This window comes from Cervus canadensis, chromosome 6 (genome assembly GCF_019320065.1).
Source record: "Cervus canadensis isolate Bull #8, Minnesota chromosome 6, ASM1932006v1, whole genome shotgun sequence".
Lineage (NCBI taxonomy): Eukaryota > Metazoa > Chordata > Mammalia > Artiodactyla > Cervidae > Cervus > Cervus canadensis.
Window position 1 is genome coordinate 4,782,715 of NC_057391.1, and position 143,210 is coordinate 4,925,924.

The 143,210-nt window shown below is 49.1% G+C and overlaps 1 protein-coding gene and 1 long non-coding RNA gene across 7 annotated transcripts; one reads left to right on the forward strand and one right to left on the reverse strand.

Moving 5' to 3' along the window:
• Positions 1-20,283: 20,283 nt before the first annotated feature.
• Positions 20,284-68,193, reverse strand: HRH2 (histamine receptor H2). Of its 6 annotated transcripts, none has more exons than XM_043470673.1 (4): positions 67,847-68,095; positions 45,694-45,980; positions 43,009-44,610; positions 20,284-22,982 (listed from the first exon to the last, which is right to left on the reverse strand). In XM_043470673.1, the coding sequence occupies exons 3-4, from the start codon at positions 44,082-44,084 to the stop codon at positions 22,790-22,792; spliced, it is 1,269 nt and encodes a 422-aa protein (XP_043326608.1). In that variant the 5' UTR covers positions 44,085-44,610; positions 45,694-45,980; positions 67,847-68,095; the 3' UTR covers positions 20,284-22,789. The 6 variants fall into 6 exon arrangements, 3 of the variants coding, with proteins under 3 accessions (XP_043326608.1, XP_043326609.1, XP_043326607.1); XR_006269857.1 differs by lacking the exon at positions 45,694-45,980 and adding an exon at positions 36,481-36,615 and having other exon boundaries at positions 22,846-22,982; XR_006269858.1 differs by lacking the exons at positions 20,284-22,982; positions 45,694-45,980 and adding exons at positions 28,904-29,166; positions 36,481-36,615.
• A 29,956-nt stretch (positions 68,194-98,149) lies between these two features.
• Positions 98,150-103,660, forward strand: LOC122442972. Its single transcript, XR_006269859.1, has 3 exons — positions 98,150-98,251; positions 102,282-102,431; positions 103,503-103,660. It is a non-coding gene; the product is annotated as an uncharacterized LOC122442972 (long non-coding RNA).
• The last annotated feature ends 39,550 nt before the right edge of the window (positions 103,661-143,210 follow it).

Consider the following 143,210-nt stretch of genomic DNA (forward strand, 5'->3'; position numbering starts at 1 on the left):
GCCTAAAATGGGCCGTGGATGTGGTGTCTCCGGAAAAGGGATAAAGAGTCTGAAAGCTAGCGGGCATTCATTTCTTTCTGCTGCCTGTAGTAAGATAATACAAGAAAGACACGCGTTTAGGAGAGAACGCTCCAATCTGTAAACCAAAATGAAAGGAAATAGAGTTCGGAAATGCAGGGCCTCTTTGGTTGGATTTTTTCAGACTTGCACATTGTGTGAGAGAAGAAATAAATGTCTGCTGTGTCTGAATATTCTGCTCTGGGTCTAAATTTTGTGGCTAGCACTACACATGTGGCATTGGCAAGTACCACCTTTGGGTATAAATGAAATCGTTCACACACACACACACAGTGTATAAATGAAATCCTTCACACACACACACACACTCACTGGCTGAGTCATCCAGCATGTAAGCATGGACCAAGCTGAGCCACCTTCTCACCGGGTGGCTCCCCAGGAATCTGCGGCATGGGTCTGCAGACTGAAGACAGGACTCAGGCAGCTGCAGGATTCCTGATAAGCGAGTTGTAAAGCCCAGAGAGAGGAAAAAAGGGCTTTGTTTATTCCCAAATAAAAGGCCCTAGGCTTTGTTTTCAGAACCAGCTCCCACGTCCCCAAAGGGAAAGGCATGAATAACAACTTGGAAATGCACAGTTTAGAAGCTATCTGCTTAGTTCCACAATTGACAGAGTTCTCACACGTCTGTAATCTCATCCGATGCTTCCACCAAACCTGTTCGAAGTTAAGGTGTTAGTCACATCACACATTTCAGCTGAAGAAACTGAAACTTCTTCAGACGCAGAAAACAGACTTATGGTTATCAGAGGCAGAAGGGGAGGGGAGAGTTAGGAGTTTGGGATTAGTAGAAACACACTACTACATATAAAATAAATAAACAACAAGGACCTACTGTGTAGCACAGGGAACAATATTCAACATTCTCATAATAACTTATAATGGAAAAGAATTTATATGTTTATAACTGAATCACTTTGCTGTACTCCTGAAGCTAACACATTATAAATGAACTATGCTTCAGTTAAAAATCATAGTTCAATTCAAGATTAGTGGCAGCTAATGAGCAAAGGGGCTAAAGCTCAAGGCCAGCTTCCTGTCTCTGGGAGTTTGCTGTTAAATGAATGAGATATGGAGGGGCTTCTATTTCACTGGGGCCTGGTGACTGTGTGTGAGTGTGTGTGTGTGTGTGTGTGTGTGTGTGAGAGGTAGTGGATGACAGAGGAACCCGGACACCTCTGTAGGCTGTAGTGGGATTCTGCGGGATGGAAGGGCCAGGGCAGCAGAAAGGTCTTTACTGACGATACAGCTATGGCCCAGACAAGGCAGAGGTCTGCCTGACGTTGCACAGCAAGTAGCAACCCAGTGAACACCCAGGACTGTCTGCACCAAGGGCCTCTCTCTCTCCCGCCGTCCTCTGTGAGCCGTACCCGCTCAGCCAGCTCTCACACTCTCAGAAGGAGGAATCTTGCCTGCTTCCCCCACACCACAGCTTTCCATGTTCCACACTGCAGAGCTGGGCAGAGGGACAGGAGAGGCGGCGCTGGGGGCCCAAACTTGCTGTATCAAATGATGTCGTGGACTTTCACTGGTTGGTAGCCTCCCTGCCCCTTTCTCTGGGGGCCTTGTCCCTCCTGAGCTCTCTGGGAGGGGGGTGGTCCTGGGGCTGCCCATCAAGATGCATGTGTTTCCCAGGCCAGGCGGGGGGCAGTGGGGGGCTCACTCCAGCAGTCTTGAACCACAGGGAGAGGCCGTGAGAGGTCATGCATCCCAGGGATGGCAGCCTGGCCTTCGGGAGAAGAGTTCTCTCCATCTGGGGCCCCCAGAGATGCTCCAACGTTTGCTCAGCTCGATCCCCTGAGCTCCTTTCACTTTTTGAGCCGACATCCTTCCAATAGATTCAGTTCCCTCAAGTCAGGGTTTAGGGCTTGCAGCCAAGCACTGCTGAGGATGCCGTCAGAAACCCTAGTGGATGGTGGGGGAGAAAGTGTTTCCCAGCGCCTTCCTCAGAGCAATGCAGTGTGGACTGATTGAGCACCGACTGTGTGTGCTGGGCTGGGCACTGGGCTCTCCTCTGTAACAAGCCCAGGGAGCGCCCGGCTGTGGGCAGGGGGAGAAGGCAGGAGCGGGGCAGGGGCCAGAAGAAGCGCTCTGCGGAGCGCTGTCTCTTGTGGAATAAACTCCCAACTGCTAATTCAATTGGCACCCCGAAGGGTTTGCTTCTGTTTCCTCTCATTTCCCTTAAAAAAAATCAATAAACTGTTCACGATGTCTTTAATAGAGGCTAAATCAGAGCTTTTTATAAGCTTGTTATGGTGCTTGGCATTTTCAACATTTTCCCCTAAAGCCAAAGTTGGGTTAATGTGGCGTGCTTTGGGAATCAGACAGTGGACTGAGACTATGGGTGAATGATAATTAGCCGATCATCAATCCGCACGTGGCACTTTCCCATTTCTGGAGGCTCTCGAGGGCATAGCAAGAACCCCAAAGGTTAGGAGATGGAGGCTCGGAGAGGGGAAGGAACTTGCCTAAATTCACACAGCCAGGAGGGAAATGAGAGAGCTTGGGTTTGATCCGGGATCTGCCCGATCTCACAGCCCTGATTTTCTTGTTAAACAGTGCAAAGAAGCGCGGGAACTCAGAGCTGCGGGGTGGCCGCGGCTGGGCGAAGGTGCTTTCTGCAGGGAGATAGGACCCTTAGGGAAGGGCGCTTGCAAGGGCTGTTGATGAGCATGTGTGTTCCCGCACTGCCCCCTGGTGGCCGCCCCGTGCCTGGCCTCTGGGGTCTGGGAGTACTGAGCTTGGGAATTTCAGGCTGGTTGTAGCTGTGACAAGGGTCTTCCCTGGTGGCTTAGAGGGTAAAGCGTTTGCCTGCAATGTAGAAGACCCGGGTTCGATCCCTGGGTTGAGAAGGTCCCCCTGGAGAAGAAAATAGCAACCCACTCCAGTACTCTTGTCTAAGATTCCAGGAGAACTTCCTCGTGTACAACCCCTGCTTTTGGACCACTGAACGTTTAAGTTTTCAAGGCTAGATGACAGATGTTCATGTATCACCTTATTTGTGGGAAAAGCATTCATTCATTAGATCATTTCCTCAGGTCTCCAGCGACATCTGTCTGTAAGCCCCAGGCCTGCCCTCAGGGAGCCCCCAGCCCTGTGGGAGGCTAGGATCCTCAGAGAGAGGAAAGATGCAGGGAGAAGGGAGCACCGTGAAGCCACGCTCAGAGCATCCTGGGAGCCCTAAGCTGGGCAGGAATGGGGTGTGGAGGGAGGGGCCAGGGAATGTAGCAGGTGGGGTGCAGGTTAAAAGGGAGCTGGGACCAGAGGGCTCCAGCTGACCCCAGCAAGGGAGAGGTAAGTCAGCTGTGATACAGTGGCCCAAAGCTTTGAGGGCCCTCACTTTCCAGGGCTCTGGAATTCATGTTGCATTCATCATTTTGTGTTCTTTTCTATCAGGAAACCCACCCGCTCCCTCTGCCAGATTGAATAAGCTTCGGGGGTTCCATCAGATCTGGAGGAGCCAAGGGGTTAGCAGGGTGGGGTGGGGAGCAGCAGAGGACGAAGTTACAAAAGCAGAGAATGCAGGTTGGCCCAGGCAGAAAGTGTGGGTTCTGTCCGACCCACCCTCCCTCCCAGCCCTTCCCTGGCCCCTCCTTCCACCGCCATTCCTGCCCAGCTTGGGGCTCCCGGGATGCTCTGGGCGAGGCTTCAGGGTGCCCACTTCTCCCTGCATCTTTCCTGTCTGAGGGTCCTACCCTCCCACAGGGCTGGGGGCTCCCTGAGGGCAGGCCTGGGCTGGGTCATTAGCTTTTTGGCCTGGGGCTTACAGGTAGGTGTTTCTGTACGGGCGTGTGTGCATGCATGCGTGTGTGTATGTGTGTGTGTGTGTGTGTGTGTGCTAAGTCACTTCAGTTGTGTCTGACTCTGTGCGACCCTGTGGACTGTAGCCCGCCAGGCTCCTCTGTCCATGGGATTCTCCAGGCAAGGATACTGGAGTGGGTTGCCATACCGTCCTCCAGGGGATCTTCCCCACCCAGAGATTGAACCTGCATCTCTTATGTCTCCTGCATTGGCAGGCTGCTGCTTTACCACTAGCGCCACTTGGGAAGCCCTGTGCTATGGACAATGAAAGTGAAAGTTGCTCAGTTGTGTCCGACTCTTTGTGACCCCACGGGCTATACACTCCATGGAATTCTCCAGACCAGAATACTGGAGTGGGTAGCCTTTCCTTCTCCAGAAGATCTTCCCAACCCAGGGATCAAACCCAGGTCTCTCACATTGCAGGCAGATTCTTTACCAGCTGAGCCACCAGGGAAACTCAAGAATACTGGAGTGGGTAGCATATCCCTTCTCCAGTGGCTCTTCCCAACCCAGGAATCGGATTGGGGTCTCCTGCATTGCAGGTGGATTCTTTACCAGCTGAGCTCCCAGGCAAGCCCTTTCAAGGGCAATGGGGGCCTATTAAAAGTTTGGAACAGGTCAGGCCACTCCTGAGTTGGAAAGTTTTCTACAGAACAAGGAGCTCTCCCAGTGCTATTCCCAAGTCCCAGGCAAGAGGGACCCGGGCCATGGCTCCCAAGCTTTGAAAGACCCTGTCTTGGTGTTCCAGCTAGGCCACTCTCCACAGGTGAGGAGTCCATGGGCCCAGAGGATGCACCCAGCTGGCCTTCCCCTCTTCCAGATCACATCCTGGGGAACTGGGACCTGATTCCAGAAACTGCTCAGGCCCTGCCCCAGCTCCGGTCTCCTGAAGGTGGGCCATATTGACAGTGTGTGTATGGCTTAGGCCAAGGATGGCTACGCAGGGGACGTAGCAGGGGAGTGGGAGGAGGCCGAATGCAGGCCAGCAGGCAGCTGGAGCTACTGCCGGGTGGGGGAGGAGGCCACTCTCTGGCCTCCCTGCGTGGACCCTCATGCTCTCTGTGGTGACTCTGAGCTCCTGCACTGTGCCCTGTGCTAGGCTCACGCAGGGTCAGGCCAGACTCGGCTCCCTGGGCTGGGCGTGCTCTGCAGGCCTGAGTGTTGCTGGCAGGAGACGCCCAGAATGGGTCCTGCGGGTGGGCTGTGGAAGTGGTGGGGGTGGGCAGGGTGCGGACAAGCTCCAGGCCAGATGGGGGAGACAGGGGCTGACCGTGCCTACTGTACCGACCTATGGGGGAGGGCAGTGCAGGGCGGGGCCATGACCGGATGCCAGCTCACAGTTGGTCATGGACTGCGGCCCAAGAGCAGGTCTAGCGGCTCAGGAGTCCTTGGGCAGAAACCCAAGGGGAGAAGCCACTCTTCACCGGGAAACCTGATCTGGGGTTGCCTTCTGGTCTCTGGGATACAAGCCAGACCTCTTGTTTCCTCAAGAATGGGATTCCCACCACATCTGTAGCCCCCCGGAGGCAGCAGGAGTCTCCCCAGAGGCGGGAGGAGGCACTACTCTGGCCCAGCCTGGTAATTAGATCCCTCAATTGCAATTACTTTTACAATTAGCTCAGCTGGTAATTGGAACTGGAGGTGGTAATTTCTGTCCTTCATGGAAGCTGCCTCTGAATGGGGCTTTACTGATCTGTCCAGGGGGCAGGGTGGAGCTCCCGGAGCCCTGGGCTCTGTGGAAAAGCCTCCCACACTCAGCTCAGGGTTTGGGGGTTCTGCTGGAGTCCCTGGGGAGGGGTGTTTGGGGCCTGGCCAAAGGGTGCTTTGTGTTCCCTTGAGTGTGGACTGGCTTAGTGACTTGCGTCTTACCAATAGTATATGACAAAGGTGATGGTGCCACTCCCGTCATAGTTTACAGAAGACTGTGCCTCCTGGCTTCATGGCAGACTCTTTCCTGCCTCTGGCTTGCATGCTTTGGTGATGTCAGCTGCCATGTCGGGGAGGCCCACGTGGCAAGGAACTGATCCAGGGCCTGAAAGAAATAAATTGCTGCCCACAAGCCCTGAGTGAGCCTAGTCGGGCCTTCAGATGAGACCACAGCCCCTGGGCCAACAGGTACCTTAATGGCGGCCTTCTGAGACTGAAGCAGGAAAGTCAACCTGGAAGGTCCCAGCTTCCTGACATGAGACAGTGTGAGATGGTAAATGTGTGCTGTTTTAAGCTGCTAATGGGGGGCAATTTGTTATACGGCAATAGGTAACCAGTACACAGACAAACCATTAAAATGAAATATGTTCTATCCTTTGACCTTGACCAAGAATACTGTAAAAACTACCTGGAAGGTCAGGCTCAGATCTGGAATCTCTGGGCTCCTTGGAGCTGGGCACCAGAGCATGGTGGGAGGGGAGGGCTGGACCTTGGTGTGAAGCCATCTCTCCTCTCTTCCCAGCCTGGCTCCGCCCCCATGCCCCCAGTCTTGCACGTGCTCAAGGGTTAAAACCCCGCATATCCCCCCCTGCAAACAGTCACTCAAGGACTTCCCTGGTAGGGTCTGGTGGTTAAGAATCCGCCTCCAATGCAGGGGACATGGTTCCGATCCCTGGTCCAGGAAGATTCCACATAGTGTAAAGCAACTAAGCTTGTGCGCCGCAGCTACTGAAGCCCATGCACCCTAGAGCTGGGCTCTGCAGTAAGAGAGGTCTCCACAGCGAGAAACCCGCGCACGCCACCGCTCGCTCATGGCCACTGGAGCAAAGCCCAAGCAGCAGTGAAGACCCAGCGCAGCTGAAAAATAAAATTAGCCACCCGGGCCCAGGCATGCACACGGTGCGTGAGTCTGTCCCGTGGAGGCTGGGTTCTGGCGTAAAGCCTGCACAGACCCTACAATGAGGCTTTAGCGTGTTCGGCTGAGGAAATCCAGGGGTCTAATTCCTCCAAGTGTGCTTGACAAGAAGGAGCGGGTGGGCTACCATGGGCACATCCTCTTGGCCCCACAGACCCCCGACTCTGGAATGTGCAGCTAGAGGGCCAGGGAAGGATTTTCCAAAGCACAGGAGCCACAGCGGAGGCCGCTTGCCTGGGGTCCAGGCCCAGGCGACCAGGCAACCACCTTCTCAGTGAAGCAGGGAAGACACGCCTGAAGCAGATCCCCTGCTTTCCCCCAAGCATGCACGCGGGTTCTTGAAGAGCTGTGCCCAGCAGAGGTTTTGGTTCAACAGATCCTCATTCAATGAGAATTCACTGAATACCTAATACGTGCCAGGAGCTGGGTATCAAGCAGGAAGGGATTTACCAGCACAGGAGTTATTAGAAAGCTCACAGGTTTGTGGTGGAACCGGCTGGCTGGAGCTGTGACTGCATCCCGCCCTCCAGCCTGATGCTCCGCTGCCTGAGTCCACTGCTTTCTGCACAGAGCTTCTTTTTAAATCAAAGGTGCTCCCTGCCTTTAATCAGGAGATTCTAAGTCACATGTCTGCATTCAAGGAGTGAAGGAGGCTGGCAAAGGCAGCTGTGTGCATTCTCCATTGGGCAGGAGAAATTCACAACAGAGGAAACTGCAGAAAAGGGAGAGGATGCTTACAGATTTGGGCAGCCATGATTGACAGCTGCCTGCCAGGGCAAGAAACAGAGGAATTAGACCGAAGAACAAGCTGAGCAGCGGCAAGCCCAGCAGCCTTAACTCAGCAATCCACAGAAGTGAAGCGTTTACATTTTCTCCTAATAGCATGTCACTTTTGTTTTTGGAAACCACTGGTTGGAAGAAGAAAGATGGATCTGATCTTGCCAAATAAAAGATTTCAATCCTTTCTAATTCTTTGCAAGTCACATTCTATTTAAACGTTGAGTAAATATTTAAACAACCTCATGAGTGCTCCTGTTTATAACCTCCAGGTCAGCACTTCCTGCCCTTCTCACTGGTTCATCACTCTCCCCCGTCTAGCTTCTGCCTCATTTTATTCCAGAATGTAAAAATAAGACTGCAAAATCAAAGCCAATCAATGTTTATATTTAAACATATTCTGCAAGCAGTAATATTAAGCCAGCTGGTGAACTATAATTGAATTTAACACTAATCGAGTCATTTAAGGTAGGGTCTGAAAACATCCTCATATGTTGATAAGATGTAGAGAAAGTCCCCCAGATAAGTATATCTTCAGCACTCATCAAACTACAGGATTATTTTAAACCCAGAAAACTTTACTAGCTTCAGTTGGTGACATGGGAAAGTTATCCACTTTAAAATTGTGGGACTTTTACAGCAAATATTTACAAGGTACCAAATAGGTGCTGGGTATTGGTGAACATTATCTCATTCAATCATGACCTGATCCTTAGACTAATGGCCACTCCCATTTTACAGATGGGGAAAACCAAGGTACAAATGAATAAATTATACACTCTAAAGTTCCTTTAGAACTTAAATTGGAGCAGGAATTCAGATCTTACGGTTTTGAGGCTTAGAGAGGAGTGTATCCTTCTTAGTAAAAACCTTGAGACCTGCAACTTGTGTGTTTGCTTTCTCCTCCTATCTTGGGTCAGAAGAGAATTTGGCTTTGTCAACAATGATATGGTGGGTTTGACCGTAGTTTCAGAGAAGTGAGAAAGGGAGCCTCAACCCTCACCCCACAGTTGTAAGAGTGACTTTAGGGTGATTCAGTTTCTAGTGCTTGAAAGAGATGGTAATGCAAATGGTGGATCCATGGTGAATCAAAATTGACATTGCTAGATGATCAAAGATTGAAATGAGGATCTTTAAAAAAGAAAAAATTAGCTAAGGACCTTGTGGATATGAGGACGTGAAATCCCTGTTGAGACCTCTTCTTTGCGCCTAGGTGTTACCATGGATACCAGTGGTGAATGGATTCCCCAGAAGACAGCTCAAGACCAGAATAATTCTTAGTATTTCTTATTGCCAGGTCCTCAGAGCCTGCAGTAAAGTTTCCATGACGCCAAATCAGTTGGATGGCTGTCATCACCACATAGAAGAAGGAACCTCCATCAGGATGCTTTCCCACGAGGTCTGACGGGTTGTGCAATGGGCAGTGGATATGGTTGCCAGGATGGGCAGCTGACATGCATCATGACCCTAGCCTGCGCCAGAGGTCCTGAAGCATGGTGACTGCCCAGAGAGAGAGAGGACACAGCGTCCTGCAGATGCAGGGAGTCGGGCAGGGCACGGTCTGTGCCCATCCTCTCCTGCCAGATCCTGGGAGCCCAGGTGGGTTTGGTGTGCGGATCTGGGATTCTGTAGCCTAGGATCAATCTCATCACAGAAACAGGGCAGGTGGGACCAGCTGTTCCTCTAAGAGACTGTCTCCAAGCACGGAGCTATTTTTATTCCATTTTACTGTTGGCAAAACCGACACAAAGAATATGTCTTCCCCTTTAGTCTTAAGGGATTCCTGCCATCAGAAGTTGTGACCACAGAGAAAAATCTCATATTAAAAGCTATACTTTATATAGACATTTAAAATAGTGTATTTTGTCACTATTTAACTAAGAATTGATTGATTCCTTGATTTACATGTTTCTTATATTTCGGAGGCTCTGAATTTTTTCAGGCCTCAAATATCTTTGTACATCTTGGACAAGCTTGTGCTCATTGGAGCTTCCCTAGTAGCTCAGCTGATAAATAATCTACCTGCAATGCAGAAGACCCCAGTTTGATTCTAGGTCAGGAAGATCCCTGGAGAAGGGATAGGCTACCCACTCCAGCATTCTTGGCCTTCCCTGGTGGCTCAGCTGGTAAAGAATCCACCTGCAATGCAGGAGACCTGGGTTTGAACCCTGGGTTGGGATGATCACCTGGAGAAGGGAACAGCTACCCTCTCCAGTACTCTGGCCTGGAGAATTCCATGGACTGTGTATAGTCCATGGGGTTGCAAAGAGCTGGACATGACTGAGTGACTTTCACTCTCACTCTCTTTTTCATACATAGCATTGTTGCTCACTGGCTGTGGTGAGAAAACCAATGTTTTGTTAAAGCATAATTTTTGAAAGATTAAAAGCATGACTCATGCAAATGTATAGTCAACATGTGACAGGTTAATTTATCCCATTAGTAAGGAAATAAGCAGGAAGGTAGAACCAGCTCAAACAAGTGTGTGAGAGACAGCTAGATATCTGGAAAGGAAGAATCTCGAAATAAGATTGTTAAGTTAGATCCCAAACGGGTTGGTGTTCCATAGAACAATAAACCATAACTTTTAGCCTTGTCTTTTCTATGGGACAGAAGGCCTCTGCATTTCTACTGGGCCAAAATAAAATTATTTGCAGCTTAAATTACTCTTATAAAGCTGGGTTCAATCCCTGGGTGGGGAAGATTCTCTGTAGGAGGGCATGGCAACCCACTTCAGTATTCTTGCCTGCAGAATCCCATGGACAGACGAGCCTGGAGGGCTACAGTCCATAGGGTCACAAAGAGTCAGACACCGCTGAAGCAACTTAGCATGCATGCACGCACTCTTATACAAGTTACCCTGTAACATCGCACAGTCTGGTCCTTGATCAACAGTAAATAGTAAAGAAAGGGATGTGTCCCAAGAGAATCAGCTAATTAATCCTGGTCAGGCCTGCTAGGTATACTCATGTGTGACTTTCAAAGACGTGTTGTCATTCGTTAGCCTTATTCCCGACTTTTGAATGAATTTTTCTAACAGTAGAAAAGGGGTTTTCTGAGCAAGTCTTGCTAGGGGCAGGTCTGGACCTAGGTGCAGGTCAGTTCAGTTCAGTCATACATTGTGTCTGACTCTTTGTGACCCCATGGACTACAGCACGCCAGGCCTCCCTGTCCATCACCAACTCCCAGAGCTTGCTCAAACTCATGTCCATCAAGTCAGTGATGCCAGCCAGCCATCTCATCCTCTGTCATCCCCTTCTTCTCCTGCCTTCAATCTTTCCCAACATCAAGGTTTTTTCCAAGGAGTCAGTTCTTCACATCAGGTGGCCAAAGTATTAGAGTTTCAGCTTTAGCATCCGTCCTTCCAATGAATATTCAAGACTGGTTTCCTTAGGCTTGACTGGTTTGATCTCCTTGCAGTCCAAGGGACTCAAGAGTCTTCTCCAACACCATAGTTCAAAAAGATCAATTCTTTGGTGCTCAGCCTTCTTTATAGTCCAGCTCTCACATCCACACATGACTAGCTTTGACTAGACAGACCTTTGTTGACAAAGTAATGTCTCTGCTTTTTAATATGCCATCTACATTGGTCATAGCTTTTCTTCCTAGGAGCAAGCATCTTTCAGTTTCATGGCTGCAGTCACCATCTGCAGTGATTTTGGAGCCCAAGAAAATAAAGTCTGTCCCCGTTTCCATTGTTTCCCCATCTTTTTGCCATGAAGTGATGGGACCAGATGCCATGATCTTAGTTTTCTGAATGTTGAGTTTTAAGCCAGCTTTTTCACTCTCCTCTTTCACTTTCATCAAGAGGCTCTTTAGTTCTTCTTCATTTTTTGCCAGAAGGATGATGTCATCTGCGTATCTGAGGTTATTGATATTTCTCCCAGCAACCTTGATTCCAGCTTGTGCTTTATCCAGCCTGGCATTTCACATGATATACTCTGCATATAAGTTAAATTATCAGGGTGACAATATACAGCCTTGACGTACTCCTTTTCCAATTTTGACGCAGTCTGCTGTCCGTCATCCGGTTCTAACTGCTGCTTCTTGACCTTCATACATATTTCTCAGGAGGCAGCTCAGGTGGTCTGGTATTGCCACTTCTTTAAGAATTTTCCACAGTTTGTTGTGATCCACACGAGGCAGAGAAGTAGTTTGGCACTCCTTTAAATCCATGTCTTTCAATCTCTGTTCCACATTTATACAGATGGATCAGGGGAAAACTGATTTTTCTGTTAGTAAAAACTATATACAGAAAGAAAATCACTTATTCTTTCATGTCCATGATCCCAGTGGAGTCAGTTCTGAAAATATTCAGCAAAACATTTTCTTTTGTGTGTGTGTGTGGTCAGGAACTTAACTTCTTTAAGTTCCCTTGGAGAGTATCTAAATCAGATAACTTAGTGGGACGTATAGCAAAGAGTTTTAATTTTGTGTCATATATATTTTATTGGTAAGCAGCATGATTTTTATTGGTAAACAACATAAATGACTTAGTTTCTGAATATCAGCAGATATCACTGTGGATTCCACTGCTCTCTGACTAATGTCTGTGTGGCAAAACGTACAGATGAGACAAATCCATGGAGAATAGAGAGATTTGTGGTTGTCAGAACTAGGCCGGTGACCACCAGTGGGCATGGGATTTCTTTAGACAGTGGTGATGGCTGCACAGTGCTGTGAATATATTACAAAGTACTGAATTGTATACATATTTTAAAATTTTTAATTAGAGGATAATTGTTTTACAATACTGTGTTAGCTTCTGTTGTACAACAATATTGAATCAGCCCTATGTATGTGCATGTATGCCCAGTCGCTTCAGTCATGTCCAACTCTTTGCAAGTTCAGGGACTGTAGCCCTCCAGGCTCCTCTGTCCATGGGGATTCTCCAGGCAAGAATACTAGAGTGGGTTGCCATGCCCTCCTCCAGGGGCTCTTCCCCACCCAGGGCTCTAACCCAGGTCTTCGCACTGCAGACGGATTCTTTAGCACTGAGCCGCTGGGGAAGCCCAGCCATAAGGATCCATCTCTCTATCGTCTCCCCTTCCTCTTAAGCCTTCCTCCCAAACCCCACCCCACCCCTCTAGGTCGTCCCAGAGGGCTGGGCTGGTCTTCCTGTGTGACATAGGAGCTTACCACCAAGTGTCTGTTTCACACATGGTAGTGTGCATATGTCAATGCTACTCTTTCAACGGAATCATATATTTTAAAAGGGCGAATTTTATGGTATATGAGCTATATCTCAATTAAAATATTAAAGAGAAGAATTAGCACAGCAAGAGGTTTTTTTTTTTTTTTTAATTCCAAAAAACATTTACTTTATTGCAAATATAGGAGCCAATGCACATTTTGCCCTTTAAGAGGAAAGAATGTCTGGATATATGAGGGAACGTATTTGTGGCTTGTTTCATGATATGTCAGAGCTCCCTACCCTGCCTGCCTGGTTCAAACCAGAGTTCAACTTGGTCTGAGCCTGCCTTTAGTGACCTGTTTCTGGGAGACAGACTCCAAGAACTGAGGTGACCCTCCCCTCTCCTCTACTCACATGTAATATGAGTCTAAACTTTTTCAGACCATTTGAAACACCTGCTTAGATCCATCTGGTGCTTTAGTATTTTATGCTGTATGAGGCCTGCTCTTCAAACTGGAAATTCTCATTACATTGTTTCTGGCACTGTGAGGCCAGCCACTTTCTACAGGATGTAACCATGAAGAAAAAGCACTTGTGTCTCCATGTATCCATTAGATACTTTTATTAATCATATCTCTTAAATCTACAAGGTAGGTTTTATGAATACTCTATAAACAAAATGACAACTGAGGTTCCCCAGTTGCTTGAGATCTGGACAAGGTTGGTTTGACCCCACTCACTCATTACCCTCTAGGAAGTCCACAGTCTTCCCCAGCCTCCAGTGATTTCCCAAAGGGCTCCGGTTCTCATGGTCTCCTCTGCTTCTGGGCAGCTACACCCTCTGGGGTCCCTTCTGTTATGTTCTACAGGGACCTGGCTACCCCTTTCCTAGATGCCCCCCAAGAGCTGTATAAACTGAACTATGCATGAGGACAGTGGACTCTTCTGGAGATCTTATTGTCAGAGGAATTGTGCAGAACGAGTTGCCTCACATCAGTGTTCACAAAAGTAACATGGGCACTAGGCATCCCCTTTCTGCTGAAGTGTCATTTTGGAAATGTGTGTGGTCTCCATCTTGGTGGCTTCCTCTCTTTCCTCTTTCCCCATCCCTCCCCCTCACCATCTGCTACCTCAGACCATGCCTCAGGGACTCCAGATCCTTCTCCTATTGTTTTTCAAATAAAAGTTTTCAGACTCATCCAGGCGCTCAACCAAAACCAGGGGAGTCAGTGAACAATAAAGAGCCTTCCCTTGGAAAGGCCGTGCAGCTTAGAGATAGCGTAGAGGAAAGGTCCGCAGAACTGCCGTCTCACGGGTGGGAAATGACGGCCAGAGAGGACCGCATGCGTCACTCTCGGTCCTGCCTGGCTCAGCCCACCAGGTCAGATGCACGCTGGGTCCCTGGGACAAGGGCTCGGAGTAAGCTCGGAATGTTCTCCATCCCTAAATCTCTGTGAGGTATTGGGTGCCTAGGGCAGCCCTGACTTGGTCTCACATCCTGGGCTAAGCTCCAAGGGTGGTGGTAGATTTCCCCAACTTCGGGGAAGGGATCGCTTGCCAGGTCTCAGTATTTGGAAGACCCAGACTGACAAGGCAAGAATGCACAGCCATTCAGAGTAGGGTGTGTGTGTATCTCAAGACTGGAACCTATGTCTGCGTGGGAGCGCCAAGGGACAACATGGCCTAGATCAGGAAAAGGCTGTGAGTGCCAAGCCAAGGAGCCTGGTCTGTATCCACAGGTGATGAAAGCCCCAAAGGTATTTAAGTACAAGAGTGCTTAGAATGATTTGCCTTTCAGCAATAACAATGGTTGATGTTTATCAAGCATGAACTCATAGCTAAGTTCTTCTATTGCATGGTTCAAAGCACCTTGCAAGCCTGATCTCCAACAGCCCTGGGAGATACTGTAATTACCCCATTTTATGGGGAAGAAACGTGTGCAAGGAGGTAAAGTGTTCACACAGAATCAGATTTCAAAGCCAGACCGAGACCATGAGCTACTCCTCCTTTGAGGGTGTAGAGAGGTGGCCAGACCTATTAGAGCAGGAGAGAATGGGAAATAGGAAGCTAGTTAGGAGCCCAAGAAAGCTGCAGCGAGGCCTGATCCACGGCGCTGACCGTGTAGATGGGAGGAGTAGGCACCTCAAAGACCGTCTCGGAGGACCAGGGGGCTCTTTGGAGCTTTTGAGCACTGAAAAGAAAGCTTTTTTCGAGACAGAAGCAATTCACGTTCTCTCCAAGATTCTCCAGCTCTGTTCTCCCTGCCTCTGCCCACCTCACCCTGAGGGAGAAGGGCAGCAGGGAAAGCTGGGAGTGTGGGTAGGGGGGGCGTCCTCAGTGGGATTTGCTCGGAATGGGCAGCCACATGCCACATCCCCACTCTGTCCTCCGAGGGCTCCAACAGAGAAACAGGGCACTTTTCCTGTATCTGAGACCAAGAACTGGTCCTCTGGTTAAATGTGGCCTGGAAAAAGGCTTGATTTGGTCTATACAGTGTTTTTTAAAAAAAAAAAAATTTACCATCTTTTCAAAGATCTATATATTATCTACTTAATTTATTTTCTATTATCATTATTAATTTATCTGTCTTTCTATTATGGTCTGGCTCTTCACCCATTTATTCTCCTACTTCTACAAAACTTATTATATGCCCACCACTTTTCTGAGATCTTTAATATTAATTCATTAAAATGAATTAATTAAAATGAATAAAAATTGCTAATAGACATCCAGACTGGCTTCTCCTAAAAAATAGGATCTGACTCCACATCCCCATCAAGTCACATCACTGTGCACAGAGTGGCTGCAACCCCTTGGTGATCTGAAAACACATACACACAAGATCAGTCTGGCAGGGGCATAAACCTACGGCAGGGATATTATTCAAAAACCGCCAGTGTGTCCTTTTCTGTTTTTTTTCCACCAGTGAGCTTTGATGGTCCCTGAGGGCGTCTGGGTCTGGGAACCCCTGGGAGAAGCGAGATGTGTCCTCGGACAGAACGAGCACCCAGGAGAAAGTGGTTAGCTCTTCTAGGAAGGGGCAGGGATAGTTTTGAAATGGAGGTGAGGCCCAAGCTGAAATTTCAAGAATGGCTAAGGCAAATTCTGAAGATTGGGAAGGACGTTCTGCAGAGGACATAGCCATAGAGTGAGACTGTATAAGAGGTTAGGCCATTGGGCTGGGTGGGCAGGGTGAGCAAGGGACAGAGGTATGAGGTGAGCCTGGAACTTTAGGCAGAGCCAGACCATAATGTGACCCTGAAGGCCCTGCCCAAGTGATGGTGATTGAGGGGGCGGTAAAATGCTGGTGGTGCAGAACAGAAGGGTCTTCAGCTAGGGCCCAGATTTGAGTCTTGGAGACCTCACTGTAGGCCAGGATAGAGAATGAGCATAAGGTGTGTGGGGTACTGGAAATGGAAGCAACTACAATATTGTGGCGTGGGAGGTGTAGAGAGCTCTAGGGAATTTCCAGTAGCTTGAGAGACCCAGGTCTCCTCCATCCTGAGGATGCCGAGCTCTAGAGTCAGGCAGCCTTCAGTTGCTATCCAGGCTTGGCCACTGTAGTGGATTAGCTGGTCATCCTGTAACAGTCATCCCTCTCTCCACCTCAATTCCGTGGAAGGGGTAGATATCCTCACTCCATCTTTGCCTGGGCCATGTGACTGACTTTGGCTAATGCTGTGTTTGCAGGCAAGATGCTCAGGAGCCTGAAATGCACTTGTGCTGCTGGGCTTGCTGTCCCAGGTCCCTGCCATTTCTGCAAGAGGAGAACACCAGGATGGGCATTCTGGTCCCAGGAGAGGATAAGAGATTTGTGGAGCTAAGATGAGCCTCCGCAGCAGAGCCCGTCCTCCATTAGCCAGCCTACAGATTTCTGAGCTGCATAAATGTTACTGTCGTATGCTGAGAGTGTTTGTGGACATTTCTTATGCAGCACTGCTGTGGCTCTTGTGAAATGATATGGTCTTTCTCCAGTGATGTGACTCGAGCAAGTCTGCTGTCCTCCACAGAGAGCCAAGGAGGAACATGGGGCTTGGGAAAGCTCGTGGGAAACCCAGGCTGAGCCAAGGGAGCCTCTGCTTGCCCTTACTGGAGGTAAGGCACCTCTAGGAGGACTACTGTGACTTCTTGGGGGTGAAGGACGCCCCACAGGGTATGGTAGAAAAGGCACAAGTGGATGATGGAGCCGTGAGGAGTCAAGCCCCACCTAGTGCTGTTGGTGGAGCTTCAGCGAGCCGTGCCTCTCTGGAGGACTACTTGGCAACACATAATGCTCCATATCCACAGTTATACTTGTAGGTATAAACACACGCGCACAGACACACACAGACACAGACAGACAGAAAGACACACACAGGTATACACACATCGATGAGAACAAACCCCACCTGCAGGTGCACACAAGGAAACATTGTTTCAGATGATCAGCATATTGTTACTTTTTAAACTGAAGTATAGTTGATTTATAATACTGTGTTAGTTTCAGGTATATACCGAAGTGATTCAGAAGAACTTATTTACAAGACAGAAAGAGACTCACAGACATAGCAAACAAATTTATGATTACCAAAGGGGAAAGGGTCAGGGGAGGGGTAAATTAGGAGTTTGAGATGAACAGATACAAGCTACCATATATACAATAGATAAACAAGAAGGGTCTACTGTATAGCACAGGGGGCTATACTCAACATCCTATAATAACCTTTAATGGAAAAGCGTGTTATTATTTAAACAGAAACTAGAAATGATTCAGATGTCCATGGCTAGGGGGAACAGCTAAATGAACTGTGGGTACCAATACCATGAGACAAAATAAGTAAGGAGCACTTTATTGTGCTAATGTAGTTGAACCTTGAAGACAGATTATTGAGTTCAGTCCCTGAGGCGCAGTATAACTTTTATGTTGAAAACCAAACAAAATTGAACCAAACACCATACGGCACACTTCGTAGCAGTGGTTGCCTTGGAAATTGCTCAAGTCTGGGGAGAGGTAGTCCAAAGAACTCTGGCTTTCCTCTGTAATGTCACAATTTTGAAAAGAGGCTATATCTGATTATTGCTTAATCCTTACACATAAATTTCATAACATGAATGGTTAAAAATTTAAAAAGGTCTGGACTTGGGAGACAAGGTGGTCTGGGTTGGAAACCCAGCTATTTCACTTGGGCTTTTAACGTGGGGTGCACCCTGTCTTTCTTCAGGTCCCAGGTGGTGGGGATGCTACCCTTTGCCTGTGTCCAGTGGGAAAACCAGCTCTGTGGAGGGGCTGACCTAATGTCTGGGTGCATGACAAGGCTTCTAAAAGTTCAGGTGAATGTGAAGGATGGGTTGATCTGGGAACTGTGCTGCTCAAAAGGCGTGTCCTCTGGGGCCCTATTTCCTTGGGAATCCTGCCAGGCCCACCAGGCACATGAAAGTCTTGGCAAAGCCCCAGGGAGTAAGGGCCGAGGGTCAGCCAGGCCAGTGCCCTGCCTCACACAGTGGCATCTCGGGGCCTGAGAAACGCGTTGCCCTCCATGATCCTGAGTGGAGAGTTTGGGGCCCTGGTGTCAACATCTGCAAAATGCTCTTCACAGTAACAAAATTATGAGCCCCGGAGGGCTGCTGGCGCACAAAGAGGGCCTTTCCCCAGTTGCCCTATGGGCTGTTGGTGACTGTTCAGTGTTCATAAGTTATCCCTGGAATGCTTAGAATTCCGGTGGGATTTGGGAACTGTGGTGGGAGAAGGGTGTCCTAGGCTGTCATTTCCTGCTTGAGGGACCTGGAAAGAGCTCCCTAAAATGGACAATGAAGATGATAAACTCTCCCCCAAATTCCAGCTGGAGCCTGAACAGCCAAGTGTCACCTGCTAGCAGCTTAGCTGATAGGTGTCAAACGGGCTCCCCACATCTGACCTTCCTTGATGCCTCAGCGGGGAAAGAAACTGCTTGCAACGCAGGAGACACAGGAGAGGCGGGTTTGATCCCTGGGTTGGAAAGATACCCTGCAGAAGGAAATGGCAACCCACTCTGGTATTCTTGCCTGGAAAACTCCACGGACTGAGGAGCCTGGCGGGCATAGTCCAAAAGATCGCAAAGAGTCGGCCACGGCTAAGCACACGGGCAAGGGCTCTGAGCCGTCGACCGCCTACCACGTGTCTAACCCAAGTCTAAACGCAGCCCCATGCGCACCAGGAGTGTTTCCCCCTAGAAGTTCACAGATGCCTCGGCCCACATCTTTCCACACCACACACACACTTTCCTCTCTGGGTGACCCCAGCACTGGGTGACATTGTTTAGGCATCAGCCCACCGCTCTGGAGGGTGGAAAGGGTCTGATTCCTTCAGGTACCTGGCCTGGAGCCTGAAGTCTGCTCTATGGTCTGGAGTAGATCTGATGTGACTGTCGACCCCTCCTCTCCCCACCCCCAAAGTGGGGCTGCCCTTGCTCACCCTGCCTTCACCCCTTTCCCAAGCTGGACTCTCAAAGATCTCTTTTGTAACACAGACCTCAGCAGTCCCCTCTCGATGCAGGCCTTTCGAAGCCTTCCCACTGCTCACAGGATGAGGCAATGTTCCTGGATGCAACTCCATCTGGAACCGCTCTGCTCCATGACCCACAGCCGTGTTCAAGCCTCCCAGCACCTCCTTCCCCTCCTCCTGTCCCTCCCTCCTTGGCCTACTTAGCAACAGTGGTTTTGCATCTCCCCCACTTCCCATTGGTGGAATCTGAACCTGTTGGAATGAGATTCTGGAAGTTGTGGTCCCCAGGCTTCTGACCCTGGCTGGGCATCTATAAAGTGCTCCAGTATTCAGCACACACAGTTTTCCTTCAGCAGACACTTCCTCACACTTTTTACACCGCCTACATAGAACTGTTTGACATTATCTAGTGACTGCCTCGGTCTGCTACTTTCATCTTCCCCAAGGACCCCTTAACACACTTTGTCTTCTCTGCTCTGAAATATATGAAAATCCATTTCAGGCAGATCAGCTCCTGTAAGCTTTGATTGTGATGACTCAAACGATTTCTTCTCTGCTTCCTGTGGGAATTCATCAAGGTGTGTCTTGGTGTGTCTTTCTGCAATGTCCCCGAGGTTCAGGATTCCACAGCCTCCTCCTTCCACTCCAGGGATCACTACTCACTGCTGACACCGCTTTTGCAACAGTGACCTGGACTCTGGTCAGCTCTCCCTCCTTCCCATTTCCAAGCCCTTTCATGAGTGCCTTTGGGAATCATTCCTTGCATAGAATCCTTGACCTGGTTTTTCACTTGCACTTCACTTACTCTCCACTGCAGAAGACTTCTTTGATTGACAAGTTTTCCATTTTAAAGATGTCTCTCTCTCCCACCTAACAAAGGCATCGCTGAATCTGACAATTTCAGAAATATTTCCCTCCACAAACACTGATTGAGTGCGTACCATGTACCTGGCTCACCAGATGAGTCAGATGAAGATCTGAACTTCTGACCAGCCTGTCCTTCATTTCCAACATAATGTTTCAAGATAAGACCTCCTTTCCTGAGGACTCTTTTACCCTTCAAGGCAATTTCTCAGCTGGCTTCCACCCCAACATTTTATCATAATTCTTTTTCTAAATCAAGACACACTGTATGATGGAATTTGGTGAGTATTTCCTCACCAGGAAGTTAAAAAATAAAACCGCAAGGCAGCATCTGTTTTGACAGCTTTATTGGAACATCATGATAACACGAAATGTGGATTTGGGGGCCCAGTGCAGAGGCTTCTCCTCTGGGCAGCACACGCCCCACTTCTGCAGCCAGCAGAGGATGCGGGAGGTCTCCAGGAGGGTGGGGCAGCTCAGAGAAAGATCTGCAGTGGCAGTTGGCACGTAGGCACCCTGACGTCAGCCCTGACCAGCTGGGTCTGTGATCAGCCAGACCGGTCTTATGCCCCATCTACCTGGGCTATGACACAGAGACCCACCTGTCTCAGATTCCTGGGAAAACTTCCAAGAGAGGGATTCTGAGATTTCCAGAGGAATCGAGCCACCAGATTGAGCATCTCTGGGGAACACTGGGGCAAATCGTGCCTTCAGGTGTATTGGCAGATAAATTGCTTAAAGCTCCCACTACGTGGGCCAAACAGTCTCCGAGGAGCTAGACACACAATGGTCAATAGAACCAGGCAGGACTCACTGGCAGACAAGGGTCAGGGGACCACGCAGGCATGACAGGCCTGCCTATGGCTTCCAAGGACAGTTCCAGGGGTGCGGGTGGGAGGCCAGACCCAATAGGGACAGTCAAGGAAGACTCCGGAAGACTCCCTGAAAAGTGATATTTCATCAAACATCACAGGGGTGTTTCACCCGTGGCTGAAAGGACAAGAGCAGCTTTTCAAGTGATGGAAACAGCTCTGTGTGTGGCGCAGCTGGAAGGAGCAGTGAGATAAACAAACCCAAAGGAGAAGGCTGGTGGGGCTGGGATGAAGAGGTAGAAGAGAGGGTGGCGGGGGGAAGGAGGAGGCTGGAGGGCACAGCAGGGCCCACCACGCAGGACCTGCCGGCTGGTTTTCTGGGCGCGGTTGCATTTTGTTTTGCACAGCCCACTCTGGCTGCAGGACAGAGAGTGGATGGGGAGGGGCGGGCCAGGGGGGAATCCGGGAAGCTTTCCCGTTTTCCTGATGGAGGGGAAGGCAGCGGGACCAAGGGAGGGCAGGGCAGGTGGAGAGAACCAGGTGGAGACACGTGGGAGCGAAGTCCATCCAGAGCATGGAGCCGCCAGAAGCCAGGAGAAGGGCGGGGCCAAGACTGACCTTTGAAGCCAATGGTAGGGTTTCTATCTGGGGAGGGGGACCCCTGGGGAGGAGCAGCTGCAGGGCAAAGGTCAGGGTGCAGAGGCGGACATGCTCCAGGTGAGGCTGAGAAACAGCGAGAGCTTCCAGCAGGAACCTGGAAGGTACACATGTGTGAGGAATCTTCCAGGTAAGCTTCCTGGTAGCTTCGGGGTGCCGATGAGGCCACAGAGAGTGAGGAGAGCAGTGAGAGGCAAAGGCAATGGCCACATGGAAGGCTGGGCAGGGGGACTGAAAAGGCGTGAGTGGGCGGGGAGGGGACGCCAGGAGGGGGTCTTGCAACCAGGGGAAGAGGGGGCTCAGAGAGGGGCAGTGGTCATGCGGGGAGCGCATGGGCATCCTCACCTCCCCCACCTCCTTGGGTCTCTTCAACAACCCTGAAAGTAGGAAAGGGGAGCGGTACCCCTGGGGGAAGAGTAAGGAGCTGCTCCAAGCGGGAGGCCGCCGCAGGAACCCCGCCTCCAGCAGAGGGCGCGCCGGGATCAACGCCCTGCCTCGGGCCTGTTGGGTCCCCCTCCCGGTCCCCCCAACCTGGCCCTCCCGGTCGGTCGCCCCTCACGTTTGCCCCCGCAAATCCGCCCCACGCCACTCCTAGATGGAAAGCACCAGAGAGGGTCAGAACTGCAGCATGAAGGGCGCCCCCCGGGCTCCGGACCTGAGCCTCGCTTGCAGGAGCGTCGGCTGAGTCAGGCAAGTGCCGAGGCCTCTCCGCAGAGACCGGCAGGGTCCCGTCGAAGAGCGTGGGCTGGAGGCCTGGATTTCCACCCATCATCCTGCTGTTTGTTCCCTCCTTCCACCGCGATTCTTAAGTGTCCTGTGCGAGACGCACCTTCTAGTTGAGCGGCCCCACACTTCTCTGAGCCTGTCTCCACCCCGTAAAGGGGCATCAGCGATCCCAGCCGCGCTACTAAGGACGCCATGAGCCGACGCAGGGGAAGTACCGGGCACACAGAAGGTGTTCATTCAAGACTGACGGCCTTGCTTTCCCTTCTCCTCCCTCCCTGCATCCCGCAGAGCGCTGGGATGGCAACACCCCCTTCGGTGCCCAGACGGCACCCGTGTTTCTGCACACACACAGGTCCTCAGAAGTGCCACCATCTCTGCTGGTGACCCAGGGCCAGCACCACCGTGAGCTTTGAACCCATGGGATTTGGCAGACCCGGACCCAGGGGAGTCCCGGGGCATGGCAGGGCAGCTCCATCCCAGCCCAGACGACCCCAGCACCCACCCGCCGTGTGCTCTGGGAGTCCCCGGGCTCAAGGTGGGGCGTGTCCTCTGTGGTTTGTACGGTTTTGGGGTCATTGGTGGCTCCGTGGGTCAAATCTTGGTGATGGGGAGCAGTTATCGTCAGCATCATGGGGCCGGGTCTACACAGTCTCGGAGGGCAGAGTCCTCACCGATTCCTGGGCGGGTGTTGCTGGCGGCTCCTCTGACGGTGGCGCCCCTGGCTGCTCCTCCCAGGGGCCTCCCCCGCGTCTCTGGAGGAACCTGAGCGCCCAAAGCCTCTTGCAGCAGCTGAGAAGGTTTCTGGAGCACGCGGTGCCGGACCCTGCTGGATTCCTGGGGGGATACAAGCACAGGCGGGGTGAGGAGAGCACCACGGCAAGGCCGGAGGGCCAGATCCGGCCTCTGGCCTTTGCTTCTTCTCAGCTGGGCCCTGGGGAGGGTGGGGTGAGATGGGACAGGATTGGGGGGAAGGGAGCGGGGGGACCACCCACGTCAACAGGGGTTCCAACACGGAGGAACATTCAGGAGACTGGCTTTCAACTCCCAAGTCGGCTTCTAACATGCTGTGTACCCTTGGTCAAGTTACCTTACCCCTCTAAGCAGAGGTAAAGATAACCACCTTTCCAATCCTTGAAAGGATTAAGTGTTATAAAATATGTCTACAAGTATCCCATATATTGCCTGGCTCATAGTTTGAACCCAGTGAATGTTTGCTATTTCTGTGTCTGGATAAAATGATTCCTGAACACCTACATCCTGTTTTGCATGAGTGGGGGGGAAGGCTGGGAGAAGACATAAAGACTTGTTCAGCCTTGCATTAAAACCGGCGGTGAATACGTCTGCCTCTCCACTAGAATCTGTGGTCCCTGAAGGCACGGGGCTTGCCTTTCAAACCCCTACTGAGTGGCCAGTACATAGTAAGTCCTCAGTTAGTATCTGCTGAGTCAAGCTGATTGAAGGTCCCGGAAGGAAAGCTAGACAAACACTCGGGAGGAAAGGTTTTAACAGAGTGTTTGATGTACATTTTCTGAAAGGCTGTCCTCCTACCCCGGTATACAAAATACCTTTGCCTATTGCGTGCTGCAGTGTGGATGGCTGACCTGCTTTTCCTTCTTCTATGTTCAGTGAGTGAGAATTCCTTTATCTTTTTTATCTCAAGCCTTCTGAGGTCAAGAGGGATGACTCCACATGGGGCGGGGGGTGTGTGTTTTTCAGCACCCAACATGCAGGTCTCCCTTTATAACCCGGAGCAAGCACAGGCTCAGAGCTTTAATCAGGCAGTGAAATCCGGACAGACTTGGGGGGCATTGTCTCGTGTCATTGCTTCTGTGTGCACAAGTGCTTCCATTTTCCGCAAGTGATACTGCGTTTCCATTTATGGCGATCGTGTAAAGTCCTGTCCATCTGTTTTGGTGGGAACAGCCAGGGGCGTGGAGACCTTACCTGCCACATAATACGGCTGGGGGATCTGAGTGTGCAGGGAAGGGGATCTGCCAACAGCTGTGGTTCTGGGGGTGCCCCTGCAAGTCCTGCCCACCCTGGCCCACCCGTGGCCCCTGGAGACTCTGCCTGGGTCTCTGCAGCTCCAGGGCAGGACAAAATCTGGCTTCAGCTCTAAGGCAGTGGGTGCTGCCTAGCTTCGTGCTTCCCTGCCTAGGCTGCTGGAGCAGTGGCTTTCCACATCCAGTGCCAAGCTGGGAGCTAGCCTTCACTTGGTCCTGAGATCAGGTCCTCTCCGCATGTCCTACTGAAGCTCGTGCCTGGCCTCAGCTCTAGCCATCATCTCTTAAGGGATTCTGGCCACCAGAGGAATCAAACTCACTGCCTTCCCCAGAGAGAGAAAGAAGGGCATCATTGCTCTTCTTGCAGCCTTCAGAGCAGCGCTGTACATGTGGCTGCCTGACTCTATAAGACTGTGGACAGGGACACAGCCAGCAGCCACAGCCGACACCCACGCCTCCCTCAGCGCCTGGCATGTCCTGGCTCAGCTGATGCTGGAGGCCTCTCATGGCCCAGCCTCTCGCCACGGGTCTGGCCAGCCCCACTCTCACCTGGACGTCAAGGTCACACCCCTGGCATTTCAGAGGCTCCAGTTCTCCATGCCAGCAGGGTACATATTTGACCAAGCAGGCAGGGATCTAACCTTGGATTAAACATTCCAGACGGAGCCTGAACTGTGATAAAATGACTTTTACTGAGATTAGTGAAATTATGGAAGACAGGATAGCTCTAGGCTACGAAATTACCTCCCTTCTCCTAAAAGGCTTAAAAATCTCTTAAAATAATGTGATTGTGAAGTATCATACGTTCATAGTAAAAGATTAAGAACCTAGAGACTAACAAAAGGAAGACACTAAACACCTCGAATAACTCCTCTACTCAGATAGATCTGCTATAGGCGATTCTGTCCTTGCTGCTGCTGCGAAGTCGCTCAGTCGTGTCTGACTCTGCGACCCCACAGACAGCAGCCCACCAGGCTCCCCCATCCCTGGGACTCTCCAGGGAAGAACACTGGAATGGGTTGCCATTTCCTTCTCCAATGCAGGAAAGTGAAAAGTGAAAGTGAAGTCACTCAGTCATGTCCGACTCTTAGCAACCCCATGGACTGCAGCCCACCAGGCTCCTCCGTCCATGGGATTTTCCAGGCAAGAGTGCTGGAGTGGGGTGCCATTGCCTTCTCCGGATTCTGTCCTTAAATATTTTTAAATAAAATACATCAAAGAGATTATATAAAAAGCATATATGTGTGGCTTAAAATATTAAAGAATATTAAAATGCATACCAGTGTAACCACCTCTCAGGTTAAGTAACAGAATTTACCAACCTCTGACTTGTTTCAGCAAATATGTATGTATTGGTAAACAATACATTGTGTTGCTCTGCCAGCATTTTACTTTTATATAAATGGGATCATGTTTTAGGGTTTTTTTTTTTTTATGTACTACCTTTTTTTAAGTTGTTGTTTAACATTATACTTTTGAGATTAAGCTGTGTTGACACATGGACCTGTAGTTCATTTTCACTGTCAGAAAGTATTCCATTATGGGAAGATACACCGATTTATTTATCTGTTCACTTTTTGATGGACATCTGAGTTGTTTCTCATTTTTATGATCTTACACTCTGCTGGTCTTATTAAATGAACAGGAGAATTTCCCCTTTTCTCTCCTCTGAAGAGTCCGAGGAGCACTGGAATGATCTGTTCCTTGAGTGTTTGGTAGAACTCCTTAGCAAAACCAAGTACTTCTCGTGTTTCATTCACTTTATTTTTAAAGGTTATAGGATCATTCACACTTTCTATTTCTTCCCAAGTCAGTTTTGGCAAATTCTGTTTTGCTAGGAATTTGTTCACTGCATTTGAATTTTCCCTTGTTTGGGCATAAAATTGATCACAGTGTTCTTATTCTCTTTCTTAATCTTTGCAAAATCTATAATAGTATCTCCCTTTCATTCTTAATACTGTTCATGTTAATGATTAATCTCTCTTTATAGTTCTGTCAATTTTACCTTTTGAAGCGAGTTTATTTGGTATATACAGGTCTAGAATTCTTTTCCTTCTAGTGAACTGAATCTTTTTTCAAAAGGTGGTGACCGTCTTTATGTTTAGTAATCCTTTTTGCCTACAGTTCACTTTGATATTAATACAGCTACCCAGATTTCTTTTGGTTACTATTTGCCTAGTATATCTTATGTCTCCTTCCTTATACGTTCTACATTTTTGTTTCCTTAAGTCTATCTCTTGTAAAAATATTTGTTTGGATTTAAAAAATCATATCTAACACCCTTCATTTTTTTTAATTGGCATAAACATATTCCACTTATATTACCTGTGATTACTGGTGGATTTTGATTAATTTATTCAATGAGATTTTGTGTTTTATATTTGTCCCATCTTTTCTAAAATTTCCTGTCCCCCCTCCTTTTTTTTGCCTGGTTTAAACAGCCTTTTTTTCTCCTTCTGTTTGCTCCTCAGCATATAGAATTTCTGTCCTCTTATAAAAGATGGTTACCATGCATATTTAACTTCACAGTGTCTGGTGGTATGGAGCCCTTCCGCCTTTACTTAGCTTGCCATCCATGCCAGAGAAGTTGGATTCCCATCCTCTGTAGACTCTCTTATGTTACACATGTCTAGAGATCCTAGTAGGGTTAATATTCCTTCATGGCCCATTTTTCCCCTGACACTTGAAGAAGACATTAATGGGGTTTTAGGAGAGCCCATAATAGAGTATCTGCCATTCAGTAATGGCTTATGGAAACATCTCATTTTTACCTTCCCCTCATCAATTCCCCTTCTCTTGGTAATGGTACCTGGATTCTTCTTTGGGATCCAAACTTCACTTACCCTATCCATGTGGGTGAGGTGAGATTTACCTATTATTCACTGCCTTGGCTCCAGGTCTGGGTATAGCGGTAGAGATATGACCCAAACCAGCCAATGCAACATAAGCTTAAAATTTTCTGTTGGAACAGGAGGAAAGGCGCATATTTTGCATGAAGAGTGGGTACTAAGGTGGGAAGATGTAAGTTGGAGCTTCTGGCGGCACCCCAGGGAAACTTTAACTGAAAATGAAGCAGCCTAGGATGAAACTAGTTGCAAGCTGGAGAAAGGCAAATTTATGATGACATTTGAGTGACCGAGTCCAGGCTGAAGCTGGACCTTGATCTCTTCAGTTCTAAGCCAATCCCCAACCACCACCAATCCCAGACTCTCAGAACTGGGTTTCTGCTACTGGCATTTAAGTGTCCTAATAGCATTCCTAAAGAAATGTCCTTTGAAGCCCCATCTTTTCTCACGAAGGCACTATAATATGTTCAGCCACCAGGGGTCAGGACTCAGTTTCAGTGAGAAGCCTTCCTCTGGCCTGCTCAGAACCTCCTTTCCTCATCTGTGAAATATGCTAATAGTAGCAAGCCCACAGGACTATTGTAAGGACTACAGACAATGAATGTCATTGCCCTTTCCCATTACCCTCTACCTCTTATAGTACAAATTATCACACAGAACCACCATACCCATATGAGAATCCGCTATTTCTTATAAATACTTGCCCCTTTATACATGTCATCCCCGTTGTTTGAAATTCCTTTATCTTCCTTGCTGTGCACTTTGGAGTCATTCAAGGTTCTGCTCAGGCATAGCCTCCCCTGGGGAGTTGTCTCTGAGGTCTCCCAAGGTTACTGATTCCCTCCTGCCTCCTAGAGCCCCTTTGCTGAGACACTAACCTTCTTGGGCTAACGATCGGTTTACCTGTCTCTCTCCCAGACTACAGACAGGTGTAGGATCTGTCATCGTCTACCCCACTGTCCAAGTTTATAGCAGGGGTTCAATCATGTGTGTGAACTGATGAATGAAAGGCCCAGTCAGTCTCAGTTTAGACATTCTTGCTCCTGTCTTCTGACTTTCCGACTTCACAGATGGGCAGCCAGGACTTCTCCCGGCTGCGGGGCAGCCTGTAGCCTGTGTGGTGTCTCGTGCTGGTCTTGTTTCTACCTTCCCACCGCTACTAGCCCAGAAGAGCACCCTGAGCCGGGACCTCAGGACCGAGAGGCAGCATTTCAGCCAATCCCTGCTGAACACCAGCCCTGTGTTGGGCTGACTGGGACAAAATGTGACATTTGGAAGCTGGAGTCCTGCATTCTGGTTGAGGCTGCCTCACTCCCCTGCTGTTGGGTCTCAGACAATTCCACCTTCTGCTGAAACTCATCTTCTCATCTGTGAAATAGGCATGATCCCAGGGCAAGGGCTGTGGAAGCCAGGAGAAGGGATGGGGAAGGGAAAGGCTGTGAAATTCTAGAAAATTCTTCTCCTCTCCCTCTTCTTCTCTGTCCTGTGATGGGTACAGCCGTGAGCTGCTTTGCTGTGAGGGTCAGCAAGGACTGGTGATTGAGGGGCTCTGTGCTGAAGGCTGGGCTGGCCCCTGAACCCAGACCCTTGCTCATCCCACACCCGAGCTCCTGGGAGAGCTGGTGAAACAGGCTGGCAGTTTCACCCACCTCCCGGGAGCCGGCTCCCTGGGAAGTCCTATTTCATTCTTGAGAAGAGGGAAGTGGAGGAGCTTATAAAGGGGAAGTGCCCCTCTAGTACCCTGGGAGCCCGCTGCAAACCATGTGTCTGACTCCTTGCCTTACGCTTTTATGAAAATCAGAGGTGACCCTCTTCTCCAAGGAGACCCAATTTCTGGTTATCCTAAAATAAGCTTTGAAGCAGAAATTCCCAGATGCCAAGTTACCAGAGCCCACTCGCATGAGTGTTATCTTCATTCAACTGTTTATTATCACAAACCAGTATTACCCAATATTTGGCTGAAATGACCAAACTTCCGGCCTTCGCTCATGAAAGAACTGATTTTTTTTTTTTTTTTTCAGTGCATCTCATAATTTTCTGGAAGTAAACACAGAGTCTGCTTTGAAGGGTGGAGGGCCAGGACTGGGTAGTGGGCGCTCAAGACTAAGTCCACAGGTGGAGCTTTCTCTCTGTCCTTCAAGCATCAGAAGCAAGCTGGGCAAAGGCTTCCTGCAGGAGCATTGCAAAAACAGTGTTCATTTTCCTTACAGAGAAGACACCCATAGAACTCCCTGGGACTAAGTTGAGATAATAAGTAACAGTCACAAACTATTATCCCTTTTTAGCTTTTTTTCCTGTGATAAGAGAAAGGATGGTGACGGTCAGGGTACTTTAGGCTCCTGAAAGTGGTCTTGATTGGAGACCTCCCAGAGCATACACCCCTAAATGCTGGTGGGCCACAGCCTGGGACCAGACTGGGAGCTCAAGGGAAGGGCGGGTAGTGACTCTAGCGACCCCGGCAGCCTGGTGCACAGCCAGCATCCGTGAGTTGTACTGGGGAGTGACTAGTAAGTGGTTGACAAGCGAGCCTTTACTGGGTGCTCAAGTGCCAGGTCCTAAGCGGGGTGCTTGGCACCCTTTTTCTGGTTATGGCACTCCAAGGTCAGTGCAGGGGCTGCCGGCGAGTAAGTGATGCCTCCAGATTACTCAGGAGCAAAGCTCAAATGCGAACCAACAGCTGTCGCCTCCCAGCCCTGCTCCCTTCCCACCCCCTTTCTGAGGGCCAGGCCAAGTCAATAACGATGGAGAGCTAATGTGAGAGAGGAGGAGATGGTCAGGGCGAGGCCACTGGTCTCGAGGTGCTGAAGGATGTGAGTGGGTGTGTGTGTGTGAACACACGTATGTGTGCACGCAAGAACGTGTATGCCAGTGCCTGAGTGTGCATGGGAGTGTACGCATCGGAGTGTGAGTAAGTGTGCATGGGCAGGACGGTCTGGGACAGCAGCCATTTCTGGCCCTGGGGATCCGGGGAGGTGTCGTGGAGCAGGTGTCTTTGGAATCGGGTCTGGGGCAATGAGTGGAAATTGGACAGGTGTGTTGGAAAGGTGGGTCATTTCTCGAGGCCCAGGGAGGCAGCACGAGCCGTGGGGCGTACTCTGAGAACTTGCGATGGTCTAGGTCAGCTGGAGAAAGGGGAGGGGAGTGGAAAGGGATTCAGTGGCCAGAACAGCTTGGCCTTGCTGGCACCTGGGCACCGCTGAAGGCTTTCTGCCCGGGGAGCGTTTTGAACTGACCGAGGGACGGTCTGAGCTGTCGCGTGGCCTGGCCGGTCTGCAGGAGTTGCTGAGTGCATGGGTTGGTGTGACTGTACCTGCCCGTGGGTGTAGGAGCCCCGGGGGTGGGGCAGGGGGTGCGCTCCTCTGGTAGGGAGCGTGTGCCCCCACTGGGGCAGCCGTGGCTCCGGGGCTGGCTCTGCTGGTTTCCGTGGGCTCCTCTCTGAGGCCCTCAGCCAACAGTCACACTGAGCCTGGGGTGCCTCGGGGGCCCCACGACCCGCATCTTTACAGAGGAGGGGACCAGCTCTTTGTAGGGTTGGGCAATCGACCTAACCAAGGTCACACAGCCAGTGGGTGGAGGAACGGGCTCTGTGCCACAGCGGCGGGGTCCGAAACCTGGGCTCTGGGCCCTGACAGCAGCCAGTGACAGCGAGGCCCGGCTCTGGGCATTCTGTCAGTAGCGGCTCAGCTTAATTCACACATCAGCCTCTGTTGGATGGAGGAGGAAACAAAGGCACAGAGAGCTTAGGAAACTCATCTGAGGTCACACAGCTGGTAAGGAGCACTGGGCATGTTACAGCACATTGGGTTTGCTGCTGCAAGGACATGTAAAGGCGTGGCAAGCCCTACTTCCACTCAATCCTTCCTCTGCCTCCGTGTGGCCCACTCGTAGCTGGGGAATGAGGTGGCAGGATAATAAAGTGATGGGGGTGATCACAGGTCAGCCTTAGCACTGAACTCTCATAGTATGCATGTGGTACGTCTGATACTGGGGTCCTCTTATCTCCAGCAGTGGAGGGAATTCTCAAAACCCTCAGTCACTAACAAGCAAGTAAGTGGAGGCGGCTTGAGAGAGCGCAGCTTGGCCGCCCGCAAAGCTGGGGCTCCCTGCCCAGTCCCCTCCCCGTCCAATGTGCCATGCTCAGACCCCCCTAGTCCTGGGGAGCTTGTGTTCACCCTGCCCGGGTGCTCCAACCCTCCAGTGACCTCCATGTGAGACCGCCCAGCTTGCTCAATCCTCATCCTGAAACTGGTGTTTTTTTTTAAACTGAAGTAACACCCCCCACCGCCCTCCCCCCTACTCATGCCAGTGGATGCCGTGGACAAAGAACCCACAGTACCCGAGGCAACTCTCAAAGTCATTTCCTATCTTTCATTCCATTCCCAGCGCCGCCGGGAGGCAGGCGAAGGGTCACGCCCATTTCACAGATGTGAAACTGAGGCTCAGGGAGGCTGCCATTTGCTCCAGGCCAGGCGGGCACTCCATCCCAGGCTGGGCTCCTGGCACCATCTTGTCAGTCCTTTAGATCCGAGACTTATCTGCTCCTGTCAGCTACAAATCGGCATTTGCCACGAACCTCCTACAAGGATTAAACCATGCGCAGCCGCAGCTGCTGACTTGCAACAGCTGACTTGCAACAGCCCCTGAAGGAGTTCAGGGTGGAGGGCGGCGCTGAGGTACTGTGCCCTGGAAAAACTGGTGGAACAGGGCTTCGACAGATAGTTTCAGGAACCAATTCTATGAGCCTGATTCTTGCACCTCCTCATGTCTAGAAAGCCCTGAAATCCTTCATGGTGACGAGTGCTCTTCGTGACTAGCAGAAACCTTCTGCAAAAAAAATATGTGCTCGACTGATGTATACCCCCTTCACCAAAATCACATACACACTGACCGTCCCCTCTGCCTCCTTGGAGTAGCTTCTCAGAGCTGTCTGAAACGCTGTCCCGCCCGCTACAGTCCTGATTTTGCCCGAATGAAACATAACTCTCAGCTCACGCGCTGTGCATTCTCTGGTCTCTGACGGGCTCAAGCCCTGGATGTGGCCTCCCGATGGCTCCCCCTCAGCCCCTTCTGCTCCCCTCTTCCCTCACCCCGTCCAGCCTAAGTGGCAGAGCCCTCCCCTCCTTGCTGAGGATGCCCTCTGCCCTCCTCAGCCCCCTCACAGCAGCTCCAGGGCCCTCCCCACTGCATGGTCAGAAGTGGCAGACAGTGACCCCCGCCCCCACACTGCACAGCCAGGCTAGAAAACAATTAAGCGAAGTGTAACAAGACTGAAAATATCCCTCCTCTTTGACCAGTAATTCCTGTTCCAGAAATTCAGTTTCTAGGGAAATAATCTGAAAGAAACAAAATGTTCTTTGCATGGAGATGTTCATCACAGGGTTGCTTATAATAGCAAAAATAATGCCTAGACAAGGGCAAAATGCAAACACAGGGGAATGTTTCAGCCTGTCTCAGTCTCCCGGGGAACCCCTCCCCCACCAGGACGGCCGTGGGTGACTCTGTTCTCAGGGCCTGTGGGTCTGTTCTCTCTGCGAACCCCTGCAACTCCCATTTGACACTGGAAGAAAGGGAGGCATGCAGAGGCAGCCTGCCTGAGGTCAACCAGCTCCTAGGCAGTCAGACGCTACCAGGCTCAGCCACGCAGTGGGGGTTACCGGTCACCACGACTAGGGAGCCCGTTGTTGACTGCAGGCCCATATGCCGGCTGGGCGCCGTGTCTCTGGCAGGGCAGGAGGGGACACTATTTGGAGATGCACTGGGCTTGCCTTGGGTTCTCGCCTGGGCCGGCCCTCCCGCCATTCGGGCCACGATCCAGAAGGGAAACAGAGCCACGTGAGAGGCTCCAAGGGCATCCGGCCTTCGGGAGCCTTGTTAAGAGCAGCTCCCCCGCCCAGAGAGGAGGCTGGGCGTCAGTTCCCTGCTAGAGTGGGCCCTGCCCCCAGCCCCTCCTTTGGGGTCAGAATGCTCATTGGAGGTGAGGTATGTGGGGTCCCCTGCAGACATGGCAGAGAGGAGGCTTCATGGAGCTCTGTACCCCAGTTCCTCTGCCCCCAAGGGGGTGCAGAAGGCCCCTAAAATCCACCTACCTACAGTGAGTCTCAGCGTGTGGTTGGGCCTTGGGGCCTTCCTGCCGGGTGGTGTGGGGGCCTGTGGTGGAGGCCAAGGCCGGTGGGAGGAGGTGTCTGGTCCTCAGCAATGCCAGGGGGCCTGCAGCAGGCATGGCATGGGTGCCACAGATGAAGACGGACACTGTGGGGGCCAGACAGCCCCCGGGAGCTTAGCTTACCCTGCAGGGAAGGAGCGGGCAGGGAAGGGACTCTTGCGTTGGTGGGGTTCTACTTCCAAAGTCGCCATGGTTACAACTGGAAGTGACTGAGACCCCCTGACCTGGTTTCCCCACCGTCTGTTAAGTGGTGGCCTGTGGGCACACACAGCGGAATGAAACCAAGAGCTTACACCCCAGCACTGCGCTCCAAGCTTCTGTCCTAGGCCAGACATTAATGCCCTTGGTCTTTCTTCCAGCCCTGGAAAGGAGAGAGGGGCTAGGGTGATCAGTCCTGCTTTTCAGACGGGGGCAAATTTTAGAAAAGGGAATAACTTTTCTATTCAAGCACGTTGGTTGGCTTCCCAGACCCTGTGAATCCCAGTCCCTCTCTCCTCTCCTCCCTGACTTCAAGCCTCTGTTGCCTAGCATGGCACCTCCAACCTCCGCCCTTCAGCTTAGAAAATTCCTGCCTGTCCTTCAGGAGTCCGCTGAGCCACCACCCCTTCCAGGAGGCTTTGCCCAATTGCTGGGCCCCCCAGGGCCCTCTTGGCCCCCATCCGCCAGGTCCCAGCACTTACCCCACATCTTGTCCCTAACAGCTCATCTGAGAGCTCCATTAGTTGCACCCCCTCTAACCACCTCCCCACCGTACAGGGCAGGGGCTCTAGAGGGCAAGTGAATGAGTGAATCAGTAAGACTCAGCAGCCCCTGAGACAGAGACTTGTCTTGGAGAATTCCATGCATGGATCCTCTTGTCGCCGTGACGGTAGGACCACATCCGCTCACAGAGACAGAAAAGGAGTACAGAGCGTGACTTCAGGGCTTGTGGAAGATGGCCCCATGACTGGGGTTTCTCTCTGACTTCTGATTTTCATGTTCCATTTCAATAATGATGAACTTTATAAATATTCTGTGTTTCCCAAGTCAATGTGGAAAGGGGAAGTTCCTTGAAACCTCTGGGTGCTGGGAAATGTCCCGCTGCCCACGCAGAGCGCCCATCTCCAGAGGATGATGGTATGTGCTCAGTCCCGGAATGAGGAAGGCCTGGGTCTCACCCGCCTGCCCACGAGTCCCAGCGCCTGCGGTCCTCACTGCAAGCTGCAGCCTTCCACACAAGCAGATGTAGACAAGCAGAGCCACCTGCCAGTTTGGGGAGCTAGGACAACCCCTGCCCCCATCTCTCTGCACAAAAACGGGCAGGAAAGGAATGGCCCTCACATCCCAGGGGAGCCTCGGGGACTCTGGACACCCTAAAATGCCCAGCGGGTCTCAGGCACACCCTGCCCCAGTCCCCCGACACTGCCACAACACAGCTGCTGTGGGTTTAAGGGATACACCGTTGCCTGGGACCCACTGCCGTCTCGTCAGGAGCAGGGACAGCTGCTAGGAGCTGCGGCCTCTTTCACGGATGAGCACGCCGAGGCCCGGAGAGGGGTGCGGTGGGAAAGCCGGGCCCTGCATCTGCCAGGCTGAGGCCCTCCCAGCAGTCCCGTCTGCACCCCGTCTGCACCCCTACCTGCGCATGCGCCCTGCCCGCAGAGCGCAGGCTGCGACAAAGGCATGTTTTACTGAATTTGCCTCTTCATCCTCAGAGCAATTCATTAGTATGAAAAACAGGTTCCTCCCCGCCCTTGCCAGAAGATTCTTGACATAAACACTATTGGGAGTTTGGCATAATTTCTCTCTCTCTTGTTAAGCATTTATATATAATTAGTGTTGGAATGGTCCCCTGAGATGGATCCAAGCCCCCCATTTTCAGAGAAGGGACATGAGGCTCAGGATCAGGGTCCAAATTGAGTGATTCAGTGGCACAGCTGAGATACAAGTCCACGGAGCCTGACCTGGACTTTCCAGCTGGTCGTTTACAGGGTGGCCGTGGGAGGGAAAGGAGGAAAGGCAGGAGGGAGGGAAGGGGGAGAGGAGGAAGGGAGAAAGAAAGGAAAAGAAAGAAAGAAAGAAAAACTACCATTTACAATCATCTACCCTGTGCCGGGCACTTTGCATCAACTGGTGCTAAACCTCATCAGACTCTTCACAGGGGGGTATTTTTATCCCGATTTTTCAGATGAGCAAGTTGAGGCTCAGAGATGGCAAGCCACCTGCCCAAAGTCACAAATCCAGTAAATCCAGCACCCTTTCCTCTCACCCACCTCAGGGCTTGGTGGGTTTCCCTGGTGGCTCAGCTGGTGCAGAATCTGCCTGCAATGCAGGAGATCCCACTTTGATTCCTGGGTCAGGAAGATCCCCCGGAGAAGGGATAGGCTACCTACTCCAGTATTCTTGGGCTTCCATTGTGGCTCAGATGGGAAAGAATCCACCTGCAATGTGGGAGACCTGGCTCAATCCCTGGGTTGGGAAGATCCCCTAGAGGAGGACATGGCAACCCACTCCAGTGTTCTTGCCTGGAGAATCCCCATGGACAGAGGAGCCTGGCGGGCTGCAGTCCATGGGGTTGCAGAGAGTCGGACATGACTGAGGTACTAAATAGCACAGTACACAGGGGTTGGCAGACACTAGCCTGAAATGATTGAAAAAAGTGAATAGAAGAGTTACATTTTGTGACTAGTGAAAATGATATGAAATTTCTATTTTGGTGCCCATAAATAAAGTTTTATTGGAAGGCAGCCAGCACCATTCATTTATGTATTGTCAGGGACTGCTTTCCTGCTATGCCAGCAGGGCTGAGTACTGGTTACCACACAACACAGGCACCATAAGCTAACTTACTTATCCTGTCTGGCCCTTTGCAGAAGAGGCTTGCTGAGCCCTGCCCTCCACCCTGCCTTCTCCCAGGGGTCTGGAAGGCGTGCAGGACCTCTCTGTGACTCTGTTCTCTGCATGAGGGTATCAGGGCTGAAATCCAGGCCTCCTTCTGCTCGCCAAGGTGTGTACTTTGGGGCTGGGTGCCCTGAAGAAAAGGCCTTCTCCTAATTTGCTCACCTAGGGTGTTCACCCTTTTCTTGTTGGCGCAAAGCTGTTAGGGCAGGCCCAAAGGCACGGATCCCCCTCCCTCTGCACTGCAGCCCCTGGGAAGGAAGCCCATAGCAGTCCTGTCAGACCTGCGACAGAAGGACCCAGAAGGGAGGGTCAGAAAAGGGCAGGGGCCCGGCTCCGTGCCAAGCCAGCGGGAGAGAGGGAGGGTGGCCGGGCACCGCTGGGGCCTGCAGCCTGCTTCAAAGGCACCATCCCCAGAGGGCGGGAAAGGAGCGGTTCTCTACCTTTCAAGTGACTCCTGGGGGGCCACGGTTTATTCTCCTTGACTTGTGAGGCTGTAAAAGGCTGCCCACATCCTTTCCCTCTGCTCTCCTTCCCCTGACTCCAGGGCTGGGAGGGGGTCTCACTCCCCAAACTCCCTGAAGAGACAGAAGATGAAAAGGATTAATGCCTTGGTGCGGCCCATGTGCTCCGCTGTGTAGCAGGACAGACCCCCCCCCCACCCCCGCCGGCCTGAGCAGGGCCTTCCCAGCTCACCCAGGCGGGAGAGGCGAGGCCACCGCGCGGTCCAGGAGCCAGCCTCACACCCAGACCCCCACCCCAGGGCCGCAAACGACCAGGAGCCGCCAGGACGCCCGAGAGCTTGGTGAGAGAGCGATGGGGCCCTGGACACGGACGGAGTCGGGGACGGGAGGGAAAGACAACACAGAGCAGCATGGGAAAAGACAGAAAATGCAGAAAGCAGCTCCACAGCACACGCCAAGTGAAGCAGCCGGGCACGGAAGACCATGGCTCTTCTGAAACGCCCAGAACAGGCACGCCCATAGAGACAGAAAGTACATTCGTGGTCGGGTGGGAAACGCAGGGATTGGGAGGTTGATGGCTAAAGGCTCCAGAGTTTCTTTGGGGTCATGAAAAGGTGCTGAAATTGACTGTGGCGATGGTGGCATAGCTCTGTGAATAGACTCAAAGCCAGTGAAGTGTGCTTGAAATGAGTGAATCCTACAGTATGTGAAGTATATCTCAACAAAAGTGCAACATAAAAGAAAGCTATAAAATGACAGAAAAGAGACAAAATGAGGAGAAAGGAAAAGAGAGATGGATGGCAAAGAAGGAAAACTCGTGTCTGTTAAAGCACCTGCCGCGTGCCAGGAACTGTGCTAAATGCCGGTATCCTTGATTCCACTTTACTCTCCCAATTCTGCAGACAGGTCTGATAACAGTCATAGTTTTACAGGTAAGGAAACTGCAGCCTAGACTGTCCACGACTTGTCTCACATCACCCAACCCCTAACTAGGATGGGACCAGGGCTCCAATCAGATTCCCTAAGTTCCACCCCGAGGCAGGAAGACACCCCAATAGCCTTGCGGTGTGACCGTCAGGCGCAGAGGGCGGGGGTGATAAGGCAGCTCACAGCAGGGTTCCAGGGCGGGGAGCAGGGAGGCCCCTTGGGACGGTGGGGTGGGTGTTGGGAGGGGACGGGGAGCAGGATACCAGCTGCTCTGGCACCTGTGCCAAGAGTGTTCGGAAAGGCCCCTGAAGAAATACTGGAATCAGCGTGCCAGAAGGTTAGTCTATTTCAGAACCCAAATGATATGAGTGGACAAGTTCGGGTAAATTATGCAATGCTTCCTTTCTGAGCAAAGCTCCTTCTTAAGAAGAAGCGTGTATACATCAGTCATGCAAACTTTTTACTGCTAAGGGGATCCCAGCCTCCTCTGCCAGGCCAGACTGGACTTGGAGCAGAAGATAAGGTCAGCTCCACCCTCCCCTGGCTCCCAACCTCAGGTCAAACTGGGACACGGAGGTGTGGAGACGCAATGGACCACATCCAGGTTGTCCGAAGTCTGGATTCCTGCCCCAATTCCGCGATCCTTTCACCATCCCTGGGGGGCGTGTGATGTGTGGGGTGACTCCGTGATGCAGAGCAGGCTGTGGATGCCCCAGTCAGACCTGTTGCTGACACTGCTAGTTGGTGGGAAGCCCTTTAGTGACGTCAGAGTTAGAAAAGGGAACCAGGAATTTCTGAGCTCCCACTAGGTTCCAGGAACTTCCCTCTGAGACTGGGTTCCCTGATCCCTTAAGCAAGGGTGGTGTTAGTCACCTCTCTGAGCTTCTGCAGACCTAGGACAAGACATTTACGCATTCCCTCATTCCCTTATTCACTCAACAAACACTCCTGGGCGAACTATGCCAGGCCCGGTGCCAGGAGTTAGGCAGGAACCAACAGAGACGTGGGCCTGCCCTTAGGGCCTCACAGTCTAGGGGAGCAGACATGGAGCAGACAGCGTGTGCCAGGAGGGGTGAGAAGCTATCCTGGGCTGGGCCTGAGCTGAGGGGCGCAGAGGAGGAGGCAGGGGGCAGGGGACGCCGCAGGGCGGGGCCTCGAGGGCCAGTGGGAGGAGGGAGGGCGGCTGGGAGGCAGAGGCCTGCGAGGGGAGGGGGCCGGCCGCAGGGGCACCTGTGGCTCCCTGCCTCCCGGCACACCTCTCCTCCTTCCTGAGTTCTGACTCCCGCTTCTGGGCCTCCGGGAGGAGGGCAGTGGGCACAGGGACCCTGCAAGGAGGTGAAGGACCCTGTCCCTAGAGAGATGCAGATACTCATGCTCAGAAAGCTCACCCCCATGCCTTGAGAGACAGCACAGGGCGGCTGAGTGTATGGGGAAGGACTCAAGAGCCCTGGGCAGGGATTCAGAGCAGCAGGGTCTCCTTCCAGCCCCTTCCCTAACGTGCTCTGAGCCTCAGGGTGCTTGCATCCCTGGGCCTCAGTTTCCTGTCTGCTGTCTATGGGACTAGGACCGAGTGTGGGCTGAACTTGAGTCCCTTCAGCGTTTCATCATGGAAAGAGCCTGGCTTTGGGGTCAGATGGATTTGGACTAGAATCCTAGCTCTGCCCGGATGAGGCAGTGTGGCCAATGTCAGCTACATCGCTCCTGGAAGCCTGCCCCTGGCCAAGGGCCCACATTCAGAGAACCACTGCCCTAGAATAACATCCCTCTGCGACAAGGGCCTCTGCCTGGTTCAATGCAATACCCCCAAACAGTGCGGGCGTGTAGCGAATTCTCGGGGAGCGTGTGTGAATGAACTCACAGAGGGGTTTGTTCTGGTGAAGGCAGAAGGGACTGGAGGGTGGCTGTGGGCCTGGGGATGGGGTCAGGAGGTGGTCAGGGGTAAACCATGAAGGGCCTCTAATCCTCATGCTAAGTCAGGGAGCCGTACATGGGCCCCCAGAGATCTACATCCTCATGGTGGAACCTGAGAATGTTATGTGGCAAAAAAGACTCTGCATCTGTGATTAAGTTAAGGACATTAGGATGGGGAAGTTATCCTGGGTTATCCCAGTGGGCCCCAAATGTAATCACAAGTTCTCTTATTAAAGGAAGGAGGCAGACGGAGAAGAGGGGAAGGAGATGTGGCTGCGGAGGCAAGAGGTCAGAGTGATGTGAAGGAGCTCACGCCAAGGAGCTCGGCGGCCCCCAGGAGCCAGAAAAGGCAAGGAGGTGGATTCTCCCATGAAGCCTCCGGGAGAACCCCACCCTACCCACACCTCAATCCCAGTCTCCTGGTCTCCCGAAAAAGCAGAGAGGAAATCTGTGTTGCTTCCAGTCACCAAGTTCACAGTCATTTGCTGCAGCGGCCCTCCCTTGGGAGCTACCCCAGCCTATTTCCAGCAGAAGCAGTGGCGTTTACTCAGCAGGGTCAGTGGAGCAGAGGGGGTGAGGCTGGGGGCCTGGGGTCAAAGATGGGGAGAGGTGATGAGGGGCGAGGTGAAGGCGGCCACCTGGGTCAGGCAAGGGCAGAGCACCCTGCTGGGGAGGAGGCTGCAGGTCGGCCACTGTCTCCTGGAGTCTCCCCTTGGCTGACTGTGCCACGCCCCTGCCCCCCTCCCGACCGCCACCACCACCAACCAAGGGCACCCGGACCTTTGGCGGTGATAAGGGTTCTCTGCCAGGTCAATGCTGGGTTTTGCGCCCAGGTGGGGAGCAGAAAGGACACACAATCGGTCATCAGGGAAGCTGGGAGCCAACCTTACGAAGGGTCACACAAGTCCCCGATCACCCGGGCAGCCTCCACTGGAAACGCAACCCCTGGCTTCCTGAACACCCACTCCCACAACCACATACGAGGCCCTCCAGCCGGTTCACCACCTCCTCCGCCGGTCCCCTCTGCCCCGCGGCTGCTGCGTGTGACCCAGGCAGGCCCGCCCTCTCAGTTGGCCTTGGCTGCCAGGGTGGCGGTGACGGTCGGAAGAGGAGGTGGACACTCACTGCCCGCCGCGTGCCGGGCACCCAGAGGACACTCAGTAACAGGGCTGCTATTTCTCCTCCTGCTCAGATCTTGGCTCTGGCTGCATCACTAGCTTGAGTTCCTTGAACAAGTCACTTCTCCAAGCCTCGTTCCCCCCATCTGTAACGTGGAAGCTAAACACCTACTTCGCAGGGCGGTACAGAGAATGAGCTGCGGCCCCGAGTCTAACGGGGCCCCGGCACCACCACCTGGAAGGTCGTTCCCATCTGCATGCAGGGCTCAGCTCGGAGGGCTGCTCCCAGGCTATCTGGGCCGTCACTGCCTCCTCTGGGCGTCCTGCACAATGTACTTCAAGGCTTAGCACACGCAGCGCTGGACCATGGCATCCGTTCCTCAACCAGACCGTGACCAGTCACAGGTGGCAAGCGTGGAAGCAGCGTGGGGGACCGGCTTTATCTCCCTTTGCAACCCAGCAGCTGGGAGGGGTGGGGATACGATGCTGTCACGGAAAGATCAATATATAGAAATAACGGCCAAGGTAAAACTGGCACCTAACGGGTGTTGGATGAGGGCTGGTCACTGCCGGTGGGTGCTTACTGGATGTCTCCCTGAGGATCTGGGGGTAAAGGCAGCCTATTAATCCAGGTCTCACTGGTTAGCACAAGAGCAAGTGGAATGACCTCCAGGCTGAACTGTGTCAGCGGCTTTTGCCTGCGTGTACACTCCGTCCTTTGCTCTGTGAACTAAATGAGCTTTGTACTTGACGCTGCTCTTCCTGAATGAAGCAGTGTGGAAAGACAGGGTCATCTCATCCTGTCTCAGACCTCGTGATCTGCACTTTGGAGAGATGTCTTTGGGCAGCTTGGAGGATGGATTGGAGAGGGAGAATCTAGAGGTGGGAGGCCTGGAGGAGGCTGGATGCAGAAGCAATGAAGTTCATTCTGGAAGAATAGCAGGGGACAGGGGGAGGGCCTGAGACCCACACTCCACACCCAGCTGCTGCAAGGGCCAGAGGGACAGAAGGCCAAGGGGTCCGGTTGGGCAGTTTTATCCCCAGCAATACCAGCTCCCAGAGGGTGTAGGTGTGCAATGGTCATCCAAGTCCAGTGCTCAGAGCTCGAGAACAGACAAGTATCCTGCCAGGGGGCTCACCGAGCTTGTTCGCATCCCTTGGCCCCCGCGTGCTTCGGGTGATTCTGGGAGGTGAGCAGGGCAGGCTGCTTGAGGACAAACCCCAGTCTCCACGAGAGGAGGACACTGAGGCCCAAGAGGGGCAGAGACGTGCTCAAGCCACAGAGCCGAGACGGGCTGTCAGAACAGACGCCGAGGCGCCTCTGCTACATCCCTGCCGCCCAGCACAGTTCCTGGCATGTGATGGGAAGTAGACACATGTTTGCAAATGAATGGATGGGTGGATGGGTGGATGGATGGATCACTCACACAGACCAGCATTCTGGGGGGCAAAGGCATGGTCTGTGGGAAGAGAAAGGAGGGTGACTTCCTGAGCATTTGTATGTGTCGGGTGTTCTCCCAGCATCCTTCACTCGCCTCAGCAGCTAGATGGAGCTCGCTAAGACCTGTGAACCTTCTCTCCAAGTGTGAGCTTCCTCGAGCCACTCAAGTCTTTGGGGAGGTTTCCCTTAATACCTCTCAGGGGCTTTGTCACAAGTGAGTTTATCTCAACCTCATTCTGACCTTGTTTTCCAGCCCAGGTACCTCTCAAGGGTGGAGTCGTGGGGCTTCCTCTCTCTTGCATGCCCTGTGTCCCAGACATCCAATGGTCTCCAAGCCCACTTTTTACTAGCCTCCTAGATTTTGCTCTATTCTCTTCCCTCTTATGGAGCAGTCCCTCATCCCCCTTCACCAATGTCCCCATCTCATTCTTCTGGTCCACATCTGAGGGGACAACCAGAGTCCTTTCTCCAAAGCACAGAGGTGATTGGGTTACCCCCATCCTAACTTCTAATCCTTCTATCTTCCCCTAAAACCTACAGTTACAATGCCCAAGCCTGGCTTTCAAGGCTGTGCCTTCCCGAAGCAGCCAAGCCTCTTTCTCCTCCCACTTGAGCACCCCACCAAGTGAGATCTGGTGCATCACAGGTGCTCAAGACTGGGCTGAATGGGGCCTCTGATTCAAGCCCCCGGCGGCAGCACTAGCGCATGGCCATTTGAGGGCTGTCGGCGGATTTAAGTGAACACCTGTGGCCACTAACTAACTGGGCAGAGTTGAGCCTCACACTTAGGACCCCCGATTGTAAGGACGAGGTAGCTAGAAGAGAGGGTCCGCCCGTTCTGAGTCAGGGGCGCTCTATGCAGATGCCAGCTCTGTGTGGGGCCCTGGCGAAGCTCTCTGAGATCTGACTGGCTCCTTTTGAAAACAGAGGTCAAAAGTTCTACCTGAGGGGGCGTTCAGGAGGATGGAGCAACACAAGGTTTGCAGAGTGCTCATGAAGGCTTCCCAGCACGCAGCATCCGAAGCAGCCCCCGGTGAACGGCTGTCAACCCAGGGGGAGACCCTCCCCTCCACCACGGTGCGTCCCGCATGCAAACTGCCAGGGAGTTACCTGTCTGTGGCTCCCTGGGGGGCCGCGACCTCAGTCCCACTCCACACCTGGAGCCTCAGCGGCCTCTCTTCCGGCCAGCTGGGTCCCTGGCTTGCATGCCTCACCAGCTGAGAGCTGTTAGACCCCAGAGAAGTTCTGCGCGCCTCGTGGCTGGCAGGGCCGCAGCGGAAGAGCTCCTGGTAAGCCGTGCGGAAGTCTCTGTTGAGCGCGGCGTACAGCACGGGGTTCAGGGCCGAGTTGGCATAGCCGAGCCACAGGACCACGTCTTCCACGGTCTTGTCGACAGCACTGTCCCCTTGCAGCCCCCGGTAAACGAACACGGTGAAGTAGGGGAACCAGCAGACGATGAAGGCCCCCATGACGGCAGCCAGTGTCACCGTGGCTTTGTGCTCCCTGAGCGTGGCCGCCCTCCACGGGCCGACGTTGTGAATCCTCCTGGCCTGTTCCCGGGCGATCCTGAAGATGCGGTAGTACGTGATGCACATGATGAGCAGCGGCAGGTAGAAGGTGACCAGCCCGTCCACCAGACCGTACACCAAGTTGACCTGGACTTTGCACTTGGGGGTGGTGTGACTGTCACTGTTGTTCTCAGGCCTGCTGTTCCATTCCAGGTGGATGGACAGGAAGGACAGGGTGATGGAGATGACCCAGATTAAGACCAGGGAGATGGCGACCCGGACCGGGGTGACCAGCATGGGGTAGCGCAGGGGGTCCGTGACGGCGCAGTACCTGTCAAGGCTGATCATGAAAAGGTTGAGGATGGAGGCCGTGCAGAGCATGACATCCAGGCTGGTATAGATGTCGCAGAAGACCTTGCCGAAGCTCCACTGGCAGGACAGCTGGTGGAAGGCAGAGAAGGGCAGCACCAGGAGGCCGAGCAGCAGGTCAGTAATGGCCAGGGACACAATGAAGCAGTTGGTCAGGCTGCGGAGCCGGCGGTTCAAGCCCACTGCCAGGCAGACGACCACATTGCCAGCGATGGTGATGAGGATGAGGAGGGTGAGGACTACGGTGACAGTGACCTTGAACGCGGCAGGGTCCAGGCAAGAGGAAGAGGCCGTGCCATTGGACGCCATCCTGGGTCCCTACAGCTCCTGCCCCTGTGGCCCCCTGCCCCCACCCCAGGCCCACGGTTGCTCCTCTTCCAGCTACCCAGCAGGTCAATTATGTCCACCACTGGGTTCCAGTCTGCCCAGCAGAGCCGAGAGAAGTATCCAAATGTGGGGAGGCTCCAGGGACCAAGCTAGTGCTGTTTTTTGTAGAAATAAATAAAATGATCTCCAAGAAGGTGGGGGGCATGAGTGGGAAGGAAGATGAGGGACATCTAGTTCTCCAAGCGAGGTTCCTGTTTCAAACCACAGTCCTCAAATCGCCTCTGACAGAGCCGACTTCCTCCCAGGACTGAACACATCTCCACTCTCCAGCTTTTGCGTGGAGACTGAGGCACTGGGGCGTGAGTCTGGAGGTGGCTTTGGTTTTATTGGGGAGGTTTCATGTGGAGCTATGGCTGCAGCCTTCTCCATGGTAGACGGCTGCCCCCATCCAGGTGATGGGGGTCCGGCACGGCTGCTTCGCCCTCTAGGGTCCCCTGGAAAGTGTGAGCTAGAAACACAAAGATGGAGTTTTGAGCATGTTGAAACCAGACCGACAGTATGTATAACCCAATTCAAAATGAACAGTTCTAGACCTTGACCTCACTCCAAGACATCCGGAGGCCAGGCCGGCATCTCTCCTTAGAAGGGACCAGGGCAATCAGGATACAGAGTGAGAGGAGGAAGGGACACGGCACGCGAGGGGCTGACCACCAAGTCATCACAGGGTACACAGTAGGACAGGCTCACGTTCATACTGTTTACATTAGAGATTCTAGACTCAGACTCTACGCTCTGAGAAAACAGGCGCTGCATCTGCTCGGTCACTGCTGGTTCCCAGGGCCTGGCTCCACCAGAAGGCATTACGCCTAGATGGATAAATGATAAAATGAATGAAAAAAATAGCCAGTGTTAATACACTGACTCTGCCTAGTGCTGAGAGCAGCATTCTACACTCTTGCTTTATGAAACATCACCACGCTCTGAACAAGAAGCCAACCAGCTTTTTCTGGAGAGGGCCAGCCAGTGGGCTTTGTGTCTGCTTTGTGTCCTGCGAGCTCTCTGCCGTGACTGACTTAACTGTTCCGTGTGAGGGCACCTCCACAGACAATGCGCAGATGAGTGATCCTGGGCGTTACTGTAGACACTGAAATGTGAATGTCACATCGTTTTCATGTGTGGCAAAATCTTCTTCTCTTGAATTTTTCTCAAACTCTTTAAAGCAAAATGTAAAATTTTGCAAATGCAAAATTTTTGCAAAATGCAAAAAATGTAAAATTGCTATTCTTAGTTCACGTGAGGCACAAAACCAAAGAGAGGACCAGATCTAGCCTGCCGTCCCAGTCTGCCAACTGCAGCCCCACCCGTGCTCTGGACATCTCTCTAAAGCTCACTTTCCAGGTCAGCGGGTGCAGACCTCACTCAGTCTTTCAAATGGCTGCATAACAGTCTGTGGGGTGGCTGGCCGTGGTTTGTCTGTGATCACTCTATCACAGATATTCTGGTGGTTTCTAGTTTCTTCCTTCCTCCCTCCATTCCTCCTTCCTTTCCACCTCTGGTCCCACATCAAACATCACTTCAGTGGAATGAATACCTGGGCACGCCATGCTTCTTTCGGTTAAATATCAGGTTAAATTCCTTCTTATTGGTGATAGTCTATGATTCTGATCCATGCAAAACAAGCTAAGGCCCTGCTTGATTCCTGTGCCCTTTCTCTCAAGCGGATCCTGGTTTTCCAGAGAACGGCCAGCAGCAGCAGTCTCCTGGGATCTGGGAGTGTGCAGAGAATCAAGCTGAGAGCGGAACTCCTCTCAGGAAGGAGCTCAACACCATCTGACACAAACGAAGCCTCAGTCTCTTGGCCTGGAGTGGTTTTGCAATCTGAATAAGAGAGGCATCATTTAATCGCAACGGCTATGTCGGTGCAGGGATCACAGCTCCTGGTCACCTTCTGCCATTCCAGCTGGCTCAGCCACCTAGCCTAGTAGTCTGGGCCTCTAAGTATTATTTTTAGAAGATCTTTTCATTACATAAATAGCCCAAACAGTACGGCTGTTACTGCCACACTTAATTAACTTTGGAGGGGGTAGGAGCAAGACTGTTTGGTTTGGTTTTTTTTTTTTTTTTTGAGAACCCCTATTTCTGATCAAAATTTCCTCTGAGTTTCCTTAATAGCCAGGATTAGGTATTTTGAACTGATGTTTTAGTTAACGTTTGAAGACTTTCAAATCTGCATAAACCGGCCTCTTATATAATTAAAAATTAATTCTTCTTTCCCTCCCTCCCTCCTCCCTTCTGTCACCTCCCTCTCTCTGCTCTTTCCAGCAAATATTTCTTTCAGAACCTACAACGTGCCCAATGTTTTTTGAGGGGCTGGGGCCATGGCCACAACCACCACAAAGAAAGCGCTGATTCCTTTCTTCATGGAGCTCCTGGAGCTTCAAAGAACAACCACTTCGGTTGTGTTTCTGTTTTATAGCCTAAGTCCCAGAAGTTTCTAGTGACCTTCCTGAAGGCAGGAGCTTTCATGTGGAGCTTTGGGGGTAGAATGATGGCCCTAGAGCGTGATGGCCCTTGGGGTCATGACCCCAAGATCACTGTCTTTGTGATCACCATCGTTGTTACCATCACAGCTAACATAAAAAACACTTTCTTGAACCTTCCTTTCAAACTTTAAAAGCGATGACATTGCTTATTGCAGTAAACCAAGGGCTCTGAGGTATACAGGAAGGGCCAACTGTTTGGATCATTGCATACCCAAGCCCTCACACTGGGAAGGTGACCTTTGCTGACCGTTTGGTGTTATGGGGACCATCCATTCTTTCTCTGAGGCTCTGCCTGTACCAGACACATGTAGGACACTGTTCTGATACTTCCTTTCCTCATTTCTTTCAAAATCTCTACTATATAGTGGACACCCTTCTAGATCACTTAGATCTAATGCATTCTATTGAGAAGCTAGACTGTGGCAACAACCACCACGATCACAAGAAGAGCCATGAGCAAGGAGGTCTGCGGCAGCAGGTTTGCAAGTGGCAACTGATGAGAGATGATCTGAGTGCCTATCAGCAGGGGAATGGTTCAACCCAAGATGGAGCATCTGCACTACAGCAGGGTCCTGGGCAAGGCGATTTCATGCATATTAAGCGGAAGATCTCAGCCACACAATGACTGCCCACGAGAGGAATCTGTTGCTATTTAACAGTTGAGGAGAACGAGGCTCAGACGGGCCCGGTGGTGTCACACCCTTAGTGAGTGTCCAGAGAGCCTGGATTCAAACTCAGCTTACGTCCCTCCAGCTGCCTTCAGGCCCACGTCAACTTGTCCTTCTAAGTGGGTCTCGGCAGATAGTCCTGTTGTCTCCCTCACTCTGCCATTCTGGCACCCCAACTTTCACCCAAATGCACCCAGTCTCTCGCTCCAGACTCTGCCTTTGCTGTCTTCTTCACTCCAAGTCCCGTTCTTCCTTGTCTTCAGTCAACGACGCCCTTTCAAGGCCTAGCTCAAACACTGGTCCCCAAACCCTCCCCCACCATCTGAGAGCATGGTGTTGTTTTGAAATCTTCTGAAAGCCAACATGGTGTAAAGTAAAGAAGACGTTATTTTAGGACCCATCTTGCTAACGGACGCACAAAATAAATCTAGATAAAGCACAGATGCTCAGACACACTTCGCAGCTTGATGATGAGATGCCGAATGTGGTTCCCAGGGAAGGAGCTTGGGGGTGGGGGGTGGGGGGGGGTTGTGCATGCAGGCTGCCTCTATAATTGCTCACCGCCAAACAAACCTGAACGTTATTTTTGCTTTTCACCTTTTTGTTTTTTCATAAAAGCAAAAATCCTCCTTGGATTTCTTTCGGTATGAAACAGGTAGGTCTTTCGTGAAAGAGAAGTGAGGTAAAGCAAACTTTCAAAAAGCGGGGGGTCCCTGTACCTCTGTCTCCCTGAAGCCTGCAGGCAGGGGTACCCTCCCCTGTGCTGGGTTATAGCGGCTCAGACAGTAAAGAGTCTGCCTGCAATGCAGGAGACCCAGTTCGATCCCTGGGTCAGGAAGATCTCTTGGAGAAGGGAATGGCACCCCACTCCAGGATTCTTGCCTGAAGAATTCCACAGACAGAGCCTGGAGGGCTATAGTCCATGGGGTTGCAAAGAGTCGGATTCAACTGAGCAACTGACACTTCTACTTTCACTCCATACTGTTGGCACCTGGCTTTGTTAATATGGCTCAGTGTCTGTCTGCAAGCAGGGCCTGGATCTAGACCACCTGTCCCCAGCTTCCATGCACCCATCCATCTGTCCTCCCAGCCAGCCAGCCAGCCAGCCAGCCAGCCAGCCAGCCAGCCAGCATTTCTTGTTGTCTAAAGGAGAGGCCCAGGGTACACAGAGTGAGTGTGTGTGTGAAAATGATATGGAATTTTCATTAAAACCGGCTTCAGCCACTTCCTGTCCCAGTCTTGCAGGCTGACCACAGATATTGCAGTTGTATGTGTCACACTGCTTCCTCTTATGTCATCTCAGTTTTCGCCTTAAGAGTCTCTGAAAAAAACACTTTCTGAAGAATTTGCTTATGGGGTGCTGTGCCCCTTACTGTCCCCTGGGGAGATTTCTGATCTTCATCTACAGTCATCACCTGGCAAATGCAGCCATAACAAAAAGTGGTGCCCTGCTCAGAGTCTGATTCATCACATCAAGCACCTCTGGGAGGCCAAGGTGGCCAATTAGCCTTCAAGAGCAGCCACAGCTGAGTGTGTTAAAAGCACTCAGTGAGCTCAGAGATGTGTATTAAACCCACTGTGCTGGGCTCTGCACGGGGAAGTCTGCTTTGATCACCTCCGATGACCAGCCTCGGTCATCTCTAAGTACAGACAGATCTTTGACGTGACTTTCAAGGTTCTGCGTGACCTGGTTTTGTCTTTTCTCCTTAGCTCTAGCTCCTGCCTGCCTGGTGCCCTTTAGCTGGACAACACTTGTAGAAATAGCTCTGGTGGCATTTAATTCCTCCTGATTTTAAAGTCCTAGGCCCATTACGACTCTGTGCCTTTGTACATGCTATTCCCACTGCCTGGAATGCCCCTCTTCCCTTCCAGGCCTGGGGAACTCACACTCTTCCCTGAAGACCTGGCTGTCTCTGTCACCTCCTCCAGGAAGTCTTTCAGAGTCTTCCAGAGGCACCTGCTCCATCTCCTCTCACGTCTGCCTCCCACTTATACCCACCTCTAATAGAGGCTTGCAATTTCTGGGGGGCACAGGAGAGAGAGGTTCTTTAACTCTCCACTGGGTAGAAATCTGAGTTTCCAGGGCCCTTGGAAAATTCTCCTCTGGATGTGGTCCTTGGTGATTCCTCATCAAAGTGTGTCTCCCTAGGAATGTGCTGTGGTGGGTGGAATGTGGAACACCACGACCCTGCTCAATCCTCTCCTGTGACTGCAAAGAAAATGGGGCTTGAAGTGTTGAAGGTCACCCCCCAGCAGAGGTATAGCCCAAAGGCCCACCAGGTCTGCCTAATGCCCAATGCCCCTCTCACTGCTGCCCGCCCACAGATTCCTGCGAGAGATGCCACGGACAGTCTGTTTTATTAGCCAACAGAGGAGCCAAGCCATAGTCTGGGGGTTGAGGTCTTCTCCCATAAAATTTTATCAAACTGAGTCCAACACTTTTCTTTCCGTTTTCACTAAGAAGTGAAATGAAGCTCCCCCTTTGCAGTTTAAGTACCTATCCCTCCAGGCAAAGCCACTGGGGGAGTAGCTGGCAATTTGGGGGAATCAGTTAAAGCTCCTTTGGGTTTCTCACTCAACCTGGAAGATGAATCCAATTCTCCAAGCAATCGTTTACAATAGGAAAAGAAAATGATATTCACCAGGCAACTGTTGTGTGCTAAGGGAGCACACAGTGGCTTCTGGGGGAGCCAGTGGGCAAGTCTGTGGAGTAGGTCATGTGATCCTTGTTGTGCAAAATTGACATGCCTACAAGTGAAAGGACACCCAGGGGCTGAAAGACAAGGACTTTGACACTGGATGAATCTGGGTTTCAACCTCAGTGCTGCCATTTAGGAGCTTGGTGACCCTGGGCATATGGCTGCAACCTCTCTGAGCCTTAGCTTTCTTTTATAAAATGGGGGTAATGATATGTTCTTCTTCACTTGGTGGTTGTGAAAATGCAGAGAGCAAAGGTGTGTAAAACACTCTGTGCCTGGCATATGGCAGGTTACATTAAATATAATAATAGTATAAGAATAATAGTTCATAGTAACAAAAATGTTACCTTTTATTATTGTCAAAGGCCCCATAGCCAGGAAACTGCATTCACACATGCTCTATAAATGTAGGGAGTGGATCCCAGGGCAGACACTGTGCTGAGTGCCAGGGGACGGCGGTGAACATGGAAGACAAATCTTGGAACTTCTACGACAGCGTGGTGGTGGTTGGGGTTGTGCGGGGGCAAACATGAAGTAACTCCGAGCAGAGCTGCTGATTCAACTGCAGTAGGTTGACAGTTCTATAAAGGGGGACTGTAAGGAGCCACAGGCTTCCCTGGCAGCTCAGCAGGTAAAGAATCCGCCTGCAATGCAGGAGACCCCGGTTCGATCCCTGGGTTGGGAAGTCCCCTGGAGGAGGGCATGGCAACCCACTCCTGTATTCTTGCCTGGAGAATCCCATGGACAGAGGAGCCTGGCGGGCTACAGCCCATGGGGTCGCAGAGTCGGACACGACTGACTCAGCCCAGGAGCCACAGTGATACACGGTGGAGGGACCCATCCTGCTCTGGAGGGTATGTGATTTGAGATCTGAACAGATAGGAAAAGGGTCACTCAGTGAAAACAGGTGATGAGCAGGCTCCAAACAGAGGACAGCTGCTACAAACACTGGGAGGCAGAGAGTTGGGGATGTCGGCAGAACCGTAGGAACCCTTGGGGGTCGGGGGGGTGAGTGGAGGATGGCACGACTGGAAGCCCAGAGGGGGCTTTACGTCCAGCAGTCCTGCGGGGACACCAGGGGGTGGGGGTGGCCGCAGGGTGGCAGGGAGCCTCACTGGGCCCTGCTGGCTGCCCCCAGTTATCACTGCTGGCAATGAGATGCAGGGGTCACTGGGTCCCTGGCAGGCAGTTCATCTTTACGAGCCATAATGTTCCAGAACATCGCCCCGTCACTTGGTCATTTCGGATGTTCTGGGTACTGGGTGCTGCGGGCATCAGAGAGTGGCCCCAGGGTCAGCTCCCCCAGGAGCACTGCCCGCTCGGGAGTCCCAGAGGCGCCTGGGAAGTGGAAGCTATGTCAGCGGGGTGACTCTCATTCTTGAAGGAGGGAAGACGGGCCTTCTAAGCTCCGCTGTGGCTGCAGACAAAGGTGCTGAGCAGCGTGCCTGGAGGCCAGGTGGCGGGGGCCACGCCACTTCAGAAAGGCTGGCGGGCTCTGGGACTCCACCACTGGGAGCCCGGGATGCAGGGTAGGGCCCAGAGGTGCACCCATAGGGTGAGGCGGGTCCAGCCTCCAGCAGTCCAGACACTGCCTAATGATGGGGGCGGGGGCCATGGGGGGTGTGGGGAGCAGCGGGGGGCTGTGGGAACTGGGAGGATGCTGTGGGTGATGCTGTGGGTGGTGGCAGGTGACAGCAGTGTGTGTGTGCAGAAGGCAACATTTTATGGGGCCTGGAAAACCCCACGGATGCTAAAAACAGACAACTGACCCAGCAGTTGCACTTTGAGAAATTCATCATATGACCTGGAAATGGTGTTCAAGTGCCTGTGGCAGCACACAATGCAATCGTCAAAAGGACAAGTGCACCAGTTTCTCATATTTTTAGATTCCACATATAAGTGATATTATACAGTATTTGTTTGTCTGTGTCTGACTTATTTCACTTCGGCATAATAGCCTCCAAGTTCATCCATGTTGCTATCAATGGCAATATTTCCTTCTTTGCTGTGGCTGGATACTACTCCATGGTATATATGTCCCACATCCTCTTTATCCATTCATCTGTTGATAGACACTTAGGTTGCTTCCATACCTTGGCGACTGTAAATAACACTGCTATGAACATTGGAGTGCGTGTTTCTTTTCAAATTAGTGGGTTGTTTTTTTTTTTTTTTTTTTTTTCAGATATATCCAAGAGTGAAATTGCTAGGTCATATGGTAGCTCTAGTTTTAGTTTTTTGAGAAACTTCCTTGTTTTCCAAAAAAGAAGCAGACTCACAGACACAGAGAACAAACTAGTGGTTACTAGTGGGGAGAAGGATGGGAGGGAGGGACAATATAAAGGTAGTGGATTAAGAAGTACAAACTATTATGGATAAATAAGCTACAAGGATATATTGTAAATGTTGTTATTCACTATCTTGTATGCCTGTAACTTACATAATACCATATATCAACTGTACTTGGATAAAAAAATTAAAATTAAAGAAAGGACTATTGAAGGCTTTGGGGCTGATGTGGAATGGTTCTGCATGTGTGAGTGTGACATGCTAAAGGGGGAACGTGCGCGTGTTCTTGTGGTCTTGCACTGACACGCAGACTGGTCCAGGAAGGACACACGTGAAAAGGGGCTGACTGCTCCCAGAGGGGTTGATGGGGGCTCAGCCGAGGGTGCAGGATAAACTTCCTTCCTCATATGTCCCTTGGAACCTTGGGAATCTTTTTACCTATAGTCAGTGCCATGGTTTTTCCAGTAGTTATGTACAGATGTGAGAGTTGGACCATGAAGAAGGCTGAGCGCCGAAGAACTGATGATTTCAAATTGTGGTGCTGAAGAAGATTCTTGAGAATCCCTTGGACAGCAAGAAGATCAAACCAGTCAATCTTAAAGGAAATCAACCTGGGATATTCATTGGAAGGACTGATGCTGAAGCTGAAGCTCCAATACTTTGGCCACCTGATGCAAAGAGCCAACTCACTGGAAAAGACCCTGATGCTGGGAAGGATCAAGGGCAGGAGGAGAAGGGGGCGACAGAGGATGAGATGGTTGGATGGCATCACTGACTCAATGGATGTGAGTTTGAGCAAACTCTGGGAGATTGTGAAGGACAGGGAAGCCTGGCGTGCTGCAGTCCATGGGGTCGCAAAAAGTCGGACACGACTGAATGACTGAACAATGACAGCCGTGGGCAGACATCACCTATGGCCAAACTAACAGCCAGGCCACAGGGCTTGACCAGCAGAGAAGGGCAGAGGGAAGGCACCCAGGTGGAAGGAACAACAGCAAAGGAAAGGCGGCCGTGTGCTCAGGTGATGCTTAAGAGCGGGACCTGGAGCGTCGGGGCTCCAAGCCAGGGCTGGCACTCGGTCTACCCAGTCAAGAGTAGAATTGATGCTTTTGAACTGTGGTGTTGGAGAAGACTCTTGAGAGTCCCTTGGACTGCAAGGAGATCCAACCAGTCCATCCTAAAGGAGATCAGTCCTGGGTGTTCATTGGAAGGACTGATGCTGAAGCTGAAACTCCAATACTTTGGCCACCTGATGTGAAGGGTTGACTTATTGGAAAAGACCCTGATGCTGGGAAAGATTGAAGGCGGGAGGAGAAGGGGACGATAGAGGATGAGATGGTTGGATGGCATCACCGACTCTATGGACAGGGCTTTGAGTAAGCTCTAGCAGTTGGTGATGGACAGGGAGGCCTGGCATGCTGCAGTCCATGGGGTTGCAAAGAGTCAGACATGACTGAGTGACTGAACTGACTGACTATTCAGTCAAGAGCCCCTTACTAGTAAGTCCTCTGCTCCAAGCTCACCCTCAGATACCCCTCTTTCCGCAGTCACTGCATAGGACTGGTCAGGTCCAGCCCTCCAATTACTTCTCCTGTCATTTGCAAAAAGATGATGATGCCTGCCAAGCCCTAGCCCTGCATGATCTGGCCTCTGCCAACCTTTCCAGCCAGTTCTCAGGGTGGGGAGTGGAAATGTAGCTGTGAGGGGAGTGCTAAGGAGTTTGCACTTAGTTCTAAGGGCAGCAGGCCAGCCCTGGAGGTTCAATCAACAGGTCCGAGATTGCCTAGAGAACTGGTGGCATGCAGGACACCACCCTCTTGATCCCAGTCAGCCGTCAATCAATGAGGCACTTCTGACCGGTGAACATACGTCAAATAGGCTCCACAACATGCTTAGGGCCATCTGCTCTCTGAACATCCTCTCACTCACGCTTCACCACAACATCCTGTGGCAAGAGGTCTTTTCCTCATTTTAAAAATGCAGAAACCCAGGTTCAGGAAAGTGAGGTTGCCCAAAGTCTCAATATCACTAAGTCAAAAAGTCAGAATTTGAATCCCCGTCTGTCTGACTCCATAATCCTGGTTTTCAGTTGCTATTATTTCAGCTTTCCTACAGAGAAAGAAACTACACCCTTCAGGCTTTCCAAAGAGATGATGTGAGTTCTCCGGGCATCCGCAGCCGAAGGTGCTTCCTCTTTTGCTGTCTTTGATCTTCGTGGTTGTAGATTTCTAACTCCTTCCCCACAGGGGGCTTGACGTTCGGTAAAAGCCTCATATGGCAGTAAACAATTTCTGGCTGAGGTTGTTCATTAGAGAGAAAGGCCTTGGGCTCCTGGTGATCTTAGTTTTTGGTTCCACCCTTTCCTGTCTCTGAGCTGACAGGGATCCGAAGCTGGGATTGTTTTCACTTCTGCTCTCAAGCCCGTCTTGTCCCAAACACTGCAGCCCCCTTGATGGGGGAGAGTGCCCCCTCTGCACAGGCTGAGAGGTGAACGGACCCAAATATCACCTGGAATTTGGGGCAGGTTCTGTAACCGCTGCTGTTGGCACAACCAAAGACGAGCCCCACCCATGTGTGAAAGGCATGGTGCAGCAAAGCGGACTTCTCCTGTGACGACTGTCCTCACTCGGGCATTACAGTGCAGGGAAGATGACTGGGGCTGGAAGCCAGGACACTGGCCTCTTCCATCCGCTGAGCACCCACAGGTAACTTAGTATCTCTGGGCTGCTCTTCGGTACTCAGTCGTGTCTGACTCTTTGCGACCCCTTGGACTGTGGACTGTAGCCCACCAGGCTCCTCTGTCCATGGGATTCTCCAGGCAAGAACTCTGGAGTGGGTTGCCATGTCCTACTCCCAGGGATCTCCCCAACCCAGGGAGTGAACCCACATCTCTAGAGTCTCCTGCCTTGACAGGCAGATTCTTTACCGCGCACCACCTGGGAAGCCCCAAATATCTCTGTGAGGCAGAGATTATTATGAGTCCCATTTGACAGATTGTGAAACTCAGGTTCAGACATTAAGTCACTTGTCCAAAGGTGCATAGCTGGAAAAGAGACAGGCAGGGCTTTGAACCAGATCTAACTCCACTGTCTCTGAATGTCCATAGCCAACCGCCCTGCCCCGCCACCAACTAAGACATGCATATAATTCAGTTCATTTGCTGACTATTTGTGTGACCAGTCCTTGCTGAGGTGTTTTCTTTTCAGTGAGAGACCCCAGATCATCTGACTGGCCTCTGCCAACGGTTGATGTGGGAAGCTGAAGCCACATCGGGTGACAACAAATTCCCTTGGTCACTGTTGTTTAGGAGCATCTCTATTTCTCCCCCTTTTTTTCAGTTTAGGTGAAGGGCACATAAGATCAAAGTGCACAGTTCAATGGCATTCAGTCCATTCATGATGTTGTGTAACTTCCATCTCTACTTGGTTTTCAAACATAGTCATCATCTTGAAGGGAACCTATACCTGTTAAGCAATCACTTCCTGTCTCCGGTTCCCGGCAACCACTGACTTGCTTTCGGGCTCCATAGAATTTGCCTATTCTGGACATCGGGGACACAAAGGGAAGGAGGATCTCTGAGTCTCTTTTCTAGCCTCTGATTTCCCTTCAATCACCTCGGGGCTCAGGCTACACATTCAAGCATCATCCTGGACCACTGTCTTTCCTTCGTCCCCAACATTCAACCCATCAGCAAAGTGGATGCATTTTCCCTCTGAAATACATATGTCTTGGATGAGGCTACTTTCTTTGGTTGCTGCCATCCTGGTCCTCATCCAAGCCAGCAGCATCTCTTGTCTGGGCTTCTGTGACAGCTGTCCACAGGCATCTCTGCTGCCCTCTTTGGTCTCCAGCACTGCCCTCCTGCTTCTGTCTCATCCACACTGTGCCTTACACACGCTCCTTGGATCACAAGACATCCCGCCCCTGGGATCCGTGCCCCATCTCTCTGACCTCCTTCCTCAGCCTCAGGGCTCACCGGGTACCCGACCACTCTGACCCTGCCCCAGAGCCTTGGACATGCACCGTCTCCTCCTCAGGCCTCTGCCTTGATCTGCTGCTGACGTGGGTGGACATTGGCATCTTGGCTCAAATATCAGTTCTGTGGAGGGCATCCTCCTTGACCCTTGGAGCAGCTCCTGGACCCTCACCATATCCCCTCCACCTGGCTCTTCACAGAGAAAGCCAATATTTTTTTGACATTTTTTTCTTTTTTCCCCGATTTGTTCACTGTCTCTCTCTCCAAAATAGAATATAGGCATCATTTTTTGTTCCCTGACAGGCACTTAATGGGGGCTCAATTCATATTTATTGGGTTGACTAATGCATACTGAAAACAACCATCATTGCAGGATAATACCACATTTAGGGGGTGCTTTGAAAGTGTAAGCAATGTTCTAAGAACTGATATTTACGTACTTTATCCCATTTAATCTCTCTGCAACAGCCTTCCTACATGGCCACCATTACTTATCTCCACTTTATAGACGAGGAACTTGAGGTTTATGGTGCTTTGTAACCTGACCAAAGCCCATGACCAGACTTGAGGTAACAAGTGTGACCAAAGTCCTACAGCTCACTGGGTCACCTTACAGATATCCACAGCAAACAGCGAAGGCTTGCCAGGAACAGTCACACACTGGTTATCTTGGGTAATCCTCTCTGCCCTCCCCCACTTTCCACTCCCTCCACGTGCCATTACTTCAGAGTGAGTCCAGGAGAGCTCCCTGCGGAGCTGCCAGGGCAGTCACTATTACCACACTTTGCAAAGACGGCTCAGAGAGGCCGAATGCCTGGGCTGAGGTCACGCAGCTGCCAGAGGAGGGAAGGGCCCTCTAGGCTTCCAATTGCCAACAGCATACCCTGTCTGAAGCCTACTGTGTTTCCAAACCTCATGCATTCATGGACCAACTCCACGATTTTGCCAAACCCACAAAATATACCAGTTCTATTTTGTACTTAACATTTTTCTTTAAAGTGATAGAATGAATTGCAAAAGGAATTTTGTCTTATTATTACAATAGCCACCAGGATCACTTTCCCTCAAATAGGCTACCCTGAAAACAAAGGCAGTGGAAACAGAGCTGATGTTATTAAATTCCATGTAGCTGCTGCTGCCTGAAAAGCCAGCCCAACCCTCTCCTAGTTAGAAAGGCTGTGCTACAAAGGTGTTAAAGACACATTAGCACCTAACTGATAACTTTCCTTGCACAAAGAAGAAAGTCTGAAGGAGAACTAAAAAGCCAATCTGTTCACCGTGTGATGGGATGGTTGTTGTTATCTGAGACAACTGCCATCCAAGTCCACCCCAGGACACTCAGGGCCACCTGCCACACTTGAGTATTTTGCTCAACCCAGGAAGCTAACACTGTGTAGTGGAGAGGAACCAGGAACCTGTCGGAGGCTCAGTTTTCCCATCTGTAAATGAGCAGAAAACCACAGCATGCAATGCTGGCAAGATGAAATGTGAAGGTAACGGGATGCTAGAGACGTGATGGTTCCTTGGTAAATGTCTCTCCCTGCCCCCTGGCCATTCTCTGGTCTTCTCGCCCACCCTCCTGCAAGAGAAGGCACCCAGGTAAACATGTCTTCATCTGGAAGATCTGAGCACAGGGGTAGGTAGCTCCTGGGCAGCCCTGCACAGTCTCCATGGCTGGCTGGGACCATGTGTGGGTCAGAAGGCTTCTCCTCCCAGCCCGCCTCTCACCGATCCCCATCTCAGCCCTGAGTTCGAATCCCATCTCTGCTACTTGCCAAGGAGGCACTGTTAGCCAGGCAGCTTTGCCTTGAGCCTCGGTTTCCCTTTCTGCAAAATGGGGATACTAGTCCCAAACACACAAGGGTATAGAATGGCTGGTGATGGGTTAAGAGCAAGGCACCTCCAGGACCAGGGACCTGGGCCACGTTCTGGCCCCGCTGCTTCTTTATGCAGCCATAGGGAGCAAGGGCTTGGATTCTTCCCATCTCAGATTCCTCACCGGGCACAATGGAAATAACAGGAACTTCCCCGTTATCCTACTGTTGTGAGGAGTAGTTGGGCAAATGTGTGTGAAGCTCCAGAGACTAAGTGCTGAGTGCAAGGGAGCGCTCTGCAGACGCACAAACACTCGGCACAAGGCCGGGACTAGAACCCGCCTCCCTACAGCTGCCCACTGGCCTCCTGATCCCTTCTCCCCACAAGGCCCCCCTACACCCCCTCCCTCAGCTACACGCTCCCAGCCCCCCAGCCTCCAGCCCCCAGCCCTGGGGACCAAATCACTGCTGCTTGGCTTCTACTCCGGGTGCAGGCTTTCTGAAGATGCTCACTCAAGACAATTCCAAATACACACAAAACTGTAGGCTTAACTGTATTATTTATGACAGGTGATGCTGCAAATGACTTTTATATGTTCAAAACTGGAAGAATAGTGGCATAAATTATGTCCTAATGGAATTACTAGAGCTGCTGCTGTCACATTTTGGAAACTATGAAATAAGGGGAAATGCTTACATTTAAGTAGTAAAGCAGCAGGATTCAGATTGTATACAGAGGATGACTGCAGCTATGAACTCCTACCCTGTTAACCAGCTGGAGAGAAACACAACAAATAAAGTTTATGTCTAGAAGGACGGGCTGGATGGTAATAGTGGCTTTCTGATGGTGATACAATTATTTGTTACTGTTTTCTTCTACATCTCCTTATTCAAAATCTTCTACACTTGAGAATGAAGCCTACTGGGACTAAAAAGCAGCATGAAGATGCAGAAGTGTGTCTAATATATTCTCCTTATGTCAAAGGTGAGAATACATACATATATATGTAAACATGTGTTTATATGTGGTGCTTCCCAGGTAGCGATAGCAGTAAAGAATCTCCCCTGGAGGAGGGCATGACAAGCCCCTCCAGTATTCTTGCCTGGAGAATCCCATGGACAGAGGAACCTGGTGGGCTACAGTCCATAGCGTCACAGAGTCAGACACGACTAAGGTGACTTAGTACACATGCATATGTTTATATATGAAGTGTATATGTTTTTGCATGAAGAAAATCTGAAAAGATACATTGCAACAAAATAAAATTGACCCCCTCTTTTGGGCAAAGTAGACAGGGCCTTTGTATATTATATCATGTACCTTTGTATGGGCTTCCCTGGTGTCTCAGTTGGTAAAGAATCTGCCTGCAATGCAGGAGACCTGGGTTCGATCCCTGAGTTGGGAAGATCTCCTGGGGGAGAGCATGGCAACCCACACCAGTATTCTTCCCTGGAGAATCCCCACAGGCAGAGGAGCCTGGCGGGCTGCAGCCCATGGCATTGCAGAGTTGGACACGACTGAGTGACTAAGCACGCACACACCTCTGTATATTGTACTTCTGAGCCATATCAGTGTTTTATTTAATGAAAAAATGAGAAGAAAAAGCCCTGGCTATCTAATAAACCTTTAGAAATAGGCGGTATTTCCCCAAATGAGGGCAGGGTGCTACTTAAACAAAGGAATCTGTACTGGGAATGATTCAGGGATGAATCAAGTCAGCTGGGGTCTTACTGGACAGAGTCCACCAGCGTGTGCTGTGACTGACAGGCCCTGACGATTGCAGGGCTTTCCAAAAAGCCAAATAAGATCCCAGACCCACTCTCTCTCCGCCAGCCCTACTTTTACCATGGAGCCTCCCCTGACAATGATGCTCCCAGGACCTGTCAGGGAACGCAGGGCAAGGGAAAGGTACTAGGGCAGAGAAAACTAGGGTGTTGGTCAGACCTCCTCGGTCTGAGGGCCTAGGACCCAGGCAGGCTGTGTGTGAACAGTCTACATCCTCTGGGACTGGGGGTACAAGCATGGTGACTCAGAGAGGGGATCGGGACTTGGGCCAGAGGGATGGCTACCGTGGTCAGTATGGGCCCAGTGCCACGGGATCACCACATTCTTTAGGAGAAACTGGAAAGATGATGTTTAAGTGAGTGAGTGAAAGTCACTTAGTTGTGTCCGCCTTTTGTGACCCCACGAACTATACAATCCATGGAATTCTCCAGACCAGAATACTGGAGTGGTAGCCTTTCCCTTCTCCAGGGGATCTTCCTAACCCAGGGATCAAACCCAGGTCTCCCGCATTGCAGATGGATTCTTTACCAACTGAGTGATCAGGGAAGCCCTGATGTGAGTACTTCTGGCTTTGAAATAAAACATCTAGGGGACTTCCCTGGTGGGCCAGTGCTAAGACTCTGTGCTCCTAAGGCAAGGGTGTGTGCATGCTAAGTCGCTTCAGTGTCCAACTCTTTGCAGTCCTGTGGACTGTAGCCCACCAGGCTCCTCTGTCCATGGGGATCTCCAGGCGAGAATACCGGAGTGGGTTGCCATGCCCTCCTCCAGGGGATCTTCCCCACCCTGGGGTCGAGCCTGTGTCTCTTACATCTCCTGCATTGGCAGACGGGTTCTTTACCACTAAATGCAGGGGGGCTGGGTTCAGTCCTTGGCCAGGGAACTAGATCCCTCAGGCCTGGAAGCAAAGATCCCGTGTGCTGCAACTAAGATCTGGAGTAGCCAAATAAATAAACATTTAAAAAGGAAGAAAGGAAGGAAGGAAGATCTGAATATATATACAGTCTTTGAAAAAATAAATAAAAGACCCAAACTTTTCAATGAAATCTCATTTTAAAATAATGGCTTAATAAAAAGTATTTTATAGTTTCCTGCGAAAGTCCTCCACCAGCAGGTGTCTATGACCTTGGCACATTCCTGCTGCTCTCGGAGAGCAAGGTCGGCCCCCAGGACCTGGTTGCTTTTCTAACCACCCTCCCGCCTTTCATACGGCTTTGCAAATTCTGCCCTAGACCAAATCCATCAGTCAGTGTTCGGGGTGGGGGGGCGGGGGTCTGACATTTACCCATCTCTGCCCTGGGAGTGTGGTACAGAGTCCAGAAGGGGGGTGATTGATTCTAGCAATGGGCTTTCTCCAGGGTAGTGACTGCTTTGTGTCTGGAAGGGGCAGGCAGTGGGGCCATAGCTGGGAGTCCCACGGCCTTCAGAGGCCAGAGTCTCTGCCCCTTCTGCCCTCCCCAGCCTCAGTTTCCCCTCCCCTCTTATACGCCCTGTACTTCAACCACGCAGGAGGCTTCACCCTTCCTTTCACTCTCGACAGTCTCACAGCTCTGGTCCTTTGCAGAGCCCAATCCCTCGGTCTGGACACCCTCTTCCACTGTCTCTGTGGTCGTGCCTCAGCCACCAGGAAAACGCCACCCTCACGGGCCAGCTCCCACAGGTCCCATGCCTCCCCGTCACAGCAGCCTGGGAGGCTGGCCCTGGCATCTCCAGTGTCGTTCATTGTTTAGACTCCCCGATCTCCTTCAGGTGCTTCTGTCTGCCAAACAGCTTTAGACTCTGCCCCTTCCCTCCAGCGGCAGTGCTCCAGCCTTCATCTCTGCTCATCTGGAAAGAGCAAGGGTATCCAGACAGGGTGCCTGGTCTCCCCTTCTCTCCCCAGCACCCTGGCCTCTGTGCTGTCTGGGGAAAGGGAACTTTTCAAAAGTGCAACCTGCTGGCCTCTATCTGCAGCCTCCAATCTCTGCCCGGCACCTGCAGCCTCCAGGGCTAAGTCCACACTCTTCTGCTTGGCACTGCAGGCTTTCCATGATCAGGACCTCAGCAAATCGAATCCTCTGTTACCTCCTTCCACTGACCCCGGAGCCTCAGGCAAAACTTAATTGTCCTGAATGCCCTGAGCACACCTGGAGGCTTTGCAGCCGTGTCTCTGCACACCTCTTCCTATGCCTTTAATACCCAGACACTCTGCCTACCTGCGGCACTCCCGTTCACCCTCACACCCAGCTTGCAAATCCTCCCGCTTCCCCGCCAGGCAGTGGGTATTCCAGTCTGAGGGCTACTCCCCACTTCAGGGCTGCCGCTGTCCTGCTGCTGGCTGCAAGCCTGCCTTCCCCACGACACCTGGATCTCTGGGCAGGTGTGGCGCTTATCTGTCTCTATGTCTTTGGGGCACCACGCAGGACTAGGCATGGCAGACCACCAGGAAGTGTTTGTTAAGTGACTGAGTGAGGGGCCGGATGGCTCTAATGCTCAAAGAGGGTTTGGAGGTTAGATTACTCTCTTGGGGAAAGTGGGTGACTCTAGAGCTGAAAGTGGCCAAGGTGGAGCCCTGGGGCGAGCTGTTGACAATTCTTCCTACTGTTCCTGGCTGCCACATGCTCCTGGAGACTGTCCCCACGGAGCTGCCGATTATCAGCCACGCCGCCTGCTACGATCCGTGACCAACTTGGCTCCAGCCACCTTTCTCTTGCTGCCATGGCGCCAGGCCGGCGCCTCCTGGCAGAGCTACCACAGGGAAGCTGGCATCAATGAAGGGCAGAGTTAGAAAGGCCCTATGAGGTCAGCCAGCTCATATACCTGTGTCTGTTTTCAGATGGGGCAGCCGGGACCCAGAGAGGGGCAGCCACTTGCCCAGGGTCACACAGGAGGCCAGTTCTTCCGGATTTTATGAGATACTAAAAAGGATATCCAAAAGAAACCTTGAGAGGGGATAGAAAAAGCTTGTGGGTGGGTGTCAGGGAAGGCCCTTGAGACCAAGAGAACAGGGAAGCTCTTTCTGAGGCTGATCCCAGAGCTGCTATGCAAAGGAGGATGGGGTGGCAGTTGGGGGTAGGGGAAACCTCCCTGCAAAGGACTCGGGCTTGCTGCTCTGAGGTCGGCTTGGCCATAGCAGAGTGAGGGAAGATGCGCCCAGAGATGGGGTCAAGGCCCCATCGGGCAGGCCTGGTACCTCTCTGCGGGGTTTATGGCTCGCTCTAAGTAAGGGAAGCATGCAACCAAGTTTTAAAGCTGATTTGAAAAGACGGTGCTGCAAACAAGATACACAATCGGCCAAGAAGCACCCAAAACGGTGTTCAAATTCATTAGCCATCGGGGGAATGCAAATCAAAACCACAGTGATATCACTTCACACCCACTAGCATGGCTAGGATCCAAAAGTCAGACCATGAGCGTCAGGGAGGATGGAGACCTCAGACAGGGCTGGTGGAGATGTACGATGGCGCCACTGCTTCGGAAAACACTCTGGTGCTTCTTCAAAGGGTTAAACCTAGTGTTATCATATGACCTAATAATTCTACTTTTAGGTATATACCTCAGAGAAATGAAAATTTATGTCCTGACAAAACCTGTACACAACTGTTCAGAGCAGTGTTACTCATAATAGCCAAAAAGGTAGATACGACCCAAATACCAATCAAGCATCAACTGATGAATGGATAAACAAAATGTGGTCTATCCATGCAATGGAATATTATTTGGGCCATAAAAAGCAGTGACGTACTGACACACGCTACAACATAGATGGCCCTTGAGGACACAATGCTGACAATAAGCCAGACACAAAAGGTCATATGTTGCATGATTCCACTGACACGAAATCTCCAGAACAGGCACATCTACAGAGACAGGAAGCAGATCAGTGATTTGTGGGGGGGTGGGGGTCGGGGGGTGGATAGGGTGCACAGCCAATGTGTAGAAAGTTTCTCTTTGGGATGATGAAAATGTTCTGGAATCAGAGAGCAGCCACGGTTGTACAGCTCTGCAAATATACTCAAAGCAGCTGGCTTATATATTTGAATTTTATGGCAGGTGAATTATATCTCTATAAAGCTTTTATGTTTTTTGTTTAAAAAGAGACCACTCTGGCTGGTGGTGGGGGCAGAGTGGCAGCAGGGAGGCCAGGAGTGCTGTCACGGGCTCCAAGGTGGCAGCTGCTGAATATCCGTGGACGCCCTGCATGGGCCAACCCTGCTCAGGACGGCCCTTCTCTTCTGTTCCAGGGTTTCTCAACTCAGCACCATTGACATTTTGCACAGGTAAATTCTCTGTTGTGGGGACCGTCCTGGGCCTTGTGGGATGTTTGGCAGCATCCGTGCCCTCTGCCCACTGGCTGTCAGTACACCTCCCCACCCCCAGCTGTGATAATCAAAACTGTCTCCATATGTTGATAAATGCCCCTGGGCGGCCAAACTGCCCAGTTGAGAACCACTGTTCTAGCCTGTCTTGCTCACCTGGTGGGTTCTTGCTTATTCTTCCAGAACCATTTCAGATACCATCTTGTCCAGGGAGCCTCCGTTCTTCCTCCTCTGAGGCTCCAGTGTCCCTAAAACAATCCCCCACCCCCACCAGGAAGGCCCTGCGGAGACAGTTTACACACTGCTCTCCCCCACGTCTGTGTGGGGATGGCACCTTATGTGCCTTTGGGTCCCTAGCACAAGGCCTGGCACTTGAGAGGTCACTGCTGAGCCGTTTCTTTTCTTTTAAACAGAAACTTGATTTAATTTTGGGGGTCATGCCCCACAGCTTGCAGGATCTTCATTCTCCGACCAGGGACTGACCCTGCGCCCCCACAGTGAGAGGCTGAATCGTAACCACCGAAACACCAGGGAATTTCTCAAGCCATTTCTTCAGAAAGTGCAGAGAAGCACTGCCTCCCCCAGGGTTTCTGTGATAAGTACTAAAATGTCAACCGATGGAGTCTGTTGACCCTTCCTGACTCCAGCTGAGCGCAGGCTCTGAATGTGGGTGGCCTGGCTTTGGATCTTATGGGACAACGGGAAGTGGCTGAAGAGGTCTCACTCTCGGCTTCTTCTCTGAGAAATGGGGCTATCGCGAGCACCTGCCTCACAGATATACCACGAGCACACAGGAAAAACAACTCAGGCAAATTTAGTATTCCTTCTTCCTTCTAAGATGCCTGCCAGGCCTCAACACAGAGGTGACCCTCTTGCTGACAGGCCTCCATACTTCAGCCGTGTCCTGGATGCTGGCCAGGAAGAGGTGGGAGCAGGTGGAGTATATGGTCCTTAAAAATCAGACAGTTCTATGTCCACTAATTAGTATAGTATATGTTCATTGACTAAAATCCGTAAAGTCTATAAATTATAAAGTGGGAATAAATCTCCCACAGGCAAACACTGTTAACACCGTTTGGCTTATATCCTTCCAGTCTTTTTTCTAAGTACTTGCCACCAATTTGTGATGCTACATATACACATACACAAGCCCCCATCCATGAAGAACCGTCCATTTTTCATAGAGGACGGACTGGTGGTTGCCCAGGGGAAGGGGGCTGAGGGGGGAAGCAGTGGGAGGATGGGGTTAGCTGATGTAAGCTGTTACATATAGAATGGATAAACAAGGTCCTACTGCACGGCACAGAGAACCATATTCAGGAGCCTATGATAAACCATAATGGAAAAGAATATTTTAAAAAAGAATGTCTCTCTCTCTAAATATATATTATATATATATATATATACACACATATAACTGAATTACTTTGCTATAACAGCAGAAATTAATATTATGTTGTAAATCGACTATACTTTAATTTCAAGTGTTTTAATATTGTAGTAAAATACAGATAACATAAAAAATTATCATTAAAAAGAGGACTGTCCATTTTTATTAGCCACCTGACTGTTCCATAGTTTCCTCAGTTGATCTCCTACTTTCGAACATGTAGGCCCTCTCTCTTGATGAATCTCTTTCCAGCTGAGCCTTGGTTTATATTCCCATCATCTTGTTTGGATATTCTGCTCTGCTCTTAGAACATTTTTGGCAAAGGAACCTCTCCAGCCTGCCGGAACACCCATTTTCCCAGAGCAGGATGCCCATTTTCCCGTCATCACAGACTTTCTCCCTAAGCTGAGCTAAATCCTTGAGACTGGGACCCAATCCTGTTTCTGCTTCTCTGGGGCCCTCGCGGAGATGGAGCACAGCTGGATTTGTTTTCCCCTCGGACACCTCAGCCCAGACGGTCAGCTCCATTAGTCATCATGAGAGGATGCAGAAGGAAGACTGCTCTTGTGACCTGGAGCAGCAGCCTCGGTTGAGATTAATGGAGGTAAGGTGAACTGGGATGAGCGGGCAGGGGAAGGAAAAGTTGGTGGGACAGAGTGAGGCAGCCTGGTATTTGCTTCCTGTGTGGAGTCGGGCCGTGACCTTCCTTCCTTCCAGACTCCTGGAGAAATCACCTGGCAAAGGGACCCCCCACACACCACAGCCAGACTTCAGACTCACTTTCTCCAGCGATTATGTAGCACCTCTTCCTATTACATGCTTCACAAGAAACCAGCCAACAAGCAAGCAATGAACCAGGTGCCAGGAACGCCATCTACCACCATATTTGGGGGCCAGTTTGGTGCTCTGAGAAGCACTCTGCAATCAGGCAGGACTGGGGCCAGCCCCAGGGCAGGCACTTCCCATCAGTGTGACCCTGAGGAAATCACAGACCCTGTGAGCCTTGGTTTTCTGTAAACTGGGATTTAATGGCACTGGATTCCCTGATTATTGCAATGACTATAGCCAATACCATATACATCACACGCTGAGTTACCAGGCCTGGCATGTGCAAAAGAAACGTTCTTTTTTCATTCTGTTCAATTCTCCTCATAACTCAGGGTCCAAGGTGTCAATAAATATTTACTAATTGCCTTTCCTAACCTCCAGCAACAGGAATCTCCTGAACAGGGAGGAATTCATGACTTTCTATTACAAATAAGGAAACTGAGGCTCAGAGAGCTTCCGTCAGGAGTCTTGACTGGATGTAAGCTGTTACCTCAAAGGCGTCACATCTAAAATAACCACCAGGATGTTGTATCTGGGTTGGGGAGAGGGGCTCCTGACACCCCCCTCCTCATTCCCTGGGCACTGCTTCATGCCCAGCTGGACCACTAACCATCTCTGGCAAAGGAGACCAGGACCGATCTGGCACATACAAATGAGTTTCCAGGAGGCAGCCCGCGCCAGGACTCTGGGCACCCGAGTTAGGGCATGACAGCTGCCACCGGGGAATGCCACGACCCGCAGGTACCTGCCTGCCCCACCTTCTTATCCTTGAGTGAAGCTGAGGCTCCCATGCTCAAGGTCAGCTGCACGCATTAGGCGGCAGAACTGCGTTTCCAAGCCTCCAAGCCGAGGCCACCTGCCCGGCTCCATCCTGGAGGCTCGCTGTCCAGAAGCTCCCCGTACCCGGTCCTCGCTCCCGGGCATCAGGCATCGGGGTGACAGTCCAGGAGAGCGAAGGCTCCCTAAGGAGCTGGGAGCCCCCTCCCGGTCCACCCCCTGCCCTCTACCGGCTTCCCTTAAGCAGAAAGTCGTGCCTTGCGCCCACAGACATCGCCCTGAGAAAACGCCAGCGCCCAGACATAGGGACAAATCATGGGCTGTTTCTGCGAAAGTGGGTTTTCCAAAACCATCCCCACGGGGGCAGCGGGGACTTCCGCGCGATCCCGCGCCCAGAGCACCACCGCAGACCGACCGGGGCTGCACCCCGCGCTTGCCACGTTCCCAGGGCGCCACCCCCGCGAGTCACAAAAGGAAACTGAGTCTCGCCGGCAAACGGACTGGTCCAAGGTCAGGCACAGCCCGCACGCGGACTGGCCGGGCTCGAACCTGGGGTCAGGGTCAAGCCGGCGACCGGGAACCGGGAGCAGCCGCCAGGGGCGCCCCTCCTCTCCACCAGCGCCTGCCCGGGGACCCCACCCCGCGCCCAGGCCCGGCGGGGAGACGGCGGCCGCGTTACCTGGAGCTGCCGCCGCCGAGGTGGCTCCGCTCGGGCTCGCCTCCGTCCTGCGCCCGCGCCGGCTGCGCTCCGGGCAGGGATGGAGCGGGCGGCGCTCCCCGCCCGCCCGCGCCCTGCGCCTCGCACCCACTTCCTCGTCTCCGCCCCCAGCTCGCTGCTCCTGGCTCCCGCTCGCTCCTTCCCTTCCTTCCCTCTCCAAGTCTCTTTCTCTCCCTCTCTGTCGCCTCTTTCCCCCACGGCGCACGCACACACTCACATGCTCCCCTCCTTGGCTTTCCTGCGTCTCCCACACTCTCCCACACTCTGTCTTTTGCTTTCTCCTGGACCTTCTTTCCTTGTCTCTGCCTCACACTTTCCCTTTTGTCTTTCTTTTTTCCTTTGGTCACGCTCCCCCCTCTTTCCCTAGCTTTTCCCCTCCCTCCCGCCCACTCCCCCCACTGCCTGGCCTGGGACCCAGACTCCAGCTGTGCCTTCCTGGCTAAGAGGAGAGGGACTCCTGACTGGTTCAGCACTGGTTTCTGCCCACAGCTGGACGGCCTGCCCTGGGAGGGCTAGACCCATGGGATCAGGTGGCACCCGCTACCCTTGGGTGTCCAGCTCCCAGCCACCTGGAATCAAGCTAGAAGAGAGAGGAAGAACTAGTTTCAAGGGAGAAGTCTGGAAAATTCTGGGATCTGGACTGGAAACAAAGAGGGCCTGAGGCTTAAGGGCACTGAGAAATCAGTTCAGGGGTTATTGATTTAAAAAAAAAAAAATCAGTGGAGTTTCAGAAATGCCCAGAGTGGATTTGTTCTATTTGAAGGGAGAAATGGAGAGAGCGAAAAGGTAGGAAGGAGGGTCTTTGGGAAAAAGAGCTCTTGGAGTAGGGAAAATAACACCCGCCTTTCAGATGAAAACACAGAGGCTCAATGGGAGAAAGCCTCTCTTCAGATCAAGGTATCAAGGCTGCTATGCTAACCCAGAAGACCTTGGTGGAGCGGAGCCTGGGTGGGCAGGATGTTGAGGGTTGTATCAGGCCTGGGTTGCAAACCCAGAGTAAGCGAGGCAGGCAGTCAGATGGGCTGCCCCATCTGATACGTGGAGGGGAGTTTCTGCAGAAGTTAGACAAAGCAGGGGGAAAGGGAGCTGGTTCTGCTGAGTCTAAGTTTCAGGTATGTGCTGCGGATGACTGACACCCCACCCCAAGTCATTCTGTCACTGTGCCCACCCCCTCCCCCCCCGCCCACCCAGGGCTATGTGTGTGCTGAGATGCAGAGACTAAGGTTGTAGCTCCCTGGAGCTCAGAGGTCACAGCTTCTGGGGGAGGCTGTTGTAGATGGTGTATCCAAGTCACCAGTAACTTGGAATGACAGCAAAGGCCTCCAAGTTGGTCTCACAGACTCTACTCCTGCTCACCAACAATTCACAAAGTAACGTGTGTGTGTGTGTGTGTGTGTGTGTGTGTATTAAGTCATGTGTGACTCTTTTGCAACTCTATGGACCGTAGCCCACCAGTCTCCTCTGTCCATGGGATTCTCCAGGCAAGAATACTGGATTGGGTTGCCATGTCCTCCTCCAGGGGATCTTCCTGGCCCAGGGGTTGAACCAGATCTCTTATGGCTCCTGCGCTGGCAGGCAGGTTCTTTACCACTGGCGCCTCCTGGGAAGCCTCACAGAGCAACATAGGTTATCTCAAAAAAGTATAAATTAGATCATGCCTTTCTACTTCCCTGATGAAAACTCTTCCCGGGCTTTGTGTTGTAGTTAAAATAGAATCCAGGCTCCTTATCACCATCCACATGATCTGGCCATGACCCACCTCTCTGAGCTCGTGTCTCACCATTCTCTGCCTCTCTCTATGTTCCTCAGCCGCAGAGCCTTCCCCCTTGTGCCCACAGCAAGCCCAGCTGGATCACACCACAGACCATTTGAACCGGCTGTTCTCTCTGCTTCCCCTACATCTTTTTGTAGCTGCCCAAAAGTCAGCGAGGCCACAAAGCCTGATCATCCTACTTACAACAGTCACTTCCTTGCTACCAGATTTTTCTATCACCCTTTTCTTATTGTAATGAAAACATTTATCACTATGTAAAATTACTTTGTTTACTCATTTGTTTATGTGCTTATTGCCTGCTTTAGCATACCAGAATGTAACCAGTGAAGGAGCTGGAAACTTGTTTGTACAATCCCCTGTGTTTCCCCAGAGCCTGGAGCAGTAACAAATGCTCTAAAAGTGTAGGTTGAATGAGTGAATGAACAGATGCTATAATGAAGAGGTTTAGAAAAAGGAAAAGTTGGTTGACCCTGCCAAAGAAAAACAAAAGTTGTCTATAGAGAGGCATGGTTTTCAAGGCAGATCTTCAAAGGAAAACAGCACTTCACAAGGTGGAGAACAGCGGAAGGGCCACAGAGGCGGGGGAGATAGCTCGGTGAGCGGCACAAGCCGTCAGACAGCCTGGGGCCTTCAGGGAGGGCAGCCTGGCAGGCCGGCAGGAGTCAAAATGTGGGGGCGCCTAAGAGGATGCCCGTGGGCTCTTAGACTTGATCCCGTGAGCCATGGCGGGGCTTTGGCAGGTTTTCACACTGGCTGGCTCCCAGAGAAGAGACGGTTCCGACGACCTTTGTCTCTCGGCTCTGTGGGCAGAGGAAGCAGATGAGACAACAGCGCTTGGACCAACAGTAGAATTAAAATGAGACAGATTTTGGCTCTGTTGAAGGATATTTTTTTTTAAAGGACTCAAAGAGGAAAATGAGCTCCATGTGGATGAGATTATTGTCCATTCACATTCGGAGTCCCTTCCAGGAGAGGAGGAACCGTCTGTGACCTGACCGGCCACTGACGTAACCGTGGATGTGATTTGTGTCACTTCTGTGCAGAGGCTCTGGGCCCAGGGAGTCCTTGTCGTTTCCCTTTTCTGTCTGTCATGAGACTGTTCAGGAGATATGCCATGGAGGGAGGTTGCTCCCTAACTTTGGGTCCCAGAGTGAGGTCCACGTGGTGGGCACATAATGTAATTGAGAGATAAATGTGACTTAGGCCATTTAGATTTTTGGAGTCACAGACAACAACTTGGTCCTTGGCTTTCCTTGCTGAGTCAGAGGTTCAGTCGAGCTGGTTCCAGCACTTACTATCTGTGGCAGATTTTCAGTGACGGCCACCATATGGCCCTCTGCTCCGTTGCAGTGTGGCAGCTCCTCCCACTGAGAGTGGAGTCTGTGTCCCTTCCCTAGTCTGGGCCTGTCTTATGGCTTGCTTGGATGGGCAGAACCCAGAAGAAGTGATGCCGGGTCATTTCTGAGGCTACGCCTTAAGAGGCCTTGATCCCCCAGCTTTTACTCTCTTGGGATCATCCCTGAGGCCACCAGGCTGTGGAGACATCTGAAGGACCACATGGTGGTCCGGTGGTCCGGTGAGAGCCGGCTGTCCCATGTGTAAGCGCAGGCGAGCCCAGCAGAACCACCCAGGCACGCACTGAACTGAGAGAAATGGTATATTCTTGTCGGTTCAAGTCAGTGAGCTCTGGGGTGATTTGTTACAAAACAGTGAATTACTAGATAAGGGGCCATGGGAATCAGTTCCCATCTCTAAGCCCATTTGGGCTTCCCAGCTGGCACTGGTGGGAAAGAACCCACCTGCCACCTGAGGCATAAGAGATGCTGGTTCAATCCCTGGGTGGGAAGATCCCCTGGAGGAGGGCATGGCAACCCACTCCAGTATTCCTGCCCGGAGAACCCCATGGACAGAGGAGCCTGGTGGGCCATAGTCCATAGGGTTGCACAGAGTAGGACACGCCTGAAGCGACTTAGCGTGGCACAAGCCCATTTAGAAAATGAGCTTTTTTTTTTTTAAGAAAATACACATTAAAAACCATTGTTTTATTAATTGACATGTATTAAGTTCACACATAATCTAAATAAAGCCTTTCAAAATCCACTGTAGGATCCTTAATCAAAATACAGATTACAAGCATTCAGAAACATTCTCATTCTTCTGACATTATGGTTTGAGAATTACAATTTTTATGATTTACAAAACTGAAGTGCATTATTTAGTAAACACAGACAGACATTAATTTTATGACCTTTTACTGAAGGTTTACCTATACTTTTCTTGAATATCAGTGTAAGAGGTCTTTATTTCAACAATGTCAACTCACCATTCAATAAGCACAGGCAGTAAGGTCTGCCTCAAAAGGATGAGGCTTACATGGAAGAAATGAATATTAAATGCATTCATTCTTTCAACACATGATACTGGACCTACTATGTCTGGCACTGAGTTGACTCTGGGATACAGTAATGAACAAGATAGACAAAGATCTGACTTGCTAGAAGGTGTCGAAAGACACTGAGTAAGAATAAGCCAGATGATTTTAACTAAAGAGAATTGCTATGAGAAAGCAAAGTGGGGTAATGTAATTGAGTATGACTGGGGAGGCACTTTCTTGAAGACAGTCTGAGAAAGTTTTTCTGAGCATGTGACATTTGAGCTGAGCCAGGAATAGGAAAATAAGGGGCAACAGTGTCCCATGTAGGAGCAGTAGGGGCAAAGGCAAGGTAGGCACAAACTTGGACTTAGCAAGGAACACAAAGTTCATCATGACTGAATGTAGGAGGGAGAGGGGGCATGGTTTGAGACAGTATTGGTACAAGGTCATAGTGAGGCATGGGGATTTCATCCTAAATGAAATGAAATCATTGGAGGATTTTCATAGACAACCGATACCCTTCACACATTGTAAAGTAAGGCAACTCATGGTCGGTCACCCAACAGATTGAGATGACATTTGCAACCCCTTCCAGCTCTGAAAGTCTCCAGTTCTGTAATAAAGATCTGACGCCCTTTGGTAACTAAGCACTTTGATCATTGAAGTCATCATTATTACAAATAGGCTCCCCACCTCGATACAGGGCTTCAGGATCTGATGGCCTCAAAGTCCTCCTGGCTCTGAACATGTAAGAACTGTCTTTCAAAAGAAGCCGGAAGAACCTTCTTGTTCTGAGGAAACCCAAACCACTATTTGACCAAAATAGAGAGAAAAAAAAAAAAGTGCCTTCTTTGGATGAGTAATCTCTGACGAGTCTGACAGCTTAAAATTGGAAAAAAAAAAGATTGCAACAATTAAGATGACGAATGGCATAGTGATAACATTTATCAAAGTGGTCTGCGGAAAATTCCAGGGAAACCCCACTGGTTTTTGTCATCAGTCATTTCTTGTCTCTATCCTGAGCTCTAGGTTTGTGGTAGGACGCCTGAGACTGTGATTGGGGTGTGTGAAGTGCAGCATTTCCTGGCCATCATGTGCTCTGGGTCTGGAGAGAGGTGTTGGAAGGGTCTCAGGGCTGGAGTCCTCAGACAGATGCAACATGTTCCCACCCCACTGGACAACTCCAAGGAGCCTGCACTTGGCTATTTTCCCTGGTGACTTTAAGACTGCATTAAGTGCCCATTCTCACTCACAAGATAGGAAGGAATACAATTTGCAGAGCAGGTACATCTTCCGTATCTATGCTGTGTTCTTTATATAACACATCAACTCAAATAATTCTTACTAAAGCCCTGTAAGGTAAATGCTGTTATTTCTACCAGATTGCAGATGAGGAAACCGAGGCTCTGAAAGTCAGAGTTTTCTCCAAGGTCTGGCAGCTAGCTGCAGGATTCATGTAACTACCTCCAAAGCTCCTGCTTAACTAGTTGGCTCTCCCGGCCCACTCCAGTAGAAAATAGACTGTTTCGTGGGAATCCAAAGTAGATGATGCATTCATCCTGGGTCTCTAGCCAGCCAGCCCACCCTCTGGATTTTGGATTTGTCAGCCTCCTTAATGGCATGAGCCAGTTCCTTAAAATAATTCTCTTTCTCTCTCTATCCACATTCTATTGGTTCTGTTCTTTGGGGAGCCCTGACTAATGCACAGAAGAGGAGCTATTAGCCATGTCCTAAAGCAAGGGTGGGACAGCATGTTTAGAGCAGATGGACACAGGCAGCCCAGAACTGGGGACTCCTGGAATAAAGAAAAAGCTAGTCCAGGACCCATGCTGGGCTGATCCTCTGGGAGCCTGGCTGCGTCATTAATCAGAGTGTTGGGAGGCATGGAGTTCGGAGGTGAGCCTGGGCCCAGCTCATGAAATCATGGGGAGCTTGTCCCTGGTCCAGGCAGGGGCAGAATGGCAAGAGGTGTTTTTTGCCATAGTGATTTCCACCACCCTTTGTCCTTGCTTTACCCACTGTCAAGGCTGGAAAGTTAGAGACTTGCTTTGCCAGCCTCCATTTTAGATAGAGACCATCATGTGACTCAGTCTGGCTAATGGGACAAAGGGTTAGTCTTTGGGGCAGGGATGGGGAATTTTCCGTCTGTAACAGGAGAGAGGGACAGAAGGCATGCCTTCTCCTGATGCCCGGCCTGCTTGTTCTGACACTTCCTTCTTCGGATCTTGCAGCTGAGGCATCCATGTTGTGCCCATGAGGGAAAAACTAGTGAAGAAATGGACTCAGAACCCGAAGACAGTAGGGCTCCTGCACCAACCTTGGAAACACCGACTTGCCAACTTTTTCCCTTGTGAAGAAATGAAACACCCAAATGACGTAACCACGTGAGTTCAGGTTTTCACAATTTATAGCTGAACACATCTTGCTTTAAGGAGGAAATATTCACATGTGCAGAAAATATGATCCCATCCTTAATTTGCTGCTCTTTGAGGATATGGCAACTGACTCTTTCTCTGTTGGGGCACTCTCCCGTTCTCTCTCCACCTGCTCCCTTGCCACATTTAGGTATTAACTTTCTCTGAAAGTTCAGCTCCAAGTTCCCAGGTAGATCACATGCCCTTCCTTGAAGCCTTCTTCATCTGACTGATGCCCCTGCAGTATCACAGTAGATGTCACATGGTGCTCCAGGGGCCGCTTTCCACCAGACCGTGCTTTGTGAGGCAGGCAGAAAGGGAAGTGGGAGGAAGCCAGCAGTATTTCCCCCCTTTTTGGACTTCTACGTATGGCTCCTTTGCCCAGACCGGTTGTGGCCATCGCTAGCTACAGGGAGACTTGTGAAGTGACAGAGTCGCCCTTCTAATCTCTGTGTGGATGCAGGGAAAGGAGAAGAGGACTGGGAATGGAAGTATTGGGCTGGTCACTAAGCAGTATCTGCCACACACAGCAAAGCATACTTTTTAAAGTTCTTTGATGTTTTAAGCCAGGTAGTATTATTGTTTCTTCTAAATGGAAATACTTCCATTATTATGGAAGCATAAAGCTTGTTGTAAAAAAAAAAAATTCAAACCATATGGCTTTAATGAGTTTCCTGAAATCTTATTCCTCCAGAGATAAGCTTACGAATAATTTGATCTATGTCTCATTCTAGATTTTTATCTATTCATACAAATGTTTTTAGACATTTATTTGTAAAAATGGGATCTTACTCTGCCACTTACTTTTTTAATGTAAGAGTAGCATGGATATTTCCCCATATTCATGCAAATATATCTAATGTAACTCTTCTGAAAAGTGACATAGTTTCTGTGATCTAGTGATGCAAAAAAAAAAAAATGACTGCAAACCTAGTGGCTCAAAACAACACATATTTATTATCTCACTGTTTTTGTGAGTCAGGCGTCTAGGTGCAACTTAGCCGAGTCCTCTGTTCAGAGTCTTTTCCTAGACTGTAACCAAGATGTCAGCTGGGTTGGGTTCTCTTCTGAAGGCTGGAGTGGGGAAGGATGTGTTTTTAAATTTACTGACAAAGTTGTTAAGAGGCTTTGGGTCCTTTCGGATCGACGGCCCGAGTTCCTCAGTGACTGTTGTCCTGGAGCCATCCTCAGCTCCTTGCCACATGGCCCTCCCCACCATGGCGACTCGTTTCATCAGAGCCAGAGGGGCAGAGGCCCTGCCAGCAGGACAGAAGTCGGGATCTCGTGTAACCCGTCACAGAGGGACATGCAGTCAACACTGAGGTGTTCTGTTGGGGGTCCTTCCACACTCGAGGGGAAGGGACTCGATAATGGTGCAAACACAGGAGCCAGGGTGCGCTGTAGCCGTCTGACATGCTGACCCACATGTTTAATGACTCTCCTGTTGATGAGAATTCTCAGCAGTTCTCCCAGGCTGTTTCTAGTTTTCTCACCAATACAAGCAATGTCATCATCTTTGAACTTGAATCTTCCTTAACTGGTCCAAGATGTTCTTTGGGAAATCCTTCCAGGTGGAATCTCTAAATCTAAGCGCAAATAGATTGACGTGTAAGTGCTCTCCCAAAGCTTGACCAGATGTACACTTTCAGCAGCCGACATGAGTGTGTGTTGACTCTTCCCAACCCCCTCACCCACACTGAGCTTTTAACAGTCTGTTAAATGTTTCTCGACGCAATAGGCGGAAATGGCTATCTCAGCGTTCTAGTTTGCAATTCTTCGTTTCTCAGTGAGGTTGAGTGTATTTTCTTATGTTATCAGCTACTTGTTTTGGTCAGAGATTTTTGGTTACCAGGAGCAAAAAGCTATTTGAACTAGCTTAAGTTTAAAATGAAAAGAAAAAAAGAAAAGGAAGAGGTTGTTTGTTTTGTAAGAGCACAGAGCAATTCTATAAACAAATCACTGTCTTGCCTTACGGGAAGCTGAACATCACCCATCCCTACTCCCAACAGCTACTTCCTTCACTGCTCACCCTCTGGGGACCAGGAGGGGTCTCAGCTTCTCTCCACTCATTGGCTCCACTTTCTCCTCCTTCTTTACTGAAGCTCCTCCACTTAGAGGAGAAAGCGCCCTCTTTGCTTTCATTTTCAAAGAAAACATACTTAAATGTAATAGTGTCATACTATCCCAAGCCCTTCTCTCACAGGCATGGACATTCACAATCTGACTTTTCGTATCCTTTTAGCGTTTTGGATTTTTTTGTCCTGTGGATGATGATGATGATGGTAGCTCCCAGTAACTGAGCATTTAGTATGTCCCTAGGGCTTCCAGGTGGCGCAAAGGTAAAGAATCTGTCTGCCGATGTAGGAGACAAAAGAGACACATGTTCCATCCCCAGGTTGGGAAGACCATACCCCCTCAACCCCGGAGCAGGAAATGGCAAGCCACCCCAGTCTTCTTGCCAGGAAAATTCCAGTGATAGAGCAGCCTGGCGGGCTATAGACCATGGGGAGGCAAAGAGTCAGACACGACTGAGCAACTTAGCTCACACACACAGCATTGTTCTAAGATATCACATGTTTTAATACTTGTAAGACAACCAGTTGAAGATAATACAGTTATTCCTCAATTTTATAGATGAGGAAACTGAGGTTAAATAATTTGCCCAAAGCCACACAGCTAATAATGTCAGAGCCAGAATTCCAATCCAGGCAATTTGAATCTGAAACACACACACATATACACACACTACAAATTAAAAAAACTTTTAAAATATAGTTTAAAATATCACAGTTCATTTCCTGCATTTTTTCTTGTGTGTGTGTATAGATTGAATCCCATTCTTATTAACTACAAATCCTACCTCACTGTACAGAATGGGCAGTGTGTACAGAAAGCAGCCTGCCTGATGCCCTCTGGTTCTTTCTCCTTCCACTGTGACCTGTTGGCGTCTTTTGCCCATTTTTCTATGAGGTGCTTTTCTTTTCCTTTCGGGCTCCCATGAGCTCCTTGAGTAGCCTCTGTTGTCTGTCTCATGTGCTGTGAGTATATTTTCTCATTTTGTTGTTGTCTCCACGCCTTGCACTGCAAAGGAGTTGTAAATCACAGTGTGATTATAAGCCTACTGATCTTTTATCGTTACTGACTTTCATGTCATGCTGTGAAACCCCCTTCTCAACTCAGGTGATACAGCCTTTCTCTCCTTTGTATTCTCTTCTCTTACCATTACTGACCCTCATGTCGTGCTGGGAAATGCCTTTTAAAAGTCAACCCAAAATTACAAACCCGTCCTCTCGCCGCACCCACCTTTATCTTCTCTATTTCTTTCATGGCTTTTGTCCTACGTTTAAATATCTGATCCACTTCCCTTTATTTTCTCTATTGCTTTTATAGTTTTTGCCTTGTCTTTCCTTGTCAAATTTGTTTTTAAAATCAAATTAATCATCTCTCAAATAATTATCCCAAAGCAGTCAGTTGACTCAGCCACTTTCAGGCTGACTCAGTGTCTTGATGCCCTTCATGTTACTGTCTGTAGAGCTCCATGCGGGGACCTTGGAGCTGGACAGACGTGGGTTCTGGGCCCCGCGCCGCTGCTCGCTGGCTTGTGTGACTTTGAGCAGGTCGATTTCTCTGGGCTTATGTTTCCTGCTGCGTAAAGTGCGGGTCATCAGGATTCCTGAGTCACAGGACTTCTGGGGGTGCAGCGATGCCACAAATTCAGAGCACTTCATAAACACCTTCAGGATCGCTATTCCCCAAGTCCCCACCTCCTGCTATCCAAGAGCCTATGTCTGGGCCCTCACTACTTCTGTCCGCTTCTGCCCCATAGTCGCACCATTTACATGCCCCTGGTTCAATAGCATATTTTGGTATCCACTGGACTGTAAGCTTCTTGAGGACAAAGATGATCTTTTTATCTTCAGGCCTGTAGAAGAGGTGCTCAATAGATACCCACGGAAAGAGGAATGAGCGGTATGAGCTCCCCTCCTTTCATTTCTTGCACATTTTCTTGGCTCCTCTTGAGTATATTTGTCTTCAAATTAATTTTAATTAATTTGCAAAGATCTTCTCCTAGGCACTAATGGGATTTTTATTGGCATTCCAAGTGAATGGGGTAATTTGAGGAGCATCAATCTTGCAACCTAGGAAACTTGATGATCTGTGCTCCCTTATCCCAGATTGCCTTTGTTGAGTTTTGTTAAGCTGTGTTGGCCTTGCCTGCTTGCCTGTAACTTCATTCCTGGGTATTTTTGCCATTTGTTTTGCTCTTTTGAAGCCATCTCGTCTATGATAGTGACTGAACACCTAGAATCTTGGGTTAGATTTCTTCCTGCTGGCGTCAGTGGTTCAGAGTACTAGCTCTGGTCTTCAGGAGATCTGAGTCTGAATCCACTTAAAAAGTGTGTGGCCTTGAGAAATCACCTCCCACCCTTAGTCTCAGTTTCCTAGTCTGCTTCACAGGCTCAATGAGAAGATTAAATAAGATCTTATAGGTAAAGCTTTTAGGATGCTGCTAGGTAATGTGCAAATATGCAATAAATATCTGCTATTATGATTACTTAGTAAATTTAATGACATAAATATTTTATAACTCTAAGCAATGTACTATCATGCTGGGTGTTTTACTATTACTATACACAAAAAAATATTTCTAATTCCTCTCCCCACCTCATCTCTGTGGTTGCTGGGAGATCTTTCAGTTCACTAAGCACATATGTCAAGTAGTCAGTCAAATGACTTTCCAGATTCTGAAAGATGATGCTGATGTGAAGATGTTGTAAGGGTGAAATTACTTTGCCTGAGACCAGATGGAGACTAGGCTGGGGGACAGGCAATCTTGAGAGGGATGAGGAGGGTTTAGGAGAAAGATTCTGGGGAGTGAGAGAGACCAGGGAGAGAAGGGCAGAGCAGAAATATCAAACATCAAGAGGATTTGGGAGGGAAATCCACACTCCTCTTATCTTCTTATCTCCTCCACTCCTACTCATTTTCATGGCTACCATGAGTGGGTTGTTTTTTTTTTTTTTCTAACACTAGCAAGTGTTTCTCTGAAACCAATTCAACTAATTCTGACACTATCTATCTGGAAGTGGCATCAGATCCCACACCCACCCTATGAGACTGTCCCCCTGCCCCATTTCAGCTACTGATCACAAGTCCAAGTTGTCATCCCTGTTTCTGGCTGAATGGGTAGAGATTAGAGGCACTGATAACGCCCTCCTACGTTCAGTGAATTTCCTAGAGTGACTCACAGAACTCAGAGAAACCTTTTACTTTCTAGATCCCCAGTTAATTAGAAAAGGATGTAACTCAGGAACAGCCAGATAGAAGCGACGCATAGGGCAAGGTACTGGGAAAAAGTGCGGCGCTTCCGTGCCCCTCAGGAGTGCCTCACTCCCCAGATGGCCATGCATGTGCCATCCCAGGAGCTCTACAAATCCAGTCCTTTTGGGTTTTTATGAAGGCCTCATTGCATAGGCAAGATTGATTAAATCTTGGCCTTTGGCGATTGATTCAACCTCTCAGCGGTCTTCCCTTCCGGGAGGTGGGCAGGACCAGAAATTCCAACCTTTAATCATGTTGGTTTCCCTGGCAACCAGCCCCCATCCTTATGGGCTTTCCATAAGTCACCTCATTAGCATAAGTTCAGGTGTGGTTGAAAGAGGCTTGTTATGAAGAGCAAGACACTTTGGTTGCCTTTAATGCCTAGGAAATTCCAAGGATTTTAGGGCTCTGTACCAGAAACTGCGGACCAAGACCAAACTTAAATTTCTTATTATAAATCATAATGGAAAAGCAAGGAAGTTTTGAGCCTCCTCCTCCCCGACCCACATATCTGTCTGGGTCTTTCCATGGGGCCCTTTTGTCTCCAGACAGAGCAACTGACCTACCTCTGAGCTTCATCTGCTTACAATAGGTCCGTGAGGCTGCAGGTCTCTTGCAGGCCTCCCAGGCCCTGTGGCCCTGCAGAGCCCTGAGCCCATCAGGAAGCCATCCAGGTCCATCCACTCCTAGTGGCACTGGGGCGGGGGTGGGAGGGTGGGGGGCTGGGGGGTGGGGGTGCTGTGTGCAGCGGGGGTGGGGACTGGGCTCACTGGTCCTGGGCCCGGCCTGGCCACAGAGTCCCTGCCTGGGGTGGGGAGGGGGGGTTGGAGGGGAGACCTGCAGCCCTGTTGGCCTGGGTGTGGGGACGGAGCCCAGAGGCTGGTTCCCTGCCTGGAGCCCTCCCCACTGGCTGCTCCTGCCAGCTAGGCACCATTTCCGCAGTTCAGCGAGTTTACCAGGAGTGGAAGAATTTAACTACCACCATCATCCCCTCCCCACTCTACCGACCCCCTCACCCCGCCCCCGCCCCAGCAATTTGCAGCCCTGCCCCCACCCTTCTGTCCACCCAGTCTGAAATTCAGCATCAATTCCCTGTGATGCCGCAGCTTATTTCTTACCAACACCATGTGTGAATAAGTGTGTTCTGTTATCGCTGGGCCCCAAGTGAGTTTCCTGACAGAGCTCCCACAGGGCGCATGCAGTAGGGAGTGTCCTGGCAGGAAGCAGATGGTATACTCTTATTGGGTGGTTTGAAGAATGAGGCAAGGGGAGTTTTTACAAAGGAGAAGACGGGATGCAGGGAAGCCCCCAGAAGATGGTGCGGCGCCCTCAACTGGCTGCAACTGGGCACCTTCCTCTCTAGGGCTGAAGGGACAAGAGAGCTGGCAGGTTCCAACGCCAGGACACAAGCAGGGGTCGGGGGGAGCGGGGAGAACCGCCTAGAAGGAGCTGCAGCCTTGAGTAGAGGGCAGCAGTCACGCCCTCGGGGCCCTGCAGTGGGAAAGTAGGGGGTCCAGACCCGAGCGCACTCTCCCTGCCCTCCTGGCAGCACTGCCCATTGACTGGGCACAGTGAGGAGCCGGGGGCAGTGGAGCCCTTTGAAACAGTGGGTCTTGGGGCTGGAGAGGGGTGGATCGCCAGGGTGAGATTGGCCTCCGCAGCCAAGAGTCACACATTGGTCCCCAGGCGAGTAAGGCAAACACACAGTACAGCCCGCGAGCCCGACTCTGCGAGCTCCAATTGTAATAACGTGTTTAATCCCCACTCGGTCCTCTGAGGTAGACGCTATTATTGTCAGCATTTCTCAGGGAAACTAGGCTCAGAGAGGTAAGACCCTTTCCCAGGGTCACCCAGCTACCAAGAGGCAGAGCTGGAACCGGATCCAGGCAGCCCAGCCCAGAGTCCGAGGTCTGGGACACAACTCTGTGCTGTCTCCCAACTCCCACATCAGGGTCCCCAGGAGAGCTGCCTTCTCACGGCTCTGCACTGTGAAATGCGCTCCGGACCCTAATTGGAAGACAGGCCCCCTAGCAAGGTAAGACATACTCAAGAACTTCAGTCGGGGAGCCGACGGTGAGAGATGGAGCTGGAGCAGATGAAAAGAGCAATCAGGTTGGCTGCATTAGCTGATGGCCTGCAGTCCTGTGTGTGTTAAAGTCAGCATCTCAGCTCCCCAGTCCCAGTGAGAACCCTGGACCCAAGCCCTCAGCCGTGAATTTGCCATATATCTCTGGACCAGATGGGTGACCAGATGCCCCGTGTGAGTCCCAGCAACACTGCTTATTAGCTGGGTCTGGGCTGCCATAACAAAACAAAAAAAAGACTGGATGACTGATATTACAAACATTTATTTCGCACAGTTTGGGAATCAGAAGTTGGGCATCGCAGTGTATCAGCGGGCTTGGTTCCTCCTGAGCCTTGTGAAGGAGACTCTGTTCATGCCACTGTCCTGCTCCTCAGCTTACAAATGGTATTCTCCCTTGTCTTCTCCCCTCCGTATAGATTTCTCTGTGTCCATATCATTCCCCGCCCCCCGTCACCCTCCCACACACTGCGTTTTTTTGGCTGCACCACTTGGCCAGTGGGATCCCAGTTCCCCAACCGGGGGTTGAACTTCCTTCTGCAGTGGAAGTATGAGGTCCTGACCACTGGACCACCAGGGAATTCCCCCAATTTCCCCCCCTTTATAGGGACAACAGTCACACTGGGTTAGGTGTCATCCTAGACCATGTGTGGATCCTATTTCCAAATAAGTGCCCATTCCCAGCTTAACAGCATCTTTTGGGGGGACATAATTCAACTGATAACATTGTCACTCCAGCCATCTTAAGAGCTGAGACATTTATTCAGTCCTTCATTTGCTCCCTTCATGCCTGTAATGTGTACTATGCCCTGGATGTTTTGAGATGCAAAGACATCGAGGACTGGTTCCCTGAGGTCAAGATGCTCATAGCCCAGGGAGGCAAACCCATAAACAGCTAACAAGAGGGAAGAGATAGAAGGGCTAAGTGGTCAGGGAGAGAGTTACAGGGTGGGGGGATGCCGAGAATCGTTCTAGTTGTTCTCAGGGCTCTGTTCTAAGTCCTGTGTAAACCAACCTTCCATGAATCCACTTGCATTTTTTGTCCAAGTCACTGGTTTCACGTTTGCCATGCATTTGATGGGGTGGGGGGAGATGAGGGGGTGGAGTGGGGTGCAGAGGAGGGCTTCCTTTTTCCTTATTGAACAAGAAATTTAAAAAAAAAAGTAAGTCTTCCAAACATATTCCAAACTGATTCTCTCAATAAATTCTTGAAAAACATTCTCTCAAAATCTGAATCTAGTGCCTGGATTTTTTACAGTCTGTTTCCCCACTTTCTAATCCAGGCTCATGTCTTCCTGAGAAAAGCATGAGCTTCTCTGATTCTACTCCAGCCCAGCTCCAGAGGTGTCTTCCCTTCCAACCGTCAGCCAGAGTTCTCCAGCACAAAGTGTGTTTCCCCGGGAGCCGTACTTTCAGCTGGAGTCTTAAGAATGACACTCGGGTTAAAAAAAAAAAAAAAATGTCCTGTTTTGAGTATTTACTGTCTGCCCAACATTGAGCTAAGCACATATACCCATATAAGTTCATTTTACCCTCATACGTATTCATCCCTGATTTGCAAGTGATGGGACTTGGAGAGGAGAAGCCCTTGCTTACAGTTACAGATGAGGCAACCTATCAGCTGCTCACGCTGTGCACTGCACAGCCCCAGGTGGTGACATTCATGGACTCTGTGAATTAGCTGGTAAGATCCAGTGCCAAAATTTGAACTGAGATCTCTACTGGCTCCCCAGCCCACGCTGTTAATCACTATGCTACATGACCTTTTTTCAAAAAGAAATGCTGGGAGGGACTTCAGGGACTATCTTGCCCAGAGGCTGCAAACTGGGGAACCAAGAAGTCATGTCCAACCTGCTTCATCTGTCTGGCACATTGGAGGTGCTATTTACAAATTAGAAAATATTTACAAATTATTACTTCACATAAAAATCCAGATTTTTTGTCTTCTCAGAAGAAACTAGGCTCATTCTTACAAGGGGGCATTTGATGGGAACTGAGTAATGTCCCTCTTTCCACGGGGCATGAATTCTCTACTCCACAGAAGCTCCCACACATCCTGTGGTCTCAGACATCTGCCTGCCTCACTCGTATATCATCTCCCCAGCCCCCGCAGGCCCCGGACTCTGTGACTTTTGCTGCAAACACCCAGCATGCATACACAAGTCCTTGCCTGTAGGTACTCACCAAACAAAAGACACCTCCCAGCCGTCACTTCCTCCCCCACATGTCCTGCTCCTCTCCCCAGAGATACTCCTACTCATTCTTTGAGGTTCGGCTGTCACACCTTGCTGAAGCCTCCTTCCATCCCACCTCTGATTGCCCCTCAAGCATTGCGATCAGCTGTTTACTTGTCCCCTCTCCAGATAATGGGCTTCCCGAGCATGCAGAGAGTGTCTTTGATCTCCACCTCCCCAGTGCCCAGCGTGATGTCTGGCCCAGAGTCTACGTGACTCTAATCAGCATTTATTCCCTTCTGTTTCCCTTTCTCTCTTTCTCCCTACAGGCAGGAAAACTGAGGATCAGAAAGGACATGTGACTTGTCCCAGAGCACTTAACACAGACCAGAAAGAGAACAGAAAGAACCTGTTCTTTGGTGACCACGAATTCCCACTTTCCTGTTTTCTAAAATGGTGTGTTTGGAGAGCAGGAGCTGGCTCGAGGACAACAGTTGGTCTTCTAAGGTCTAGTTTAGGGCTCACAATCTCTTTTTCTACAAACAAATTCTGGCTCATGTCTTGCCCACAGCAGAAGTGTGAGCTCCCCTGTCTGACTCTGCACCCATCTCGGCTCCAAAGAGTGGAGTCTTTCCTTCCGGGCTCAGCACAGAGGACACTACTCCCTCAGGAGGCCCTCAGATTCCACTTGACGTGGAGTTAGTGCCTGCAGAGCTGCTAGTGACATTCCTCTTGAGTTCTCTATTGTAGCAGACTCAGGGAGTCTCTCTGGATTTCTAGAACATTTAATAACATAGCTGGGCAAGCAAGGATGATGGGGACACTTGGCATTTTGCAGTTCTATGAGCTAAAAGAAGGCCATCTGACTTAATCTATCTCAGAGTTGCTGACAACAACACAGAGGAAAAGCTCAGCGTCAGGGCTGGAGGTCATTCCCGACCCAACCACACTGCTGTCCTTATTAATAGAACACTGATTCTAGTCCCAGGACCTCCAACTCTGCTGAGTTCCCCTGTGAGATGGCTATTCATAGACTCTGAGAGGTCTCAGCTTGCAGGCAGCCAGCCAAAGCCTGCCAGGCTCAATTCCCCTCCTGCAGAGGCTGCATCTGCCTGTTGAGGCCAGCGGTCCAGATTGCAACTGGTACTATTTCTCTAGCTCTCTTTCCTTTGCTGATGAACACTCTTCTAGGCCCCATCTGATTCTATTCGCCTTTCACTAAGCTCTTCTCAGACTTTTAGTTGGGGGCTGGTTGGGGGTCTCTGCCCTCACAGAGCTTATGGTCCTGTGGGAAGGACAGAAAATGAGGAGTTATCATAAAGCAAATTGTTGCTCAGTCACTAAATCACGTCTGACTTTGCGACCCCATGGATTGAAGCACGCCAGGCTTCTCTGTCCTTCAATATCTCCCAGAGTTTGCACAAAGTTGTGTTCATTGAGTCAATGATGCCTTCCAACCATCTCATCCTCTGTCTCCATCTTCTCCTCCTGCAGTCAATCTTTCCCAGCACCAGGGTATTTTCCAATGAGTCAACTCTTTGCATCAACTGGCAAAAGTACTGAAGCTTCAGCTTCAGTATCAGTCCTTCCAATTAATATTCAGGGTTGATTTCCTTTAGGATTGACTGGTTTGATCTCCTTGCTGTCTAAGGGACTCTCAGGAGTCTTCTCCAGCACCACAGTTTGAAAGCATCAATTCTTCAGCACTCAGCCTTCTTTATGGTCCAACTCACATCCATACATGACTACTGGAAAAACCATAACTTCGACTAGATGGACCTTTGTCAGCAAAGTGATGTCTCTGCTTTTTAATACGATATCTAGTTTGGTCATAGCTTTCCTTCCAAGGAGCCACAGTGATTTTGGAGTCCAAGAAAATGAAATCTGTCACTGTTTCCACTTTTCCCCCATCTATTTTCCATGAAGTGATGGGACTGGGTGCCATGATCTTTGTTTTTTGAATGTTGAGTTTTAAGCCAGCTTTTTCACTCTCATTTTTCACTTTCATCAAGAGGTTCTTTAGTTCCTCTTCACTTTCTGCCATATGGGTGGTGTCATCTGCATATCTGAGGTTGTTGATATTTCTCCTGGCAGTCTTGATTCCAGCTTGTGATTCATCCAGCCCAGCATTTTTCATGATGTACTCTGCATGTAAGTTAAATAAGCAGGGTGACAATATACAGCCTTGATGTGTTCCTTTCCCAATTTTCAAACAGTCCTTTGTTCCAGTTCGATTCTAACTATTGCTTCTTGTCCTGCATACAAGCTTCTCAGGAGACAGGTAAGGTGGTCTGGTATTCCCATCTCTCTAAGAATTTTCCATTGTCAGAAGTAGATTTTTTTTTTTTTTTTTTGCAATTCCATTGTCTTCTTCACAATCCAGCAGATGTTGGCAAGTTGATCTCTGGTTCTTCTGCCTTTTCTAAATATAGTTTGTACATCTGAGATTTCTTGGTTCATGTACTGCTGAAGCCTAGCTTGAAGTATTTTGTGCATAATCTTGCTAGCATGTGAGATGAGTACAATTGTGCAGTAGTTTGAACATTTTTTGGCATTGCTTTCCTTTTGGATTGGAATGAACACTGACCTTTTCCAGTCCTTTGGCCACTGCTGAGTTTTCCAAATCTGCTGGCATATTGAATGCAGCACTTTAACAACATTGTCTTTTAGGATTAGAAATAGCTCAGCTGGAATACCATCACCTCCACTAGCTTTGTTCATAGTAATGATTCTTAAGGCCAAATGATACAAATAAATACAATAAAGCAAAACAGTTACAGTATGTGATGATATACCATGACCAGGAAATATGTGGTGGGGAGTATTAAAAAATGAAAATGGGACTTCCCTGGTGGTCCAGTGGTTAAGAATCCACCTTTCAAAGCAGGGGACAAGGGTTTGATCCCTGGTAGGGGAACTAATACTCATTGGAAGGACGGATGCTGAAGCTCCGATACTTCGGTTACCTGATGCAAAGAGCCAATACGTTGAAAAACACCCTGATGCTGGGAAAGATTGAGGGCAGGAAGAGAAGGGGGTGACAGAGGATGAGATGGTTGGAAGGCATCACCAACTCAATGGACATGAGCTTGAGCAAACTCTAGGAGATAGTGAAGGACAGGGAAGCCTCCTCGCGTGCTGCAGTCCATGGGGTCGCAAAGAGTTAGGCACAGCTTAGTGACTCAACAAGGGGACTAAAATTCCACATGCCACAGGGCAACTAAGCCTGCATGCCAACACTAGAGAAAATACCACAGCTAGAGAATCCCATGTGCCAGAGTGAAGACTCAGTGCAGCTAAAAAAATTTAACAGAAAAAAAAGCTCGAAGTAATATATATGTTGCCATCCAATGCAGCCATGAAAGAGGGGTCGATAGCCCTAGTGATGGATAAGGAAAGGTGCTGAAGATAAGCTGTTATCAAGGGCCTCATCCAAAGACCACCAGGGGCAAAAGGTAGGTTGTCAAAGGCCGTCAAAAGCTAGGTCTGTTTGTCTTGCGGCGGTAAGGGAGAATCGCCCAGAGGAACCACGAGGCAGGGTGGGGGGCCGTGGGGGTTGAGAAGGTTTCTTAGAGACTTTGGCCTTGGATGATTCTACGGTGGGATTAAGGAAGCAGGTTCTGGATTAGATATTGCCAAGGAGCAAGGGCAGTTCACTCATGGGGTGCCTTAACATGCTTTACCTAGGAGACAGTAAAAAAGCAGGAATCATTCACATTAATAAAAGGAGGGGGTGTTCAGTTATTTTTGTGGCTCTGAATGGCTTTTTCTCTGCCATGTTCAAAACACAGATGCAGCGTGACCCTGGCTGAGCCTGGCATCACTGGGACTCTGTATTCTGTGAGCACTGAGTATTGTTTATATTCAGATGGGAACATCAGGGTCTGGCTGACAGCAGAGCCATTTTTCACTTCGTCATTGATAGAAGAAAAAAAATCTGATTTCTAAATTTGGAAAAATACACACGTATATATATATGTGTGTGTGTGTGTGTGTGTGTGTGTGTGTGTTACATAACACACATGTATGTATATACATGTATGTATGATGTGTTTGTATGACAGAAATGAAATACATGATTTATTAACAGTGCCTTTTTTTTAGTAGTTGACAGGCCTTTGTGGTATTTTTAAGGTCTGAAAGTTTCACATAAAATAAATTCTGGCTTCTGCTGAGTAAAAAGGGGAAGATTTGGCAACAATAAGCTCACATGAATTTCTTTTCTGAAACAAATTATACCAGGATCTTTTGGAAAAAGAAGGTACTGAAACCCTCAAGCCCCGCCCTGCTCTCTGATTTTTAAAATTAGGGAAGTTCATTGGGTTGCTCCTGAATCTGCTAGTCATCCCCATAGAGAATTCAGTAAAGAATCAGTAAAGAAAAAGAGATCGGGGTTTATGGGAAGAGCTGAGTTCACAGGGCTGAAAGCCCCTCTGGATCCAACCATCATGCTCGGGATAGTGCTTAGAAAGAAGAGCTGAGTGTAGGATGTTCCCCAGGGGAGCTGAAATTTGGTGTCAAGCAGAGGGCACATCTGTGGCATCAACAGGCAGGGTCAGAGCAGCCGAATGAGCTGCTGCAGCCGACAAGTGTCCACAGGACCGTGCAAGGCCCGTGTTCAGCAGCAGTGCCTCGCCAGGTCTCCTGCACCGCGGGCGGATTCTTCCCCAGACGAGCCACAAGGGAAACCATTAGTTCCTCAGTTGTATCCAACTCTTTGTGACCCCGTGGATGGTGGCCCGCCAGGCTCCTCCGTCCGTGGAATTCTCCAGACAAGAATACCAGAGTGGGTAGCCAGTCCCTTCTCCAGGAGAGCTCCCTAGCCCAGGGACTGAGCCTGGATCTCCTGCCGTGTAGGCAGATTCTTAACCGTCTGAGCCACCAGGGAAGCCCTAGGTACCAGGCACGATCGTAGAAAAGGATGCATCGGAAGGCCAGGCAGCCTCCGGTAAGCAGACTCTAGGCCACTGAGGGGATGACTGGGGCCTCAGGCTTGGCAACCTGCTCTCGTATCTCAGCAAGTGGGCAGTCCACCTAAGTTCTGTGACAAGTGCTCAGCTGACTTTTCTCTGTGGGGTCAGTCCCGGCTTCTTGCCCGAGTGAGAAGGCTCCATACGACTGGGTCCCATCTCCCTCTCTGACTTCATCTCAGCACTCGGTCTCTTCCTCACTCTGCTCCAGCCACACTGGCTGTTTCATGAACGCGCTAGGCACATTCTACCTCAGGGCCTTTGGACCTGCTGCTTTCCTGGCCTGAGCTCTTCATAGGACCGGACACTTGCCATCAGTTGGGACTTCTCTGCCCACTCTGTCTAAATAAGTCTCCCCTCCCACCTCCCATCACCCTCTATCCTATTACTGTTTTGTTTTTCTTCATAGCATATGTTACGCTCTGAAATGGTTCCATTTACTCTTTTTATGGTCAATTATTACTTATCCTTTTTCACTGAAATTCATGTTTGTCTGTCTTGATCATCGACAAATTGCCAGTGTGTAGGATCGTGCCCAGCACATAGTAGGAGCTTCACAGCTATTTGTTGAGTAAATGGTGACCCTTCCATCCTTTTCACTGCGGGCCAGTTCACGGCCACCTGTGCCAGACTGATCTCTAGTGGGAAGCATGGCGGCTGGGCGGTGCTGGACAAAGCTTTGGACTTGGAGGTCACTCCACCGCTGCCATTTTTTTTTTTTTAATGCTTTGAGGCTCTGTTTTCTCCTCTCTAAAAGGTGTACAATGAGTTAACCACATAGGCTGTGAACTTGCTCTTAGGGGGAGGGTAAGTCAATTTTTGGTATGTTTGTGAACTCTGGAGGGGGTGGAGAATATGAGTTACCAGCTTCCTGAAGCAGACTGAGAGAAACCCAAAAAAGTACATTTTTTAGAAAAAGCCTCCATGGGCACAGAAGCTGACTCAGCCACACCTTCCTGGAAGCCTGAGGCCAGCGTCATGCCACTGGGCACCTTGGGTAACAGTGGGAGAGCCCAGCCCTGGAGGTTCCCCCGCAGCAGAAGTGGGGAAGGTGCCGAGTGTGGGCATAGCTGCCTTGCTGAGCGAGGCAGGAGCTGACCCCAGGAGTTCCCTGTGGCAGGACGCCCCGGGAGGGGAGGAGGGAGGCTGTGGATGTTCGAAAGTCTCCCAAATTTCAGTTCCTGTATGTTCTGGGGAGCCTGGCTTACCTCCTCTGGGCAGAATTAGCTGCTCCTTCTCCAGTGCTCCTGCTGAAAATGGCCCATGAATCTGTGAATGCCATCATCTGGCTATATTGATATTTTTATCCATGAATCTCTTTCTGTTCTAAATTCTCAACTCTTGGGATAAAGGAACCATGAGTTTTTCAACTTACACCCAGAGGCAGCATCAAGCAGGACGCCTTTTCCAGGGCTGCCACTGAAAACGGTCCACACGTGGGTGATGGCAATTACTGGGTCGACTGGAATTGTTTATTCACAGGGAGGCCTCTCTGTTGGCAGGGGCCGTATGTTTTGATCTTGTGTGCCCAGCTCTCAGAACGTAGAATGGACAGTCAGCAGTGGTTTGCTGAATGATAAAAGAACAATCCCGGTTGCCTGGTGGAATTCCCATTCCCACGTGAGTCCTATGGATGTGCACACAACCATCGCTCTGTCTGTGGCCTCTCTCTCTGTAACTTTAGATTAGAAGGACCATAGCCAGCGTGGAGTTTCGTCTCTTTCAAAACACCTACTACCTTTCTTTTGGACAGTAAAAGGCAAATGAAGGATGCTACGGGAAGATGACCGTCCATTGAACTCTTGTAGTAACACCCTCACGGCAATGCTTTTCCTGATTGATAGAGGGAACCACTCAAAACAAGATTGGAACCCAGGTCGAGGGGAGGCCAGAGCCAGACACTTCTGATGCATCAGGCCACCTGAGGGGCCATAATGGAACCTCTCTGATTCAGTGACTGTGAGCTCGAATGATCTGCCCTCTTCCAGTGCATGTGGGGAGAAAGTTATTCAGGCCCTCGGCCGGGAGCCTAGCAGAACCAAGATTCCTGCAGGGGAGGTTGAGGGGGTATTTGGGCACTTGTGGGAAACTGCTGGACTCAGGCTGCTCTGCGGAAGGGCACGGCTTCTGGAGGACTCTGATTACCAGCTAATGATTGATGTGGCTGCCAGGGCCCCAGACTGACAGGCAATGGGCCCCCTGTGACCTCACCCACTGATCTTATCTGCAACAGGAGGGCACCAGCTACATAGTGGCTTTGCTTCTAGGACACAAGCAAAATGCCGTCCTCTGGGGCCCGGTGCAGCCAGGAGACGGCCCCCTTATCCAGTCGCTGTCTGTCCTGGCCTTGCTGAGCAGGTGGCCCATGGCCTCCCGGCAGCATACCACACCCAGTGTCTGTGATGGCAACGTAGCTGCACTGCTCCCCACTCCCTCCAGCCCTTCAAACTCCACTCCAGCAGAGATGCCTGATGTCTCTGGAGAGGTTCCCAAAGCTCAAATCAAAGCTGCTCTCTCTCCTATGAGAGCCACTCCAAGGTCTTTCTGCCTATTGCTAGGATCTTCTTCCTGGATCTACTCTTTCCCAAATCCGCCAGCTGAAAATTTGGCAGTTCGTGGGCTGAGTTCCTTGTGGTTGTGAATATGAAAGCTGAAATATTCAAGCTTGGTGAGGCTTTCTTTGTGACTCTGGGACCTGTGGTTCTAGGATCCCCCTTATGACTCATAAGCCTTGCAGAAGGAACAGCGTGGACCCTGGAGTTGACCCTCTTCTCCTTGGAAGCCATGCATCAGTGGGCAAACCGTTCATCCCTCTCCCTGGACCCATCTTCTCATCTGTACAATGGGATGTTAACAGCCACCTTACAAGATTGTTGTGAAGCAAGAGGAAGTTTATAAAACTCCTTGCACAGTGCCAGACACATACAAGGCGGTTGTGGGGCACAGTAGGTCTGCTACCTGTGCTGGAACCCTGGCCACGGACCTAAGCTGAAGCACTTGAGGGTGGATGAGAGGCCCATTGCCCACGGGGAGGGCAATTCAAGTGCCTGCTCCCTTCTCTCCCTTGTTTATATACTCCTTAGATATGGATTTCATGTTTCCCTGTTTCCCAAACATAAACAGCAAGTGCAAAGGCCCTAGGCAGGAATGAGCTTAGGGAGCTCCAGGAACAGAAAGAAGGCTACACAGGAGGGAAGCAGTGGGAAGGAAGGGTGGGCAGGAGAGTTGCCATGTCTGCATGGCTGCCATCACTGCAAAGCCCCCCCTTACTCATCTCCTGCCTCCCCAAATTCAGAAGAGACTGCTTGGCTCTGAACTCATTCGGCTGGCACTCCCTCACATACATCACAGACTTTCTGACTTGGAAGTTATTTCTGGGCTCATCCAATTCTGAGAGCTCCCAGAGGGCATAACAAGCATTACATTTTCATCTCTCTGTCTCGGGGCCCGGGGACTGCTCGGCACAGGAAAGTTCGCAGAACTGATCGAGTGATTGAATCAGCTGTCACAGCAGGGCAGAGAGTGTTAATAATGCGGGAACCTGTATCAGGAAGCACTGATGTTTCCAGCTCTCACGTGAATCTTGTACCACTCAAGCAATCAGAGGATCAGGCTATGTGTGGCCAGGGAGAAACCTCCTAGCATCACTATGCTTTCTCAGCGTTGGGCTATCAATCCCTCCTCTCAGAAACATTGATAAACACTGGGGATTGGGCTTCCCAGGTGGTGCTAGTGATCCGCCTGCCAGTGAAGGAGTCTTAAGAGATGTGGGTTTCATCCCTGGTTTGGGAAGATCCCCCTGAAGGAGGGCATGGCAACCCACTCCAGTATTCTTGCCAGGAGAATCCCATGGACAGAGGAGCCTGGCAAGCTACGGTCCCTGGGGTCACATTGAGTTGGACACGGCTGAAGCGATTGAGCATGCACACATGTGATTGGCTACTTAGGGATGGCCAGGCATCTCTCTCATCATACAGGCCCTCTCTCTGTGGAATCTCTGTGAAGGCTAGTTGGGCCTCTTCACAATATGGCAGCCTCATGGTAGGATTGATATAACAGCTAAGGATTCCAGCACATAAGCTCCAGTGAACTAAGTAAAAAATGAATCTCCTTTTATGACCTAGCCTCTGAAGTCACATGATGTCATTTGTGCCATGTTCTATTGGTCAAGAAGTTCCTAAATTTGATTCAAATTCCAGGGAACCTCACTTCTTGATGAGAAGAGTGACAAGAATATGCAGATACCCTTGAAAACTACCACATCATGTTATCTCTACTTTCTTTTACCACAGATTGGTTTAGGACTGTTTGTGACCTATTACTGGCCAATGAGAAATAAAGTTTCTGAGGAAATATTTTTCTTTCATGATAAGAAAGAATACTCCCTTCATGTCATCTCTCTTCTTTCTTGGGATACATTTATGATACTTGGAGCTGTGGCAGCAAGCATGAGTGAAGATCCTGGTGATAGAATGGTAGGGATAGATTTGGAAGCTGGGAGGTATGTGGGTCCTTGATGACATGATTGAGCTACTGCCTCTAACTTGGAATCACTTATGACCAGATTTCTTGATCTGTGGAAGTAACAAACTCCCTCTGCACAAGTACCTTTGTCTGCACTTGGTTACTTGCCACTGATCTCATCCCAACTCATGCTAGCTCATGTGATGACGAAACACACAGGCTTCGAAACAAGATCTCTCTGTACTTAAATTCTACCTCTTCTTTTACCACTGCAGACCTTGGGCAAACGCTTAACCTCTCTGATCCTCCATTTCCTTACTGAGAAATGAAGGGAATAACTTTGCTTACCTCACTGGAATGACAGGAGGATTATGGAGATCATGTATATAGCATTTTGCAACATAGAATTTGACACACCCTCCATGCTCAATGAACTGTAACTAAGGATATGTAGTGATTCTAAACCCAAATGGCAGGAGCTGTCACCTTTGTGAACCCCACAGTTCTGTGAGGTGGGTGTTTACATCTCTACTTTTGGAAGATGGAAATTAAGGGTCAGGAAGGTAAAGAGATTAGTCATAGGTCACATGGTCAGTTGGGGGGCAGAGTCAGGGCTTCCTGTCTGCTGAGTCTATCGGAGCCTTCCTTCTCCAGTTGGGTGTTTCATAATGACTCTTACAAAGCCTTTGCTTCCTTGGAGAACCAGCCTGTTGAGATGATGTTCTCTGAGACCCAAAGCTTCTTCATGATTCACGCTTCCCACCATCACCCTCCGTCAACTATCCATTCCTGTTAATTCAGCTTAGCTATATCCTCCGAATGGAAACAGTGAGAGATTTCCTTTTTTGGGCTCCCAAATCACTGCAGATGGTGACTGCAGCCAGGAAATTAAAAGATGCTTGCTCCTTGGAAGAAAAACTATGAACAACCTAGATAGCATATTAAAAAGCAGAGACATTACTTTGCCAATAAAGGTCCATCTAGTCAAAGCTATGCTGTTTCCAGTAGTCATGTATGGATGTGAGAGTTGGACTGTAAAGAAAGCTGAGCACTGAAGAACTGATGCTTTTGAACTGTGGTATTGGAGAAGACTCTTGAGAGTCCCTTGGACTGCAAGGAGATCCAACCAGTCCATCCTAAGGGAGATCAGTCCTGAGTGTTCACTGGAAGGACTGATGCTGAAGCTGAAGCTCCAATACTTTCGCCACCTGATGTGAAGAACTGACTCATTTGAAAAGACCCTGATGCTGGAAAAGATTGAAGGTGAGAGGAGAAGGGGATGACAGAGGATGAGATGGTTGGATGGCATCACTGACTCGATGGACATGAGTTTGAGCAAGCTCCAGGAGTTGGTGATGGACAGGGAAGCCTGGAGTGCTGCAGTCCATGGGGTCACAAAGAGTCCAAGACTGAATGACTTAACTGACTGATACCCTCCCAAAGTTGCCTTCTCCCCATCTCCAAGGCCAGCATCTGTCTAGGCCAACTTCCCTCACTGGGGTCACTGCAGGGTCCTATGAATGGCCTTCCCATGTCTTCCCACGGTCCCTCAAGTCCAGAGGATTCTTTTCAAAATGCAATCAGCTTACATCTCTCTAGCAGCTCTCTTCACTCCTGGTGGAAAGCGCAAACTCCCCTTGAGGCCTCCGGCCTGCAGGCCCCTGCTGAGTTCTGCATACCCCACCCCCTTCCTCACTACAAAAGCCTTGCCTTGCTGCCCTGCTCACACCCCTCCTCCAGGCACCCGCCTCCTTCGGGTCTCACTCCCGCTAGCTCCTGTCTCTGTCTCCTGTCTTTATACCACACAGCTCTCCAGTGTGTGGCTCCCCATCTGATTCTGAGTAGTTTCAGACCTCACCTCGGCTGTGAGCCCTATGTGGGCAGTGAGGCAGTGTGAGCTAGGGGCTAGGAGGCTGGGCTCTGGGCTCAGACCCAGGTCATACCCTAGTTTGCTGCTTTTTGTAGACCTGTCCCTGGAGAAGTTTTACAGCTTCTTTCTACCTTATTTTCCTAGTCTGTTAAATGAAGCTGAGAGTGGACCCACCTCATGCGGTTGCTATGAAAATTAAATGAAGCAAATCCATGTAATATTATTAGAGCAGAACTTGGGTCATGGGCAGCACTCAATGAGTAGGAGCGACTTATTATTCTGGTTCTGTAAGCTGCTCCAGCCCTCCCGTCTGACATGGAGAGCCCCAGGAAGCGCGTAGTTGAGGAGCAAATGGCTTGTTACTTCTGTTCCCATCATAGGCCTGTTGAGGTGGGAAGCTGGATACTGTCCTGTTTTGCTAAAAAGGAAACACAGAGAGGGGAAGCAATCTGCCTGGACCACACAGCAAGTCAGAGGTGGGATCAAGGGTCGCACTCAAGGCTCTTGACTTTCACATCTCTGTCCTCCATCCATTCAGGGGATGGATGAGGCCCTGGGGAACGGTGGCTGAATCCTTAGCAGGGGAGCACAAGGGACTCAGGCTGTCTTCTCCTCCCGGGGTCAAAGCTGGAGCTTTGATGCTTATCAAGATGGCCTTTCCGCCCAGTCCTCACTGGGCACAGAGCCAGCGGGGTGATTAAGAGGCGTCTCACAGATGTCCTTGGGGACAAAGAAGCTGGGCAGGGAGGGGTATAGGCCCCAGATCCAGAAGTGCAACACAGTGAGAGCCGGATCCCTAGTGTTATCTGAGCACCCACCATGAGCCCAGCTCGGGGCTGGGGGTGTCTGCCCAGGTGGTGCACCAGCCTCCCCTCCTGCATGCAGTGAGCTTCCAAAATGTAGATCTCACCTCGTTTGTCCTCTGCCTGCAACTCTTTCGTGGCGCCCTTGGCCTGGCATTAAAGACCCTTGCTCTTGCTTGCGTCGCTCTGAAACTCTCTCATTTACCCACGTGTTGGTGTCTTGCACGTGTCCCTTCCGCACACTTCAAGCTCTGCGTAAGGTCTCTGTTGGATCTCCAGTGTCTCTCACAGCACCTGGAATCCTCTGATGCTCAGTGGATGGCCCTTAATGCATGAATAAATGGGCGAATGAAGGTGGCTCCAGCTACCTCTCTAGTCACATCTCCTAACAGTATCCCCTCCTGGTCCCCATCCTAGATTTTATGTTCCAACAGTGAAGAGCCCATTTGCAGTTCCCAGACAATGTCCTTTCGTGCCTCTCTGCCATTGCACGCACCGTTTTCTGCTGTAGGTCCCTTCTTTCTTAGCTTCCTGATGCCTATCCATCCATCGGGGCTCAGCCCTTCTTGATCTTTTCTTTTCCTATCTCCAACCTTCATGTTCCTCCCTCTCATTCTCCCAAGGCCTCTTTCTTGCTCTTTGGGAATTAACGATATCTTGAACCATGAGCTCTTTAAGAATGCCACACCTGACCCATCTCCTCAACCTCAGAACCTAGCCAGGTCCTTAGACCTGGCATGCACTTAGTAAACAGTTGCTGAAAGATGAATTAATTTAATCCTCATATACCCCAGGCATTGGAAACCCTTTGCATTTGGTAAATGTGCTTACCACTGGTAAGCAGCAAAGCCTGTTTGATCCTAGGCATGGAGCAGAGTGGTCTACCTCTTAAGCTGTGGAATCCGACAGATCTTGGCACTGCTGCAGACCAGCTGTGACACAGGGACAGGCCTCCATCTTTCCACTCATAAAATGGGGATGATAGGATCCTCCTCACAGAGATATTGAGAGTTCAGTGAGATGATTCTCATAAAACGCTCGGCCAGAAGCCTGGCATACAATAAATGCTCAGTAAATGTCTGCTGCTATTTTTTTGTCATTGCAAATGCTGTCTTGACTCCATGTCATGCACTCCATTCTACTAACCAATTTGGTTACAGCTACACAGACTGAACTTTGCCAGAAACTAAAAAGGGACAGCACTAAGTCAGATTTTTTTCGTTCTTTGATTGCCAAGGTAAACATCAGTGATATTTGAGATAAGCTCTGTCTCTGTCATTGATTTGAGGAAATTAGGATCTCTGATCCCAGGGTGAGGGTGTGGGTGAGGAGTTGGGAGAAGTAAGGTGGTCATCTTTGCAGGGCTTATCTCAGCCCGGAATGAATAGCCCCAGCAGCCAGATCACTAGGACCTGTCCTATCCTGGCAGCCTGTAAGCCAGGAGGTTGTACAGTGAAACAGCACAGACAGGACCCACCTGTCTTATCAGGACCAAAGGGTTCACCAAGCCAAACAGAGCCCTTTGTGGAATCAGGAAACTGATTAGCGATCACTTGCTCTGTGGCTGGAGTTTTCACATACATGAGCTTTCTTGATTTCCCCAACCTCCCACTGAGTCAAAGAGCTTCTGGAAAGGTTGTGGACACCTGCCAGATAGCACATAGACATCCTCCAGCAATCCCTGCAGCTGCGTGGGAGCCGCATGGCAACTGTGGGTCGGTAGCTTGTGAGCCAAGTTGGTGTGGGTCACTTTGGGCCAGGACAACTGACAGCCAGGGTACCTCCTCCGGCCCCTCTACTTCCTCTGCCCTGGTGGCCCTGGAGACCATGTGCTCTATATGATAAAGTCATGGTACAGCTGTGCTGTGAGTGAGAAGGCACCTTTGTTATGTGAGGAAGCATTTGTTATTGTGGCAAACCCTAGCCAAATCCTGACTAATGGAGAGTTATTCTTCTGTTTTCCAGATAAGGAAATGTAACCTTCCGGACTTGAAGTGACTTGCTCAAGGTCATCCAACTAAGAAACAAAAAAACTGGGAATGTGCTATTGGCAATTGGACTTAATGTCTTTTTAGGACTCATTTCAAGCCAGAATTCTAGGCTTCTCTTGAAAGCTAGGTAATCTCAGGGTCTGAAGTTGGGATGAGCTAAGAAAGCACAGCCAGAGAACCTACTATATATTAATAGCTCAGGGACCCAACTCCGTGCTCTGTGGTGACCTAAATGGGAAAAAAAAATCCAAAAAAAGAAGGGTTCTATGTACACGTATAGCTGATTCACTTTGCTGTATAGTAGAAACTAGCACAGCATTGTAAAACAACTATACACCAATAAAAATTAGCTTTAAACAAGAGAGCTCTTGGGCAGTGGTCAGGTGAGAGAGGGAATCTGAGCAGATTCAGTTTATAAGCAAGTGAGGAACCCCAGCCTCAGCTGAGGAAGTGGGGTTCAGGTGTGCAGCTCAGGATCTGGGTCAGAAGGAGTTTTAGGGAGGGCCGGTGGTTACCTCGAGGTGAGCAGAATGAGCACGTATGGTTGAAAGATGAGCTCAGCCCCTGCAGAGGTCATTTCCAGGGGCAAGATGCCTCCCCGGTTGAGAACAGTAAGCGAAGAACCTCGGAATTCAATCAAAGCTTTGGAGAGGCAGAGAAGGAGGTGCTTCCCAAGGAGGCGTGGTATAATAAGGAATATATCTGGTTTTCATCCTGCCATGGAACTCTAAAAACCTTTAAAATTTCCTGAATGATATTCGTGTCTTTGTTGTGCTGATGAAGAGATCACAGTGGGATCCTAGATAGCCTCAGGATGGGGACTGGTCACCAGAAAGACCAAACCTATCATTCAGTCCAGTTCAGTCGCTCAGTCATGTCCAACTCTTTGCGACCCCATGGACCACAGCACGCCAGACCTCCCCGTCCATGATCAACTCCCGGTGTTTACCCAAACTCATGTCCGTTGAGTCTGTGATGCCATCCAACCATCTCATCCTCTGTCGTCCCCTTCTCTTCCTGCCCTCAATCTTTCCCAGCATCAGGTTCTTTTCAAATGAGTCAGCTCTTCGCATTAAGTAGCCAAAGTACTGGAGTTTCAGCTTCAACATCAGTCGTTCCAATGAACACTCAGGATTGATCTCCTTTAGAATTGACTGGTTGGATCTCCTTGAGGTCCAAGGGACTCTCAAGAGTCTTCTCCAACACCGCAGTTCAAAGGCATCAATTCTTCGGTGCTCAGCTTTCTTTATAGTCCAACTCTCACATCCATACATGACTACTGGAAAAACCATAGCCTTGACTAGACAGACCTTTGTTGGCAAAGTAATGGCTCTGCTTTTTAATATGCTGTCCAGATTGGTCTTAGCTTTCCTTCCAAGGAGTAAGCGTCTTTTAATTTCCTGACTGCAGTCACCATCTGCAGTGATTTTGGAGCCCAGAAAAACAAAGTCTGACACTGTCTCCACTGTTTCCCCATCTATTTGCCATGAAGTGATGGGACTGGATGCCATGATCTTAGTTTTCTGAATGTTGAGTTTTAAACCAACTTTTTCACTCTCCTCTTTCACTTTCATCAAGAGGCTCTTTAGTTCTTCACTTTCCGCTATAAAGGTGGTGTCATCTGCATATCTGAGGTTACTGATGTTTCTCCTGGCAATCTCGATTCCAGCTTATGCTTCATCCAGTCCGGCATTTCCCATAATGTACTCTGCATATAAGTTAAATAAGCAGGGAGACAATATACAGCCTTGACGTACTCCTTTTCCAATTTAGAACCAGTCTGTTGTTCCATGTCCAGTTCTAACTCTTGATTCCTGACCTGCATACAGATTTCTCAAGGAGCAGGTCAGATGGTCTGGTATTACCATCTCTTGAAGAATTTTACACAGTTTATTGTGATCCACACAGTCAAAGGCTTTGGCATAGTCCATAAAGCAGAAATAGATGTTTTTCTGGAACTCTCTTGCTTTTTTGATGATCCAGCAGATGTTAGCAATTTGATCTCTGGTTCCTCTGCCTTTTCTAAAATTAGCTTGAACATCTGGAAGTTCACGGTTCACGTATTGCTGAAGTCTGGCTTGGAGAAATTTGAGCGTGTGACATGACTGCAATTGTGAGGTAGTTTGAGCATTCTTTGGCATTGCCTTTCTTTGGGATTGGAATGAAAACTGACCTTTTCCAGTCCTGTGGCCACTGCTGAGTTTTCCAAATTTGCTGGCATATTGCGTACAGCACTTTCACAGCATCATCTTTGAAGATTTGAAATAGCTCAACTGGAATTCCATCACCTCCACTAGCTTTGTTCATAGTGGTGCTTCCTAAGACCCACTTGACTTCACATTCCAGGATGTCTGGCTCTAGGTGAGTGATCACACCATCATGATTATCTGGGTCATGAAGATCTTTTTTGTACAGTTCTGTGTATTGTTGCCACCTCTTCTTAATATCTTCTGCTTCTGTTAGGTCTCTACCATTTCTGTCCTTTCTTGCACCCATCTTTGCAAGAAATGTTTCCTTGGTATCTCTAGTTTTCTTGAAGAGATCTCTAGTTTTTCCCATTCTATTATTTTCCCCTATTTCTTTGCAATGATCACTGAGGAAGGGTTGTCTCTTCTTGTTATTCTTTGGAACTCTGCATTCAAATGGGTATATCTTTCCTTTTCTCCTTTGTTTTTCTCTTCTGTTCTTTTCACAGCTATTTGTAAGGCCTCCTCAGACAGCCATTTTGCCTTTTTGCATTTCTTTTCCTTGGGGATGCTCTTGCTCCCTTTCTCTTGTACAATGTCATGAACCTCTGTCCATAGTTCATCAGGTATCTGCCTATCAGATCTAGTCCCTTAAATCTATTTCTCACTTCCACTGTAAAATCATAAGGGATTTGATTTAGGTCATACTTGAATGGTCTAGTGGTTTTCCCTACTTACTTCAATTTAAGTCTGAATTTGGCAATAAGGAGTCATGATCTGAGCCACAGTCAGCTCCAAGTCTTGTTTTTGCTGACTATTTAGAGCTTCTCCATCTTTAGCTGCAAATAATATATCTGATTTTGGTGTTAGCCATTTGGCAATGTCCATGTGTAGTCTTCTCTTGTGTTGTTGGAAGATGCTGTTTTCTATGACCAGTGCATTCTCTTGGCAAAACTCTATTAGCCTTTGCCCTGCTTCATTCTATACTCCAAGGCCAAATTTGCCTGTTACTCCAGGCAAACTTCCAGGTAACTTCTTGACTTCCTACTTTTGCATTCCAGTCCTCTATAATGAAAAGAACATCTTTCTCAGGTGTTAGTTCTAAAAGGTCTTGTAGGTCTTCATAGAACCGTTCAGCTTCTTCGGCAGAATGATCTCTGTTCGTTTACAAGACAAATCATTCAATATCATGGTAAACCTATCATTAGAGGGTTGGAACTTTGGGCCAGTCTGACTTCAAAGGAGGGGAGGGGTTGAAGACTGAGTTCAATTATGTGGCCAGTGATTTACTCAGTCATGCCTACCTAATGAAACCCCAATAGAAACTCTGACACCACAGCACGGTGGAGCTTCCTGATTGGTGAATACATTGGTGTGCTGGGAGGGGGATGTGTCTATATTCCATGGAGGATGAAAAAGCCCCGAATCCTTCTCTTCAGACTCATCCTTTGTGTCTCTTCACTTGGCTGATGCTGATCTGTATCCTTTAAAATAAAACTGTAATCATAAGTATAGCACTTTCAGTGCATTCTGTGAGTCATTCTAGAGAATTAGCAAGCCTCTGGGAGCCATGGGAACCTGGAAATTTATAGTCAGCCAGTGAAAAGTGTGGGTGGCTCCTGAGACTGGTGGCTGGCGTCTCAAGTGGAGGCAGTCTTACAGAAGAGATCTTAGATCTGTGGGCATGACACTAGCTCCAGGATATGCAGCTGATCTCAGAGAATTGGTGTCAGAGTGTAAATGGGGCCACGAGTATTAGTTCAACTGGATGAAGAGTTTTAACAGAAAGGTTGTGTGCAGGGAGCCCAGAAAAAGGGAGTCAGTGTGTCTGAGCCCCCACCCAGGGATGCTAGGATCCACTCCTTTTGGTGGGTCTTCCTTGCCCTGGTGATGGCAAGGATTTATGCTCAGCTGAAAATCCCCAGCCACTGCGGCCATCCAATCACTCTGTTGTTTTTTTTTTTAAATAAGATGACCCTCTTCAACATCATCACCACCATCTTCACATGCATCCCTTCACCTTCACTGGCAACAACATTACCACCATCACAGGCCATGGAGTAGTAACTCAACTGATGGATGTAAAGTGGGAGGTGGCCATTTTTTTCTGCAAAGGGCCAGGTAATGAGTTTTCTCAGCTCTGTGAGCCATACAGTCCGTGTTACAGCTTCTCAACGGCTTCTGTAGTACACAAGTAACCATAGACGATACATATTTACTAAAACAGGCAGACGGTGACTTGGCCTGTGGACCATGGTTTGCTGCCCTGTGATACAAAGCGCCTAGCCAGGGCGAGGCACACGGCACTGCGTGTGACTTTCGTGGGCCCTAGGAACATGTGCCTTTATGGGTCTCTTCCCGGTGGCTCAGACAGTAACGCATAGTCTTGCAATGCAGGAGACCTGAGCTCGATCCCTGGGTTGGGAAGATCCCCTGGGGAAGGGAACAGCTAGCCACTCCACTATTCTGACCTGGAAAATCCCCATGGACAGAGGAGCCTGGCGGGTTACAGTCCATGGGGTCACAAAGAGTCAGACATGACTGAGTGACTTTCATTTCACTTTCTAGCATAGTAGAATTCTGTGGGCCCTAGGAATGTCATTTTTTAAATATGAAATGTGTGTGTGTGTGCGTGTGTGTATGTGGGTGTGTGTTATGATTTTAAAGTAAATTAAACTATTGTCGTCGGACACTGAAAGTACTGTGGGCCCCATAGGCTGTGCCTGATGAATGGGTCAGTACTTGGCTCACTATCACTAACGTTGATCGTGTGCTTACCATGTGTGAGTCTCTGTTGAATGCTTGCTACATATCCCTTGACAGCCCAATGACATAGAAATTATCCCCATTTTGTAGAAGAACAACTTGGGGGCAGAAGAAGTGAAATGATTTCTCTGATAAACACCAGGGAGGGTCTACCAAGATCTAACACCCAGTCGACCTTACTGCAAAGCCTGAGCTCATAAAAGCTGTCCCTTCTTGTCCGATTTCAGGCTCTTAAGGACTAAACATTTGTGTCCCCACTCCCATTTTTATGTTGAAACTCTAACCCAGAGTGTGGGTGTATTTGGAGATTCAGCCTCTAAGAAAGTAATTAAGGTTAAGCCAGGTAATAAGGGTGAGGCCCTGATCTGATAAAGTTAGTTTCCTTATAAGAAGAGACATCAGAGAGCTTCTTCTCTCTCTCCCCAGCCCTTCTCCTTCACACTAAAAAGAGGTCACGTGAGCACACAGTGAGACGGCGGCTGTCTGCAAGCCAGGAAGAAAGGCCTCACCAGCACCTGACCATGCTGACTCCTTGATCTCAGATGTCTAGCCTCCAGAGCCAGGAGAAAATAAATTTGTGTGATTTAAGCCACCCAGTCTCTGATGTTTTCTTATGCACTTCTAGACAACAAAGATACAGTCCCACCCAGCAAAGAAAAGAGGCTGGGAGGGGAGGTCCCAGTTCCTGAGTGCCTGCTGGCTGCCAACTGCTGACTCACCCATTAGACACATAGGCACAATGCCTAGGGCAGACAATAATTTTGGTATCCTATCCTATGAAAAGAGTTTATTTTGAAGTCCCAAGGGGAAAAAATTTCACATTAAAAAGAAAATTTCCAGGCCTCACAAAATTTTATTATGGTGGAAGAGTTCCACAAAGGCACAAGCTCCTGGGGCCCATGAAAGTCACACCCAGGTCTGTGTGTGCCCCGTCTTGGCTAGCCGCTTTCTATCAGCAAACCATGGCCTGTGGGCCAACCAGCCTGCTGCCCGTCTTTGTGAGTATGTGTTGTCCACGACTACTTTTGCACTACAAAAGCAATTAAGAAGCTGTGACAGAGAGTCTATGGCCCGCAAAGCTGAGAACATTTATTACCTGGTCCTTTGCAGAAAAAATCGGCCACATCCTCCTCTATGTCCTTCGGTTGAGTTAGTCCATGCTGTGTGAGGCTGTGAATTGTATCCTAATTTTTCTAGATAAGGAAGCTGATGCTGAGTGTCTAAACGACTTGCTGAAGATCCCACAGGTGAGCAGTCTGTGACTTCTCAGAAAGCCCATGTGCTTTGTACTATGACCACCAGTTGGGCTTGTTCCATCTGCCTCCTTCCTGAAACTTCTTTCTCTTCCCCCTGTATGTACTGAATAAATCTGCAACAATTAGGCAAAATTTGTTACCACAATTTAGCTTCAATTCAACTGGCGTTTTCTGTGCCAACCCTGTGCTCTGCTTGGTGCCATCAACATAAAAAGGCATATGACATCCCCCTTGGAGGACAGTGGCCGGCAGAGACTATGGCGTGAGTGTGAGTGAGCCGGAGTGACCATGGGCAAGTGGTTTCGCTGCTCTGAGCCTTCCTTTGGTAGCGCAGTTGTTAAGAGTGGGGCCCTGCTCCTATCTTGTTGGTGGGAGTGTGAGTTGGTACAGCCACTATGGAGATCAGTGTGGAGAGTCCTTAAAAAACCAAAGATAGAGCTACCATATGTTTCAGCAATCACACTTCTGGGTAATTTTCTGGAAAAAAATGAAGACTCTAATTTGAAAAGATACATGCATCCCAAAGTTCATAGCAGTGCTATTTACAATAGCTAAGATACGGAAGCAACCTAAGCATCATCAATAGATGAATGGTTGAAAAAGATGTGGTATCCACACAAACATACATATACACTGTATGATAGAATATTAGCCATAAGAAAGAACAAATTTGGCTGTTTGCAGCAGCGTGGACGGAGCTGGAGGTGATCAAACCGAGTGAAGTGAGTCAGACAAAGACAACTATCATAGGACATCAATTACATGTGGACTCTTTAATACAAATGCATTTATATACAACATAGAAATAGACTCACAGACACAGAAAACAAACTATGGTTACCGAAGGGAAAGGAGGGGGCAGGGATATGTTAGGAGTTTGGGATTAACAGATAGGATAGATAAACAACAAGGACCTATTGGATAGCACAGGGAATTAACATTCAATATCTTAAAATACTCTATAATGGAAAAGAATCTGAAAAAGACTATACATATACATATATATATATATATATATATATATATATATATAATTGAATCACTCTGCTGTATACTGGAAACTAACAGAACTTTATAAATCAACTATACTTCTGTGAAAAGTAAGAGTGGGGTTCTGGAGGCAACAGGTGTTGAGTCTGAGCCCGATCCAGTGGCTAAATCTCTTTGTCTCTGTCCTCTAGGAATTGGGTGTCTAATAGCTCCTACCTCATAGGGTTGCTATGAAAAGCAAAAAAGTTAAACATGTAAATGCCTTCAGACAGTGTCTGGCACAGAGTGAGAGCTTAATGATTATTATCAACAGCTGTTCTGTGGTCATTATTGTTATTATTATTATTCCTATGCACTAGGACCATCAGATTACTGGGTGTGACCTGAGATTCAGTTGCTTTTTCTCTCCAGGCCGAGGTTGCCCCAGGCGCTCTCCAGGTTCTACTTAGCATTAATTTCCCCCTTCTCTGGAGCTTCCCTACTGATCTCTGCCTCCTAAGCCTTTTCTGCCTCAGGGCTGGTCCACGGCAGCGCTCAGCCCCGGCTGCACTGCTCAGGCGGTGAAGGTCACCCTTGCCCGCCCGCTAGAGGCCCAGACACGGAGCTCCTGGGAAGGGTGGGAACCCAGGCCCAGAGCCTATCGGGGCTGGGGAAAGCAAACAGGGAAGGAAATGAGAGGACCGAGCCAGGGCCTGCTCAGCTCCTGGGTGTGTCCGCTTGTCCAGAGCACCAGGGCAGACCCGACGGGAGGAGACGAGCCCCTGGGAGACGGAGCCTTCACCCGGCACAGAAGGGGACCCGGCAGAGCGAGGGTGTCCCAGCTCACCAGGGCTCAGCGCCCTGCAGTTCACACCGCACACCGGGCCAGGCTGCGTCTTCCTTCTTGTCACTGCCTCAGGACACTCCTTCCCGGCCGCAACGACTCCGAGCCCTGCCCCTGGCTTCCCGCCTCAGCACCGGCCTCCTGCCTCCCTCCCCACTGGTCTCCCACCGGCCGCCTCTCGCTCACCACCCTCTAGCCATGCTGGCTTCCTGGCTGTTTTTCTGAGAAGCCACGTTTATTCCCACGCCTTTCGCATTATTTAGGCCTGGAGTGTTCTCTGCTGATCTTTAGTGGCTGGCTCCTTTTGAGTTTCTAATTTTCAACTGGAATGCCACTTTTATCTAGGAGCCTTGCTTTCTCTGTTGTTCTTGTTTATTCTCAGGCAAGGATACTGGAGTGGGTAGCCATTTCTGTCTCCAAGGGATCTTCCGGACCCAGGGATGGAACCTGGGTCTCCTGCATTGCAGGCAGATTTTTACCACTGAGCCAGTGGAGGCTTCCCCCTGAGCCACTAGGGGCTTCCCCGGTGGCTCAGATGGTAAAGAATCTGCCTGCAGTGCAGGAGACCCAGGTTCCATACCTGGATCTGGACGATCCCCTGGAGACAGTGAAAGTGAAAGTCGCTCAGTCGTGTCCTCCTCTTTGCGACCCCTTGGGCTATATACAGTCCATGGAATTCTCCAGGCCACAATACTGGAGTGGGTAGTCTATCCTTTCTCCAGCAGATCTTCCAGACCCAGGAATCGAACTGGGATCTCCTGCATTGCGGGTGGATTCTTTATCAACAGAGCTATGAGGGAAGTCCTCCCCTGGAGAAGGGAAAGGCAACCCACTCCAGTATTCTGGCCTGGAGAATCCCAGGGACAGAGAAGCCTGGCAAGGCTATAGTCCATGGGGTCGCAAAGAGTCAGACATGACTGAACGACTACACACACACACACACACACACACACACACACGAGGGAAGCGGCCCTGCTTTCTCTCGCTGCCCTTAAATGCAGTCTTCCCCAGATACCCTTGGCCTTGTCTTTTGGGGCGCTTGTACTCTGGGATCTCCCATTTGTTTACGTGCTTATTGTCCGTGAGCTCCTTGAAGACTGGGGCCTGATCCACCTGATTCCCGCTGCATCCACGGGGCCAGGGAAGTGCCCAGAGCCCAGAATGCTGTCAGCGCTGCCTGCTGAAGGGCTGAATGAGCGGCATGCATAGACATTTTAACCCTGGAGCTTTCATTTTCTGTAAGAGGAGGGTAAAGGCCTGGGAGGAGGAGTTATATTGAGAACTTTTTTGAGAGAGCTGGTAGCATCACTCAGGCTCTGGGGCACGTTGCTGAGAGGTTGAGGAAAGAGCAGAGGCTTGGAAAAGGTGTGTGGGCTTGAGGATTTACTCTACGGCTTTCTAGCCGTGTGACCTTGAACAAGCCTCTTTACTTATCTATAAAATTGTCACCTAAGCAGCATTCTGCAAAATGAATCTGATGAGTGACTGTGAGTGCTTTGTGTGCTAATGGAGGTGTGAGGACCCTCTTATTTTCTCTAGCCCTGTGCCGCCTTCCCAGGCCTGGGCCAAAGGGTGTTAGGTATAGCAGACTCTGTACCTGCCTAAAAACAACGTGTGCTATGCTTAGTCATGTCTGACACTTTGCGACCCCATGGGTTGTAGCCTGCCAGCCTCCTCTGTCCATGGGATTCTCCAGGCAAGAATACTGGAGTGGGTTGCCATGCCCTCTTCCAGGGGATCTTCCCAACCCAGGTCTCCCGCATTGCAGGTGGATTCTTCACAGTCTAAGCCACCAGGGAAGCCCAAGAATATTGGAGTGGGTAGCCTTTCCCTTCTCCAGGAGAACTTCCCGACCCAGGAATGGAACCAGGGTCTCCTGCATTGCAGGCAGATTCTGCATTGCAGGCAGATTCTTTACCAGCTGAGCTATCAGGGAAGCCTGATTTCATAAAATATCTAGCATATTAGCCATGTGTCAAGCTGACAGTCGGGGGCTTCCCTGATAGCTCAGTTGGTTGATTCCTAGTCAGGAAGATCCCTGGAAAAGGTATAGGCTACCCACTCCAATATTCTTGGGTTTCCCTTGTGGCTCAGCTGGTAAAGAATCTGCCTGCAATGTGGGAGATCTGGATTTGATCCCTGGGTTGGGAAGATCCCCTGGAGAAGGGAAAGGCTACCCACTCCAGTATTCTGGCCTGGAGAATACAGTCCATGGGGTAGCAAATAGTTGGACATGACGGAGCGACTTTCACTTCACTACTAGTGAAGCCCCAAAAAACAACTTATGTGGCTAAAACTTTCCTAAAAACAATTTTTCCTCCACCAGGGGGCGGGAGGGACTCCTTCTCCCCCACTGGGAACCCATTTGCGTCTTCTTGGAGTTTGCGGGACTGTGGCCTTTAGGAAAATATAGAAGACTCTGGGCTCTTTTAATTAATTCATTTATTCATTCACGTACTTCTGCTTTTAATTGTGGTTAAAATACACATAGCATAAAATTGAACATCTTACCTTTTTAAAGTGTACAGTTTGGCAGTATTAAGCACATTCACAGGGTTTTGAAAAACAAACTTTGTACCCAGTCAACAACAACTCCCCATTTCTCCCTTCTCCAGCCCCTAGAAACCATCATTCTATTTTCTGTCTTAAGAATCTGACCAGTCTTCCTCATGTAAGTGGAATCATACAGTATTTGTCTTTTTGTCACCGACTTATTTCAATTAGTGTAATGTTTTCAAGGTTCATCCATGTTGCAGCATGTGTCAGAATTTCCTTTCCTTCTAAGGTTTGAATTCTGTTGTATGTATATACAGCATTTTGCTTGTCTATCTATCCATCAATAAACATTTGGGTTTCTTCCACCTTTTGGTTACTGTCAATATTGCTGCTATGATCTTGGCTGTATTAATATCTCTTTGAGATCTTGCTTTCAGTTCCTGTGGGTATATACTCATAAGTGAAACTGCTAGATCATATGGTAATTCTATTTTTAGTGCTTTAAGGCACCCCCACACTGTTTTCCACAGCCATTGTACCATTTTACATTCCTACCAACAGTGCACAAACGTTCCAGTTTCTCCACATCTTTGCTAATACCTATTTGTTTATTTTTGATAGTAGTCATCATAATGGATGTGAAGTGTTATTGTGGTTTTGATTTGCATTTTAGTGATGTTGAGCATCTTTTCATATGCTTGCTGGCCATTTGTATATCTTCTTTTAAAAAGATATTCTTTTACATTTTATTTGCTCTGAATCCTACTTTTTTCCTTTTTTATTAATACAACACATCCCCATGACTTTTTTATTTTATAACAGGAGGAAGTTTATACCTACTGACCCTCGTCATTTCCCCCACCTTTCACACCCCTCCCCCCGGCAACCATCATTCTGTTTTTTGTATCTATGAGTTTTGTTTTCTTCTGTTTGTTTCGTTTTTTAGAGAAATAATATAATATTTGTCTTTGTCTGGCTTGTTTCATGCAGAACAATATTCTCAAGGTACATTCATACTGTAGCAAATGGCAAGATTTCATTCTACATTATCTTCTTTGAAGGAATATTTGTTCAAATCCTTTGCCCATTTTTTTTTAACTGGGCTGGGTTTTTTGTTGTTGTTGTGGAGTTCTATTAGTTCTGCACGTATTCTGATATTAAGCCCCTATCCAATACAAGATGTGTAATAGTTTTCTCCTATTAGGTTGCCTTTTCACTCTGTGCAGTTTTAAATTTTGATATAGTCCAACAGAAATATTTTTACATTTGTTGTGTGTTCCTTTCATGTCACAGCCCAAGAAATCATTCCAAATCCAATGCCATTGAAGCTTCCCCTGTTTTATTTTAAGAGTTTTATAGTCCTGGGCTATTTAAAAATACCAATAAAAGCCCAATAAAAGACATTAACATACAAAATGTCTCAGTGTGGTTTGGAACCCTGACCCAGAGGTCCGGAGCCCAGAGTCCGGGGCCTGGGAGGTTTTGTAGATGAGACTGCTGGAGCATCTTCTGGGGACTCTGGAGATCCTGACTGCTGAGGTCAGAGTAGTACAAAGTAGGCAAGCAGGGAGCATCCTTTCTAGGAATTCCTTGCACCCTCACTTAAGGAGCCTCTGTTTTCCCATCAGAAAGATATTCCAAGCCCTGTCATAGGTTTGCTATGAGGACTGAATGTGAAAGGATGGAAGATAATGGCCTTTAGTATCCATGGGGGCTGATTGGGTTAATATTGATTTCTAGAAGTGAAAGTGGCATGTGAAAAAGTCCAGATTGATAATTAAAAAAAAAAATTTCTTCACATGACAGGAATGCATCCTGAAAGCATTAATATAAGGAAATGAACCAGTTGTAAAAGGCAGCATTCATTTCTATGAACAGCAAACCTACAGAGACACAAAGTAGCTCAGTGGCAGTCAGGAGATCCAGGTGGATTGGTCTTGATGGCTAAGGAGGGTGAGGTTTCTTTTTGATGTAATGTTTTGATGAAGATGTTCTAAAATTGATTGTGGTGATGGATACGAAGCTCTGTGAATACCCTGGAAGCCACTGAATGGTATACCTTAAGGGCAAATTCTATGGTATGTGAATTATATGTCAATAGAGTTGTTTAAAAAAATCCTTTCACGTCCCAAAGATGCAAGATGGAAGGTGAATTTGTTGACCCATGGTCGCACACCAGTGAGAAACAAGGGTGGGATCCAAGACGGGTTTGCATGACCCCAAAGGCTCTTTCATTCTTTTGCCTCTGCTTCCTCCCTCACCATGGAGTGAGGAAGGTGAGAGGTAGCACTTGTCTCATGAAAAATTAAACATCTCTACAAAAGAGTGTTCAGTTCAGTTCAGTCCCACAGTTGTGTCAGGCTCTTTGTGACCCCATGGACTGCAGCACTCCAGGCTTCCCTGTCCATCACCAACTCCCAGAGTTTAAGCAAACTTATGTTCATTAAGTCAGTGATGCCATCCAACCATCTCATCCTCTGTTGTCCCCTTCTCCTCCCGCCTTCAATCTTTCCCAGCATGAGGGTCTTTTCAAATGAGTCAGTTCTTCACATCATGTGGCCAAAGTATTGGAGTTTCAGCTTCAACATCAGTCCTTCCAATGAATATTCAGGACCGATTTCCTTTAGGATGGACTGGTTGCAGTCCAAGGGACACTCAAGAGTCTTCTTCAACATTACAGTTCATAAGCGTCAATTCTTTGGCACTCAGCTTTCTTTATAGTCCAACTCTCACATCCATACATGACTACTAGAAACACCATAGCGTTGACTAGATGGACCTTTATTGGCAAAGTAATGTCTCTGCTTTTTTAATATGCTGTCTAGGTTGGTCATAACTTTTCTTCCAAGGAGCAAGAGTCTTAATTTCCTGGCTGCAGTCACCATCTGCAGTGATTTTGGAGCCCCCCAAAATAAAGTCTATCACTGTTTTCACTGTTTCCCCGTCTATTTGCCATGAAGTGATGGGACAGGATGCCATGATCTTAGTTTTCTGAATGTTGAGCTTTAAACCAACTTTTTCACTCTCTTCTTTCACTTTCATCAAGAGGCTCTTTAGTTCTTCTTCACTTTCTGCCATAAGGGTGGTGTCATCTGCCTATCTGAGGTTATTGATATTTGTCCCGGCAATCTTGATTCCAGCTTGTGCTTCATCCAGCCTGGCATTTCACATGATGTGCTCTGCATATAAGTTAAATAAGCAGAGTGACAATATACAGCCTTGACGTACTCCTTTCCCAATTTGGAACCAGTCTGTTGTTCCATGTCCAGTTTTAACTGTTGCTTCTGGGCCTGCATACAGATTTTTCAGGAGGTAGGTGAGGTGGTCTGGTATTGCCATTTCCTGAACAATTTTCCATAGTTTGTTGTGATCCACACAGTCAAAGGCTTTGGCATAGTCCATAAAGCAGAAATAGATGTTTTTCTGGAACTCTCTTGTTTTTTCAATGATCCAGTGGATGTTGGGAATTTGATCTCTGGTACCTTTGACTTTTCTAAATCCAGCTTGAACATCTGGAAGTTCATGGTTCACATATTGTTGAAGCCTGGCTTGGAGAATTTTGAGCATTGCTTTGCTAGAGTGTGAGATGAGTGCAATTGTGTGGTAACTTGAGCATTCTTTGGCATTGCCTGTCTTTGGGATTGGAATGAAAACTGACCTTTTCCAGTCCTGTGGCCACTGTTGAGGTTCCAAATTTGCTGGCATATTGAGTGTAGCACTTTCACAGCATCATCTTTGAGGATTTGAAATAACTCAACTGGAATTCCATCACCTCCACTGGCTTTGTTCATAGTGATGCTTCCTAAGGTTCACTTGATTTCACATTCCAGGATGTCTAGCTCTAGGTGAGTGATCACACCATCATGGTTATCTGGGTTGTGAAGATCTTTTTTGTTTAGTTCTGTGTATTCTTGCCACCTCTTCTTAATATCTTATACTTCTGTTAGGTCCATACCATTTCTGTCCTTTATCGAACCCACCTTTGCATGAAATGTTCCCTTGTTATCTCTAATCTTCTTGAAGAGATCTCTAGTCTTTCCAGTTCTATTGTTTTCCTCTATTTCTTTGCACTGATCACTGAGGAAGGCTTTCTTATCTTTCCTTGTTATTCTTTGGAACTCTGCATTCAAATGGGAATATCTTTCCTTTTCTCCTTTGCTTTTTTTGCTTCTCTTCTTTTTCACAGCTATTTGTAAGCCTCCTCAGACAACCATTTTGCCTTTTTGCATTTCTTTTTCTTGGGGATGGTCTTGATCACTGCCTCCTGTGCAATGTCATGAACCTCCGTCCATAGTTCTTCAGGCACTCTGTATATCAGATCTAATCCCTTGAATCTATTTGTCACTTCCACTGTATAATCAAAAGGGATTTGATTTAGGTCATACCTGAATGGTCTAGTGGTTTTCCCTAGTTACTTAAATTTAAGTCTGAATTTGGCAATAAGGAGTCATGATCTGAGCCACAGTCAGCTCCTGGTCTTGTTTTTGCTGATTGTATAGAGTCTCTCCATCTTTGGCTGCAAAGCATATAATCAATCTGATTTCAGTGTTGGCCATCTGGTGATGTCCATGTGTAGAGTCTTCTCTTGTGTTGCTGGAAGATGGTGCTTGCTATGACCAATGCATTCTCTTGACAAATTCTATTAGCCTTTGCCCTCCTTCATTCTGTACTCCAAGGCCAAATTTGCCTGTTACTCGAGGTATTTCTTGACTTTCTACTTTTGCATTCCAGTCCCCTATATGAAAAGGACATCTGTTTCAGGTGTTGGTTCTAGAAGGTTTTGTAGGTCTTCATAGAACCGTTCAGCTTCAGCTTCAGCATTACTGGTCGAGGCATAGACTTGGATTACTGTGAAAATGAATCGTTTGCCTTGGAAATGAACAGAAATCATTCTGTCATTTTTGAGATTGCATCCAAGTACTGCATTTTGGACTCTTTTGTTGACTATGATGGCTATTCCATTTCTTCTAAGGGATTCTTGCCCACAGGAGTAGATATAATGGTCATCTGAGTTAAATTCACCCATTCCAGTCCATTTTAGTTTGCTGATTCCTTTCCTAAAATGTTGATGTTCACTCTTGCCATTTGACCACTTCCAAATTGCCTTGATTCATGGACCTAACATTCCAGGTTCCTATGCAATATTGCTTTTTACAGCATCGGGCTTTACTTCCATCACCAGTCACATCCACAACTGGGTGTTGCTTTTGCTTTGGTTCCGTCTCTTCATTCTTTCTGGAGTGATTTCTCCACTGACATGCAGTAGCACTTTGGGCACCTACCGACCTGATTGAAAGCTTTCTATGTGCTGCGCTGAGTGTGTGCGGCGCACATTACTGCTTTTATAAGGTAGAGGCAAGTATTGTCCTCATTTCACAGATGAGAAAATTGAGGTTCCAAGAATGAAGTGGCGTGTTCAAGGTGACACAGCAGGTCTGGGATTTACCCCTGGGTCTGTCCAGCTTGAGTCTGCTTCTAACCAGGTAGGTCCCAGGAAGGAATATTGTCTAGACCAATAGAAACGAGGGCCTGGCCAACTGGCTACTGTGCAATGGTCAGTTCTAGACTCTGCATTTGTGGAGGACAATAGGCAAAGCAAGCAGCTAGAGAGGGGAAGGTACAGGGGACCATGTTGTGTAGGAACAGTGGGAGGTCTATGGAGGTAGGGGGTGGTGCTGCAACACCATACTGCTTCAGTCTCTGCCACACTGTCTCTGCTGTTCCAGGGTGGTCTTGCTTTGTGAGGCCAGGAAGGAAGAACAGAAGGAGCTAGGACTAACAGGTGACCTCAAATGGAGGAGGTGGGTTGAGATCTAACTATCCAGAGATGGGTTTAAGTAGCCTTGTAAGGTAGCGAGCTCCCCATCACTGGAGGTGTGTAAACTGGGGCTTGATTTCCAATTGGTAGAACTAGGCACTGGGGCAGAGGTTGAACTAGACGTCCATGTTAGTTAGTGTGTACTGGGAACAAGCAACCTCCCCCCAAACTGAGTGGCTTGTAATCAATAAATGGTTATGTTTCACTCCCTGATCTTTGGGTCAGCTGTGACTCAGCTGGGCTTGGATTCAAATCTGCTCCATGTGTTTCCAATTCTTGGTCTTCCTGGAAAGACTTCTTCTCACAGCCAACATTGAAAGCATGAGAGCAAGAACACTAACAGGCAATGAATCTTAAATTCTCGGCTTAGGATGACAACACTGTCTACTCCACTCGGGCTCCATTGGCCAGAGCAAGTCACATGGCCAAGTCCAAGTCCACATCCATGGATTAAGGATATATATTCTGTTCATGTGGGGCAGGACAGGAGCCAATACAGTTGACCACAAGGACCTTTTAGATGATCTGATCCATACCAGAGAGACAGGTGCTTTTCCACAGGACTGGACTCTTCTAGGAATGTGTGGTTATCAGTAAATTCACAGCCAACTCCAACTCCAAAGTGTCCCCTTGCTCCCTCTTGCCCTTCTCTTGATTTGTGTGCTGGGTCATCATCCATCCATTCATTTCTTCTCTCTTTCATCATCCATCCCTGGTTCTGGGGAAAAACGGGACTGGTGAGATGAACCGGAAAGAAAAACAGCAACGTACAAGCCCTGGGATTTCCCTTGTTCCTAGATGAGACCCTTATTTGGAATTTGGTCACAGCAAGGGGAACGGTTAAATCAATGCCTTGCAGACTCTCCATGCAGCTTAAGGATGGCCACAGGTGTGGAGGGCCCTTGGATGGCCTGTGAGTGTTCCCCAAGCCTCTAACAGTGTAGGGAGCAGAAAGCGGAAGTCTCCTAGTTGAGGGGAGAATGAAAATGGAAAATTGGGGAGCTGAGGGGCTGCCTTGGAAGGGAAAGTCCTGGAAAATATCAAGAAGCAAGCGTCTAGTATCAAAGGGTCCAAGTGGCCAGTGAAAGACTCCTCTCGGTGGGGTTTTAAGATGGTATTCAAGGTAAAGCTGTGACCTGAACCGAGAGATGTGCAATAACCAATCTTCCCGCCTCCTAAACTTTGAGTGGAAATCTGTTACACACAGAACCCTCTGTTTGTGGTAACTTGGGGGCAGTGAAGCAATCAGGCCTGAGTCCAGCGTGGGGTGGTGCAGGGAGGCAAAGGCAGTGTGGAGGGTGAGAAATGCAGAGGAAATCAGAGATAAGATCAAAGGCTGCCTAGGAGAAATGCAGCTGTCTAAGATGCGGGGTGTGGGCTATTTTTATTTAAATATCTGAGAGTAGGCCCAGCCCAGATCCCCAGAGGCCCAGAGATCCCCAGGGATCTGCCATCTGAGTTATATTCGGGGCATTCAGGATGATCGGGACTCTGTGGCAGGCCCTTTGCAGCGAACCGCTGGCCTGGTGTTGAGACAGAACCGCATCCTCGCCGCTTTGGTAGAGAGCAGCTCTGAGCTTGACACTCTCAGAGTACACCACAAAGTCAGGGGGAAGTTGTGCAAAAGGACTGAAGTCAGCCTGACAGCTTTTGGGGTGTGGGCTCCCTCTCTTTGAAGCTGGGCATTGCAGACAGAGCGTCAAGGCACCTGCGAGAACTAAGAGAACTTTCTAGAGCTTTTCCGCCAGGCCAGTCCCCTGAGGTATATGGACTTGAGGCAACCTCAGGTGGTGAAGACAGGGAGATAGGGTGTGAGGAGGCAATCACAGTCCAGGGAGGTGTGAGGAGAAAAGCCAACTCTGCCCTGGAGGCCCCACGAAAGCTCTACCACAGACGGGACCTTTCAGCTGGGCCTTGAGGGTAAAGAGGAGTCTGTTACAGGGTGACCGTTGAGAATGGGCTCCTCAGGCAGAAGGAAGAAAGTAAGGTAGAACCTCAAGAGGGCTGACACAGAGTTTCACTAGTTAACACGAGCTTTTTAATCTCTTTCCTCATGTATTTCTATTTCCTGTTAAAAACGAGAGATGTATTCAGATTTATGCTAATTGCGTACCCTGCACTCAGAATAGAAAAAGTCGTAGGCAGCGGCTGCAGAGCCTTCACGGCTATGGGAACTTCTCGCTGTGAGAGATAAGAGTCTGTGGCTTCCGAGGAAGAAATCTGGACCCTGGAGCCTTCCGTCCTTCCTGGGGCAGCCCCAGGCTATGGCCACGTCACTGACCACGCGGTCATGTGGACGGGGGTTTGGCGCCTGACTCAGGTAACTGGGGCCTATGTGACCTTGGTCAAGTCATTTTTGCTTCTCTCAACTTTAGCTTCCAAAGCCTGAAATAGGGATGCAGGTCGGTCCTCCTCTCTCTCTGTCTCCCCCAGGGCTGATTACTTGGTCTATCTCCCTGGTAGTTTGCCAGCCGGACTCCCAGGGCACATTCTAACTTGGTCTGGAAGCGGTCTGGCTGCCTGGCCCAAAGCACAAGGTCGCTTTGATCCCTCTTTCACTTAGCTGCCAACACGTCCTTTAAATAAGCAAGAACAGGCAAACACACCCCTCTTCCCTCCGTGTTGCCCAAGTGTCCTGGTGACATCTCCCCGAGGGTCAACAGGCCCAACTCCATCAGTGGGACTGGGTTCCCACGTCCCTGGCTTCAGGGCAATGTGCAGACAGGAGCTGTCTCCTTGTCACCACACACCAAACAGGGTAAAGCCCTCCCTTCTTTGGATCCAGAAGACTTGGAAATGTCCAGGGCCTGGATTGGCATCCTGGCTTGGCTGTGATGCCTTAGGCCAGTTTACCAACCTCTCTGAGCCTCCGTTTCCTAATCATTTAAATGGAGATGGCGGTATCCACCTGCCAGAATTATAATGAGGAAGACATTAAATGGGATGGTATATGCCAAGTGGCCGATTGTGACAACTGTATATTTGCACTTTGTCCCTGGTTCCCACCACAGAGCTCCTAAAAGTTGGAAGATTTGGGAGTGGCAAGAATGTTTTTAATAATACAAGTGAATCTATATGCAAAAACAGAAACAGCCTCACAGACAGAGAAAACGAACTTGTGGTCACCAAAGGGGACAGTGAAGTGGGGGAGAGACAAATCAGGAGTATGGGATTAACAGACACAAATCACTATACATTGTAGGAGACAGGAAGAATGAAAGAAAAGCAGACTCCAGAAAGGGCTGCAAAAGAAATTTATGATTATTGATAAACTGGATGCTATAAGGCATGAGACTCTTGGGACAAGTCCAGAGGGAGCAGTTCATAGTCTTGAAAACTGGGAAAACCGACCCCAGACTGTTTCTCAACTGGCATCTCAGAGTCACATATTTTATGTATCTGGTGGAAAATCTACAGATAAGAATATTAGTCTTAGTTACTGATCTGTTTTTGATCACTGTTTCCTAATTACTCAATGGTTAATGATCATTTTGTTCTTTGGCCCTAAAGGCCACATGAGTTACAGTGTAACTCCCCGCACATTCTTTCACTCACGGCTGAAAGTCTAGTAAAGCTGGCTTGGATTCAGACTTGGCATGTCATCTTGGGGTGGTGTTGGCCCCTGATCCTCGCTTTTCTCTGAATTCTTGCGTCTCGTTTCTCCTTCTCTCGCAGCATTGCGCTTTTGGAAACCCTGCTTGTCGAGCTGGTCTCGGCAATACATAAAAAAGATAAGCAACAAGGATCCACTGTATAGCACAGGGGATTATACCCATGCTATGCAGTTCAGTTCAGTCGCTCAGTCGTGTCTGACTCTTTGTGACCCCGTGGACTGCAGCATTCCAGGCCTCCCTGTCCATCACCAACTCCCGGAGGTTACCTTGTAATAATCTGTAATGGAATATAATATGTAAAAGAAAAAAAGCAAAACACTAATCATCATACTGTACGTCTGAAACTAACACAATGTTATAAATCAACTCTATTTCATTAAAAAGGTTGTCTTTTGTGTGTAATGACTGGGGTCTTGGGGTGCCTAAATAGCTTTAAGAAGAAGAGGCTGGTTGCTAAAAGACCAGGGCACGATTTAGAGGGTTTGAACATTCAGCTTCTCCCTTAACCTCTGGGGAAGGCTGACGGACTGAAGACTGAGTTAATTACTAACGGCTAATAACTTAATGCCCATGGAATGAGACCTCCATAAAATCCCCTCAACAGCAGAGTTCTGAGTGGGTGAACACATTGAGGAGCTTGGGGGGTAGAGTATCCAGACAGACCCTGGAAGCCCCCGGCCCCTCCTGCAGCCCTTTACCCATGGTACATCTTTTTATAGTGAACTGGAACTAGTCAGTAAAGCAGTTTCCTGAAGTCTATGAGCCTTCCAGTTTGTGCTAGTGGTAAAGAACCCGCCTGCCAATGTGTGAGGCGCAAGAGACGAGGGTTCGATTCCTGGGCCAGTAAGATTCCCCAGAGGAGGAAATGGAAACCCACTCCAGTATTCTTGCCTGGGAAATCCCATGGACACAGTCTGGCGGGCTATAGCGCATGGGGTCGCAAAGGGTCAAACATGGCTGAGCACATGAGTTCATGAGTTGTTCTGACAAATGCTTAAACTCGAGGAGGAGGCTGTGGGAGTCCCCTGAGTTTAGAGCCCAGGATTCAGGAAACAGCAGCTGTGCCCCTTCAAACTACGCCAGAATCTTCTGAAACGCGTGTACCTTTCAGAAGCACAAGCTGAGAATACTGACAGGCTTTGCACACTGCCTCGCGGTTTAAAGAACTTTCACTTGAGGTACCAGATTTGACAGCACATTTTGGGCTTTTCCCCATTCTGTTACTTCAGGGGGCAGACCCCGCAGGTCCCTCCTGGACTCAGGAAAGCGTGCCCTGGAGGGGCTGAGCACATGATGATCAGGCAGGCGATGAGGGGAACATTGTCTGAGAACTGGACAATGACCTTATTATCACCTTAGGGCTGTCATTCTAAATAATGTTAGCAGTAAAATATTACTCCCTAAAAATACATTTGTTGATGTAAGTTCTAGGTACTTGGCTTTGTCCTTGTTGAGAGTTTTAATAATACACGTCAGCTTCCTATTAACACATTTTTATTATATATTCTTTAAAAGTGTATCATTCTACATGCAAATTAATTCTGAGAACTCCCCATACACTCAGGCTCAGCTTTAAGCTCTTGTTTGGAAAATAAGTTCATAACGATTTGGAATTGGTCAAGTTCACTTTGGGGGGGGTTAATGTTCCTGTGTATTCCCATGTTTGGGCATTAGATTTGAAATAAGTAAAAGCACAGTAACCCCAAAGACTAAGAAACTGAACTTGAGTTTCTTCAGTTCCTTCATTCCAAGTGGCTACTTAGAACTTGTATTTATGTTTAAAATTTAAAACAGTGGAATGAAATACCAACTGTGAGGTGTAATATTTTCTTTTGATAGTGCAAATTTCAGTTTGTACATGAAATATGTCAATTCTGTTGAGGCAGTCCAAGCTCAGGTTGGAAAAGAATTTCCAGACACAGAGTATTTTAGAAGAGAAAGAATTTATTGAGAACAAAGGGCCCAGGTAGTGAGGGGGCACTGCAGAGACAGCAGGCCAACTTCCTGACAGCCCAGGGAGAGCTGACCTCCTTCATGGGCTTGTGGCCAGTTTTTATAGTCTTGAGACAAAGAAAATTCCTCTGGGGAAGGGTGGTGTTAAGTCATTGGTCAGAGGTCTCTTGGTGCCCAGCTTGCCTTATACAGGGATGGGAGCTGGCTGGTTAGGGACAGGAAGGTTCATGACAAATAAAATGGCTCATGACCATGGATGCTATGGAGCTTGGCTGATTCTGGAAATATTGCCCTATGACCTCAGAATAGGGCTCCTCAAATTTCACTTTAGAATATTACTTTATTTCAGATTATTATAATAGAATAACTCCCTCATAGAGAGGGAAAAAATTCGAAAACTGATCCACTCTGGGTGTCAGATATGGTAGGTGCACTCCTGCCAGGGAACCAACTAGACTGGGGTCAAGTCCTTGGGGGAGCTGGAGTGACTCCCGCCTTCCCACCTTGAAGCATGACTGCCCAAGGGTCTGGGAGACTGAGCTGGTGTGTTGTGTGACCTGAAAGAGGCAGCAGCTGGTATGACAAATGAAAGCACAGGCTTTGGAATCAAAGGAGCAGTTTTACACAGCTGTGTGTCCTTGAGTGAGTTGCTGAACCTCTCTGAGCCTTTGTCGTCATCTGTAAAATAGAGATGATCTAGCACCTACCTCCTGCTTTGGTTGAGACCATATGGCCAAATTCCGCCTGGCCTGCCACTGGTGAACAGGGGTCAGTGGCCATTGCTCCTGATACAATTTCCGTACACTGAGGGTGGGCGGGAAGGGAAGAGACTGTGAGCATGGGTATGTCCAGTATGATCCGGGCTGGCTTTTCCAGAAGAACAGAGGCTCTGTTTAAGGGCTCAGGTCTAAATGCCAGAGAGTTTGGTTCCTCAAAAGAAGCTGGAAACGGGAAGTGAAATCCCTTATTTGAAAATGTTGGCTCAAATAATCTTAAAACACTGCGAGGGTCAAATAAAACATACTGTGGGCTGAGTTTGATCCATAGCCCACTAGTTAGCAGGTCCCCAAACACCACAAGGAAGTTCTACTGCTCTGAGAAACACCAGTGAGATCTTTCCGGTTATCTGGGTGCCTGATCTCTGTCCTTGTCTGTCCTGTTTTATCCTTCACTCTGTCAGTCGTTGTCTCGGAAAGATAAGGACTCTAAAAATGTAGCCACAATACCATTATCACTGAATACTTAATATCAATTAATACTTCCTCAGATGCTCACTACACTGTCACTATTTCCCGTGGCCTCACACAAGTGTACTTCACAATTAGTGTTTCCAAACCTTTTTTTAAAATCATGGCCCCCTTGTTTAAGACCTCCCCTCACCAATCACAACGCTTCCCATCCCGCTCCATGAAATTTTAATACCACAGATGAACTGTGTATTTCTTTGCATACTGCAGGCCTTTAGAGACCACGTATCACTGTAATAGCTAAGATTTTCCCACTCTCTAAAGAAATGAGTGTTGCTCTCTTTGTGAGTGGCTGCCTACCTCTTCCTTCTTTAAAAACTCATGCTATGGGAATTCCCTGGAGGTTCCGTAGCTAAGACTTGGGCTTTGACTGTCGCAGACCTGGTTCTGATCCCCGCTTTGGGATCTAAGATCCCACAAGCCACATGGTGTGGCAAAACAAGCAAAAACACACGCAACAGGGAAGCAGAAGCCGCACATGCTCTAATGGGGCCGAGTATGGCATAGATCACACTATAACCATCGGCTGATGCGTTATCCTGGAACCCGTCTAAGGCTTTCCTGCTATCTCTCTCTCTCTCTCTGTTTTCAAAAGCAACTTTTTTTTTGAGGAAACATGCTCATTTGTCACGTTGCATCTCCCCACTCCGCCCCCCACCCCCCCTCACCCCTGTCTCCCACTCGGATTGCTGACTGCAGCCTGCTGGCTTGGTTAAACATGGTCCTCAGCCTCCTGCATTTCCTGTTCCTTGCTGGCTGGATCCAGTCGAGGCTGAGTCAGTATGACAATTGATCCTTTTCCCTTTCTTTTGAAAGATGACTTCTCTTTTTTAATTAGCAGACACTGACGGGAGGCCTGGATCCATTAATTCATTAGGAATTTCTTTCCCTTTTAAGTAAACGTTTCTAAGAGTTAACGCCTCAAAGGGCAGGAAATTTTAGCATTTCTTAAGGGTTTATCCATTGCACTCTCTGCAAAAATATTTTAAACTCGTTTAAAGCACAAAATCTCTAGTTAAAAGTTCAGTTCTGGTGGCTTTTGCAAACTAGTAAGAGAATATATACTTGAAATTCACGCATTTCATAGTCTGCTACAAACACAATGGGAAAGGATGACCAAACAGAAAAAGGTGGTCTTTCTGTTTTCTTTTCCTTCTTTCCTCTGTAAGAAGTACTTTCTAAGCAGCTATTATGGGTACTGGATCTGGTCTGAGGCACTTGAATCCAGCACTTGGGAAGGACTGAGCTGGGGAGATCATGTTTGCAGAATGGACCCACCCCTTCCCTGCAGCTCAGTCACAAATTGTCTTTTCTCTTGCCCTGAATTTTTCTGTGGCATGAACAACAACAAAAGCACAGCCTTGGCTGGGCCAGGGGTGCTGGGGCACGCACTGGGAAGAGTCCAAGCTGGGAATTCTGGAGGAAAACATGTCTCCTCCGATGACTCCGGAAACCACACCTTGCCTCCGCCCCTGCTGGTCTGCAGGCGCTGGTCTGGACACGGTTCACTGTCCCCTCTCCTGCCCTCTCCCCCCATGTGGCTGAATTCAGCAGGATTAGGGACAGTGGTTCGTTGTGAGAAGGACTGGCAGTCCCTGGCTCCTGTCCGCCTACGTCCCTCCCATGCAAATGTTCTCTCAAGGATCGCCAAGCGGCTACTGGAGACCATGTTTTGTCCTTATTTCCAGCATTTCTAACTTCCCATCCCTCCCCCATCTCAGATGCTGGAAGTCACATCTGGCGAGCAGGTGGACTCCATCTCAGCTCCAGACGAGAGAGAGCAGCTTTGACCCTGGTCCTGCCCTGCCCAGCTCCTGCCCTGTTTCACCAGTCACTTCTCCTTAAAATGGGATGTGAGGTGCCTCCCACCTGCCACCCCAAGGGGAGGAGGCGGGATAGGGGTCTGCTGAGAAAACCCTCTAGAGAGGAGCTTTCAGAGTGTCTTCAAGGTATTTTCAGGAGGGGAGAGGAAAAATTCCTTGAAGAGCCAATGTAAGCTTGAAGGGAAGTATTCCAGCGAAGTTGGTTGCAGTGAAATTTTCACCCTAGGCCAGAACGTGCAGAGCTGGGCTTAGCCAAAGACCTGCTTGTAATGCTAATCAAGCAGAATCCTTGAAGAGTGGAAGGAGGAAATGTGAGAGAACCTGAGAGGGGCTAAGAACTGGGGTCTGGCTTCCTCTTTGAGCTGGTGTCTCTGGATATCTAGCGTGGGCTCAAAACCAACTCTTTGAACACTTGGAATTATCAGAAGATCAATCGAGATTACATATATGGAAGTGCTTTCGTCATCTGTAAAATGCTATAGTCAAGGGCAGGATTGTTTTTAAGGTTAATTTTTATCTTGACCTTGACGGGTGAGAGTGGAGTGAAGAAGGCAGGAAGGGACAAAAGTATTATGTGTCAAGTGCTTTCAAAATGCGGGTCTGTTTCTATAATCGTTAAGTAGGAATTCTTATTCCATGATTTATCAGACTCGGGAAGTTCATTTTTTATTTGACGCATTCCAGAAACATACTGGATTGGGTGCTAGAATGAAGAAAACTTCCCAGAAAGTTCTCCCAGTCTGTTCTTTGTACTCTCGTTTCATAAATACTTACTGAGTGCTTGCTTCCCAGTCATCTGACAAATGAGGACAGTGGTGTGACACAGCCAAGTTCTCACCAGCTGGGTGGCCTTGGCCACGTCCCTTTATCCCCCTGCACTTTCATTTCTTCATGTGTAAAAATGGGGATTATAAAATGGTCTTCCAAGTCTGCTGTGAGGAGTTCCTGAGAACCAGGCACATAGTAGGGACTTAATAAAGCCAGAGATCTGGAGTTTTCCTTTGCGGTATAGATCTGGGATTCTTCCCTGATTGATAACACCCCCTAGGAGGGCATTTTGGAAATGGAAAGCAGCTATTTTTATTGTCCCAAGGACCGTGCATGCCTCTGGCGTGTCGGGGAGGGGGCCAGGATGCCTGAGCCCTGTTCCGGGTGGGGCGGTCCTGCAGAGCAAGGCACAAGGAAGAACTGTCTGCATTTCTCCAGGCTTTAAAACATCTCCCCGGGCTAAAGAGCACAAATGCAATCAAGAATGCCTCAGTAGTTTAAAGGACAAGTTTTTACAAGATGTTGCGTGAAATCCCAGTAATTTAGGAAAAAAGGGTTTTTACAGCGGGAGAGGCTTACATGGAAGAAACATTCTGTCTTGAGATTATTGACCAATTCTCCCACTCAAGCACTAACCAGGTCCCCTCCAGCTTAGCTTCTGAGATCAGGTGCCTTCAGGGTGGTATGACTATAACCAATTTCTCTCTTATATGCATCCAACTCCTCTTCTACCGCCGAGTTTACAACTCCATATTTACTAGTTGAAAAGGGCTTCCAACAGTCTGTGAAAGCTATCACTCCTCGCATCTTTCTTGTCAGAGACTTAGAACAAAGCTATATGAAATGAGTGGCGCTGTGTGACACACAGAACTCTTGCTAAATTTCATAACTAAAAATGTCCAAAATATTCAAAATTCTGGCTATTCAAAATAATTTAATATTTTCTTTTGTCCTAATGATAAGAGATTCGTGTTCTGAAAGTTACACATTAAATGTATTTATTTGGGGGTTGCTTATTATTTTCCATGTTTATGATGATACAGTTTTCAGTTGACCACACAGCCTTTCTAAAGCCTCTAGTGTTGTTGTTATTATTAGTTTTCTCCATCTATACGCCACGTCCTGTCTTCCCTCCAAGGACACGGTCCTTGAGCCTGGTCATGTGCCTCAGGATGTACTGAACGTTCGAGGCAGGAAATGTGTTTTCTGGGTACTCTGGGCTGCCCTGCCTTAGGCCACACCACAGGAATTATCTGGACACTACTCCTCTAGAGAAGGCCCAGCTTCTCCATGAGGCTGTTCTCCATTTGTCTTGACACAGTCACCAAACTTCAGCTCAGGTTATTTCCCTTTCTCTTATCACCTGTGAATAAGGTAGATCTATTCATACTAATCCTGATGCTGATTTTTAATGTAGGGTCCACTCAGCCTCTGGCTCTTCATTTTCCTGGGCTTCTTACATCTTTTTGCATCAGGCATCATGCCTCGTTCTTCTTTAAGACAAATTAACACATTATATGAATAAATAGGAGCCAGTGTCTCACTGTCTGTCCCTTCATTACCTCATTTAATGTTGTTAGGCCAGAGCACTGACATATTGAAATCTGTGCTATTGTATTATGAGTTATTTTCCTTTACACTGTGGGTGGGAGCTTTCAAATATACGTGCATATATATTAAAGTCATGTATGTAGGTATGTTTTACTACCTAAAACTTCAGGATAGTAAAGGGAACACTTTTTTAAAAAGACTCAAACAAATTTAGCTTAAAAGAGAACTCTCCATAGCAGCATGGATATGGCAGTTACACAGATTTCTGATTCACTTTAAGTATTTATCATAAAAACGGAAGTCTCTTGTGTATGAGGGTTGGATGCCGAGGACCTGAAAGGTTCCCAATTACATCCATCTCTGCGGGACTGAAGACTCCTGTCGTGGCCTGAGGTCTCCCCAGGTCAGGTCTCCTCCCGCCTCTGCCTGCTGCCCTCTCCTGCTTCACTCCAGCGCCCACCCCGCCCCTCAGTGACAGGCTCCTCTCTGCTCACCCGCAGAAAGGAGGGGCTTTCGAGACAGACCACGGGCCCTTCACATTTGGGACAAACAGGTCCAGTCCGTCTCTGTCCTCTCACGAGGCTTGGTGAGTGCTTGGTAGGATTACAGGCAGCTCTGTACATCATACTTCCTGCATCACTGCTTTGGTACACTTTGAAGTCCAATCCCAAAGAAACGCAATGCCAAAGAATGCTCAAACTATGGCACAATTGCGCTCATCTCACACACTAGCAAGTAACGCTCAAAATTCTCCCAGCCAGGCTTCAACAGTACGTGAACCATGAACTTCCAGATGTTCAAGCTGGATTTAGAAAAGGCAGAGGAACCAGAGATCAAATTGCCAACATCCGCTGGATCACTGAAAAAGCGAGAGGGTTCCAGAAAAACATCTACTTCCTTCTGCTTTATTGGCTATGCCAAAGCCTTTGTGTGGATAACAACAAACTGTGGGAAATTCTTCAAGAGATGGGAGTACCAGACTACCTCACCTGCCTCCCGAGAAATCTGTATGCAGGTCAGGAAGCATCAGTTAGAACTGGACACGGAACAACAGACTGGTTCCAAATCCAGAAAGGAGTACGTCAAGGCTGTATATTGTCACCCTGCTTATTTAACTTATATGTAGAGTATATCATGTGAAATGCTGGGCTGGATGAAGCACAAGCTGGAATCAAGATTACTGAGAGAAATATCAATAACCTCAGATATTGCAGATGACACCACCCTTATGGCAGAAAGTGAAGAAGAACTAAAGAGTTTTTTGATGAAAGTGAAAGAGGAGAGTGAAAAAGTTGGTTTAAAACTCAACATTCAGAAAACTAAGATCACGGCATCCGGTCCCATCACTTCATGGCAAACAGATGGGGAAACAGTGGAAACAGTGAGAGACTTTATTTTGGGGGGCTCCAAAATCACTGCAGATGGTGACTGCAGCCAGGAAATTAAAAGACGCTTTCTCCTTGGAAGAAAAGTTATGACCAACTTAGACAGCATATTAAAAAGCAGAGACATTACTTTGCCAACAAAGGTCCTTCTAATCAAAGCTATGGTTTTTCCAGTAGTCATGTATGGATGTGAGAGTTGGACTGTGAAGAAAGCTGAGCACCGAAGAATTGATGCTTTTGAACTGTGGTGTTGGAGAAGACTCTTGAGAGTCTCTTGGGCTGCAAGAAGATCCAACCAGTCAATCCTAAAGAAGATCAGTCCTGGGTGTTCATTGGAAGGACTGATGCTGAAGCTGAAACTCCAATACTTTGGCCATCTCATGCGAAGAGTTGACTCATTGGAAAAGACCCTGATGCTGGGAAATATTGAAGGTGGGAGGAGAAGGGGATGACAGAGGATGAGATAGTTGGATGGCATCACTGACTCGATGGACATGGGTTTGGGTGAACTCCGGGAGTTGGTGATGGACAGGGAGGCCTGGCGTGCTGTGATTCATGGGGTCGCAAAGAGTCAGACACGACTGAGCGACTGAACTGAACTGAACTGAAGTCGTAGAATGGCTGAGGCAGGAAGGATGACTGCCGGGTGCTTCCCAACCATCAGTGTTGGGAGGAACTTTGTCCAGAGAATAGCACCACATCCTGCCTATGTCACCAAGAGGCTGTTAGGAGCACAGAACCTAGATCTCAGCTCCCCTCTACTCCCTTCTGGGCAAACTAATCACTCTGTAGCTCTGTTTTCTCCATCTGTAACATAGGTATTATCATGGCACCTTCCTTATAGGATTATTATAAAGCTTTGATGAATTCATCCATGCATAGTGAGTAAGCATTATAGAATTGCTGGATACCCATGACTTAATTAACATTTTCTTGAGATCAATTCTCTTCAAAAAAAAAAAAAGCTTGTGTAGCTCCACTGTAAGAAGTAGTTCTCCATAGCAGCACAGATTGAATGTGTAGTTATACACTTTTCACTGCTGACTAGACAGACACACAACCATTACAGTGAAGATGCCAGTGTTCACTTCACACCCTGGAATGGCAGATAAATCTGGTCCCTTTGATGCCCACAGGGAAGGCCCATTTCAAGTCCTCAGCCCCCAGGGCCCAGGTGGGGCAAACACTCCTGCGATCGCGGGTCACTGACCTGAGCGCAGTCCTGGGCTTGCACACGGCCCCTGCCTGCCTCCCCCGCTGCCTCTGCATTCACCACCACACCGTGCCAAGGAGCTGCCAGGGAGACTGTGATTCTTTTTTGCTGAAATCATGTGTTTTGGAGTTATTTGGCTTGTCTCACACCCGCCTCTAGTGGGGGTGGCTGTGGAAATCACGCTCTGGCAGATAATTAAAATTTCAAGTGAGCGAGGAGCCAGGAGGCCTGCCTCTTCTTCCTAGGCGATATAGTCGTCAGCTGAAGAAGAGGGCCTAAGGGGACTTGGGGCTTCAGCCTGGCCACCCTCTGCTCCACTTCTGCCTGCAGCCTGGTCTTGCCCCAGGCAAGGGGTCTTCCCTTCCCATCCAGCCTGCCCATGGCCCTTTTCGCCTCTCCTGATGAAAGCCCCTCTGTGGTTTTCATAGCCTAACCAGCGGTTCTTGAGTTGAGGCCCCCGGAGCAGCTGCAGCATCACCCAGGAACAGGTTAAAAAAGTAGATTCTTTTTTTTTTTTCGGCTTCGCTGGGTCTTAGTTGTGGGACATGAGATCTTCGGTTGCGGCATGTGGGATCTAGTTCCCCGACCAGGAATCGAGCCCGGGTTCCCTGCGCTGGAAGTAAGGAGTCTTAGACAGTGGACCCCAGGGTAGTCCCCAAAAAGCAGATTCTTGACTCCATTCCAGGTCTACTGACTCAGAGACTCAGGGATGGTACTCAAAAACCTGTTTATCAACCTCCCCAGATGATTCTGATGCTTGTTAAAGGGGGAGAAGCCCTGGCCTAGACAATGTCCAGCCTCATCAGCTGAGCACCCAGGACCCTTACAGTCTGGCACTGGCTCTGTCTGCAGCATGGCAGCGTCTCTGCCCTGGACTCCAACCAGACTCGGGGGCAGCTTCTGGGCTGGCATTTACCCTGTGTCCTTGGGCAAGTCCCTCCAGCCTCCTGGAGCCTCGCCTTTCTGCCTCTGCCATTACTCACAGGAGTGCTTAGCCTTGACACGGGATCACGGTGGAATGTGGCTGGCTCGGGGCTGACACGGAGCAATTCAGTGACCACTATTCATTGAGTGACTGCTCTGTGCCAGGTGCTGCTTGAGTCACTGGGGGTAAATCAATGAACAAAGCAAAGATCCCTGCCCTCATGGAGCTCATGTTCTACCCTGGGGAAATAAAGACCATAAGCAGAAAAATCCACCGTAAATCAGGGAGGTCAGGGAACGAGACACTTGAGCAGGGACTTGAAGGAGGAAGGGCATCAGCTTGTGGATATCCGGGGAGGACGGCCCTGAGAGGCAGACCCTGAGTGAGGGCAGAGGCCCTCGGAAGGGGCAGGGGGCATAGCTGGCTTGCTGCAGCAAGGGGTGTGAGGAGCGGGAGCCTGGCACAGCGGGCATCAGAAAGGGCACAGGCCCAGAGTTCATGGGCCTGCGTGCTCACATGCCCAGTCCTCTTTGTGACTCAGTGACCCCATGGACTGCAGCCCGCAGGGCTCCCCTGTCCATGGGGTTCTCCAGGCACGGATACTGGAGTGGGTTGCCATTGCCTGCTCCTGGGGATCTTCCCGACCCAGGGATGGAATCCGCTTCTCTTGTGTCTCCTGCACTGGCAGATGGGCTCTTTACCACTAGCGCCACCTGGGAAGCCCTTCCTGGGCCTGGTAGGGCTACAATTAGAACCAAGAGTTTTCTCTGAGTGCAAGGGGAGCTCTCGGGAATTCAGTTTTAAGCCGAAAAATGACATCAATCAGACTTATACAGGCAGACCTCCTTTTACCGCACTTTGCTTTTTTTTGTGCTTCCCAGATGTTATGTTTTTCACAAGTTGAAGGTTTGTGGCAAACCTGCGGTGAGCAAGTCTCTTGACAACATTTTTTCTGACAGTGTTTGCTTTCTTCCTGACCCCGTGTAACATTTTGGGAATTCTCGAAATATTTTGGACTTTTTCATTGTTATTATATTTATTCTGGTGACCTGTGATCTTTAATTTCACATTGCAGAAAGATTAGGACTCGCTGGAGACTCAGATGATGGTTAGTATTTTTTAGCAATAAGGTACTTTTCATTAAGGTAAGCACTTTGCTTTTTTAGACATATGCACACTTAATAGACTCCAGGCAAGTATACTGGAGTGGGCTGCCACTTCCCTCTCCAGGGAATCTTCCCAACCAGGAATTGAACCCAGGTCTCCTGATTTGCAGGTGGAGTCTTTTTTTTTTCCCCTTTATTTATTTACTTATTTATTTTTTTTAGTGGGTTTTGTCATACATTGATATGAATCAGCCATAGATTTACACGTATTCCCCATCCCGATCCCCCCTCCCACCTCCCTCTCCACCCGATTCCTCTGGGTCTTCCCAGTGCACCAGGCCCGAGCACTTGTCTCATGCATCCCACCTGGGCTGGTGATCTGTTTCACCATAGATAATACACATGTTGGGAACCCTCTTACACTGTTGCTGGGAATGCAAACTAGTACAGCCGCTATGGAAAACAGTGTGGAGATTTCTTAAAAAACTGGAAATAGAACTGCCATATGACCCAGCAATCCCACTTCTGGGCATACACACTGAGGAAACCAGATCTGAAAGAGACACGTGCACCCCAATGTTCATCGCAGGTGGAGTCTTTACCGTCTGAGCCACCAGGGAAGCCCCTTAGACTTCAGGATAGTGTAAACATAACTTTTATATGCACCAGGAAACCTTTTAAAAAGCTCATGTGAGTCACTTTATTGACATACTTGCTTTGTTGCTGTCTGGAACCCAGCTGGAGCCATCTCCGAGGCCTGCCTGTGTTTGAAAAGACTCACCATGGTCACCGTGTTGGACGAGTGTTGTGAAGGTTCCAGGGCAGTGGCAGGCGGGCGCCTTAGACACTGCAAAGATTCAAGTCAAAGACGGCGGCCCTATGGCCAGAAGCCGTGGAACCCTGGATCAATTTTGGGCAAAGCACTAGGATTCTCTGACAGCTGGATCCGAGGAATGTGACAAGCAGTCAGAAGTCAGGGATGGCTCCAAGGTCATGGTTGAGCTGATGGAAGATGGGGGTGAGTGCAAAGGGAGGCAGGGAAGGCTGTGAACGGGGTTTTGAGGGAAGATCTGAGCTACGGTTAGACAGATTGAGTTTGTCTACTAGGTTGTCAGGTGGAGCTGCTGAGCAGAAGTTTAGAAAAAGAGGTCAGAGTTCAGCAAAGTGTTTGGAAGATGTGAACTTGGGAGTTGAAAGACACCGAGACATTTAAAGCCTTCAGGCTGATAGCCCCACAGGAAGGAAGGTTGGTAGAAAAGAAGCTGAGCCCTGGGCACCAGGGACGTTCAGAAGGAGGGAAGGGAGAGCAGAGGAGGCTGAGAGGAGAGGCCAGGGTAAGGGGACCGGGAGAGCAGAGCGTCGTAGGAGATGGGGGTGCACAACGCCCATCTGTCAAGGGGCAGATGGAGGAGGAGGAGTGTGGATCTGGCCATGTGGACGGTGGTGACCGCGGCAGAACAGTTGGCAGAGGGTTGGGACAAAAGCCTGACCACAGTGGGTTTAAGGTGAAGAGGAGGCTGGAAACCACAAACGTACATAGCGGTCCCTCACGACCCTCTCAGCAAAGAGGAAACAAGAGAGGCAGTTGGAGGTGGTGAGGCAGGGTGCAGGCGGTGAGATCTGGGTGAAAAGTAGAAGTGAAAGTGTACGTCGCTCAGTTGTGTCTGACTCTTTGCAACCCCCTGGACTCTATAGTCCATGGAGTTCTCCAGGCCAGAATACTGGAGTGGGTAGCCTACCCCTTCTCCAGGGGATCTTCCCAACCCAGTGATCAAACCCAGGTCTCCCACATTGCAGGCAGATTCTTTACCAGCTGAGTTAACAGGAAAGCCCAAGTATACTGGAGTGGGAGCCTATCTATCCTTTTTCCAGCGGATCTTCCCAACCCAGGTAGCAAACCAGGGTTTACTGCCTTGCAGGAGAATTCTTTACCAGCTGCTCTCAGGGAAACCATGAGATCCAGGTACCAAGTGGGTGTTTGCAAACTAGACATTCAGAGTTAGTGGTGATGGCACTCTGGGGAGGCAAGCACTGTGGCGGGTGTGTGTGTGAGTGGCCGGGGCAGGAAAGAGGAGGCTCACTCTCACATCTCCATCAGCAGCTCCCCGTCTCCTCACCTCATACCCGCTGCACAGCCCCAGTAAAAATATTGGGCCAGCTCTGCAAATACAACAAATTCAGGAAATCTAGGGCAGAGGCTGGGCGTGGCCACTTCTAGCCTCAGGTGATGGCTCAGAGGATAAAGAATCCTCCTGCAATGCAGATTCCTTCCCTGGGTTAGGAAGATCCCCTAGAGTAGGAAATGGCATCCCACTCCAGTATTCTTGCCTGGAGAACTCCACGGACAGAGGAACCTGGCAGGCTACAGTACATGGTGTTGCAAACAGCTGGACATGACTGAACACAGTTGTCTGGACTCAGGTGATTCTATGAGCACCCCCATTAATCTAGAACCTTCTCTGCCTGCTAAACTCCTCCTTCTTCTTCAAAGTCCAGTTCAGCTGAGAAACTTCTGCGGGCATATTTGAGGCAGGAAAGTCAAGGGAACAGATGAAGGGGTTAGGGGAGGGTGCCCCTGGGAAGCCACATGGCATTCTCTATTCTTCAGTAGCCAGGGATGCTTGGAAAATGACTGTTGTTAGGTATAGAAACTGTGTCTGGGAGACCCTTTGGGGTTTTCTGATTCTGTAGGGTCTGTGCCCTTCATGGTCTTTGGCTGAGTTATTTTATATCTCTGTAAGCTGTAGAAAACAAACAGTAAAGCAAATGATTCTTGTCCACATTGATGCAAGAGAATTTTGCTGTGGCGACACAATTGATTTCTGTCACAGGGAAGGCGGATTTGCATCCACTAACAAATTCATGGCAGCATTCCTGATTGCCAATTCAAGTCTGCTCCTTGGATTCTCCTTGAACCTGTTTTGATATCTTCCTCGTTCCCTTGTGATTAATCAACTAAATCATATTTTTGACACAAATTCATTTTGCATTTGTATGAAAGTCATGATTTTGCCTGTTAAAAAGTGATCCTTTAACATTTGTTTAATTTGAAAATAATGGCTAGTAGTGGTAAGTAAGGAATGGGGGTGGGAATAGAGAGACAGCAAAGAAAGAATGTTTGGCTTCCAGGGGATAAGATCCTATCCAAACTAGTCCAACTAAGGGGAGTTTTACTAGAAAGATCTAGGGTCCTTTTTTGAAACCTGGGGGTAAGCAGAGTGGTCAGGACTCATCTAAACTAGGACGAGGGTAGGGGATTAAGTTTGGCTGCATATAACTGAGATAAAAATACATGAGAAATATAAGAGAATTATAGAATTCAGAAGCTCAGATCTAGCATGACAGCTTCTCAATGTCATGGAAAACTCAGACTGCTATTTTTATGCTCTGTCATCCTTTGCATACTTCCAACTGCAAAGTCACCTCGGTGTCTAATATGATTGCTGAAGCTCCAGCCAGTATTTCTGTATTCCAAGCATCTGGAATGTGGAAGGGAAGGATTCCTTTTTAAGAAAACTTCCAGCAAGACCCACATAACACTTCTATTGACCACACAAGACTTCAATTGGCCAGAAGTGAGTCAATGACCACACCTAAATGAGATACTCACACTGTGGTTTGTAGAGTAGTTTGGCTACTCTTGACAATTTGGAATGTTTAAAAAACATGAGCAGATATTTAAATATTATAAGATTTGACATTTCTGGCCTCTCTTAAAAAAAGACAAACTGAGAAAGTCTGACAACCCCCTTTTTTTAAAGCCCAGTTTTCTCCACCGCTTCGGGTTACTTGCAGGCTTTGTGACTTTGAACTCCAGCTTTTCTGAGGGAGGGGTTGGTGGGCCCAGATCTCCTGGAATAATATCCACTCCTGGCCCAGCCATGCCGGCCAGTGGGAGAAGGGGTTGGCGGCCATGGCCGTCGGGCGGTTCTCCAGGCCAGGTTTGGGGCAGTAGGTTTGGTGAGGCGTGATCTTCATTGGCACCCTGGGGGGTGTTGGCAGAGAGCCTTAAGCTGCCAGAGCCTTCAGCTACCCTACTGAATGCCACAGCTATTGCACTCCAAATCCCATTTCACCAGCCTTTCTCTCAAAGTGTGGCACAGAGACTTCCTGCGTCAGCAACACCTGGGGAATAGGTTTAAACTATCCACTCCTAGGCTGGGTTCCAGAACGGCAGCATCAAGCTCTCTTGGTGGGACCAAGGACTCTGCGTTTCAGCAGTCTCTCCAGTGCATTCTGAGCACTTCAGTTTGGGAGTGAGGACATCACACGAGCCCCGCAGTTAGGAGTGGGGGCCTGTCTGCTCCCCTGGGCTGTCCAGGGGAGGCAGGGAGTGAGCAGAAGCTCTTTTATCAGGAGGTGCTGGCCCCTGCAGGGCTCTCTATCAAAGGCAGTTTGAGGCCTCCGGGCATCTCCCGCTGCAGGGTTAACCCTGGGCTGTGAGGAGGGGTCCTCCCCTAACTGGCTATTCCATTTAGCGGCGGGGAAGGTGAGGCACAGACAGCGTGCCTGGAGAAGAGTGGTCATGCCAGCTTCCCCTCCTCCCTTCCACCCGGGCCGAGCTCACTCTCTGAGGCTGCTTCCTCCCCTTTATGTGGGCAGTTATTATGGTAATGGGTGATCCCTGTTTCACGCTGTCTAAATGCTATCGGTTTTCATGGTATCTATCCCTCCTGCTTCTGCCCTCATCACTTCCCTTTGCTGGGCGTGCTCTCCACAGGCGCGGTGCTCCAGGGTGGCCCAATGAGAGCCTTAATTGAGGACTTGATTGGAAACCATGGGGGAAAAGGAACATTCTTCTCCCTGGCTGGGAGCTGTGGGGATGTCGCCTGGGCCAACTTGTCCCTTCAAAGGGCAGCTCTGCCTGGGAAGGGAGCCAGCGTGAGGGAAAGCAGGACTGAGAGAAAAGAGGCTGGGGAAGTGTCAGATGACATCCTGCAAGCCCCCGCCTCAAAGCCAGGCCCACTCCTGTGTGAGTGTGCCAACGGATTCCTGTGTCCTGCTAAAGTTAACCTGAGCTGATTTCCTATTGTGGAGGGAGTGATAGAAGGCCCCATACAATCAGCAGCTGCCAAATCTGAAACCTGCGTTTGCTGCTAAGAGCGGCACGGCTGCCATACAATCAGGGCTTGGGCCCTGCTCTGGATCTTCGTTGGCTTTTTATAATTTGTGCTAGATATTAGCTCTTTTCCTCTTTATTATTTCACTCCTTACTGCTCAACTGATGGTAACAGCTGGCAGAGTTAAGTGCGTATGCAGGAGAAAGCGTTCATGTAAGTGACAACGCTTTCCTAACCAGCTGCCTAGAGTGCGGGGTTAGGAAATCAGTGGGAAACAGTGCAGGGATTGATTAGCGATGTCTGCCACGGAGGCGGCACTCTGCCGTGGGTGTGCATGCTACGTTCTCACCATGTGTGAATTGTACCTTTTTTTGGTGTGAATTGGTCCTTTTTGATTTGGTGTTCCAAATCAATAAAAGGGCATTTTAGTGGTTCTGTGCCCCGTGATTTCTCAAGTTGGGGCCACTTCTCAGCCCAGTTCAGAAACTGGAAGATTTATGGCCAGAGGTGACCGAGGGAACTTGCAAAGGACCTGGGCAGATGGCCAGAAGTCACATTCAGTGTCTGCCACTTGCTGGGTGATTCTGGGCCATCACTCCCTCCCCCAGCACCAGTGACCGAACCTGCAGTGAGAGGGATTTGAACCAGGAGGACTGGAGATGTCTCATGACTTGTGGGCGAGAGGCATTGCTGGTGCTATCTTGCCTCCGGTCTTAATGTTCTGGTGACATTGACCTATATGTTGTTCTCCAAACACAGGCCTCTGTCCCTTTGAGGACATCTGTCCCTCTGTGAAATTCTGCCCTGACTCACTCCTCACCATTCCTCAGCACCCTGCTCAAATGTCCCTTCCTCCTCCTCGTTGTCCTCGGATAGAGTGGCTTGGAGTCTCTTCTCAGCTTGCTGTGCTGTGGGTAGTCTGAAGGCAGGTCCGGGTCTGTTTCAGCTTGTGCTCTAGAGCGTGGCCTGTGACCTGGCACAGAGCTAATGTTCAGACAAGGTTTGTTGAATGAAGTAGCAAATGACGTCTTTTCAGAGGCATGAAGGTGCTGTGGGATTAAGGGAAAGGCAAGAATCCCCAGGAATCACATACTTTCTATAATTTTTCTCCCACTCTCTCCTCCCGTTTTTAGAATTTTCCTTTAGAATCTCCCTGAGAATTTCCAAGAAGAAAGGACGTGTGAGATCACTGTCGTCACTTTGGGAGGAGAAACTCCTGACTCATGGGATTGGCCTGGGCTGGCCAGGGCTCGCGTGGGAAGCCTCTGTCCTCGCCTCCGAAGGCTGTGCAGCTAGGACTCTCCAAAGACTCCGTCAGAGTCACTGTTTACGTGCTAGAGGCTGTTTTTCTCCGAACTTCCTGCAAATTAAACTGGATGTGCTAAATGCATAATGAATCTGCTAAACTCCTTAATGCACTTGCAGTGCTTATTGATTTCCTCGTTGATTACACATAATTTGCTGAACTGATTTGGCTGTGTGACTTGAAAGGCATTTGGGAGAGATCTCTGCAATTTGTCACTCCACATGCCCTGGACTTTAAAATGAGTACAGAATGATACATTAAAAGAAATCCCAGGGTTGTGATCCCAATTATCTTCAGCGGATGGCAACACATTCAGGGCAGCAATTTTTAAGACTGAGTTCTGATTGTATGCCAGGCCCTGTGTGAGCTGCTGGGGTCTCACTGGTGAATAGGAATGCGTTTCTGATCTTGGTGTGCCTATGATCTATGGGGTGGGGTTGAGGGGATAGGCTGATGGGCCTTTGGGTGCTTACAATTTAGAGAGTGGGAGCACAGAGGAGGGGCAAGGACATTCACTTGTGAAGGTCAAGGGCAACTTCAGAGAGAATTTGATCTTTGAGCTGTCTCTTAAAAATCGTGCAGGAGTTTGCCGACACACCAGGTGGAATAGATGTCTGCTGCTCTTGCCTGCCCAGCGTCCCTCCTGCCTTCTTTGATCACAGCATCCAGGTGTTCTTTGAGAACTCACCTCCTGCCTGCCACCTCCCGTGAGGTCCTAGAGGAACCAGGTGTACGGCCCACCCCCAGCCCACAGCCAAGATGTGGGTCCTTCAGACCGTCCTCCTGGAACTCCATTTCCCAAAGTATCTTCCAAGAACAGACGGCAGCTGGAGCCAAGTCATGCCACGATGGCCCTTGAATTTCTGCTCCTGAGATCCAGCCCTACCTGCATTGTCTCTTTCTCAAAGCTCAGTCTCTGCTGCTCAATAGCCAGGCTTGGCTTCTGCAGTCTATAATAAAAAGGCCCTAAGTGACAAACTCGGCCTCAAGGGCCCTTGCCTCCACTCACTCTGGGGAAGAAGTTCTCCTTCCTTTCTGGCAAGACCATGAGCCCATAGCCATGCCTCTCGTCAGGGCCATGTGCCCACGACATATTTTTGTCTCCCCCTCTGAGTTGTCCACTGAGCTGGGAACTTGAATATCCAACTGCTCCACTAACACGGCCACTCGGATACCTAATACGCAAAGCACCAATCCCTCCCTCTCCACTGCCCTGCCCCTAAACAACCACTTCCTCCCCGTCTAAGAAAACAACACCACATCCACCTCTGAGGTCAGCCAGTTGTCATCTGTCTCCTCGGTTCCCTCTCTACCTGCCCAGCCCCATCCACCTGCCAGTCGTCTTGGATCTACACTCCTTCCCTCACAAGTTCTGTTTGAACCCATCCTTTTCTTTCTATATTGATTCCTTTCGATATCAAGACATTCTCTCTCCTGGATCCTATAATAGCTTCTTAAATTCAGTCTTAGATTCCTCAGTCCTATACGCCCTTCTGCTTAACTGCCTTCCACGGCATCTTACTGCGGTTGAGATACAAGTCACATCTCCCACTGTGGTCTTTTGGCACATCCTGCTCCAGTTAAGCCCCTTCCTGCATCCCTGTCCTCACCTCCTACTCCTCCTGCCTCATATCCAGCCTGCAGCTGACTGGTCTTCCTGTTCCTGGTACCCACAGAGCCCCTCTGGGGCTTTGTGCTGGTGGGTCTCTCTGTCTGGGTGTGTTTACCCCTCATTTTTAGCTGGTGGCAGCATCTCATCTCTCGGGGTCAGGGTCTCCACTCAAAGGTCCTCTCCTTAGTGAAGTCCACGCTGGTCACACCAGGCATCGCCCGCCCCCCGCCCCCCCACCGACGACTCCAAGCAGATCTATGCAGTTTTGTTTTTCATACCGCACTTTCTGCTGTCAGATATTTTCTGGTTCCTTTGTTCACTTGTGTGGTATCCGTCTTCCCCACTGGAAGGGGGACCCCCGCAGAGCAATCTCTTGACTATTTGGCCACTTCTGCCTCATTGTAACTCTGCACATAGCGCGCACTTAAATATTTGCGCCATGCAAACACAGGAGCGAGTGAGTGAACCAAAGAATGGATATGTGCCATCCCATGCCTCAGTGCTCTCTTCACACTCGCTGTCTCTCCTGCTCGTCCTTGAGGACAAGGACTGGGTCTGTTTTGACTCTCAGTATCCCCAGCACCCCAAAGATAGCTGGCACACAGTAGGTATTCAATCAATGTGTGTTCAAAGGATGCAGAAGCAAATGGCATTTGTAGCAGAGGGAACAAGAGAGGGGAAAATGTGGAGGCTTATTTAGTTTATGGTAAGAAGATTTACATGCTCTCTTCTTGGAAAAGCAGTCAGCACAGCTATTTATGGTGCAGGAATGTGTGCACGCACACACATGCAGTCTTTCAGGGAGTAGTGAGGAATGGAGTTTCGTCTGATAAAATCTTTACAATGAACTCTCCCTTCCCATCTAAAGCAATGCGATGGAAATTATTTCCAAGGATCAGAGTTCACAGGGGAAAAAAAAATGGGAAAAAAGTGGTAGGAGGGGATGTTGAAATTTTGATAAACATCCAGACTTTGTATGATCATGGGTTAAAAGGCACTTGATGTTCACCTAGGCCAGAAGTTCTCAAATGTTAGCATACATTAGAACAGGGATCTTGTTTTTTTTGGTAATAACTAAATTTCCCTCTCTTTCTTTCTTTCATTGAAGCATAGTTGATTTACAATGTTGTGTTCATTTGAAGTATACAGCAAAGTGCTTTGGTTATACACACACACACACACACACACACACATATATATATATATATGTTAGATTCTTTTCCATTATAGGTTACTACAGGATATTGAATATAGTTCCCTGTGCTATACAGTGGGTCCCTGTTACTTATCTATTTTATGTATAGTGGTATGTACCTGTTAATCCCAAACTCCTAGTTTATCCTTCCCCCACTTTGGTAAAGAACCCCCCTACAAAGGCAGGAGATGTAAAAGACGTGGGTTCGATCCCTGGGTTGGGAAGATCCCCTGGAGGAGGGCATGGAAATCCACTCCAGTGTTCTTGCCTGGAGAATCCCCATGGACAGAGGAGCCTGGTGGGCTATAGTCCAGGGAGTCACAGGGTCAGACATGACTGAGCAACGCAACCCACACACACACACACCTCTTTGGGAAGCATGTTTGTTTTCTGTGTCTGTAAGTCTATTTCTGTTTTTAAAATAAGTTCATTTGTATCATTTTTTTAGATTCCACAAGTGATTGATATCATATAATATAATGCCATTTGCAGCAACATGGTTGTATATATATATATACATAGAGTGGAGTATTACTCAACCATATATATAAATATGTATATATATATATTCACATATAGATACATATGTTATATCTTCTTTATCATAGAATGGAGATTTTGCAAAAGGGTAAGATTCCTGGGGCCCATACCCAGAGATTCTTGTTCTGTAGATCTGGCTAAAGCTTCAGTCTATAAGTCTGTATTTTGGCATTCACCCTCTGGTGATTTTTACATAGTAAGTCATCAACCCCCAGGCCAGAGAAACCCTGAGCTGAACCTAACCCTATTTGATGTCTTGAAATCTCTCTGTAGCATCCCCTTTGGATGCCCTTCTTTCTACCTGTGATACCCTGGATGAAAGCTCACTGTCTTTGGACATCTGAGACTGTAAGGAAGTTTTATTTCATGCCATGTGAAGCAGAAGGTACAGCATACACAAAAGCTTTTAAGAAGAAGGAAAGTTGCTAAAGGGTGGTATAAAGTAGATGGAGCACTGGATGACAGGGAGATGTGCAAAGCCTGAAAGCTAAAATTGCAGATTGAAGCCAGGTCAGGAAGGCCTTGAATGCCAAAATGGTGGAGTTTGGGCATTAGTATCAGACACTGGGGACCTGTTGAAGAGTTTTTATCAGAGAACATCTTACCTAAACCAGGGCTGGTGGGATATGATTGTTATTTGGCATGGCTCAATCTAGTATTCAGTTTCTTTCTCTCCCCTTCTCTTGGTTATGCTTTATTATCAGACCTCTTGTCACAAGATGGTTATAGCAGTTCCAGCCCTTCCACCTTCTCTCTAATCCTTCTCTAGGCAGGAGGAGGCACAGCATGTTTTTTCAATTCACAGAAATGGACTAAGGGCATTTCACGGGCTCTAAGCGGATCAGGTGCCCATCTCTAACCCAATCATCAGATAAAGCAAATATAACATTGTGATTGGCCAGGCTCAAGTCACATGTCCATGGAAGGGATAGGGTCAACTCTACTGGAAACACAGGGATTGCCTATGGAGGATGGGTGGTCCCCCAGAAGGAGATCTGATGAGTCAGTTTAGAATGATTTATTCAATGTCTGCAGAGAACTCCTCTACACTTCAGCTGTGTGTTGGTGTTGGGTGAGGTAGAAGCCCCTCTGTGGCCCAGGGAACCAGGACCAGGGACTAGGAGGGTGTAAGGTGGAGAAGGCGGAGTAGCAGAGGACGAAAGTTTTGGAGAGAGAAACTTGAGTGCATAATGTTTAGTGGGTCAAGTCCTGGCTCAGCCATTTACTTTGTGAGGGGCTGTGGGAATGTTATTCATTTCTCTGAACCTCATTCTTCATCACTCAAGTGGTACATGAAATGTTTTCTTTAGAGAGCTGCTGTAGAGAGCTGACGAATTTATGTAGAGTCCCTGACACAAAGTAACTACTCGATAACAATCAGCAATTACAATATTTCCTTGGCTCTATGAAAGCAGTGATTATAGATGAATCATTGATTTAATAGGCTTTTGGAGAGAGAAAAAATAGATGAATCATTGATTTAATAGCTTTTGGGGGAGGAAAAAACTGCCATATCAATGGCATGAAATTTCAGAAATGTTAAATTTGAAAAAAAAATGTCTTTGAACTGAGGAAATGGACAGCGATGATGATGGTGGAGATGGTGATGGCGGTGATGATGACTGGGGGTAGGTGATCAAGGCTAAGAGAACAGATTTGGATCACACAAACCCTGATTTGGACACTGACTCGTCACCTGCTGTTGAGATATCAGTTCAGTTCAGTCACTCAGTCGTGTCCAACTCTTTGCGACCCCATGAAGCGCAGCACGCCAGGCCTCCTTGTCCATCACCAACTCCCGGAATCCACCCAAACCCATGTCCATTGTGTCGGTGATGCCATCCAACCATCTCACCCTCTGTCGTCCCTTTCTCCTCCTGCCCTCAATCTTTCCCAGCATCAGGGTCTTTTCAAATGAGTCAGCTCTTCACATCAGGTGGCCAAAGTATTGGAGTTTCAGCTTCAACATCAGTCCTTCCAATGAATACCCAGGACTGATCTCCTTTAGGAGGGACTGGTTGGATCTCCCTGCAGTCCAAGGGACTCTCAAGAGTCTTCTCCAACACCACAGTCCAAAAGCATCAATTCTTCGGTGCTCAGCTTTCTTTATAGTCCAACTCTCATGTCCATACATGAACACTGGGAAAATCATAGCCTTGACCAGATGGACCTTTATTGGCAAAGTAATGTCTCTGCTTTTTAATATGCTATCTAGGTTGGTCATAACTTTCCTTCCAAGGAGTAAGTGTTTTTTAATTTCCTGGCTGCAGTCACCATCTGCAGTGATTTTGGAGCCCAGAAAAATAGAGTCAGCCACTGTTTCCACTGTTCCCCCATCTATTTGCCATGAAGTGATGGGACTGGATGCCATGATCTTAGTTTTCTGAATGTTGAGCTTTAAGCCAACTTTTTCACTCTCCTCTTTCACTTTCATCAAGAGGCTCTTTAGTTCTTCACTTTCTGCCATAAGGGTGGTGTCATCTGCATACCTGAGGTTATTGATATTTCTCCCAGCTTGTGTTGAGATATATAAACCATCAACAAGGACTCAACAAGTGGTAACTTCTTCTCCTTGCCCACTCGGTGCCTCAGTTTCCCTTTTCACTCTCTGTCCCATGACACATGATTTTTTATCTTCCTTACACGTAGCTGTGTTTACTTACTCTTCTATAATTTTCAAAAAATAATCAAGTTGTTTTGATAATTTAGGAAAATTTCTTCTAGAAAATCACAAAGAAAAAATCATCCAGTTTCACTCCTGCCCCTTGGAGATGACTCTTCACTGTTTTATTGTATTTCCTTCTATGGTACTTTTCTGTGTATAAGGTTTTGTTGTTGTTGAAATCATAATCATCCTGTAATTTCAATTTTGTATCCTATTCCCCTCTTGGTTATTACCAACTCTCCCTAAATAGAATTTTAATGACCGTAATATTTTTCATCATGTGTCTGGAATTGGTTGACTTAATCATTTCTATTTTTGAACGCTGAGTAGTTTCTGAGTTTTCACTGGTGTTAATAACATAGGGATGAAAAATTTTCTGCAGAAACTTATTTCGTATTTCTGATAATATCATAAGGAAACAATCTTGGATGTAGAAATATTGGGGGGAAAGTTGGGACATGTTTTCAGTTCTTAGTAGCCAATGTGTTTTTCAAGATAATTTCATCACTGTAACTATCTTGTAGCTATCTTTTATCTTGTAGCTATCTGTTTTAAATGTTTGACTTGTTCACAAATGTGAGCACATGCAAAAACATACATGTGCACACATGTTTAGCATTTGTCATGAGTGACCCTGTAGACTAGGATCAATGGGTCTATGCAACTGGGAAACAACCCTTCAAACCTCTGCCACCCCCAGCTCAGTGTTAAAAGAAGCCAAAGAAGCTGACATAGGATCTGATGGGCAGGGCATTTCTCTCTCCAATTCTGGTTCAGACACTAGATTT

Coding starts and splice junctions, on each gene's coding strand:
- HRH2 (XM_043470674.1), bottom strand. CDS start 44,084: ATGGCGTCCAATGGCACGGCCTCTTCCTCTTGCCTGGACCCTGCCGCG. Junction 22,983..43,008: donor CCCCAGGGAGCCACAGACAG/GTAACTCCCTGG, acceptor GTATCCCCCCAG/GAATCCAGCAGGGTCCGGCA.